This window comes from Leptidea sinapis, chromosome 12, assembly GCF_905404315.1.
Source record: "Leptidea sinapis chromosome 12, ilLepSina1.1, whole genome shotgun sequence".
NCBI lineage: Eukaryota > Metazoa > Arthropoda > Insecta > Lepidoptera > Pieridae > Leptidea > Leptidea sinapis.
The window spans coordinates 13,801,868-13,927,952 of NC_066276.1; the positions used below are offsets into that span (position 1 = coordinate 13,801,868).

General features: G+C 40.1%; 7 protein-coding genes across 8 annotated transcripts; 4 read left to right on the forward strand and 3 right to left on the reverse strand.

Annotated features, from left to right (window-relative positions):
• Positions 1-6,404: 6,404 nt before the first annotated feature.
• Positions 6,405-28,868, forward strand: LOC126967086 (pogo transposable element with ZNF domain). Its single transcript, XM_050811473.1, has 10 exons — positions 6,405-6,544; positions 7,802-8,029; positions 14,563-14,742; positions 16,678-16,807; positions 16,884-16,975; positions 17,369-17,505; positions 18,095-18,252; positions 18,900-19,102; positions 19,171-19,272; positions 28,621-28,868. The coding sequence occupies exons 2-10, from the start codon at positions 7,907-7,909 to the stop codon at positions 28,756-28,758; spliced, it is 1,263 nt and encodes a 420-aa protein (XP_050667430.1). The 5' UTR covers positions 6,405-6,544; positions 7,802-7,906; the 3' UTR covers positions 28,759-28,868.
• LOC126967298 (U11/U12 small nuclear ribonucleoprotein 25 kDa protein-like) lies at positions 28,858-30,161 on the reverse strand. Its single transcript, XM_050811769.1, has 4 exons — positions 29,809-30,161; positions 29,422-29,632; positions 29,179-29,250; positions 28,858-29,101 (listed from the first exon to the last, which is right to left on the reverse strand). The coding sequence occupies exons 2-4, from the start codon at positions 29,566-29,568 to the stop codon at positions 28,865-28,867; spliced, it is 456 nt and encodes a 151-aa protein (XP_050667726.1). The 5' UTR covers positions 29,569-29,632; positions 29,809-30,161; the 3' UTR covers positions 28,858-28,864.
• A 10,659-nt stretch (positions 30,162-40,820) lies between these two features.
• LOC126967103 (probable ATP-dependent RNA helicase DDX46) lies at positions 40,821-43,883 on the forward strand. 2 transcript variants are annotated; one of them, XR_007729922.1, is made up of 4 exons: positions 40,821-41,381; positions 41,475-41,797; positions 42,493-42,615; positions 43,739-43,883. XR_007729922.1 is itself a non-coding variant. In XM_050811495.1 (3 exons), exons 1-3 carry the CDS (start codon positions 41,039-41,041, stop codon positions 43,826-43,828), a joined length of 756 nt encoding a protein of 251 aa, XP_050667452.1. In that variant the 5' UTR covers positions 40,824-41,038; the 3' UTR covers positions 43,829-43,883. The 2 variants fall into 2 exon arrangements, 1 of the variants encoding a protein (XP_050667452.1); XM_050811495.1 differs by lacking the exon at positions 42,493-42,615 and having other exon boundaries at positions 40,824-41,381.
• Positions 43,869-44,438, reverse strand: LOC126967295 (mitochondrial import inner membrane translocase subunit Tim13-like). The gene has a single exon (XM_050811767.1). It carries the CDS (start codon positions 44,287-44,289, stop codon positions 44,017-44,019), a length of 273 nt encoding a protein of 90 aa, XP_050667724.1. The 5' UTR covers positions 44,290-44,438; the 3' UTR covers positions 43,869-44,016.
• A 5,672-nt stretch (positions 44,439-50,110) lies between these two features.
• Positions 50,111-101,289, forward strand: LOC126967079 (patronin). Its single transcript, XM_050811458.1, has 13 exons — positions 50,111-50,424; positions 77,275-77,370; positions 78,849-79,064; positions 80,610-80,795; positions 84,952-85,196; positions 86,315-86,406; positions 87,886-87,996; positions 90,291-90,449; positions 91,934-92,146; positions 97,279-97,533; positions 99,992-100,123; positions 100,194-100,411; positions 100,491-101,289. Exons 1-13 carry the CDS (start codon positions 50,329-50,331, stop codon positions 100,551-100,553), a joined length of 2,082 nt encoding a protein of 693 aa, XP_050667415.1. The 5' UTR covers positions 50,111-50,328; the 3' UTR covers positions 100,554-101,289.
• LOC126967099 (uncharacterized) lies at positions 65,674-67,807 on the forward strand. The gene is made up of 2 exons (XM_050811491.1): positions 65,674-66,000; positions 67,081-67,807. Exons 1-2 carry the CDS (start codon positions 65,674-65,676, stop codon positions 67,687-67,689), a joined length of 936 nt encoding a protein of 311 aa, XP_050667448.1. The 3' UTR covers positions 67,690-67,807.
• LOC126967088 (putative nuclease HARBI1) lies at positions 65,793-68,451 on the reverse strand. The gene is made up of 2 exons (XM_050811475.1): positions 67,823-68,451; positions 65,793-66,832 (listed from the first exon to the last, which is right to left on the reverse strand). Exons 1-2 carry the CDS (start codon positions 68,228-68,230, stop codon positions 66,023-66,025), a joined length of 1,218 nt encoding a protein of 405 aa, XP_050667432.1. The 5' UTR covers positions 68,231-68,451; the 3' UTR covers positions 65,793-66,022.
• Positions 101,290-126,085: the final 24,796 nt, after the last annotated feature.

Genomic DNA, 126,085 nt, shown 5'->3' on the forward strand with positions numbered 1-126,085 from the left:
TTTAGCGTTGTCGAGGAGGCATCCAAGACTTGGAGAAACACCGGCGTTCACGGCGCTATTGACCGTGATCAGCTTGACCACTAGCTGGTGCTTAGGGATGACGCTTGATTGTGTATCGTCGGGGAAGTTCTGTAGAGCTGTTTCTCCTGATCACATGATGTGTTTCTCCACAGTGCGGTTTATATATATCCCTCTTGCCCGTTTGCTCCCTCTTATATATATATGCGCCTTCAAAATTTCTCAACTTCTTTGAGCAGTCTGTGCGAGGCTGTATTGTATTATGTATTTGTTTGGTGTTAAGAAGTCGGCCTCAGTGTATTTTAATTATACACAGTTTCGTTTTATGCGCCGTACTTTATTAATGCAATGTCAAGAAGGAACTAAACCATCATTTAGGCAATGCTGCCAAACTTAAAATATAAAAAAATACATTAATGTCGCTATGAAGGTTGCAGTAGGGTCCAGGATATATAGTTATACTATGTAAATTAAATAACTAAATGAGCACGTACTTTCAGAAAAAACGTGTACACATACATAAAGGACCGGCAATGCGGATGCGAATGATGTTGCTAGAGAGTACTGTCGTCGGTGACGCGGGTGGACACTGCCATACATAACTAGTTTACCGAATCTGAAATATCACGTTCCTTGGTAACAGCTGAACTCTGTGGCGGAAAAATATAAAGTAAATAGATAAAAATATAATGTTTATGTATACAGTAAAAATATTACATAATAAGTTACATTTCGTTATGTTTGGTATCAGAGTATAATCGACTGTTGGTGTTCAGATCAGACTACGTGCTGTGGAGCCCCTCGGCGAGCACGAGAAGAACTACAAGAAGCGCTTTCAGAAGATCTTGGAACCGCTGTCGGGCTGGGTGTCGCCCGCCTCCACCGTGGTCACCGACCTCACGGTGGACAAGAGCACACTGGTCAGCATGGGCTTCAAGAGCGTCGTGCAGAGCTCTGCGCAGGGTGAGCAGCGCGGCTCCAACGTGAACATCATGGAGTACCTGCGCCGCATCGTGCCCAGGATGTTCCAGAACACGCTGTCGCTGCTCTCGCGCCAGATCATCCAGCAGTTCCTAGATGAGCTGGTGTGGAGGGAGAGGTATTCCGACACGCATTGCGTTTATATAAATCAAAAACACAATTATATCATAAACATTCTCAGTGCATATTATAGTTCCATAAGTTCGGATTATTTGTGCTCTTTATATATTAAACAATTTCACAAATTAATGAAACAAAAAACAGCTGAATGTTGTCGTCTACCAAAAAAAAAGAAAGAAAAAATAAGACTTTGAGACCACCGTCACGCCCCCATTCTCGTGCAACATCAGACGAACACAATTATAATTTTTTTGCTTACGTCCGTCAAATCGTTTGTTTAGGCAAAAGTTTTCATAAACTTAACCCTTGGAATCATTGAAAAACCCTCATTTGTCCTCTCTGGTATGCTCTATGTAGATTTTGCCAAGAGGCCTACGGAGGCCCTAAACACATCCCTCAAACTCCAGGGAGAGGACATACCCCACTTGTGCCCCCTGCGGATATTGCGGCTCTTAAATGTCGTAGGGCTGGAGGATGTGATTAATATACAATTAAGAACTCGGATGATGCAAGAAATAATTTCTCTAAACCTTTGCCCAACTACTTCATCACAACGAGCATAGCCTTTACTAGGGCGTAGGGGCACAATAGATATACAGATATAAGTGTTACTTTTCCCAATAATAATAGTGCAAATATTGCGCACATTTTACGGTAGACGCGATGGACCTTCAAGTCGACTCTTCAGCGTTTGATGAAAAAATATGCGAAGACGGTTTCGTATATCATTAACCAACACTTGTAAGCTCAAGAAAAGCAGAATTGGCGGATAATATCGCCGCGGTCCGTGAAAAAGTACAACAGATCCCTAGGCATCGATTCCTCGCCATTTACTCGGGCTTTCACAGACTTCAACTTAGCTAATTTTCCTTCGTGTCTTAGGCCTACACTACTTAACGCATCAGCTCAAAGTGTATGACCATTGACAACGTTGTTTCTTCCCTGACTGGTCTTCGAAAGTTTGGCGGAAATGGCCAGGCGCATTTCTCGACGATTCGCTCGAAAATGTTTACTTACAGGCATAATTGGATGACGTACGAACCCCAGCTTCACCGGATGAGAAAGCATCCTCAAACAGTTACCGCTACTCGACGCAATTGCTGTTGCCGAAAATGAGCATTGAATTCTCCTCAAGAATACTTGGAGAAACAACCGAAATACTTGGAAAAAATAAATGGTGGTGGACAATTCACCGGTGGACCAGGATCTGTCGTTGGCTGTGGAATGCCCAAAATTTGGCAAATCTGTCAACTTGAGGAACCTTCCCTTCATTTTCCAGTCGGAGGTATAGAATGTGCGGAAATATTCTGAATAAAGGCTACGTCTGGAAAAAAACCCTAATCAAAGCATTCAACAAAAAGGCTGAGCATTAGGAAACATACGCATTCTAACCAGGACACTAATGAGGTATTGCATTTTAAACAAACACCTCTCAATCCTAGGCCTCAGAGATTGCAGAGCGTGTAGATTCTATAAGTGCCGATGAAACCCCCTTACACATCCTCTCTTAATGTGGTACTTTAATGGGTATGCATCTCTTTCGGAAGTCCAGTTCTTTAACCACTTTATATACGCCAGGTCACTGCAAAAGATATAATAAGATTCATGAAATGAATCAGTCTTAGCAGTGAGCTATTATTTAATAGAGGCTATCACAATAGATTTCATTGGTTGCAGTGAGACAAGGTTGCCCTAGGACTACTAAAGCCGCTTTAAAAACCATAACCATCAACGAAAAAGATTTGTACTGATTCTATTACAAATGGATTCTATTTTGGATACGCGGATCGAATGAGTGAAGATAGAATGATTTATCAAATATATAAGGCAAGTATGTGTGGGCAAGTCGGTCGCGGGAGACCTCGTAGAACATTCGTCGAACGAATTTTTGAGAAAAGGAAAGGTCCGAAACACCCGTAAGCGTGTATGAGAAAAGTAATGAATGTAGAGGAGGCGCGTGAGGTATAAGGATAGAAGCAAGTGGCATTCTATTGTCTCTGCCTATCCTGCGAACAAGGTTTGAGTACGTGTGTGTGTGTCTATTTGAACTAAATATTTTTGTAGTATGGACACAAGAATTATGAATTACAGAATCATTATATACTAGGATAAGTCTCTAGAGAAAAAACAGTATTTTGAGCAAACTGATTGGACCTAACGCCTCGAGTGTGTAAAACATAAACTAAGCGCTATATTACTTTTTTGTGCAATATTTTCAATGTGGATTAAAACTAAGATGATGATAGTTTTATTACGCTAGATCTTTAATTTCATCAATATTTTTTATAAGTACACTTATGTTGTATATATGGTATTGTATTATGCGACCATTATAATAACGATTATAAAAATGTATATATTAAGTATATAATTTTAAATATATTAAATAATTATTATTTTTAAATATATAATATTTAAGCATGATGTACAGACCAGCCGTCGCCTCCCTCGATCATATTTTCGAGAAGGGAATGATCGTCTTTGGTGTGGAAATAGAATCAATTTGATTTGATCACAATTAGGTTCGGCATATCTCCGGGGCAGGCGTTCGACAACATCGTGTTGCATATCGCAGAGCAGAGCAAACTGGAGTCGCGCGATTCTGTCACCATGCGCCTCAACAAGATAGCGGCCAACCCCTTCAAGTGCTGGAAGTATCCCAAGGTATACATATGACGCTTGTTGAGATGGAGTAGCGGGACTCGTCAAGCTAACGGCCGACCTCTGTAAGTGCAGGAGTGAGGATGTTAGGGCGTACCTTTGCCACTTATTTTTATAAATAAAATACAAAATTTAAATTTAAATATCTATAAATCAAGTTGATATTGGTTAGAAAAAGGATCGGTCGTCTGCGGAAGTGCCCCCAGCGACGGAGGAGACCGGGCGCGGCAAGCGCAGCCGCAAGCGACGCGAGATCTCCCCCCCGCCGCCGCCGCCCCCCGCCACCACCAAGCGGCGCCGCCGGGAGAAGACTACCTACGTGGCGGACGACGACGACGACGAGGAGGAGGTGGGTGTGTGGTGCGCGCGTCGCGTTAGGCCGGTCCTACATTGGAAGCGGAGTCTGGCCAGTAGACCCGACGCGGCCAGACCGGAACAGTCCAGACTGGCGCTCCTACACTGCAGCTAGCACTGCCAGAGTCAGTACTGTGTGAACGCTCGACGAGGAAAGGTGTCGTTATTGTCTAGAATCTGGACTAGACGAAAAACAAACCTGTTTCGTAGTTGTTGTCAGACTTGTTCCCTCTCCACGAAGCGAGCTTTGGCTCCAGTGTAGGAGGGGACACGGCGCGTCAATGTTCAGACCCGACCAGATGGTCTGGTAGTAGAAATTCCGCTTCCAATGTAAGACCGGCCTTAGCCGCGACCGTCGCTACAATGTGTGCGTGTGCAGGTGCCGCTCGCGTTGCGCCGCAGCAAGATAAAGCAGGAGAAGGTGAAGGAGGGAGGCGAGCGGGGGGAGCGGGGCGGCCGCCGCAAGGTGGCGCGCACGGCGCTGGACGAGGACGACGTGGAGCTGGACGTGCCGCTCAAGAGCATCAAGCGGGAGCTGCGGCCCGAGCTCACCGTGTCGCTGGAGCGGCACTACTTCGGGCAGACGGCCGCGCCGCCGCCGCCGCGCGCCGTCGCCATAGCCGTGCAGGTAATAATGTACTAGAAGTATGAAGGAGGGGGGCGAGCGGGGCGGCCGCCGCTGGACGAGGACGACGTGGAGCTGGACGTGCCGCTCAAGAGCATCAAGCGGGAGCTGCGGCCCGAGCTCACCGTGTCGCTGGAGCGGCACTACTTCGGGCAGACGGCCGCGCCGCCGCCGCCGCGCGCCGTCGCCATAGCCGTGCAGGTAATAATGTACTAGAAGTATGAAGGAGGGGGGCGAGCGGGGCGGCCGCCGCTGGACGAGGACGACGTGGAGCTGGACGTGCCGCTCAAGAGCATCAAGCGGGAGCTGCGGCCCGAGCTCACCGTGTCGCTGGAGCGGCACTACTTCGGGCAGACGGCCGCGCCGCCGCCGCCGCGCGCCGTCGCCATAGCCGTGCAGGTAATAATGTACTAGAAGTATGAAGGAGGGGGGCGAGCGGGGCGGCCGCCGCTGGACGAGGACGACGTGGAGCTGGACGTGCCGCTCAAGAGCATCAAGCGGGAGCTGCGGCCCGAGCTCACCGTGTCGCTGGAGCGGCACTACTTCGGGCAGACGGCCGCGCCGCCGCCGCCGCGCGCCGTCGCCATAGCCGTGCAGGTAATAATGTACTAGAAGTATGAAGGAGGGGGGCGAGCGGGGCGGCCGCCGCTGGACGAGGACGACGTGGAGCTGGACGTGCCGCTCAAGAGCATCAAGCGGGAGCTGCGGCCCGAGCTCACCGTGTCGCTGGAGCGGCACTACTTCGGGCAGACGGCCGCGCCGCCGCCGCCGCGCGCCGTCGCCATAGCCGTGCAGGTAATAATGTACTAGAAGTATGAAGGAGGGGGGCGAGCGGGGCGGCCGCCGCTGGACGAGGACGACGTGGAGCTGGACGTGCCGCTCAAGAGCATCAAGCGGGAGCTGCGGCCCGAGCTCACCGTGTCGCTGGAGCGGCACTACTTCGGGCAGACGGCCGCGCCGCCGCCGCCGCGCGCCGTCGCCATAGCCGTGCAGGTAATAATGTACTAGAAGTATGAAGGAGGGGGGCGAGCGGGGCGGCCGCCGCTGGACGAGGACGACGTGGAGCTGGACGTGCCGCTCAAGAGCATCAAGCGGGAGCTGCGGCCCGAGCTCACCGTGTCGCTGGAGCGGCACTACTTCGGGCAGACGGCCGCGCCGCCGCCGCCGCGCGCCGTCGCCATAGCCGTGCAGGTAATAATGTACTAGAAGTATGAAGGAGGGGGGCGAGCGGGGCGGCCGCCGCTGGACGAGGACGACGTGGAGCTGGACGTGCCGCTCAAGAGCATCAAGCGGGAGCTGCGGCCCGAGCTCACCGTGTCGCTGGAGCGGCACTACTTCGGGCAGACGGCCGCGCCGCCGCCGCCGCGCGCCGTCGCCATAGCCGTGCAGGTAATAATGTACTAGAAGTATGAAGGAGGGGGGCGAGCGGGGCGGCCGCCGCTGGACGAGGACGACGTGGAGCTGGACGTGCCGCTCAAGAGCATCAAGCGGGAGCTGCGGCCCGAGCTCACCGTGTCGCTGGAGCGGCACTACTTCGGGCAGACGGCCGCGCCGCCGCCGCCGCGCGCCGTCGCCATAGCCGTGCAGGTAATAATGTACTAGAAGTATGAAGGAGGGGGGCGAGCGGGGCGGCCGCCGCTGGACGAGGACGACGTGGAGCTGGACGTGCCGCTCAAGAGCATCAAGCGGGAGCTGCGGCCCGAGCTCACCGTGTCGCTGGAGCGGCACTACTTCGGGCAGACGGCCGCGCCGCCGCCGCCGCGCGCCGTCGCCATAGCCGTGCAGGTAACAGTGCCGCATTGACAGATTTGAAAAGTTCAAACACGATTCCTTTTACCTAGACAATGAAGAATATTGACTCATTTTGGTTTATAGGTTTTCTTATTCTCTATAGAATACAAAAAAAAATTGATACTTTAATTAGTTTCCGAGATATAGAATTTACAGTTACATAGGCTCATGGCGCGAGTTTCAACCGGCCGTTGCTCTCTACGTGTGACGTCATAAGTCAACACTCGCGCAGTACGTTGCGCGCGCTGGTTCTCTAGTCCGTTACGGTAGAAATTACGCAAAAATTGTTCGAAATGTCTAACCTCAATTCAAGAAAATCATGTGTTGTTTAAAAGTAGGAATTTTAGATGTGTGTTAAATCTAAACTAATTAGTATTTTAGAATGAAACAAAGACCAGTGTATTTATATACATATAGACTGTATTATGACAGTGTCAAAAAAGCTATTAAGTTTTCTTTTTATGTTTGTTTTTATATCTTTGTTTTTCATTGCTTCTTTGATTTCTAAGTATGTCCTATTATCAATTTATTGCCTTATTGCCTTGATCTTTTTGTGATATAACTTGTCCTAAGTGTATTGATGTACATATTCGAAATTGTAATTCCTTATTACAATTGGTTTTTCAGGCGACTTATTTTCTCAAGGTTATGAATCATTTCTACTAGTTCCAAATGTTAGATTACTTAATTTTGTTCCATAAATATTTAGGCCCATTTCTTTCCAATTAAAATTTCGGGTGATTTCTTTTAGAACTGCGTCAAAAAACTCTGGTGACAAGGGGTCACCTTGGTGTACTCTACACTTATTTATATTTTTATTTATATTTATTGTTCCTTCTGTATCTAACTTTACTTTAGCTTTACTGTTTTTGTACACATTTAATAGAAACTTTGATATGTTTGTTGAGAACTCCCTTTTTATTGGTGTTTGACCGCCTTCCATATCATGTTCAATTGAATCGAAGGCCTTTCTATAATCTATAAAACAACAGTAGAACGGCATTTCATATATTTTGCTCTTCTCCATTATTTCTTTCACTACATGTAGGAATGTGATCTACCATTGAATATCCGCTTCTAAAGCCAGCTTGTTCACGGAGTAAATCGGGGGTGGATACATAAAATACTATAAGTTATATGTTATATTAATGTACAGCATGTGTTCTCTTATATTTCCCTGCCATCCAAACTTTTGTCTGCGAAAGCGCGACGCTCAAGCCGCCGCTCACGCCCTGTTTGTTCGGTCGGCAGTGCCCGCTGTGCGAGGAGGTGTTCCACCAGAGCCTGGAGCTGTCGCTGCACGTGGCGGCGCACGTGTTCAGCGGCGAGGGGGAGGGGGCGGGACTCGCGGCGCCCATGTGCCGCTACTGCTACCAGCGGTTCGAGTCGAGCGAGCAGCTGGCGTCACATCTCAGCCTGCAGCACCCGCTCGACACCAAGTCGCCGGAGCTCTTCACGTACGCCTGTCTCATCTGCGAGGTGAACTGAACAAACTTTGTACCACACTCATTCGACTCGACGACACGATCGGCACTGCCCGCGCGTTGAAAGCGTCCCTTAAATACCATTTTGTACGAGTTGCAAGGATGACACTGTCGAGGAGAGGACTCCTCGCTGCCGGACGTCAATAGACAATACTTGCGGATTGACTCGGCGCGAAAAGCGCGTTCGCGCTTTTAATTTATTTATATAACAAATTAACAATCATGGCAAAAAAGAACATTGCCAATCTCCAATTATGCACAATCACGATGCTATGTCGAAGTCTGCTCGTAAGTTCGAGGTACCTATTATTAATAACTACTATGGTGAGAGAACTTTGAAAGAACACCTACCGTATTTTTTTAAACAGCTTACCGGACGCCATTCGACTATAAACCTGTAAGAGAATTTAAAACTAAACTTATGAAGTATTTATTATCAATATGGCCTTAAATTTAGATATTTTTACTATATTATAATCAATTTTGTTTGATTTGTTGTTGATTGACGCTCGTATAAAATCAATGTTCATATTATAAGCAACAACAAAAGATTTGATCGTGAAGACAAACTTATATTTAAAGTCGAGTCGAGTCGTCCCCGTTTTGCACTATCAGAAGAATTGAGCCTGAGATCTATGGAGCGACTTAGACTTTGCGCAGACTTATCTAGCGATTTAAGTCGAAGTCCGTATTTTTAAACATTGCTTTGTTTCTTGAGTGCTCCCTAACACTTTAATTGTATTTAATTATTTTGAGTAGTGTGAGGATGTTTACGGTGTAAAATACTAAATTTTGAAGTTAAATTTAAAGTGTGTGACAATCCAGTTTATAGAATCCTTATTTCATCGAGTAATATTAGTATTAATATTTCAATATTGTGTTTCGAGTGTCATGGTGTCAGTGAGCGGTTGTCTCCGTAAAAGTTGAAGTCAAAAGATAGTATTATAGCAGGATGTATACCAGATCGAAACGAAGGAATATCTGCGCAACATGCACACACACTATAAAAGTGAAAGAATATTTGGAATGTACTAATTGCAATAACACGTTTGACTTAAAATGTGCTAGCATTACTTTAAAAAGATACAATTCAATGTCGACCGATAAGAGACTCAAATGGAAATGTCATAAATGTAGGAAAAGCTCTACACAGGAAATAAAAAATCTTTCAAATACTGAACAGCTGACACAAAGTATCTCGTTAGATAAAACCATTTCAAATATTAGTAATTTATCCAGCAAGAATACTCTCATACTACATAATCAATCATTAGAAAATATAACATTTTGTAGTTCAATGGAAGACCTACATAATTCAACATTCAGAGATGTCAGCACATGTAGTTTACCAGATCTTGGTCACAGGTTTTAGATCTTAAACAGGACTTAGCAACCCTATCTGGGCAATTAGAAAGTGCTCATGAAGAAATTGCCAAACTAAATATAGAAAACACAAAACAAAGAAAGTTAATTGAAGAAAATGAAAAACAAATAAAATTACTTAAAAACTTTGCTAAGCGACGGTAATTCTTCAATCAACTCCACACCGCTACGAACAAAAACAAAGAAATCTAAACGCACACCGTCAGTAAAATCCTCTATACAGAACAATATAATATCTCATAAAGCAATAGAACAAATACAAATTAATTTAGAAAATGCACCAGCAGTACCACTAAATTCTGAATTGAATGAAAAACTCGCTCAAAAAAGTACCAATATTCAAAGAAAATCAGGAAGAAAAATTTACATAATAGGAAGTCAACAATCTAAAAATTTATTCTCAGCGCTCATTCAGTCGAGAAGAACCAATCCGTATGAAAAATATACAATTGAAGCGTTCATCAAACCCGATGCAACGACAGGGGACATCCTCAAATCTTGTGAGTTGTATGATTTTTCCTGCGACGACAAATTAATATTAACTGTAGGTGAAAATGACTGTGATCCAATTAAAATATCATCTGACTTATATACAAAAATAAATTCTCTACCACAAGTCCATATTATTGTAACTAGTGTGACTTTCAGTAGGCATTTGAATGAACTGAAACTTAATGACATGTTGCGATTGATATGTAACAAGTTTCCTAATTGTACGTTTCTTAATCTCGATAAAACATTTATCGAAATAACACGCCGTATAATATAATATGTGCCATAAAATAAATCTCGTAATTGACCAAATAGACTACAATAAAAGGTTTTTGAATTTCAAAAAACAAAGACACATAAATCGTTCCACATTAAAAGGAACGATACCATACTATTTTAAGAAAGGGACTCATGACGTAACTTCAAAAAATGATCAAACTTTAACTTCATCTCAGGATGCACCAAAGAAGGGAACAATTCCTTTTTATTTTAAACCAAATAAAGTTGATGACAGCAAAAATGGGGAAAAACTGTTTTTTCGTGCCAAAAATTAATAATTCAACATGCACTTGTAAAGTTCTTCACCAAAATGTTGCTGGCTTTATAGCAAAGAAAGACTTAATAGAAATCATGGTTGAAGATCTGCAAAATACAGATAAAATTGACATACTATGCTTCACGGAAACATTCATTCCAAAAGGGCATGAAAGTAATATAAAACTAAATGGGTATCTCTTAGCATCAAATTACAGTAGAATAAAAAGAAGGGGTGGTGTTTGTATATTCATCACAAGGGATAGGATCAAAAAATTTAGAATACCTACATACTTTGTGTGATCCGAAAGCATTTGAATGTTGTGGGATAGACATAGTGGACAAAAATTTGTTTATTATTTGTATCTACAGGACACCTGATTCTGATGTAAGTATATTTTTTGAAAAACTAAGAACCGTACTTCAGAATACTGTAAAAAGAATAAAAAAATTATTATATCAGGTGATTTTAATATTAATACACTGAATTGTAATAAAATCTCTCAACAGTTAAAGCAAATCGTGCAAAACTTTAACTTTAGTTTACACATTAATCTACCAAGGAGAAATAGCACATGCATTGATCATATAATAAGTAATATTGATGGGGCTCTATAGCAGAAATATCGTAATTATGTAAAGAACCTATGTTCTTTACATAATTACGATATTTCTGACCATAACACAGCACAAATTCTAAGTTTCGAAAGTGTTAACATTAAAAATAAAATATCTATGTTTATGTACAAACGTAATTATAGTAATTATAATATCGAGATATACAAAAATTACCTAAAAAGCTTGTCGTTCAATGAAGTCTATGAAGAAAAAAATTTCAATAACGCTTTTAGCAAATTTCATTCCTTAGTAACTCTATTATATAGACTTTGTTTTCCGAGAATAAAAATTAAACATATGGAATCCAATGGAAAGCCCAAATGGATAACTAAAGGTATTCGAATAAGCTGTAAAATAAAAAGAGTATTAAGATATAGAAAATGTAGAAAAAAAGACGATAGCAATAAGAATAATTATTTGAAATATGCAAGAACACTTAAATATTGTATTGCCACATCAAAAAAATTTAGTAATACCCATTATGTAGCAAACAGTAAAAACATATGCTATGCGACGTGGAGAATTATTAAAAATGAAACAAAAAGTAACAATAGTGACACTTGTATAGAATCAGTAATAGTAAATAATAATGAGATTAATAACACTAAAGATATAGCAAACAGTTTTAATGATTATTGGATAAACTTGACTAACAGCAGTGATAAATGTCTGACAAAGCGAAAGTTGAAACCTTGTATAAATCAAAATAAAACTGGAAGTAGTATTTTTCTTAATCCAGTAACGGAAAACGAAACATTAAAAATAATACAATTGTTGCGGAATACTAAAGCAGTAGGCCATGATGAAATTCTCACAAAAATTATAAAAATATGCAAAGATGAACTAGTACCAGTTATAACATACCTAATCAATTTGTCGTTTGAAACTGGTGAATTCCCAGACGCACTAAAATTATCGGTGGTCAAGCCACTACATAAAAAAGACGATAAAAAACAACTTAATAACTACCGCCCAATTGCACTCGTATCTATTTTTCAAAAGTCTTTGAGAAAGCAATGTATGGCTGTTTAACAAATTTTTTTACAAAAAGTAATATAATAAACAAGCAAGAATTTGGCTTTCAAAAAAACAAGTCGACAACATTAGCTGCATTTAAACTGGTTAACAAAATAGCAGAAAATATAGATTCAAAAAAACCAACGTGTGTAATATTTTTTGATATGAGCAAGGCTTTTGACTGCGTATCACACACCATCTTGTTGGATAAGTTGGAGCAAAATGGCGTTAGAGGACCAGCTCTTAACTGGATGGAGTCCTACTTAAAAAACCGTAAGCAATGTGTGGAGATCAATTCTATCGACGAAAAGGCTACCATAATTTCCCAACAATCAAACTTTAAATTAAATAGATTTGGTGTTCCGCAAGGAAGCGTCCTTGGACCATTATTATTTTTAATTTATATTAATGACCTGCCTGTGACAAAAAATGACTGTTATTTATTCGCCGATGACATATCAATAATTATGACATGTAATAATAAAAATGAGATTGATATTTATGAAAGTGAAATTAATAATGAAATTAATACAGTGGTAAATTGGCTAGAGGATATTAATCTTCAAGTTAATATTAAAAAAACCTCATTTATGCAATTTAGTTTAAGTAACCGCTCCAATAACTATAGCCTTAAGATAAATTATATAAATACCCAAATAGAAGAAGCTCTGCATGTTAAATTTTTAGGAGTACTTCTAGATAAAAATCTAAAATGGAATGAGCATGTAGACATGGTATGCCAAAAAATTGATAGATATGTTTATGTGTTATATAGATTGCGTAAAACGGCTTTACCAAGTACAGTCCTGGCAGCTTATCATGGTTATGTCGCATCAGTACTTCGATATGGACTCATCTTGTGGGGAAACTCTAGCAAGCCTAATAGGGCTTTCATAGCCCAAAAGAGATGCTTAAGAGCTATGACAGGAGCTTTTTACTTAGATTCGTGTGAACCACTGTTTAAAGAATTACGTATTCTTCCATTTCCCTGTATGTATATATACGAAATATGTATCTTTGAAATTAATAATGAAATTAATACAGTGGTAAATTGGCTAGAGGATAATAATCTTCAAGTTAATATTAAAAAAACCTCATTTATGCAATTTAGTTTAAGTAACCGCTCTAATAACTATAGCCTTAAGATAAATTATATAAATACCCAAATAGAAGAAGCTCTGCATGTTAAATTTTTAGGAGTATTTCTAGATAAAAATCTAAAATGGAAAGAGCATGTAGACATGGTATGCCAAAAAATTGATAGATATGTTTATGTGTTATATAGATTGCGTAAAACGGCTTTACCAAGTACAGTCCTGGCAGCTTATCATGGTTATGTCGCATCAGTACTTCGATATGGACTCATCTTGTGGGGAAACTCTAGCAAGCCTAATAGGGCTTTCATAGCCCAAAAGAGATGCTTAAGAGCTATGACAGGAGCTTTTTACTTAGATTCGTGTGAACCACTGTTTAAAGAATTACGTATTCTTCCATTTCCCTGTATGTATATATACGAAGTATGTATCTTTGTCAAACAACATGACCATTTATTTACAAAAGCAAGAGATATTTATCCGAGAAATGCAAGAAACGGTGACAGACTGGTGATTGCACACAAATTTCATAATGCATCCTACGGATAATGTAGCTATGTCATGTGTATAAAAATATTTAATAAATTCCCTCCAAGCTTACGCGTATTACCCGTCCAACGATTTAAAAAGGATCTTTTTACATGGCTTATAGATAAATGTTTTTATTCCATAAATGAAATGTTGACACATTAGGTTAAATTAAATTGACTTTAAAATATATATTAATTCTAGTCTTTAAACAATGACATTTAAAAATAATAATTATAATTTAAATTAACCTAAGTGCTTAAAATATAGAGTTTGTTAATCAATTATAATAATAACTAGAATTTTGTTAATAATAATTTTGCATGACAGAAATGGCCGATAACATTAAAACTATTTACACCCATTGTTACATGTTTTCTAGCAAAATAAAGAATTTATTTATTACTTATTTATTTATTTGCGTGCGCGCTTAGCTTAAGTCCACCATGACGACGACTTAGGAATAACTCAGACTATAACCCGAACAAAAAGGAGATCAACACCTCCTTGCGTGATTACAACAGCTGTTGTAGGAACGACTGACGCCTTATGTATTATGACACACTCAGATTCATACACACTTTTTTTTAAATTGTAATTATATTATGATATTGATATTGTTAATGCTCTTTAAAATAAGTTATACGAATTGGACGTAGTTCCTGAAAAAAGTTCTAAGCCACAAACATCACACTTTAAGGAATTCGTGTTTAAAGTTTAATAAACATTAGTATATTCCATACATGTGGGTTAGGCTACTAAGTCATAATGACATTTAAACAGTGACAGTAATGATAATGCATAATATGTAACAAGATTGATTTCAATGTTGTGACCACTCGTCGTCGGTCGTCGGTCGCAGGTGCGGTTCGCGGCCGTGCTGACCCTGGGCACGCACATGCAGCGCGCGCACACGCCGCGCGAGCTGCCGTACGCGTGCCCCGCGTGTCCGTACCGCGCGTCCGCCCACCGCGCCGCCGTCGACCACGTGCACGCCGCACATCCCGCCACTGCAGCGCTCTTCTGCGCGCTCTGTCTCAAGGTGACGCAACACGCTTTCAGCGATTCGACGACCGCTTCCCTTTTACATAAGAGGGGCGAACGGGATGGGGAGAGGTGAGGCGACCACCAATGAACATCCTCTTAAACAGGTGTCGAACGATGCGTTGCCGGCCTTTAATGTTGATGGAGTATGCTTTTTTCTTGAACGCCCGTGAATAACAAAAACCACAGGCACGGTATAGTTAAATTGTATTTTATTGTTTTTCAAAGTATTCCCCGTTCAAATTATTGCACTTTTCCATTCGTGCAAACAAATCATTAAATCAGTAATTCCAGTCTGAAGTTTATGTTGACAAAATGACTGATTTGTACGCTTCCACAGCTGCTTTGGGGTCTTTAACCGTAGACCGCGTAATAAATCTTTCATTCTAGGGAATGTAAAGAAATCATTTGAGCTCAGGTCAGGGCTGTACGGAGGATGGCCCATCAGCTCAACGTTTTCCTGCTTCAAAAAATCATTTGTCTTCCGAGTCTTTTGGGAGCTCGCATTATCGTGATGTAAGATGATGCGACGTTTCGGGTTATTTTTTCGGAGTTTGGCTATCATTTCTGGAAAACAAACTGTGATATACCACTCAGCGGTAACCGTTCTGCGTTCCTGTAAAGGAATTGTAGCAACATGCCCCTTTTTCGAGACAAACGTAGCGACCATTTTCTTTTACACGCTGCGGGAGTGAACCACTTTCGTTGGTTTGACCTCGTCTTCTAAGACCCAAACTGTTGACTGATGTTTTCTTTCAGGTTCGTATGAATAAATCCATGATTCGTCACCTGAGAAAATATTATAAACGGCATTTAACGTCGCTCCGTTGAAGCGTTGCAGAGTATTTCGGCACCAATCTACACGCGTCGCCTTTTGCTCTTCAAACAAAGTGTGGGGAACCCAGCGGGAAACTAGCTTTCTTACACACAGCTTATATTGTAATATCAATTGAATTGCAGTCATTCCATTACTGATAACAGCCTGAATCTGCTTGTATGTCACATGACGGTCATCTAATATAATAGTTCGCACAGCTGCGATGTCTTCAGGCGTGACCACTGTTCTTTGTCGACCTGCAGATGAAACAGTACTGAGCGACACACGACCGCGTCGGAACTCGGCATACCAGCGGTATATTGTCGTTTGACTCGGTGCTTCACAATCATAAATCAAAACAAGTTCGCTGAGGCATTTATCTTGAGATAAGCCGCGACGAAAATTGTGATAAGTTATGGCACGGAAAAGGTCACGCGTGAGCTCCATTTCTGTTAACGACGTGTCAACTTTAAACCAACATAGTTTTTGTTTTAAATTTTTTTTTAATTGTACGAATGTCATTAGGATTCTAAGAGACCAGTAATCAAATTCTAAAAGAAGGTTTTATTGTAACTCAATCTGAAATATTCTATTCCCGATCATTTCAGTGTGCCCCTCATACTAACTCGACTAAGCCGAGTAGTAGGCAACATGAGTTTATGTTTATTATTATGAAGGTTTATTCATTTTGATTTGCTGTACAAGTTTTAGTGTAAAAATTGTTATTCACTCATTTCATCATCATCATCAGCTGGAAGACGTCCACTGCTGGACAAAGGCCTCCCCCAAAGATTTCCACAACGATCGGTCCTGCGCTGCCCTCATCCAACGTATTCCGTCGATTTGGCACCCCCTGCCCGGTCGCTAGCGCACCACGAGCGGGGCCGCCGGGGCCTCATAGTGTCTGTCATGTTTGGGCGGTTTTTGCCATAATCGCCACGTGGCAGGCGGGTTGGCGATCGCAGTAAATGGTTTGCTCTTAACGAAAGATGCTCCTGCCCATCCTCCATTGTTTATATCCCTTAGTCGCTCCTTGGAGATGGGGTGCTATTCTGGGGCGCCACCACACACACGATCACTCAAATATTATTATTGTTGCGTCATTGTCCGCTCCAGACGGTGCCGGTGTACAGCGCGGGGCGCGAGGTCCGCTCCAACGCGCTGGTGTTCGCGCAGCACGCTCGGCTGCACCGCTCGGCGCTGGAGATGCGATGTCCGCGCTGCGTGCTCAAGTTCGTCCACCTCGGTACGGTTCTGGCCGCCGCCACCCACCACTCGCCGCTTGTGACCCTCATTACTGACCTTGTTCTGTTGTGATGCAGGCCAGCTGAAGGAGCACCAGATCCGCGACCACAACTCCATGGACGATGTGCTGCCGCTGTGCGCCGAGGAGCACCTGATCACGCGGCCTAAGGTTTGTGCTCCATAATTAAATAGTCCTAATACGACGAGAGAGATATACAACCCAAATTAAAGTTTTATTAATATTGCTTTGTTATGGTATATTTATACCATGTACACTATAAAATTATAAAATCCAAATTATAATTAAAGCTACATAGTTTTTCAATTATAGATCTGCGGATGTAGGGTTTCTCCAACAGTATCCAGGTATTAGTTGTATCAGAAAATCACTTACTTGCAGAACCGAGTGGTGGGATCTTGTACTATTAGCATTATAGAAAAAAGAAATATTTGTTTTATTTGGTACTTTAAAACAAAACAAAATAAGTAATCTCAAAAATAACAACCGAAGTGTGGCGAATGCCGTATAGATTGTTGTTGTTTATCGAATGGTTGTGATCAGAACAAAGCTCGGCCGCCCGTGAAGGACTCTGCGTGCCACAGCCTGGGCGAGACGTTCGAGCGTGTCACGCTGCGGCTGCGGGACGCGCTGCTGTGCCGCGAGTGCGACGAGCCGCTCGACGCCGACCGCCACTTCCTGTGAGTGTCTGGCCTTCACCAGCATACAGGTCACACGGCAATAACTGGGGGGAAGGAGTTATATCGAAGAAGGATTCGGCGTGTCACGGCCTGAGAAAAATTCGAGCGTGTCACGCTACGGTTTACAATTTATACCAAAAGTTACATATATAAATAAGTTGGCCTATTCACAAAGTTAATTATATAATTTATAGCATAAAATTTTTTTTTGAACCAATTAACTTTTTAATACAGTTTACTTTAAGTTAAACCTTAGTGTTATTACTTATTTAGTATGAAACTGTGATATACGTCAAAAAGCACATTATTGCAATCTTTTTACTTGCATTTATTTTCAATTATTGTTAATTGAAAATAAATAAATTTTCGTCTCCTGTAGCCGCATTTTTGCGCTTACACATGTTATCGTAATTTAAATTTGATTTGCCTCAGACTAGAGAAGAACGGGCGCAATTACCTCTGCGAGCCTTTTCGAAAAAAAAAGTAAATCTTAAAATAGCCTTGAGGCGGTCGCTCCATTCCCAAGATGTAGATTGTGTCGTTGCTGACACGGATACTCAACGCGCACTAATAACGAGTGATGTGGCAGCGGCGTGACGCGGTGCAGCAAGTGCCCGTTCGTGACGAGCTGCTACCGCGGCATGCTGCAGCACAGCGGCTACTGCGCCGGCCCGCACTCGCTCGAGGACGCGCCCCGCCGCGCGCCCGCGCCGCTGTACTGCGTGTGCGGCTACTGCAGCGACATCGGTCAGTACTACCACAGCCACTACACCCGCACCGCCTCTCATTGACTGCCCATTTAATGTCAACATTTATTATACACGCTGCGGCCCTTGCTCGGCATTGTAGTACCTGGTCAGTCTAAATGAGGCGATCATTCTTGTAATCGGCATATTGTCGCCTTTGAATGACTATAACTGCTGTACAAACTTTTATTTAAAAAAAAAATCTTTACGAAAATAGAATTAGTGCATTCATAAATTAACAGCCCCAAACTAAATTAATGCAACCTCCGAGTTCCGAATAAGCGTACAAGGCATACTACCATTTTTGATATCCCAATTACTCACTCTATCTATGCCCAGAATTCGGTGGTATCCAGCGAATGCGACTCACTAGTATGTTTGGATGTTGATCATTATCTTTCTTTATTTGTATTTTACATGCTCTATAGGAAACCTAAGCTGTGGCTACTGCAGCAGTAGGTGAGAAACATCTCTCGAATGTATCTCAGACAGTACGAAAAGCAGCGTCTGAGCGGCAACTTAGGTCGATATCGAGATATATGTCTTCGTTTACTTAGTATTATTAATAAGTATATGAACTTAACTGAAAAGTTATTTTATAGTAGTAGTATTTTCAGCCGTTATTCACACTGAACTGACAACTTGCAGGGACCGATATGCTCACGCATTTGCTGCTCACTCACCACACGACCGCCTACGCATCAGAGGAGGACGCGCAGGCTAACATCGTGACGGAAACCTCACCGCCAAGCAAGCCGGAGGAGCCCGTCGCGGGCCCGGAGACCAAGGACCAAGGCGCTGAGCACCACGAGGAGCGGGAGGGCGCCAGCCTGGAGAGCGCGCCCGACACGGTGAGTGGCGCCCGCCCACCGCGTCACCGGCGTGCTGCCAGTTACATAAGTGGTGTGCTTGTGTGCAGAACGGGGCCGGCGGGGTTCCCGAGTACGCGCCGCCGTCCGTCATCAGCACGCAGCTGTCCCTGGACGACCTGGCGCCGCCGTCCGTGTTGCAGCAGGACCAGGTAGCCTTCTCTGTAGCGTCCGACGAGCGTCGTGTGCCGCACCGACAAATGATACCTACTGCTCTGGACGCAGACAGCTAATAATTTTATTTACACCTAAATATTCGCAAACGAACATTTTCACGACATTATATTATTCGTAATTTCAATTATAACTTAGGCTTTTGTTCAACGCGTGGTTGAGAGAGGTTGTTGAATTTAGGTTATTTTTTTGTTAATGCTGATCGTGGTGTTTGTGAATCTGAATTTTATTGTTAGTGTTGTTTTGGTGGTGGTGGTAGGTATAACTATTGTATGTAAGTATATGGTATTTTTGAAATTATAAGTGGAAGTGAGTATGGAGGAGCCGCCTGATGATAGGGGGGGGGGATACCCCCAGACAAATCAAGAACTTTGAAAAGAACGGCAGAGATCGAAATAACTAAACCCGATGGCAAGATGATTAGGACACCGGCAGAATCGATCCGATCAATTTATTCGAAACCTGGTTTTGACTCTGATTGTAACCTTAAATACTCTGATGAAGACAAAGGCCCATTCTCTGTGTATGTCTCTAAAATTGAACCAGACCCCGCGTCGGGATACGCATTGAAAATCCTTAAATTTGCACAATTCCTCCACAAAAATAATATAACCGGTATTAAAGAGGGAGGCATTAAGAAACTTGACCGCAATAAGATCTCAGTTGATTTTATTTCAGCTGAAAAAGCTAACAAATTCTTAGACTTGGATATTCTAGAATGTAACAAATATTCTGCGTATATTCCGAAATTTCAAATATTTCGTATGGTGGTGGTCCGCGATATACCTACAGATTGGTCCCTCTAAGAACTTATTCAAGGTATAGTGGTACCAGTAAATTGTGGAGAGATAATTCGAGCGAGAAGGCTAAATGTTAAGGTTAGGAATGATGGCATCACCACATGGGTACCTTCCAACTCGGTGGTACTACCTTTTTTGGGGCAATCCCTACCCGATAAAGTATATTGCTACCATGCTTCTCTCCCAGTTTCCCTTTACCAGCTTCCCACGTTTCAATGCCGTAACATGTAGATCTCAGCCGCGATGTTATAAATGCGCTCAACCTCATTCCGGAGACTCTTGCAAAACTAATGACTTGGAGGCTTCCTGCTTCCTTTGTGGTGGTGGAAGTCATATGGCCATCGATAGTAAATGCCCCGAACATACTCGCCAAAAATCGATTAAACTTGTTATGTCACAGGAAAATATAAGTTATTCGGAAGCCTCAACCAGGTTTAATAAACCAAGACGACTTTATTCTGAGGTCTTCAGACCCCATCCCTCCCCTGTTACTCCTCAAACTTCTCAATCCCAACCAGCTACCTCCACTGCCCGCACTTCTTCAACATCTTACAAGAAGACATTCTTACTCCCAGCTAAACCTAAACCAGTTTTAGGGAAATCCTATGACCGTCAGGCTCACCAAAATATTATCTCCTCTCCTTCCTCCTCCCAGCCAAATGGCTGTGCCTTACAGCTATTGCCATCTATACAGGGTGTCCCGTAATCAGTGGACCAACGGGATACCCGTGATAGGGGTGGTCATCATCTATCGAAAACACCAAATTTTTCTGTTCTAGGGCCAGTAGTTCAAAAGATATGATTTTTTAAGCATTATTTTGAAAATTCTACCCTTATCAACACAAAAGTTGAAAAAAAATATTTTTTATTTTTATTTTGCCCTGTTTCTTAACTTAAGGTGGCTGAGGAAACATGTGTCTTCACAATTAAATCCATTTTTGTGAATAAATATTGCCAAATTGAAAATTAAAAACCAAAACATGCGCAAATATCAAATAACTAAATTTGGAACGTGATGTTTGAAGCAAGCTAGTGCAAAAAAAATGTATGACAGCCTTGCGGACCATTATTTAAAAAACATCTGCAGTTCATACTGATTCCAAAAAGGTATAACAATATTACATTTTACAAAAAAAATAACTTAATAACCAATTTTAGACTCCAATTGCGAGAAACATTTAAGCGCTATCTATTCTGAGAATTATTTTGTTATCGAGAGAGAGATAACACAATATGCTATCTCTTTCTCGCTCAGGTACCTTTTTCGTTTACGGGGTCCTATTGGCCGACGCCTATGATCCCCACACCCTAATTTTTCAAATTATTCTTAGTTTCATCAGAGACTTGCTCATAGCTCGTAGCTGCACACGTGTTTTTTACTTCGCTACCATTACGACTCTTTTTTTTGGTGACTGACGCTTGAATTGGACCTTGTTTGTCTTTGTGATTTGGATACTGTTTGCCCGGATTTTATAAAATGCCTAATACCTATACTCCTCGTGAATATGCTGAGATGTATTTTATTTACGGTCTGTGTAATGCAAACGCTCGGCAAGCAGCCCGTACGTATCGTGAGCGCTATCCTAATCGCGACCGCTATCCGGATCATCGAATTTTTCTCCGTGTAAATAACGCGTATTTAGAAGGCAGAATTCCCGGAGCTGCAAACAACGTGGGAAGACCTAGAAGAGTCGATGAACTTCAAATACTGGCCGAAGTGACAGAAGAACCTTCTACGAGTGTTCGTCGTATTTCAAGACGTACTGGTATAGCAAAAACAACAGTACATCGCATTTTAAAAAGAAACAGTTTATACCCTTATCATATTCAACGAGTGCAGGCACTATTACCTGCTGATTATCAACGGAGGATAGATTTTTGTGCAGAGATGCTTCGCCGATGCCGACAAGATCCACTATTTTTCAATTCAATATTATGGAGCGATGAATCGTGTTTTAAAAGAGTTGGAGTGTTTAACATTCATAATTTACATGAATGGGCTGTTGTGAATCCACGTATTGTACGAGAAGATAGATTCCAGCACCAGTTTGGAGTCAATTTGTGGGCTGGAATCTTAGATGGTAAACTTATTGGTCCATTTGAGCTCCCACCGAGGCTTAATGGTGCTCGGTACTTGCAATTTTTAAGAAATGACTTAAGTAATTTATTAGCAAATGTACCACAGGAGGTATGTGAGAGGATGTGGTTACAGCATGATGGCGCACCCGCTCATTATTGCAGACAAGTGAGGGAATATTTAAACGAGTCTTACCCAAGTAGGTGGATTGGACGAGGAGGTACAATCCCATGGCCAGCTCGATCACCTGATCTTAATCCATTGGATTATTTTTTATGGGGATATTTTAAAGAATCCGTATATGAAACCGTTAACGATAACGAAAGACAGCTAAGACAAAAACTGAATGTGGTGAGTGAAAAAGTCAAAAATAATGAAAGGGCGTTAAAAAGTTTAAAAAGAAATTTTATAAGAAGATGCCGGCTATGCCTTAGAGTAAGAGGAAGACATTTCGAACATTTATTATAAGAAATAAATAAAAAAATTCTAACTATTTACTTTTGTTTTATTGTAAATTCCGCCAAGAAATTGCTATCTAATGTTGATTTAAAATAATTATTGTCTTTTATTGTTTCACAATAATGATTAATTATACCTTTTTGGAATCAGTATGAACTGCAGATGTTTTTTAAATAATGGTCCGCAAGGCTGTCATACATTTTTTTTGCACTAGCTTGCTTCAAACATCACGTTGCAAATTTAGTTATTTGATATTTGCGCATGTTTTGGTTTTTAATTTTTAATTTGGCAATATTTATTCACAAAAATGGATTTAATTGTGAAGACACATGTTTCCTCAGCCACCTTAAGTTAAGAAACAGGGCAAAATAAAAATAAAAAATATTTTTTTTCAACTTTTGTGTTGATAAGGGTAGAATTTTCAAAATAATGCTTAAAAAATCATATCTTTTGAACTACTGGCCCTAGAACAGTAAAATTTGGTGTTTTCGAGAGATGATGACCACCCCTATCACGGGTATCCCGTTGGTCCACTGATTACGGGACACCCTGTAGAATCAACCCCTCTCCCCACTCCAAATGATAATCTTGCTGAACTACTTCTTTGCTCTCTTATTAATATGCTGTCCAAATTCTCGGACGCCTTACCGAACAATGTCTCTGCCCTGGTTGAACAGTTACTTGAAGTCCTTTCCCGCAATAATGGCTCCTATAGGTCTCCAAATTCTCCAATGGAATTGTAGAAGCATTCGCCGTCATAAACATGATTTGTCATATTTGATTAATCGACACAAATTGTCTATCCTTGCCATTTCGGAGACGTGGCTCATGCCTGGGTCCCATTTTAGGATTTCAGGCTTTTCTTGCCTTCGGGGAGACAGGGATGATGGTTGGGCAGGCTGCGCACTGCTGATTAATTCATGTATGACATTCTCCCAAATTATTTTGCCTATACATAATCCAGGTTTACATGTAGTAGCTGCCAGAGCTGCTAATATATCTTTTGTTTCTGTTTATTCCTCACCCCAATTCTAACATCATTCTCGAACTAAATACTATCCTCTCCTTAATACCTAGCCCCATGGTGGTATTAGGTGATTTTAATTGCCGACACACCATCTGGGGTTCTCATTGTATTGACCTATCTTCCTCGTTCCTTTTAGATCTTCTTGATGACATAAATTTATGTATCCTCAATGATGGATCTGCCACTCGTAGAGTTTCCCCAGCACAAAATATCAGTGTGCCTGACCTTTCTCTTGCATCTCCTTCTCTAGTCTCCCTCTTATCTTGGCTAGTGCTACCAAGTTCATTGGGTGGTGACCATTTTCCCATTATTATTTCTTATTCCCATCCATCTCCCCCCTTTTCTCCCTCCCAACCTCTCCTCAAATACCAAGTCGCCAATGCCAATTGGCATCAATTTTCATTGCTTATGGACTCAGAAAGTGATTCTTTTACAGAGATAACAACATCTAATTGTCTGCAGATATATGAGAAGTTCATTTCGTCAATTTTACAAGCTGCTAATGCTTCAATTCCCTTAAAAAATCCTGACCGAAAATTTACTTCTTCCCCTCCTTGGTGGGATGCTGAATGCTCCGCCATGGTCCGCTCGCGAAAAGAAGCTGAGAAAATATTCTCCACATCTTGTAGCATAGTAGATTTTATTTCCTTTAAACAGATTTCTGCTCGCACATCAAGACTTCTTTCCAAAAAGAAACCCCTTGGATGGCGTCAATTCTGTGAATCCTTATCTCCTCGTTTTCAAAAATATAAAAACGTATCGTAGAGGTTTTGTCAAGCCGGACATTTCAAACAATGACCCAAACTCTTTTATTAATAACTTCTTTTGCCATCTAGCTCCTCCCTACGTCCCTGAATCTGATTGCCTTTTTACTCCCGATCCGATTTCTACCCTTTCCGAATCAGACAAAATGAACGATCCTTTTTCCTTCTCCGAACTAACATCTGTTCTTGATCACCTCCGTGATTCCTCTCCTGGCGCGGATGGTATACCTTATTCCTTCATTTGTAAATCCTCTACCACTAGCAAAAAAGTCCTTCTTAATATTCTTAATTCGTTCTACTCCTCCTGTGTAATCCCTATTTCTTGGAGAACACAAATTATTATACCCATCCTTAAACCTGGCAAGGACCAATTGGTTGCTTCCTCCTATCGTCCCATTGCAGTGTCGTCAGTTCTGGCCAAAATTATGGAAAATTTGGTAAAAAACAGATTAGAATGGATAATAGAAAATAAAAATCTCCTTTCTAATAGCCAATATGGCTTTAGGAAAGGTAAGGGTACGCTGGACAACCTAAGCATCCTTACTTCTGAAATTCGTTTAGCATTTTCTAGAAGCGAGCATGTTGTTGGGGTCTTTCTAGATGTCTCACCTTCCTCTACTCAGGCAGAAAATGCACCAGTTGAGTATTCCGGTTAGGTTGATCAATATCATTTGTAATATGTTAATGGGTCGCTCTATTTCCGTCCGCCATCAAGGAACCCTTCTCCCACCTCGAACTGTCTGGAAGGGCCTCCCACAGGGTTCGGTGTTAAGTCCTATCCTATATAATATATATACTTCTGACCTAGGCCTTACTGTTAGCCTATTCTGCAAAATTCTTCATTATGCTGATGATATATCACTATACTCCATCTCATCTTCTTTTAACTATTCATCAGCTTGCTTAAATTCTGCTTTATATTATCTGAATCAATGGCACTTAGTCCACAACCTCACTCTTTCTGTCCCCAAATGTACTGCGGTTATTTTTTCCCGAAAACGCACTATACCGGTCATAAATCTCTCAGTAGGTGATGAATCAGTCCCGTTTAAGGATAATGTTAAATTCCTAGGTCTTTTTCTTTACTCTAAGCTCTCCGGTATTCACCACTTGAAGTACATTGTTAAGAAATGTGAGAGGAGTGTAAACGTTATGAGGGCCCTTTCGGGGGTACGCTGGGGTGCCCACCCAGTTTGTCAAAAACTTTTATACAATGCTATCGTTCGTAGTCATTTTGATTACGGTAGCTTTCTACTTGAGCCGTGTAGCAAAATAGCCCTGTCCAAATTAGAGAAAATCCAGTCCAAATGCTTACGAATCATAACTGGGTATAATTTTAAATTACAAAAGTCCCCCGCAGAATTCCATCTTTACTGGCGAATCAATTGCCCTGTCAGAGGCGGTGTCATATGTTGAATCACATAAGATCAACAAGGCTTTAATCTTGTCTGACTCATTAAGCTGCTGCTTGTTGGACCTAACAAAAAATCCTTTCAAATCTTCAAACAACTTCACATTTAATTTAAGAACAAAGGCATCCCTGTACAGATGTCACATAATGGAAATAGAAGTTGCATTAGCTTGGATACCTAGTCATCTAGGGATAACAGGCAATGAAATTGCAGACTCGTGCGCGAAAGACGCGATTCAGTCTGGAACATTAAAATTTTATTACTGTTTTCCTCGAGATCTACGCGCTATGTCTAAACACTTTCTGGTTGATTCATGGAATGCTTTATGGCAAATCACAAAACAAACTATAGGTAAATTCTATGGTTCTATCCAACCCTTTATCCCCTCTAAGCCCTGGTTCTTTCCTCAAAAAAAAACAAAATAAACTGTTCACTTCTGTCATCATACGACTTCGCTTGGGATTTGTCTGTTCCCCAGTATTTTTGGCCAAGATCCGGGTAAGGGACCATTCTATATGTGAATGTGGCCTTGAGGAAGGTACTCTTGAACATATTTTTTTCAATTGCCCTAAATTGTCAATTCCTTTATATGACCTTCTACCGAAGGATATCCCTCGCCCCATCAACATCCCTTTTCTTCTTACTTTATGCCATTCCCCTTTCATAAAGATTCTTTACAAATTTATCTCCCGCAATAATATTAAATTGTAATTTCTATCCTCCATACTTTCTTCGCTTCTATTAGGCACAAATTTCCACTTACATTCACACATTTCTCCCTTAAACTTAGATTACATACTAACAAGGTAGTTAATATTGTGTTATGGGTGTTTATTACTAACCGTACTAACTCTTGTTGCCTATTCTTCAGTTCACAAAAAAACCACAGCTATATCAACCGATCATTTCGTTTTAAATCAGTTCTTTATATACTTCAATCAGCTAAATAAAAATAAAAAATCTCACCACCTTGACGTTGGCCGAATCGTCGACATTCAATCGACGGAGCCAGTTATATACAAAAAAAAAAGTAACTTCCTTATTAGGGGCAAAACTGGTAAGAGGCCACGTGATGAATGATGAAGCAACCGCCCATGGATATCCACAGTACAATACAAGTGAAGAGATTCGTTGCCTGCCTTTAATGAAATTAAATTAACTAAATTAAAGACATACTCTAAATTCAATAGGTCGCATCGGTTTGACATGACGTAAATTGTATCACTGTCTCTCCTTAATGAGTACACCAACCTTTTTAGAGGAGTGATTAGACTCGATCGGATACAACAAAAATCTTTAAGTGGTGAACTCACAAATTTGTGTCTAGGTAGGGTTGAACTGTAATCAATTCTGCATTCCCATTCCGATCCCAGTCACAATGACAGACATCAATACAGAGTACAGACACTGTAACGCCTCTCTGATTCTCTTTTTGCTTCAGCGTTTTTTAATGCCGGAGCTTGTTATACCAAATTGATCCCAGTATAAAAAAATATATGATGAGAAATACAAATGTATGTCAAGTTGAAGCAACTTCTCATATTTTATAATAAATCAAGTTTTATGATAATATATATCGCCATGGTCGGTCGGCAGGTGATCTTCTGGTATTAGGTATACTTAGATGGGCGGCGGCTATTGAAAGCAAGGGGGAAGGCCTGGCAGTTAGCCTGGATATAGCGAAGGCCTTTGATCGAGTATGGCACAAGGCACTCCTCTCAAAACTTCCGTCATTTGGGCTTCCCGAGAGCTTGTGCAAGTGGACCTCCAGCTTCCTCGCTGAGCGCAGCATACAGGTCGTTGTCGAAAAATATTGCTCGACCCCGAAGCCCGTGATTGCTGGAGTACCCCAAGGCTGTGTGCTATCTCCCACGCTGTTTCTTCTGCATATTCAATGATATGTTGGAGGTGTCCAACATATCATTGCTATGCAGACGACAGCACTGGTGATGCCGTATACACGGGCCATGCAGGTCTCTCTCGGGAAATCGTCGACCAGTGCCGGGATAAACTTGTGTCTTCTATCGAGTCCTCTCTTGAGATGGTCGCGGATTGGGGTAAATTGAACCTTGTCCAATTTAACCCCCAGAAGACTCAAGTTTGCGCGTTTACCACTAAGAAGGCCCCATTTGTTATATCACAGCTCTTCGACAACACTTCCCTTAATGCCTCGCCTAGTATCGGAATACTAGGTCTCGAAATCTCGAGCGATTGCCAATTTCGTGGTCATCTCGAGGGCAAAGTCAAAATGGCTTTGAAGAAACTGGGCGTCATTAATAGAGCACGGCAATACTTGAAGCCGGCCCACATTCTAGCGCTCTACAAAGCGCAGGTCCGGCCACATATGAAGTATTGCTGTCATCTCTGGTCTGGCGCACCCCAGTGATACTGGGATCGATGCATTTCTTCTTAGGACACACCATAAGCATGGATATTATCCCCACCATCTGGATATGGGGTGTCCCTCCATAGTCCGGTTTTCAAGCTTCTTTCTTCCACATACAACCAAGGTATGTATTAAGATTGAGTGGTGTTTCCAGGACGATATGACATGGGTACCATAAAAAAGCGCGCACACCTTCCTAAAACGCCCGCAACATTCCGGTTATGATCCAGGAGAATGTGGGTGGCAATGTGTACTCAATTCAACATCAGGTGTCACACAGCATACCTCTGCCATAAAAAAACAGTATATCATCCACACTAATATTTAAGTACTAATTATTATTTGGTTATGTCCTTTTTATTCAAGTGAGACCAAAACTAATTTCATATTTTTTTTAAAAGCATGATCAAGAGTTATTAAAGGAAGCATATGACGAACCACTGGCAACACCCCGTCATGAAGAGCAGCACTACAGTCTTGGAGACTTCGAACCACTGCCACAGGAGCCCCCACCTCAACCCGACTTTGAACAACTTTAGATTATCCAGAGATACTACAGTTAAATATTGTGACACCAGAACTTATCCAATCGATTTACATTTCTTATAAGATATTTTAATAAAATCAATAAAAATATGTCAAGTGCTAATGTTTTTCTTTATTCTGTTTCTTTTTAAAATTTAATGTTACTTTATTGCATATCCCATAGTTATCAATACAACTATTGTTATCATCAAGGATAATGCCATTGAAGTCAAGATTGTAGGTCCTCCAAATGTACTTCCAAGAAATTTTTACTTTGTTACCACATCGCCGTTGAAAGATTTCAAAGTGTCTTTCAATTGAAGCCTTCAGTTGCTTCACAGTGGCCTGCTGTGGTACCTGAAGTACAGCAATACTTAATTCATTTGCAATATAAGTAATAATTCATAGAAATAGATTAATTAAAACGTTCTTACTATAACTTTCAGTTTTGGTTCATTTTCTCTAGAAACATATAGAGATATACACTGACCATGTTCCACCTCTGTCTGAAAAAAGATGAACTTGGATATAGTTTTCATTCAGAACTTTATACATTTGGATAAAAAAATGGAAGCAGAAGACATAATACTAATTAGCCTCTGCATATCAACCACAGCAACTTGCAAAGAAAATGTATAATAATTTGGACAAATTTTCATAATATTGATACAACTTACTAAGAGCAATATTTCTTCAGTAATTATATCTGATGGCAAATCACCAAGGAGAGAATCACAGCCCAGTAAAGTACATAGAGATGATTTGGTCACTTCAACAAGTTCATCATGAGTTAATGAGTTTGCAACATCCAGAATGGATTCCATTTATCTAATTGTTCTAAATTACAGATAGTGCAAAGTTCAAGACTGAAAATTTATAAGTGGGTACCTACAATATCAGAAAATTATTTTACAACAATATATTTTAGGTAATATGTGACATGCAGGAATATGAATAAATACTGTCAGTATGTGGTGTAATGCCCAGTTACTATAAAACAAAAACAGTATTTTTGCTAAGGGACCCAAACGGGTCAAATTATGTAGTCAAATCTGAATACCTACTGTTTGTGACTGTTATTATTTTATTTAGTTTGAGAATTGATAATGAGACCATCGAGCCTCAACTAAAACAAAGTTAAAGAAGAATTATATGTAAATTATTTTTCAATATACTTGTAACTTGATTACAAGAAAATCCCCGGTTAGGTTATGTTGTGTTTGTCTTATGGCTATGGAGCATGGGCAAAACAGTTTCCTGTAAATTCCAACAATGACCCAACAATAAACTATAGGTCTAGTTCTAGTTTAACTTTAACATAACCGGCCTTACAAACAAAAATGTTAATGTGTATAACAACTGTATTACATCTATAGTCGGAAATGTAATTCGAATTTCGAGATCAAAAATGTAAACAATGGTGTTGCTAACTAAAAATAATAAACTTTTCCATTGTGTGTGTCGAAATTTTTATTTATTTATTTAAGGAAAACCAACAGCTAGTACAATTTCTGTAGAAACTTAAATAGTAACAGATAGCCAATTACAGGTTTTCACTAATAGAAGTAATATAAAATATACTAAAATATCTTAAAATTATACGTATAGTCTACATACATAAAAATAAATATTGCACAACGTTTTTTCTTTGTAATATAGCATAAAAATCATCCGAAAAATAAAATGTACATTTTTTTGCTAACTTAGCTCTGACACTGGCCATAAGATAGAAGGTTTAAACATTTGGCACGTCTACAGAAAAAAAATCTTAAATAATGTTACAAAAAAATCTATTGATCGTAGTGACATGTATGGCTGGTCGCCATGCATATTGTTTTGTTCGTTCGGTTTCTGATGTTCGTCGTGATTGAATGTGCTCTTCATGCTTTCCCGTTGTAGTTGTTTGTTGTTAAGTTTTTTTTTATCACTTTTGTTTTATTTCATTGTTGTCATAACAAAACGAAACATGGTTGCTGAGCCAGGTTCGTCGACCAAACAGGACATGTTGTAACCGCTGAAAAAAAGACAACTCCCTCATATTTCTGTGTCTGAAAGGATTATTATAATAAATGCTTTTGGGCATGTCTACAAAAGTTGGCCTAAGAATCAGTATTGGTCTCTTAAGACATTAGTGATTCCGCAAAGGAGGCCGCAGAGATTATGGGTATTTCTGTGTTAAAAACCACTGAATAATATGAACCTCATAACACCGACCCTAAAAAGGATACTCATTTTCTTATTCATCCCTTTTTCCATTCACTTGGAAATATACCATCCCTTAGAGATTTATTATAAATTATTGTTAATGTTATCGATAATAGAATACGGGAGGTATACCACCAGTTCCCACACTTTTATTATTGGTAAGAGACATTATCTTATTCTTAACTTCTGTTTCACTTAGCTGTAGGCAGGGTTCACGTTTTCAGAAGACTGTAGTGCCATCTATTAGTTGGCCCGAAAATGAAAGCTTTGTCAACTTTCACTCGCTTTGAAACCTTTCAACTTTTCTTTAGTTGTGTCACTGCCCACTGGTCATAAAATGGCGGCTACTTCTAGCGTTTGCGCATTTATGTAGCTCTCGTGTTCCATTTTGCATATTTATACTACTAAATCTATCCTCTATGTTCTATGTTGTGACAAAATTAAATGACTAACACTACGCGCTATTTCAACATTTATTATAACAAAAATTGCAAAACCTACATTTAAAAGTTGAGTTAGATATTTATTTACGTCACAACAATATAAATGAATTTTATAATTTCAAGCATATATATAGTTATTTTCGGGGCCAGTCTCCAGATGGCGCTAGTTTTCAAATAGACAGCTCATAATGCGTAGAGAGGGCTCTCTTTTCAGCTCAAGAAAGTTAGCCCCCTAGATTTTTTTTTAATTTTTATTTATTACATCGTTAGTTCGCCATTTGTTCTTGATTGTTCTCTATAAACATCAGTTTGTTCTCGATTTTTTTTTTAATTTGCAATTCATTAAAATTGGTTAGGTTAGGTTATGTTAGAACAGTTAAAACAACGCACGAGCCGAGCGTAGCGTGCCGCGGCAGCGGCCGGCGAGTGCCAGAACCAAATAGTAGGCGTTTCCCCCCATTTTTAATTAATTGTTTTTAAATAAACAACAAAAGAACAAACACTTATTTATAGCGAACAATTAAAAACAAACTACGAACTAACGATATGCGATATTAAAAATTCAAAAATAGAAAAAAAATTTTTTTTGGGGTCCTAAGTTTGATGAGCCTCACTTTTCCCTATATATTATTATACTCTTTGGCTGTAGGTGATTTGTACTATTTTTAATAAATTTGAATGTAGTGTATGTACGGAAAAATGGTTAGAACTTTTTTGAGTTTATTTTTATATTATCTTCTATTTTATGTATAAGGTGCGCCGGGGTTTGACAGGCATAAAAAAATCAAAATTCATTCTCTAACAGATTTTAAGTTCTAAAAAAATGCCAAAGTTTCATTAGAGTTCGTGATTTAAGAACATCACATCGTTCGCCTTCTAACGAGCGTTTATGAATTTTATAAATAATTTACAAGAAATGCTAAAAGTATAGAAAACCAGCAATAGATGGCGCGTAGAAAAGATCGACATAATCGGGTATAGTTCATCTAGTTTTCAAAATTTTCGTTGATAGGTTTGTATTCTATAAAGAGTAAGATCGTCTGATTTGTTACATTTTTATTCTTCATATGGGGTACTTCGTTACAATATTATTCATGGGTCAATATTTAAGTCATTTTGTTTGTGCGCTAGGTAAGATGGTCAGGAGTGTATGACGATCTTCCCCTGATCACTTTGTCAGTGTGACGGATAGCAAAACAAATAGGTGATAAAATAAATATTTATTGTTACAAAAACAAACTAAACTGGAGTATTACAACATTATTAAATTATTACATAAATTTAAGTAATTTTGGTGTTGTTAATGTTAGTCTTTTTAACTTATTAATATGCTTTGGTAAAGGTATTTTTTTTTACAAACCATTACTAAAATACTGAATTTTTATTATGAGATCATTATAACTGAACGTTAAACATAGAAAAGTTGAATAAGAATTTCAATTCTGCACGTCTGCTGATGATGGGATTTGGCAATAATGTTATTATATCTTCATCATATATATAACTAAATATCGTCCACCTGAGGATAATAAAATAATTCAGTTTTTCTCTTTCTTCGCAAATATTTGACCAATGGTTTTCCATCATTATCAATTTTTATTATGTGTCCAACGAAATGTCTGACTGTCTTTTTAGTACAAAGTTTGGCTTTTACCCAGTTTTCTAAAGCTCTTATGGCTGCAGCATTTTCCACCGAAAGAAGTGGATCTTCATCAAAAATTATATTCACTGTTCATGTTTTGAATTATTTCAGACATCGACAGAAAAGAATCTTCACTCTCATTACAAATAGTATTTTCGTCATTACTCAAAGCTTGATATTCTTCAATATTAATATAATCCGATGCATCTGAATTATACAACGACATTGTCGTAGATTCATTGCTTGAGGAAGAAGAAGAACGAGTCATGTTCTTCTTCTTAATTATTTTCTTATTTTCCTTTCCCCTTTTTACTTTATTTTTCTTGCCCAGTTTTGCTTTATTCTTTGGTTTCATTTGTCTTTTCTTTTCAAGTTTTTCTTTGATCAATCTTTCACTCTCTCTTATCCGTTCTAGAACTTCTTCGTTTGTTATAACTTCTGCTCCGTAAGTAATACTCTTTCTCTTAATGTTTTCAGGTTTAAACTTGAATTTGCAGTATATATATATCGAGACCATACCCCCCCCCCCCTCGTTTTGCTCACAAAAACCAGAAACGGAAAAAATAAAATGAATAAACAAGTGTATACATAGGAACTCTAAATACAAAAACACTAAAAACACAAGAAAGATTATACGCACTAGAACATGTATTAAAGAACATAAAACGGGATATAATCGGCCTGAGCGAAATACGAAGATCTGACGAGCAAATCGAAGAATACAATAAATATATATTCTATTACAAAAATAAAACCCCAGGCAGTTATGGAATTGGGTTCTTGATAAAAAAAATACATGAAAAACAACATCCAGGAATTCATTGGAATCTCAGACAGAATAGCAATACTCAACATTGACCTGTTTAGTAATAAGCAACCTATTTCTATAGTGCAAGTTTATGCTCCAACAGAAAATGCAAAAGAAGAGACAAAAGACTATTTTTATAATAGTCTAAAACGAACTATGGAGTATATACACAAAACAGTGATAGTAATGGGAGACCTAAATAGTCTAATTGGTAAACGCAACAGCAATGAAAACAAATGCTTAGGCTTATTTACATCCGGAAAACGAAATTCAAACGGAGAGACACTAATTGAATTTGCTCAAGAATAAAACTTACGGATAATGAATAGTTTTTACAATAGGAAACTTCAACATAAGTGGTCATGGATTTCACCGAACGGAATTTTCAAAAACGAAATAGTTTTTATACTTACTAACAATCCAAATATATTTTTGAATGTTAATACTATAAAACAGCTAGACTTCAACACTGATAATCGAATGGTGCGCGCCCAAATCAGAACTTGCAATAAAAAAACACTCAAGAAAACACTTAAAATCTGGCGGACAGCGACCAAATATACCTGTACCAGATAACATGTTAAAACAACACTAAAAGAAAAAACAAACGCAATACAGAACGTACAAGAACAGTATGATGTTTTAGTTAAAGAATTAAAAAAAAAGCAGAAAAAACACTTAGCTCAAATAACCTGATAAAGCATAAAATTGGAAAAGAAGCCCGTGACTTAATCCAAATATGAGAAATATATCCGAAATATGAGACAACAAAAACCAGTAAATAGACAAGAGATAGCAATTATAAGCAAACAAATAAACACATCCATTCGAAAACATAAAGAAAAGATAAGTATAGAAACCATTAAATACCACATAGAAACTACCGGAGGAGTTAAAAAAGCACAAAGAGAACTGCAAGACAAATTGGATACCAGAAATGAGCAAACACAAGAATATAAAGAATAAAACCAATCGACAGGATATATTAGATATAGCAACATACTTCTTCCAGAACTTGTACAAGGAAGACACGCTATATTCAATAAAACACCTTTTTTATACAGAAAGCGATTGACACACAAAAAAACCAAAAATCACCTGGAGAAGAAGGAATTTCAAATGAACTGCTTAAAGGGTTAAATAATGCTGTATTGGATAACTTAGTGAATCTGTTTAACGAAATTCTAAAGAAGGAACAATTACCCTTCCAGTGGGCAACATCAACAATAACTTTAATTCACAAAAAAGGTAAAAAAGACGATATTGGCAATTATAGACCCATTAACCTCATGTCAAACCTTTACAAGATATTTTCAAAGATCTTATTGGATAGAATCATGAACGTGTTAGAGAACCAACCAAAGGAACAAGCTGGTTTTAGAAGCGGGTTTTCTACTATAGACCACATACATACAATAAAACAGGTCACCGAAAAATACAAAGAATATGGTCTACCCTATTATCTAACGTACGTTGACTATAACAAAGCATTTGACTCTCTCAAACATGGACCGATATGGAAAGCATTAGCAGACAAAGGAGTACCAAAGAAATATATAAGAATAATTGCAAATGTCTATAAAAACATGACAGTGAAAATAAACACTGAAAGGGCGGGAGATCAATTCCAAATTAAAAAAGGTGTAAGACAAGGAGATCCTCTTTCCCCCAAACTATTTTCGGCTACATTAAAACAAGTATTTCGCAAATTAAATTGGACAAAATATGGGATACGAATAAACGGGATGATGCTGAACCACCACTGATTCGCCGATGATCTGATAATAATTACAGACAACCCAAGTCAACTGCTGGTCATGCTCAAAGAACTGGAATCAGAAAGCGAAAAGGTGGGCCTGCAGATGAATACAAAGAAGACCAAGCTGATGAGGAATAGTTCAAGATCACCGATTGAAGTAAACAGCGTAACAATAGACTACGTCGACGAATATACTTACCTCGGCCAGATAATCTCCCCTACGAATACTACCTCAAAGGAAATACATAACACAATAAATATAGCATGGAAACGTTACTGATCCCTAAAGGAGATTATGAAAAACCCGTCAATACCACTAAAACTCAAAAGTATTGTTTACAACACCTGCATACTCCCAGCCATGACGTATGGTTGTAAAACATATGCACTAACCAACGATAATCTCAACAAATGGAAAACATGTCAACATAACATAGAAAGAAATATACTAAGGATTAAGAAAAGCGATAGAATAAACTTTAAAAAAATACGAAAAAGGACAAACATTGCAGTCGTATCACAAACTAAACTCAAATGGCAATGGGCAGGACACCTAATACGAGGCAAACAAGAAAAATGGGCCAAAATAGTAACAGAATGGTATCCTAGAGAAGGAAAAAGACAGAGAGGGAGACTGAGTCGTAGATGGAGCGACAATTTAAAAGATGCCGCGTGCTAAACCTGCATGACTTAACGCTAGTACGAAAGATGTTCTACTTACTAGCGGCGCTATGAGCTTCATGCTACGATCGCCCTCTCTCTCTAAACAGGATTTACAATAAAACCCAATGACAACATAATTTTTTTTAATTGTCTAGTGCAACACAGACATGCACGACGGCATTGCCGTGCCCCCATATAGGTAAGTACTACTCGGTTCTGGATTGCATGCTTGTTGTTTTCAAGTAAGCACAACGATAGGTTGACTGATTGCAGGCTTGCAGTTCTAGGCTTTGATGTTTGAGTTTACATTAAAAAAAAACAATTAGGTTACTTATTCAATGATCAAAACACGCTAGTGGATGGCGGTACTTCTGCCTTTCCTATTTTGACAGTTGGTATAATGGTAATAGTACATGTGCCTATATCTAGGTAAAAAACTCTGTGATTATAATATGCTTTGCGGAGTTCTATTGACTACAAGATTTTAGTTACTAGGTCATAAAATTGAAAAAAAAAGCTGAGTTGTGGAATTCTTCTTACAACATTTAGAATTGCATACAATCCGAACGTAGTGACCTAATCAATTATTGTTTTACTATGTCCATTCTATGATCATCTAAATGGTGGCTTATATGCAGGCCTAAACTTCCCTAGCAATATTCTCCCACGGATGGTACTTTGCACGTAATGTCCGATGGTGGAATTCGGCCGCAGGAATCAACCCGAACAGCTCCTCTGAGCACTCCCCGTGATAAATGCGGTAGATGATGCAGAGCACCCGCCCAGAGGTGAGAACAGTACTCCATGTGAGGCTGAATTTGCGCCTTATAAAGTTGCAGGCGGTGGCTTTTAGTGAAGTACTGTCTCGCCTTACTGAGTACACCAAGCTTTTTAGAGGCCAGTTTGGCCTTCTCTTCCAAGTGAACACGGAACTGAACGTCGCTCGATATATCGACGCCAAGTATGCCAATACAGGCTGTGGCAGTTAGAGGAGTGATCTCGAGTGGAGGGGATACGACAAAGGGAGACTTATTAGTGGTGAACGCACAAACTTGTGTCTTTTTGGGGTTGAATTGGACTCAATTTTGTCGGCCCCATTCCGAGACTTGCAAAGCAGTCTCGACTTCAGACACAAGTTTGTTCCAGTTCTCGTCGACGCTATCCCGGGACATGTTGGCACGGCCGGTGTAGGAAGCATACCCCGTGCTGTCGTCTGCATAGCAATGAATATTGCTGATTTGCAGCATATCATTGATATGCAGAAGAAACAGCGTAGGGGATAGCACACAGCCTTTATGCGTTTTAAGTCGGAGCATGCACCGTTGATAACAACCTTGATGCTCAGATCAGCCAAAAAGCTAGTGACCCATTTGCACAACTTCTCGGGAAGCCCATAGGATGGCAGTTTCGCTATAAGCGCTTTATGCCACACCCGATCAAAGGCCTTCGCTATGTCCAAACTCACCGCCAACGCCTCTCCCTTCGACTCAACCGCTTGCGCCCATTTATGGGTGAGGTACGCAAGAAGATCACCAGCTGAGCGACCCTGACGGAAACCGTACTGGCAGTCGCTGATCAGCTGGTGCCCCTCTAGGTATCCCAAGAGCTGGCGGTTGATGATCGACTCCATTACTTTGGAGAAAATGGAGGTAATGGCAATGGGGCGGTAGTTGGACGGATCTGAGCGTACACCTTTCTTAGGGATCGGGTGCACTAAAGCCGCCTTCCATAATTTCGGGACTACGCCTGATGAGTAGGAGAGCCGGAAAAGACGGGTAAGGACCGGCGCCAGTTTCGGAGCACATGTCCGCAGCACTATCGGGGGAATGCCATCGGGCCCGCTCGATTTGTGAATGTCCAAGGTGAGAAGCGCCTTAAGCACGGCACCATGCCGGATTTCTACCTCCGGCATATATGAATCGCACCGCGGAATATGCGGTGGTGGTGCACCTTGGTCATCCAGAGTCGAGTTGGACGCGAAGAGGGAGCCCAGGAGATCAGCTTTCTCTTTCGCGTCATAGGCCAGCGAGTCATCATCCCTGTGCAGTGGCGGAATGGCTGGCTGGCAGAAGTTTCCTTGGACAGCCTTGGCGAGCGACCAGAACGCACGAGCTCCCGAGGGAAGGCGTGCAAGTCTCTCGCCAATTCTGCCAATGTGCTTCGACTTCGCGTCAGCAATAACTCTTTTGAAGGACCTGGAGGCATGATTGAAGTGTTTTTTAAGTTCGCTGGAATTCACATCCGTAGATACCACCGCATTGACCCAAGCCTGATAGCACTCCTGCTTTCGGCGAGAGGCCATTTTGCAGGAGCGGTCAAACCATGGTTGGGACCTGCCACCGATAGGCACAGAGGAGGATGGAATGAAGAGTTCCATACCTTGCAGTACCACATCAGCAACAGCATCAGCAGCGGCATCTGGATCTCCCAGCGAAAAACAGATCTGCCTCCACGGGTAGGATGCAAAAAAGCACCGCATCTCGTCCCACTCTGCTGACCTATAGTGCCACACGCGGCGACAGCCTAAGAAGCGGGGCCATGTTGGGCGCGTGATCGGCACGGTGCTCCGGATCATGCAGTGGTCCGACGATCCCAGAGGAGGGTCAACGGAAACTAGGTAGCCGTCCGGATGTGAGGTCAACAGAAGGTCCAACAGTGAAGGTGTATGATCTTGCACATCTGGGATTCGCGTTGGCGCAATAACCAGTTGCGTCAGACCATATGCTAAGGCGAAGTCGTGAACAGATCTCCCTGCATGATCGGTGGTACCTCAGCCTAGCCATTCGGCGTGGTGGGCGTTAAAATCGCCAAGAAACACGATCTCTGCAGTGGGGATCTGCTCCAACACGGAATCTGTAGCCATTTGGATGTGTGCGAGGAGCCGGTCAGTCTCTGCGTTACCGCTATGGGACCTATACAAGCATGCGTAGATTCGCGGAGGTTCATCGCAGGCTACACGCAGCCAGATGATGGATAGGTCCTGTCCTTCAAGAAAACTCAGGCGTCAAGAACAGACATCCTCCCTGACGTAAACGCACACGCCAGCCCGTGGTATAAAGGAGTGTTCCAAATTATACCCCGGGTAGGAAAGGTAAGATGAATCAGCCAGGGAGGATATCTGTGTCTCGGTTAAGAAGAGCAGGGCCGGCTTCGCCGTCTCCAGGTGAAAGTGGACGGCATTTAAATTTGAGCGAAGCCCCCTGATGTTGCAAAAGTCCACAGCGAGTGTGGAGGAGGGTGGTTTGAGCCTCCTGCTCTGTTTGCCCCGAGTCAGCGCAGATTTGCCCCCTCCAGAATACGCGTGGCAGCCTGAGCAACCACTGTTAGGTACAGGCCCTAATTGTGGACGCCCAGGGACGAATTCTCCAGGGCTGCATAGCCTGGTACCGTCCTGGAGTAGTCTCATTTTTTGCAACATCTGAAAAAGAATACCAAAGACTGTCTAAACCGAAACTACGACACAACGCAAAAAAATCTATTAATTATGTAAATTGTTTTTTTCTTTGAAACAACTATAACTTATCCCCAGTTTAAACTAGTTAGACTTGGCTTATGTCCATCTTAAAATTATATTTATTCGTACATTTATTCAATTTTTTTTTTTTTATTAAAACGTAAAACTTTTTCAACATTTCTGTGAATTTTTATTTACTTATTTCATGACTTTTTCATGAACACTTTCCGACTGAGCTAGGTCAGTCGGAAAGTGTTTTTTTTAATTTTTGATTCCTTTTTTATGTATTAAAAAACTTACCATAACACATTTGTCTGATTTTTTAATTAACCATTTAAATGTATGATCTGTGTTTTATTTACGTACTTACCCGTTCAGAGGTTGTAATTTTTTTTCGCTATTTTCTTGAAAATTGTGTATATATAAGATTAGTAGCACTATAAACATGGACCAAATCTCTATCACTATGATTTATAAAAATTGGTTAGGTTAGGTTATGTTAGAACAGTTAAAACAACGCACGAGCCGAGCGTAGCGTGCTGCGGCAACGGCCGGCGAGTGCCAGAACCAAATTGTAGGCGTTTCCCCCCATTGACAAATTAGGGAGGGGGGAGGGTAAACTTTTATTTTGGTTTTTCTTGAAAACTGTGTATTACGTTGTAATAAGAGTGGTAGCACTATAATCGTGGACCAAAGCTCTATCAACTACAATTCATTAAAATTGGTTAGGTTAAGTTATGTTAGAACAGTAAATTTTCATTCAATGATGTCTTTTTTCTCTCTAATCCGATAATCGGACGACTAATTAAATTCATTCGTCCACTTGCCGGACGAATAGCAACAGCCTAAAATAAAATTATTCGTCCGACTTCTGTACGAATAAAAATAAATTATTTGTCCAGTACCCGTATCAATAGACTCAGCCTAAAAATTATGGATTGATTACATCCCTAATTTTTTTATATTGGCAGCTTTGATATTACGTCATTAGTTGATTAAAGTTGTTATCAAGATTTAGTACCTTACAATTTGTATTTTTTAAGCGACATTTCTCATTATTTTCTATGGCACTCCCGTCTCTTGAACGTAGTTTTTTAATTCTTTGTCTGTGGGCTTAATTCTCTTTGTACATTCGCTGATATTTATTATAAATAAATTCTTAGTGGACTATGAGATTTGAGTAAATTTAATACATAAATACTATGGTTTTGTATTTTAGATGTAGTGTGTATCATCATAGCCTATAAAAATATATTTTAGCCTTTTAAAATATATAATATTCAAAGAACAGTAGTGGCTAGAAGAATTGGAGTTTGCTCGATGCCCCGTGAAAGGGTTAGATACCGCGATCGAAGAAGTTCGTCCTACAGTTCGGATTCCTCCTATGATCGTAAAAAATTGAAAAGCAAACATAAACGACGTTCCCGCTCTAAGTCTAGCTCCCACAGAAGAAAACGATCTAGTTCTAGATCTAAAGTAAGGCGAAGGAGCCATTCTAGAAGTGCATCGAGAGAACAACATGAAAGTAAGCATCACCGTTCTTCATCAAAGTCTCAATCTAAAAGATCAAAATTTTCACGAGACAGGTCAAGATCAACTTCTCGTGATATCAAATACCATAAATCTACCAAAAAGCGTAGTAGATCGAATTCTTTTGATATAGGTATGTTTTGGAATTGAGCTAATTAATTATTTAAATTTTTAATGTCACAAAATTTGCTTTATTCTTAGCTTATAAAATAATTTAACATTTCAGAACCTCAATTTAAAAATAATCTTGATAGTACTAATAATAAAGCAGAAAAATCTGCAAGAGCAGCAGAAGCAGTGGGCCTCTCAATGACAAAAATACCAACATTTAACTGTCAGGATGTTGATGAGAAGGAAGACACTCCAACCATACATGACAGGAATATCCTAGATGAGATTAACAGTGAAAAATTCATTCCAAAATCTTTTAGTTCTTCAAAAAATAAGAAAGAAACACAAAATATTGTGATAGATCTAAATTTGGAGACTATCAAAGTTCCTGAAACTGAAGTGAAATTAAAAAAAGATGAATGTATAATAAACTTTGATGTAAGTTCGCCTCACCATTTTGTTCCTTTGTTTTATTAAGTGAAGAATAACTGACACTTTCAAGTTTTAAAAAACAAGTAAGACAAAATAAGCATTCTATGGAGCCACATTTATCCATGTCCATCTTGAAGCAAAGAGAGCAACTGAACAGTGCCTAAGGCGTAAGACGGGTGTAGCTTTGTGGAGACCTGGGTGTAGTTTTGTGGAGACCTGGGTGTAGTTTTGTGGAGACCCCTTACAATGTATGTCAGCTGTTGACTTCTCTGGTTGTGTTGCTCCCCCGGCCAAGTCAAACTTAGTTACTGTAGATTTTAACAGGCCAATGTTCATTCAAAGCTTGTACAGTATTTTTCTAGTATGGCAATCTTACATTTCTGCAACATACAAACAAAAATAACTACATAGCAATTTAGCCAAAGAACTTAATGAGCTGCTCTAGTTGTAGTACTCTAAACTATTCAGCACTACAATGTGAGAAGAGCAAATAGTTGTTATCCATTTAATACATGGGTATCACTTCTTCTACTCATAATATTAATAAGGTTGATTTTCAAATTTATATCCAGCAAAATTTTAACAAAATTGATTTTTTTTCCTTGCTGTCTGTGAAACCTGTTGCTGTTCATGGTTCGTGGATCATTTGAATATATTAACCCGTTCAATTAAAATAATTGCTAGTAGATTCATTGTTATAGATCCCAAAAAATGGAAATGGAAAAAAGGAATCCACTCCGAAAAATGCTGTTTGATACTCTATTTCATGTTCTTGTGAGACACTGAAATATCAAGAAGAACATTTGTTTTGCTATGAATAACAGGTAGCAGTAATAATATATTATAATAAACCTAAATGAAAACTCCTAAAAATAATAATAATATCATCCACATAAACTAAAGCTTGTGTTTTAACAACTAACTGTGTGTTCCTTTACACAAGTGTTGTGTTAACAAAAAAATCAAGGCACTTCGCCTTATTATGCTGTGTGTGTTCAGGATAGTGAGGTAGTTATGTAGCATGTTGCAAATTGCTCAACACAGTACTTTGCAGTTTAGATAACATTACACTTATTTAAGATTTTTGATCTATATTATAATAGTAATTATTGAATTGAATTCACAAATTACATAGTGATTGGAAAGTAACTAATAATTTTCAAATTTATTATAAATAACTACAAACATTTATATGATTATTAAATTTTAGGGTAGACTATAATAATCAAACAAATAATAATTTTACCCTTTCTTCTTTCCCTTCTGTTTGGACTCACTCTCTCCTCATACATTGTTCTTTTCCTATTATTCTCATTTTGCCAGTAAGAATATTTGAATTAATAAGTTTTGACATGACAACAATATGATTTAACAAATATTCCAAAATATAAATAACTAGTAACATTATGTAATAGTCCAAACTTTAACAAGATCAAATCTATCAATATACAAAATATAAATAATTTATAATATTATTCTACCTAATCTGATGTTTATTTGATCATTTATATTCCACAATATACCTACTGCTTTAGTGTTTTTGGCATAGCTCATAGAGTAATTGATATTTGATGTAATTGTAAGGTGCCTTATGGTTTTTATTTTGTTTCATGTCTCTAATTTTGTAGTGAAAATAAAATTAACTAATAACAGTAATACAAATATTTTTATGAATTGTAAATAATATGTTTTGATACACAAAAGAAAGGAACACATTTTTTTTTGTAAAATAACCTATTTAAACAGTCCTAAAAGTGGAGAAAACAAAAACTCTCGATGAACATTTCACTTTCTGAGGTTATCAGTGAATTTAGCACTTATTGTCATTCTGCTTATGATTATGGACGGATGTAATATCTTACTATTAGTGTTAATGCTCCTGATATATACATAGCTTTTTTATTTATTAGTATTAAATAATCCCAGTAAATAAAGTGTTTGTTTTAGATGTTACCAAGCCCGGAAGAACTCAAAGAAATGTGGATCAAGAAACTTTATCAATTCAGAAAGAAAATGCTTAAGGGAGATATATCATGATGAATATTGAAATAATCTGTTTAAGTTCATAATAAATAAGTTGAAATGAGAATAATTTTTATTTAACACAACAAGAGACAGCCACAAATCACAATTTATATCATCCTTTGCTAAGATAACTATCTATATTTTTTATTAAATGTACACAACACTGTAATGGCTTAGTTTAAAAAACTTTTGAATATTTTTCACATGTTGCTCCGTTCTCGTTGTATACGACTGCTGTAAGTCCTGGATACTAAATTCCAAGCATCCATATATCTGTCCATGCACATTGCTATACATTTTTGCTCCGAATTATCCAAGGAAATACCTGGCTTGTTTATACACTTTTTAAAACATTTCTCTGACATTTTCGTGAGCAATTCCTGTGCGTTTGCTATTGCTATTTGTTGCTTGACCTGGTCCATCAGTTCTTCTTTCTGTGCACCACTTAAGGATCCCGTTGCAAGAGAATCCATGTTTAAATGAACAGATTATTTACTATTTAAGGTATTAATTGGTTTAAGAAATTAGTGCAGATTTCACTATATACTAGATTTAGGATTACTTTAATAACCTCAATAGTTCAATACCTTTTCAATTCTCATTACTCAATAAGAAATAAGATTAAGATGACATAACGTACATCGTCAAAATTTCATTTCCTTCTTTTTCCATTTTACTAAGACAGTCAAAGGGTTCCAGGCCAGACAGCCAAGTCTTTGGCGTTCTTTTTTTGTAAAGTTCGATAAAAATATTTTGAAAGGCCAAAGCTGTTATAACATGATTTTGCCAATTTTTTACATTAAAGAGGAGGACTATATATTACACTACCGACCAAATACCTGCTCTTTTCTAATTTACAGAAAATTCGATAGAGGCCAAGGCGGAAAGAAATTGAAAGCTCACTTGAAGCCCAGACCGACTATGTGCTACGAAAGTAAATTATTTGAAAAAATTATCTGACTACCAATTAAATTTAGGAACTGGTATTTTCTGTTAATCATCGTAATAATATATGTCTGTACAAATTCATTGTAAATTCTGTGGATATTTTATTTGTTCATTACTTCATTAAGAGGTGTTATTAGCTAAAAAAAACTATTTGAAAAATTTGAGATGTCTGTGACGAGTGTCAAAAGTCAATTGTGTATTAGGTAGATACATCATCTGTGTACCTACCTAATTTATCTACCTACTGACTGCTGTACTGACGGCACTGAGTGTGTAATTTTGACCGATGTTCGATTCTATTTTCTAGTACTCACCTAATTATTCTATCTTACTCTTATTTAATTTGTGATATATAGGATTAAATTGAATGTTTGTTAAAGTTTGCTAAGGCTATCCGAGTTTCAGTTGTTAATATTGTGAGGACATCTTTCAAGTATCGAACGTGTTTGTTCGGATCGTTGACATTGTAACGTTATGAGTTATATATCCTCCCGATTGTTATGTGTCTGCCTAAGTGGTTTATTTTTATAAAGACTTAAAAACAGTGTAAAAACTTCTAATGATTTCGAAGCCATGGAGAAACAGGAACGAACATATGTCAACATGGAGGCATCTGATAGTGTGGAAACAAAACAGGTAAAGCATAATTAAAATAAGGGCGCCGGCTACTTTTGATAATTCTCATAGTAGTGCAGATACTGTCACCTCTTAATGTATTCTGAAAGGTTGCTACATTTTCAAATTCTTGACCATATTAAAATAGTACTGATAGACAAGAGTGGGTGAAGTTGAGGACAACCCACACTCAATGAATAAATTAAATCAGAACATTGTATGCCATATCTGCTACCATTGTTTCAATTTGCCATCTGTTGATAGTTATTGAAATTCTGAACCTCCATAACATAATAATGAAATAGTTTGTAATTAAAAAGGAATGTGTTAGCATACATAACATCATTCACTAGGTATTTGGCTCCATAAACTATAAAAAGTGTATATATAAAATTTTGCCTGAAATTTGGATTTCATTTAGATTAAATTAAGTGACATTTTTAAATATCAGTTTATTCTTACTCTATAATTTTACATTGTTGTACATCTATATTTAAATATTATTTTCATCATTTGTGACTAACTGTGTAATAATAAAATCTCCTTGCTACAGTAATATCTCTGATGGGTGAAATCTTCCTCAATATCATTTCATTCTTTCCCTCTCTTTTGATAGATTAGTCCAACATTTCTTATTCCTCTTGGCCTTGTCCATGTAGTCATGTTTGAGACGAATAATCTGCACTTAAACAGTAAACAGTAGTTAAGATTATGGTGTGTCTTTGATCTGTATCTATCTTGCCTGTACTATATACCTGTACCATTACAATTTGAGTTTAACACTTGTTCTTTGCAGAGGATATGTCAGCTTTCATGCCAAATATGATCTACATCATGTTGACTATATTAAAGTTTTTATTCAATGTTATATTGATTAACCCATATATATATTCAGATAAGCATTAGGTACATCTTAATATGATCTGTAATTGCAGGTAAAAATTTCAATAAAGAAACAGGTCATCAGTTTGTCGGCATTTAAGTAAGGTCAGATTTGCTTAAACTGAATGATCCAATTGCTGCCTCTCTGTTGCTGAGTTGATACCGCAGGGTATGGAACTTTTTATTCCATTCTCTTTAGGTGTGGCATCTCAGTGGCTCGGATGGTCCTGAAAAATGGCCTAAACAGCAGTGCTATCAGTCATGAGTTAAAGTGGTGGAGTCTAAGGATGTAAACACCAGCAAACTTTGAAAACAGTAATGCCTTCATGTCCCTCAAAAGAGTATTTTGCTGAGGCGAAGTTGCAATGTGTTTACATTGGAAAAAGTAACAATAGTGCAATAAACCTGATTGCTGTGAATGTTGCTGCCAAATTCCACCTTTGCACAACACAACACAAAGAAGGATAGCATCAACACAATCTGGGTGTCTGGTGTTTCCCTACACTGTGGTCAAGTAATATTTTCTACTTCAAACCCTTGAGGTGATCACTTAGCGTAAGATCACCCATACAGGTTGTTGGTCCTCCTCCTCTATAAGAAAAATGCTTATGACAATATAGTAATTCAAAGTGATTACATTGATCCTATTGAATAATTAAAGCATTACCTAGGAGTAGACATGATTTAATAATAATAAAAGTTTTTATTAAAAGGTCTAAACTCAATAAAAACTAATACATTGAAACTATAAATTAAATAACAGTAAATAATTAGAAATTACCAATACCAATAAGCTTAACATAATTCACATTTTATAGTCGATCTTCATCACTCATCATGCTCAATCAAATTGGTCGTACCTGTTGTATGAGGGCTATTTTTTGTTTGCCTCCTGGTCCACTGAATTTCAGTGCTTGAAAATGGGACAGTTGAGATGTACTCCGCCAATGTACTGAGAATCTCATTACTTCAGGTACAAAGACGATTCCAAAAAGATGATTGATATTGCGAATAATTCTGGTACTCTGGCCTTAGCAAATATGTCCAACGCACTTCAGTACTGTGGCAACTTCATCAGGATACGATACGCGTCATTGTATTGCACCCTGATGTTGTTGACAGCACAAATAGTGAACTTCACCCAAAGTTGAAATGTATAGAAACATGAACAATATGCTTTAAACAATGTCGCCTTTACTTCGTCACTGCACTTTGTGAAGCGACATGCAAGCATGTGGCATCTAGCAGCCAGAGCACGATGTTCCCTCTCTATATCTTTAGTACATCTCCGTTGAGAAATACCGGTGGAATCGTCTCCGGACCTGGAACCTGAACGGAACACCATCATGACTGTTTTCTTAACATTATACTTAAGGCCATGTTCTGTGGCGTAACGCTCACATGTACTAAATACAATATATACAAGTTTACGAAGCCTCCTGATTAAGGAGCTCAGAAGCACCAAGTCATCTGCACAGCGGAAATTATTCACGCTTGTGGACCCTTTGTGACAACTGACCCCAAGGTCAGAACAACCTGATTGCGGAGCTGAGAAGCACCAATGCTTCTCAACTCCGCAATCACGTTGTTCACGTACAGGCTAAAGAGGTCAGAAGAGTCAACCCACACTTACGAACCCCACATTCTAGCATGTACTCGCTAGATGTCGCGTCGCCCCATCTTACACTTAGTTTGGTTTCCGTACCAATACCTCGACAGAGTCACCGTTTTTTTAGGCACATTAGAGGCGTGTAGTTTCTCCCAAAGTAAATTATAATTTACATGGGCAAAAGCACGACAAGTCCAGAAAACACACGCATACCGCAGTACCTCTGCGGACGTATTGGTTTACGGTTGCCATTAAACTGAAAATCGGACGGAAATCAAAGAGTGCGTCATTCAACTTAATATTTTATTGTAAACTTGGATGTATCAAGCTTTCCAGTATCTTACCTAATACTGTGCCTAACGAAATCGTTCTACAGTTCTTGAGACTGGAAAGGTCGTCCGTTATATTCTTTTGCAATAGGAATTACCTCAGTTCGCATTAGTTGTTGTGGCAGGCAGCTAAAATTTATGCAGGCACTGTATAAGGTGGCTAAAGTCTCATATATTGCCTCTCCCGCATACAAAACATCTCAACTTAAGCCGTCTATTCCTAGAGATTTCCCTCTTTTCATTTTAAGTACTGCCGTAGCCACGTCATCAATAGTGAGATTTGCAATGTCAGTTACATCTGGATGTGTAAATTAAGCATACATGTAGCACGAGCTGGAATCGAAAAGACCGACCCTGAAGTGTTGTCAAAATAAGTCGGCAATCTTTTCTCTTTCGCTAACGCCTTCCACGTCGGTACACTCGTTTTATAATTTAAGGAGTTCGTGGTATGCGAAAATTTGATAAAATTATTCTCGGATCTGTGCACTGCTAATACGTCCAATTTTATTTTGTCCTCATTATTTTGACTCCACTTGAGTTTATTTTCAAAAGCCTTACGGCCTGCAATCATGTTGTCTTACAGATCACCAGTACTAGGCCGACCACAGCAACTCCACCCACCACTCGTAATACATTTTTGCCTTTTGGTGAAAACCTCTAACGTGGTAGTTCCAACCAAAGGTTTTCTTTGGCTTCCTCAGTGCACCATTCAAAGCGGCTGAGCTATATTTAGCAGCACTCTGTAGAATTTTTACAATTTCGTTATAAAAATCATCAATTAAATATGAATGTTCATTACAATTATTATAATCTAAACAATGACTAGAAAATTATTACAATGACTATATAGATTTATGGCAGTAATATAGCAATGCCAATAAATAGGCGGTAAGCCATAATCCTGGCGGCGTGTTCTTTGATCACATCACTTAAACATAAAGACGGGAAAGTAGTGTGACTGTTTTCCCGAGACACCTTTTAACAAAATAATAACTGCTTATTTCAAAATTTACTTAAAATATTTTTACCTTATTTTTCCAATAAAAATATTGGTACGGAACATTAAGTAGGTACGTGATAATGAGCAAATGTGACGTGTTGGGAATAAATAATTAATTGAAAAATAAAGCGCCCATGAAGGGTTCCGTGGCACCAAGTAACATAATATAAAAGTTATATAGAAAGGAAAATTATATTAAATTATTAAAATGGAAAAGGAAAAAAAATTTTGCTCAAAATCATACAGTGCAAATGAGCTCTCATCATTTATACGTATTTAAAAAACTTCTTACTAGATCTCGTTCAAACCAATTTTCGGTGGAAGTTTGTATGGTCATGTACATCATATTTTTTATTTAGTATTAACATTCTCTTATTTTAGAAGTTACAGGGTGGGGGACACTCATTTTACCACTTTGGAAGTGTCTCTCGCGCAAACTATTCAGTTTGGAAAAAAAAAATTTTGAAATGTATGTATGGGTATAGATAGAAACACATATGGGTTTGATGAAAAAAAATTTTTGAGTTTCACTTGTAAGAATGTGGAGTAAGTTCTACCCCCAAAATTTACTGTTTTTTTTCTATTTTTGTGTGAACATATTGATTTGGTTCACAGAATACATCTACTTACCAAGTTTCAACAGTATAGTTCTTATAGTTTTGGAAAAAAGTGGATGAATTGAGGACATCCCAAAATAACAGCTTTTTACTAAATGCATAATGTGAATGTTTACACGGAACATACAAGGAATCCAATTTTTATTATAAAAGTTTTTAACGATTAATCTGCAATGGCTGAACTCACTTTGATGAGATGTTCACTTGCAGATTGAAGAAAGCTCATGTTGTAGGGCGTAGGTACCTGGCTAGGCACGTGTTTCGTTTAAAGTGGATGTTCAGTATGCAGGCAGTGAAGCGACGCTCGTGCGCTCACGCGGCAGTCGGCACCGGTTAACCTCGTAGCGAGACATGGTGTGCTAGTGTTATACACGTGAGGGTAGGGGCTCCAGCTGACGCGCGATTGCCTTACGCCGGTCAGTCGAGTGTGGACTGTGAGCGAGAGGCGCCGCGGCCGCTCGCAGCGACCAGTCACCAGTGATCAGTGAGTTGTGCCTCGCGCGCACGCAGCAATGGTAGCCAAGCTCGCGTCGGCGTCGGGCCACGCCGCTCCATGCCGCTTGCTCCCGGCGGCTGCGCACTCCGTCCTCGCTTCCGTAGTCGTTCCGGTGAGTCCGGACTCTGGCAGCTCCACCGACCTGTCCGATACCACATTATACAACTATATTCATGTTCTTGTTGTTGGTTGGTGCAAGTGCACTCAAGTATATTGGCTTGTTGCGAAAAGCTCTGGTAAAATCAATATAATATTGTTTATTGTATAAATTGCGATTTTTTATTTAGTTACGATATTCCACAAGCTATTAGAAATTAAAATAGCCAAATACGGTTCTTATTTAACTATGACTACGTCCTTTCATGTTTTGAAATTGATGTTTTGTGGATCTCACCACCTCGGCGACTTAAATTAAAAAACGAACGCAAAGAAAACCCCAGACTTGAGTTTAAAATTGTCATCTATATTCATTGGGTAACCTAAGGTTTATTTCTTCCTGGTTTAATATTTTACTATTTAACCAAGGTGAGTACCTACTATCTCTAGAAACAGTTGATGTATTTTCTTTCCCATCCTTTTAATTCCAGTTGATGCATTATAAAGTAATCCTGAGAAGACACAAGTCTTCCTATTTACCACTGTATAAATCCCATTTGTTCTATCACCGCTCTTGTACAACATTTTCTTTAATTCCCACAATTGCCCTTTCCGAAGAATTTGGGGCTCATAAATAGAGCACGTTAAATATTTCAAAGCCGGTCCACATTCTAGCTCCGGCCACTCTCATCTCTGGCCTGGTGCACCCTAGTGTCAGCTCGAACAATTTGACCTCATGCAACGCAGAGCAGTTCAAATTGTCGGGGATCCAGTGCTCTTTGAACAGTGTTGGCGTTGGATAGAGACGTCGCTTCATTGTATGTCTTCTATCGCATCTATCAGTATTCCAAAGACTTTAGATCTGATTTATGCTGCGCAATGGCATCGTCGCACTACACGCAACAAATTTGGATATCACCCTCACCATCTAGATGTGGTGCGTCTACAGTCAGTCGCTGAGTTTTCACGACGATACGACATGGGTATGTTCAAAAAAATCCCTTACACTTTGTGTTACCCTGGTGTTAAAGGAGAATGTGGGCGGCGGTTATCACTTAACATCAGGTGACCGCTTCGTTTGATGTCCTTGTCTTTTAAATAAATAACATTTTTTTAAATATTAAATAACAAAGATATGAAACAAACTCTTGGTCAATAGGGCCTCTCCCTCATGTAGCCGCGGGCAGCTAGTACTTCTACTTCCCGTATTCGAAGGCTTTTAGCATCCTGTACACACCTACTTATAAAATAAATTTGCTCCTAAACCACTGAACAGATTTTGATGCGGTTTTCACTATCAGACAATGTTATTTATTCAACGTTTTAATTTTGAACCAGTTGTGTAATTCTTATATTCATCGTTTCCTCCAGCCTAGCGAAACTCTCTAAGAATAAAACGATTCACTCGATTGTATGAAAGATTCAATCAAGAATAGGAAGAAAATCGGAGAGCCGAAATCCACTACGTTTTAAGAAACTGTTCGCTTTCAAACTCATCCGGATTATACTTCGTCACCAATTCCGTCGTCGGTTAATACAGTAAATATAAAAATGAATAGATGTATAGAAATAGCGGATATCTTTATATTAATCTTATTAGCTTACTTTCCCGTGATAACATTGTAATATTTGTAAGATCAACATTCGTTATTCAGTATTGGTTGTTATCCAAATATAAATAAATATTTGAACTTCAGCTAGCTGATCGCGCGACTTCTTCTGCGCACGCTCATGACTGAGCACGCAGTGCTTATAAACATTGTTATTTCTTAATACTTTAATAACTTTATATTAAATGAAGATATCCATATATTTTTTTAAACAAGGGTCCAGTGTCTAAGGAGCAAAACAGAGAAGACTTAATTGAAATCTATTCAGTAGATTTTCCTCCTCTTTTATTTTATGTGTATAGATTTATAACTTTTTATGGCTGACTCGTGGAAGGCATTGAGTATTTGACGTTTGAGTTTTTTTTTGCATCACTACAAATGTATATTAAAATAATTTGTAGAACGATGAAGCTGTTAATTCGGATTTAAAGGAGTGGCAATGAGTATCTCGCTACTTCTTCTCATCAATCTTTTCCGAGTGGTGGTGGTAGTCCTACAAGAATAAGGATATTGATTTGATTTGATTTTTATGCATGTCTGGTTAGCTTATGCAAGGTATCCAAATGTTTTGAGTTTTCTTTAGTGTTAATTCCAATATTTGACATTAAACAATTCGACACATGTTTCGCCTCTACACGAGGCATCCTCAAGAGATGTTGACTCGCCAAACACTGGCACTAGTTCAGACAGAACTCAAAACTGAAGAAAACTCAAAACATTTGGATAATTATGGATTTCCAGAAAGTAACGCCTACTTCAATCAATTTTCTTATGCACGATAGTTAAAACTTAGAAAAAATGCTGACTTACAATGTCAATAAACCAATTTGTATAAGATGGCCATTGACACGTTCTAGTCTTAGATCATTTATACATCTAGATTGATGACAGCCCTGAAAACGACGAAAAAAAATTGACCTCTATTTTGAAAAATTCACGCACTCTAACACAAAGTGTCATAAAAATCGCGAGTGAAAGAAATTTGTCAATAGTAAAATTCCTGGCCTTTTTTATTGGTTGTCTAACAGTAAGAGACTCTATCTAAACATATAAATTATCTGAGGTTCTAGTTAACAAACCTCATTTTCAATGTAACCTGGGGGCCTACTCCTAAAATCGATATTCGATATATCGTGGCATTAGTCGTGTCGAATCCTACTCTTAGTTACATCGTTTTCAATGTCGAAACGATGATTGAACGAACGAAACATTTTTCGATATTATCGGTCTAGCCCTACTCTTAGTTGTAAATGTCAGAGACGTATATTCGAATTCGACAAACAATCAAACGTCACTTTTACGATAATCTCAACACCTTCTAGGCTGTCGTTGCTATTATCGTTTCAAGTTGTGTAGATATATTTGCCATACAATATACATACATAATAAATAAAATTAAAATAATTATATATGTGATTTACTATTCAACAGGATTTATTTACTACCAAGTAATTTAAGTCATTTTGTTGATCGTTTATGCGTAGAAAGTAATGGAAATGGCCGCCTGAGAAATAGGAAGTCGACTAGAAGGGTTGAGTTACTTTTTTTTTTCATTTTATTATACGCAAGTTTTGTAATATTTTTTCAATTTTAAATAGTCTTATTATATTCATTACATAATTTTTTAATATTTGAATTTTGTGCAAACGATGCAAATTGGTGGTGCAGTCTGGCATGGTTCTAAGCGCCTAAGGTATGTTTTGCCTTTTGACACTTAGCAGCGACATAGCACAGATGATACATAGTTTGCGCATAATTCATTCACTCTAACATCGTAAAAAAATCAAATTATTAGTCTATGGTTATGATGTTGTTACGATAAACGATATGGAATACGAACATTTGTAAGAGTAGGGTAGGTGCGATATATTCGTGTTATTATCGTATCGTTCCGAATATATCGTTGTCGATTTTGCGAGTAGACCTACTGAATAGCTTTTAATCCCGACGACCTAGAAACCCAAGCTTTTGATCTTTTGTCATCAAGACCTTTCCGGTATATTATGGGGGCCTGTTATACCTATTGTGATTGCTGGGGAATAAAATTTCCAATGCCGTCTGTATGCTTTACGTTTAAATAGGGCTGGGCTTTAAGTATAAAATACCTAATGTAATCTATGAAGAACGCTGCAATCACTTCCATCTTCTACCACATAAAACTAGTAGAGATATAAAAAAATTGTTATGTTTTTTAAAGTGATAACCCTCACTTCTAGGATTAATATACAAGTTCTATGATGATACGTTACCCAAACGTTTAGCTCAGTTGGAAGAGCACTCCCACGGAAAGCGAGAGGTCGTGGGTTCATGGATTTTTGTTTTCAAATTTTATTTGCGTAGTAGAGATATCTCTGATATAATCACCTTAATCACTAAGAAGTATGATTGACTGTTCCATTTTACTGACCAAAACCTGTCTGGCAGCCCCTAGTAGAATGTTATGACAACAACCTATTTGTTGCAACCATTCTGTTGCACGAACTATAAAAGAGATACATTTATTTAAAGAGTTATGAAGTCATACAATAATTTTTGTAACACGGATAAAATCAGTCTTTTTAGCTCCAGTATAAATTCAATTAGAGCCCATTTGGTAAAACAATTTCGCAGTGATTAACAACTTTACATTGAGCGTGAAATTACTCCTTTTTTTACCCTGCATGCAACTGGCGATGGGAGTGCGGGAAGTTTTATTTTATTTAATAATTTTTAATCTATATTTGTGCTCTTTGCTTAGTTAATATATTAGATTAAATAATATTATACTTGTTCCTATGTACATGTGGAAGCCTATTATTAGCTTGAATTATTCATATTTGTTTATAATTTTATTGTATGTACCACTCGCTGTTGGCTTTCTTACAAAATATTAAATAAAAATAAAATAAATAAGATATTTTATGTAGATCGGGCGCTGCATAAAGTAAAACTTAACCACTCTTACTATTTTGTACTTGAAATGTACACAGAAAAAATATTGAAAAATAATATAACAGAACAAATATTTTCATTAAAAATCGAATTGAAAGCAATCTACTTATTTTTGTAGAGGTATGTCGATTGGCGATGTAGGTGGGTATTTATAATATTGGCTTAAGGTTTTTATTAATACAGTAGAGGAGACCCGGGCACATGGGTGTGGGTTTTTCAAAGTGGGGCAGTGAGTCTGCCCGCGGCAGCACAAATGAGCCAGAATCACCGGATTAATACCATGCTCACACGAACCGGAGTGAAGTAGCGTTAGGGCTATATTTCACCGCGACACCACGGTGGCACAACCAGGTCTAAAGAGAGTTACTCACCTGGTGTCTGTTTGGTTGCACAACTGATTTTGTGGTCGCGACCAGCTCGAATGCGTCACGACTCTGGTGTCTGAATAGTGTCTAGTTTGGAAGCTTATGGACACCACAGTGGCGCAACCAGTCACCGCTAACAACAAAATATATACAGCTCTATAAAAAATTACTCACCTGGTGTCCGTTTGGTTGCACATCCAACTTGGTGGCGCGACCAGCCTGGTTGCGTTATGACTCTGGTGTCTGTATCTGAATGGTGTCTTGTTTGGTAACTTATAGACAAAACGTTGGCGTGACTGGTTGCGCCACGGTGGTGTACCGGTGAAATATAGCCCTAAGTGACGAGATGTTGTCACTTGTCATTAAAACTCCACCATTCCGAAGAGGGTCGGATCTTTTTTTAAAAACCCTTAAATATATGTTTTTGAGTTAGTAACGAATAAATAAATGCTATCCTTTTTTTCATTTTAATTTGTTAATAACAATTGCAATTTTGTTTGTGTCCGAATGGAATGAGCCAGCTCTTAGTTTTAAGTTAAGAATTAACACGTTTTTGAACTTGACATATGAATGTTAGTAGTCCATGCACGGATTGTCTGTTGTATAATTGATTCCGAGAAGTCTGATGTCCACATGAAACTGATAGGCGGCGCCCGGCGTGACGTCCTGCAGGCGGCGGGCGCAGCCGTGTGTTCGGCCCGCGGCCTTGGCCTCCTACACAATGTCACATTACTTGGTGATTTAGACGATTGTGTCGTGACTCGCGATGTAACTACCGCATGCCCGCGCTGCTCGCATGTCGTCCGCGGGCGCGCCCGTGCGTACCTGGGACCTCGTCAATGTTATTTGGGTCTCGAAAAACGCACTTCCTTACATGAAAGGTGACATGGTGACTGAATAAAGAGCGCAAGGAAGTTTATTGCAGTGTCACCGCCTGGCGCCTGCACTTACTGATGTAGAAGTGCAGATTGTGGTTGCTAATGACTTGTGCTGCAGACGGCACCTCCAGTGTAGGCTGTTTAAAATATCGCTGAACTCACGCACGCGAGGTCGTCGTCCGGTTGGTGTTTGTTGCCATATCTTTAATGTAGCTATTCAAATAAGCGTCGACTTTATTAAGGCGGATTATGTCATCACGTAACCAGACCTGTAACAGATTAACGATATTAGTGCAGGCAATGAGGCAACCTTACTAGTGGCGAACTCTAGCGCGACTCGCGCGTAGTTCTGATGACATGACGTCATTATTATAATTGAACTGAGCGAGGCGAGGCTGCTAACTACACTGGTGTCGGACGTAGCTAGAATTCCAATAAGATTGATCGATATGAGTTGGAGCGTAATGTGACTATGAGTAGTATTGCAATCCCAGTGCGTTCTCCTCGCAGCCCCTCTGCTGGTGCCCCGGGATGGAATTCTACTCATTTAGTCTCAGGATTGAGATCGTGGATTTTCCCCAGATTGGATTAAATAGCCCTTTTTTATATTTTCGCATTATTGTGTTCAATACCAGAAGCTAAATGATTTTTTTAAACTGAATTCCGCGTGCAAAAATATGTGTGAAATATTTATAAATATAAAAACAACAGTTCTATGATCTAAACAAATTAACGATATAAACAAAATCTATCAATCTACAAATCGAGAAATACTCAACAAATTAAGAATATTATTTTGTTTTTTAATATATTTTATTTACATATTTTGCCAAACGTTGATAAATAACGATCGTTGATAAATATATTAAATAGAAGGGGACCAAAATGCGATCCTTCGGGTACTCCTGATGCTATTTCGTATTTTATCAATTCAAATCCATAAGCTACTACGACATGTGTCAGTAAAGTTGACTCTACAAATTTAAAATTTAACCAGCATTGCAATACCTTACCAAACAACGAAAGTATGAAAATTGGCCTGAAGTTCGTAACACCTTTTTATTACCACTTTTTAAGACTGTTACCAGCTTCGCAATATTTCGTTTATAAGGGGTTCCCGTTTTTAATAAATTAAAAATCACGTTATTCATGTAGGTCAAGGATTTTTTACATTTATATCACTTCGGAATAGATTGAGCTTTAATGAGAATGAGGAACAAGAAACTCATTGCAACTCTTTTAAATCAACGTTTACAGTTTCATCTGAAGAGTTTCATGTGAAAGTAACTGAAATAAAACAATCTTGCAGTTTCGATGTCTGTTAGCGAACGAATCTTTTTTACTGCGTCTGCAGCAGAACTAACTATATTAAATTCAAATATTTTTATGCAAAATAAGTCTTAAAATCGCTCATTGAACGTGAAAATCTACCACCCATTCGAAATAGTACGCTTCAGACCTGAGTAGAACGGGCGCAAGAAACTCAGCGGTTTTTTCTTTTTAATTTAGTTACGTGGTAATACGTTATGTAGTTTCGTGCAGTAATATTTATAATTAAAAAGCCTCCTTTCCCAGTCTGTGGTATCATTATCAATGTCTTGTGATATGGCCAAAGACCTTGCGTGTGTGGGCGTGGCCTATGCTTCCCGCTTCGTTATTTCGGTGCAGTCATGTGTGCAGGCAGCTTAGCGAAATTTATATATAAAATTCTCGTGTCCCGTTGTTTGTTACCAAAGTCTTCCGAAACGGCTAAACCAATTTGTTTAAAAATTTGTGTGTATATCGGGTATGTCTGTGAATCGGCCCTTCATACCCCCAAATGATAAGTGTCACCCACCACTAAATACATTTTATTTTTATTTTATTAGGATTCAGCATTAAAAAATACATACAACTTCACATTTTCACCCCTCTACGATCAACACCTATTTTTGTATCGCGTTTTATCCATCTAATTTTAATATTATTCTATTATTTCCACAGATGCGCAATAGAGTTGCAATATGGCAATCGAATATAATGATTATTGTAGTACTATAAATTTTATGTAAGATAGGTCTGAGAATCGGTCGTCATCTATTTTTTATACCCGAAAAATTTTAACTATTGATTTTTTTTATTACTTTATATAGCAATACCACATTTTCTGGGTCACCTAGTAATCTATATATAATCCTGTATGCTATAGACTTCTTATACCCATAAAAATATAAACTATAGCTTATTCCATAATTTCAGCTTTCTATATAGTCAAACTGTTTTGTTGTTATAACCGTTTTGCTGTCATAAATCAATTAAAATGAATATCACTCTATTCACTTGGGTCAAAGAAATGCCACTTTTGAACATCAAAACTTTAATCAGCAGAAGCGGCAAGAGACGCATTACCACTCCATTTAAATTAATATTTACAGCTTCATCGTTTCACATATTATTTTAATTATAGAAATATATAAGAATAAAAAGACTCAAAATTTAAGTCAAATTTAAGGCCAAGAAAGGCTCCTGTGATTCCTACGGTGTTGCAGGTGAAAATGGGCTGCGGTGATCACTTAACATCAGGTGACCCGTACGCTCGTTTGTCCTCCTCTTCTATAAAAAATACTTAAGCGAGTAAATAAAGGTAAATTAATAAAATTAAATATAACGGCCTTACAAATAAAATTGGCATAAAGTTGTACCTGAGAATAATCCAAGACTATGCAAAATATTTACAAATAGACATGTTGCTTACAATTGGTTTATTCGGACGTATAACGCTTCCCACGTTTATTTGCAAGGCTGCCTGACATTCGGAAAACTTCAGTATTATTATTGTATTGACAGTGATGTCAGTGATACAGTCAAATTTTTGCGTATTCTTAGTTTATTCTCAGTAATAACTTTATACCGAGTTTATTTGTAAGGCCGCAAGAGTTTTGAGTACCTACTACTGTACTCAAAACCAATCCTATGTGGATGACTGCAAGTAAATAAAGATATTATGAGAGCATTAATATTATAAGGTAACATTTATTTATATATAACAGACTATCTGATGACAGAATCACTTAAGATCATTCATTATTTTAACCTAACCTAACCTAACCGTTGTTTATTGTGACCAACAGACGAAGGATGAAATGAAATGAAATGAAATGAAATTTATTTGCAGGAAACATTGTACTTAAGGTGTTAACAATATAATGGATAATCCAATATGTTTCGTCAATTGACATGCAAAATATGTTACAAAATTGTCTAAACACTAATCGTACTGTTATATTGAAACTTGTCGGATTTCACAATGATATCAATAATATTTATAAAATGAAATTTTAATATTTATATAATACTATAATATGAGACGTAAATAACTTAATAATTCATTTAGTACCTATGTATAATATTAACAAATTCAATGTCATAAAAGTATATTAATTTACATATATTATTATCAAATAGACTAATTCATTTTGTATTGAAAAATTCATTTAAACTATAGAAGCACTTATTTGTTAACCACTGATGCAGTCTTCTTTTAAAAACTTTGAACGGTAAATCTTTCAATTCATTGGGCAATTTATTATATATTTTCACAGACATGCTGAAACAATTTCTACTAAAAGATGCAGTTCCACAGAAGGGCATTATGAGTTTATTTGGATACCTTGTGTTTAAAACCTTCTGGCTTTTTTTTGTATAGAAATCACACATATGTTTTTGAACAAATAGGCTTATTTCATAAATGTATAGGCATGGCAGCGATAGAATTTTCAATTTTTTAAATAGCGGTCGACAAGAATCTAGGGGGCCGGCTCCACAAACCGCCCTGATACACTTCTTCTTTCCAATAAATAAATGCCCTATGCTCACCGAGTTGCCCCATATGACCAATCCATATCTTAAAGCTGAAACCACGAATGCATGATATGCCATTAGCACTGTTTTTTCACCTATTGTTTTTGATACATGTTTGAGGACAAATACATGTTGGTTAATTTTTTTGCTAATTTTGTCAACATGTGACTTGAAGGACAAGTTGCTGTCTAAAGAAATACCAAGAAAATTGACAAGTTGTGCTTCTTTAATATTCTCATTATGATAATTAACATTAATATCTTTTCCTTTCCCATTCTTATTATAATACTGCATATACATTGTTTTTTTTATATTTACAGTCAGGTTATTTTCAGTAAGCCATTCAATTGTGTCCTTTATTGTTTTATTAATTTCTATATCATATGTCAATTCATTGTTACATTTAATTACAATAGAGATGTCTTCAGCAAAAAGAGTACAGTTATTAGTAGTAATGCTAGGTAAGTCGTTTATGTAGATTATGAATAGAAGTGGACCCAATATACTTCCTTGTGGTACACCTTTTGTTTTAAGTTCTGATCGATAAGGTATTACTTCTTGTTTATTATTTAATTTAGCAATTTCAACGTATTGAGTACGGTTTGAAAGATAACTTTTAAGCCAGTCATTTGCTAGACCTCGAATACCATATTGAGCGCATTTATCTAATAGTTTTTCATGACAAACATTGTCAAAAGCTTTGCTCATATCAAAAAATACTGATGTTACTGGAATTTTTGTGTCCATGCATTCCGATATTTCTTTTATTAGCGAAAAACACCCTAAAGTTGTTGATTTTCCTTTTTGGAAACCATTTTGTTCCTCCAAAATGATATTATGTTTAGTTAAAAAAGATGTTAATCGCTTGTGCAGTATCTTTTCAAAAATTTTTGAGATAACAGGAATGAGTGTGATTGGTTGAGTTGTTAATATCCTTTTTATCACCCGCTTTGAGTAAAGGTGTTACTTTTGCCTTTTTTAAATTTGATGGGAAAGTACCTTCTTCAAAAGATAGATTTATGAAGTAGGCTAGGACTGGAGCTAGTTCCTTTGCACATTCCTTTATTACTTTGTTGCTATTTCATCGCAGCCCGTGGAATTTGAATTATTAAGTGACTTAATAACGGTTATTATCTCCATTTCATCAGTTGGCATTAAGAAAATATTTGAATTGTTATGTTTTAATTTATATGTAGGTTTTTTATTTTTTACATTTTGACTTTGACTTTGTGTGACTGTATTTATAAAATAATTATTAAAAATAGTAGCAATCTGAGTTGGATTATTTATAATTTTATTTTCATATTTAATTTCATCGATACTTCCTACATTAGAGTTAGTTTTATTTTTAATCACATTCCACGACGCTTTGCATTTATTTTTCGAGTAAAGTATATATTTGTTGTTACTACTTCTCGGAGCTAGGTCTATACACTTGTTGAGAATCTTTGAATAATTATTATTTATGTATATTATGTACATATTTTAATTTTTAATCATTTTATTAAATTAAATAAAATTACATTTAAATCCACCTTCAATAATCTTTTACAAAATTATATTCATTTAATTTTTGATATTATTTATGGAAGATGTTTTATTTGTCCTTTATTTTATTCTTTATTTAATATACTCGAAGTTTTCAGAAATGCACTTTAATCCATTCAGTTAAATTTTAAAAACTGCACGGTTAAGATGCACGGGTAAAATAATAAACATTCTAAAAAAGCTAAAGAATTTTTTATGCATTGAAAAAAAGTTCCCAAAAACCCACAGTCAAGTTCAAATTTAGCATTGTTACGCTGAATTGTTACTGTTGTCTCTCGTCCAATCCATGATAAGGATTAACAAATTCTTCGTCTAAATTCAATCGTCGTAATCACATTGTCTCGTATTTATATCTATAAGGTACTCGTTAGTGCCACTGAACAACTTTCATTTTCAGCTAACATTATGTCATCATCGACCATCCACAGGACTAACTACAGGCCTATAGCTATTACGTCCTTGCTCTCCATAATTATGGAGAGCATAATTAACCGCCAGCTCTTAGTATACCTAGAAGGTTACCAGAAATCGTCAGTGGGTGATCTTCTGTGATTCTTCACATAGATGTTTGGTGGCTATCGAAAGCAAAGGGGAAGGCCTGGCAGTTAGCCTGGACATGGCGAAGGCCTTTGATCGTGTATGGCACAAGGCGCTTCTCTCAAGTGGCTGCACTGCCCTATAAAAATATACCATAGGATATGTCCAATGTATTATTTATAATTATACTGTTAAAAATAACTATAGTAAACTAGTCGCGCCGTACCTATATCAGTTAATTTTCAAACTTTTTAACCGCCTGTGCAGCAGAACTAAGTCTTTTTGCCAATTATTTAATATGGCCCCATTGCAATTTGGAATCAAGGGTCAAGATCAATTTGGAATCTCATCGATAAGTTGGGGGCCCCAAAGATTTTACGTTTATATGTTTACTAGCTTTTACCCGCGACTTCGTGCGCATGCAATAGTTCCTTTGGGCATAATTTTTTTTATATATCTACTCTCTTTGCAAGTAATAGACTATAAACTGCTGTGTTTAATACATTTTTATAGGCTATCAACTGTAAAAGTTTCATCCCCACACAGTACTAAATTAAAAACGCTAGAGCAAATATTTATTTCTTATTAAGTGCCTAAATACAAATTTTCATGGTGTTATCTTCGATAATGACGAAATTTCATACAAATTTTCAACCCTGCCAAGCCTTTTATTTGCGATAAAACATATGTCCTTTCCTAAGCTCTTGTCTATCTCTGTACTAAATTGCATCAAATAGGTTCAGTGCTTTAGGCGAGAAAGCGTATCAAACAAACTAACATTCACATTTATAATATTAGTAGGTACGTAAGGGACAAAGTTTCACAATGCAAATTGAAACTTTATTATAAAATTTAATGATACTGATACATACACTGATAGTACCTAGTAGATAGTATTTACTGTATTTACAAGCCTTTCCCTAACTCACTGAAGCAGTTTTAATTAATTTTGATATTGAGGTAGATTGGTCCGTCATGACTACATCAGTCTATGATTGGAGCGCATTATATTATATGTTAAAGTACCGTTACTTATTCTGTTCTTTGTCGGATGACGCCGTATGCAATTGGTTTCAACCAAGGAATTTATTATTCATACGTATTAAAAACTGATGTAAGCATTTCTCCAAATTAATTCAATTTTGATTTTGATTTTTGAATAAATTTGGTTCTTAAGGCTTTCCACATAGACTTCGGTTCGCCAAAAAAATTTCTTTTTCCCTAGAAACACTGGGTCATGTATAGTGCGGTACATTATCTGTTTCAAGGAATAATTAATTATTCGGTACCAATGAAATGGATATCTCTATTTGGTAGTTGTAGGTGTGTAGGTCAGATATTATTCAATACGTATGTATATATTACGTAATGCTAATGCAAATAGTATCAGGTACCTACTTAGTAATTACCACTAGATTCAAAATGTCGCACGGATTATTTATTAGATAATTTTTATTTACATACTAGCGATACTCGAATCGAATCGATATCGAATGGAGTAGGTTAAATTACAATTTTTCTTCTTTTTGTATTCTGCGTCTTGGCAATCTGTCTTTCAACAATGATCCATTAAGCTGTCTGAAAATGATTGTATTTTGGCGTTGTGTTTAGGAGAGGCTTTTCCGGTGAGAAGTCTCTCAATTCTTGTCCACAAATCTTGCTGCTAGTCCCTGAATACAGTGGCTCTTCAGCCTGGTAAATTTAAGGCTGCCAGGACCCTGAAGTTGAAAAGCAAGTTTGTTTCTATGACTGTTAAGTCTAAACTGGTAGCTCTTACTATACTTTTCTATTTCTTGCTTAATGGTTTCCAATTTTATGTCTGTCTACATCAGTTTGTTGTTAACATGCCAAGGAATATTAAGCATGTTTCTAATCATCTAATTCTAATCATCATCATGGTTAAATTACATAGACTGTTTATTTTTTGGCCTGGGTTCGATCCTGGCTTCGAATATTGATTTTTAAGGTTCTGTAGCGAAATGGCAAAAAACGGAACCCTTATAGATTCGTCATGTCTGTCTGACTGTCTGTCCGTGTATGTCACAGCCACTTTTTTCCAAAACTATAAGAACTATATATACTGTTGAAACTTGGTAAGTAGATGTATTCTATAAATCTGTATCTATGGATAGGTCTTCTAAAATGAATTTGAGGTTTCTCATATCATTTTCCAAAGTGTTAAAAATAATATGTATGATGTACATTATCACGCAAGCTTCCACCGAAAATTGCTCCGAACGAGATCTAGTCTTTTTTAATACGTATAACTGAAGAGAGCTCATTTGCACTGTATGATCTTGAGCAAATTTTTGCCTTTTTCATTTAAATAATTTAATATCATTTTCCTTTCTATATGACTTTTATATTATGTTACTTGATGCTACGGAACCCTTTATGGGCGAGTCCGAATCGCTGGCCGCTTTTTCAAATAAAAAGTCTCGCGTGAAATCCTTATCAGTAATTTCCCGTGGCCATTTGTGGTCTCCTTCGTCAGTACCACTTTACTGAGTGACTCTTTCTGTATACAAATACTCGATTTATCATTGCATACATCCATAATACTGGGCCAATAAGAATAAACCTGAAGTAGAGATTTTTATCAGTCTATAAACGTAATAAACAGACAAAAATTGAATTGATAGGTTCCTCTTTCTGAAATCGTTTAAAAATGTACAAGATCGTATCAAAGTCAAATAAACTGTATTCAAATAGGCTTTAAACTAAGCGCTTTGGAATCGTCAGTATAATTATTTCTTTTAAATAACTGATAACATAAGTTTGGAATAAGTAGAGCTCGTGAGAAGAACATACAAGAAACTCAACGGCCACTCTTTTCAATCAATAAGAGTATTTTACAATGGCTGTTATATAAATTATCCTACATTGGATGCATCAATCCTTACAGCTTGAATTCATTGTTTGTTGGATGCTTCGTGAACATGATGGTCATGATAACTGTCATAATTAGTAATTGCATCCATCAAATACACTGATTTTTTAACTATAACAGGTCGACCTGGCGCCACAAGCAGCACCCGTTCACGAGTTGACGCATGGACCAACCATCGTTCTCTTTGCACATATTTGAGGGAAGGAGTAACACAATTTTAGCATACGCATGATAACTACAAAATTACAAAAATAATGCTTACAAAGCAAGCCCACTATACGATTCTATATAATGCAATCATAATACATTTTATACAAACCAAAATAATACAATTATATGCATGGTACATGCATAACATTAAACAATCCTAATGGTGCTCCCACATTGCCGTTAGAAAATGTTTAATAACGTTAGTAAACATTTGTTAGCAAACATTTAATCACAAATAAATTTTCATGTTAGAAAATGTTTAGTAATGTTAGTAAAATGTGTTATCTTTTGTTTGTAAACATTTTATAAGGGTGATGGCGGGATAGGCGGTGCGGTGCGGTGGGGGTTAGAGTACGCAGGTCGCTGCGCGTGGTGTCTCGCTTGTCAGTTCCTTTGTGTCAGCGTGCATCGCTGTGCGTGTGTATTAGTGGTTGCGCGTGCGCCAAGCAATAAAATATGTCCGGTAATTGGAATAACGATGATGTTTACAAACTGATTGAAATGTTTCAAGCAAGAGAAGTACTATGGAACACGATGTCAGAGAGCTACAAAGACCGAAATAAAAAACACGATGCTTGGATGGAAATTGCCAGTGAATTTAATATGGATAAAAAAGTAATTGAAAAAAAGATTCGATCACTCGTAGGTCAATTTAACCGAGAATGTAAATCTAATAAATCTGGTGCAGGAGCTAATGAGTCAAGTAAATGGTTTGCATTTAAAAAACTCATGTTCCTTAAAGGCAAAAATATTCCAAGTTTAACTGTCGATGGAGGGTTGCAGGTGAGTTTTATTTTAACGTCTTTTAATAATATTTAGATGCCCAGTCCAAAAACCCTTCATTTGAAAAATATTCTGCGAATTCTTTTCTTATTTCTTTCCCATCATCTGTCAGGGATTCACATGCTTCAAGTGGTGTTAATTGCTGCTGTTCTAATCTCCATTGTCCATCGATACGTGTACCAGTTACTATGTCATCTCCATCATAGTATTGAGATGGAGCGTAAATCATGCTCGATTCAGTTTTTCTTATAAAATTATGCAGTAGCACGCATGTCATAATTAAAGTAGTAGTTTTTTCTGGATCTAATAATATTGTAGTTCGTAAAACTCTAAATCTGGCTGACAAAATCCCAAATGCGTTCTCTACTGTTCTCCTCGCACGACTCAGTCTATAACTGAAGATTCTTTCCTTAGAATTGCTATCCTGTGGTCCTGGAAAAGGTTTTAATAAGTGTTTTTGTAAAGGGAACGCATCATCTGTTACGAACACATAAGGAAGAGGTTTGTTTCTGCCTGGTAGTGAGCTGTCACTGGGTATTTTTAAACTATTGTCGTTAATTTTATTTCGAAATTTTGTGTTTGCGAAAACTCCGCCATCACTTATGCGTCCTTGGCAGCCAATATTCACGTACAGAAAGTTGTATTCTGCGTCCACTATCGCTAAAAGTACAACGCTGTAAAATCCTTTATAGTTGTAATATTCACTGCCGCTATCAATTGGCTTTTGTATGGCTACGTGCTTTCCATCGATACTTCCTAAGCAATTTGGGAAATTCCATTTTTCTTCAAATGAATTTGCCACGTGTAGCCACTCTTGAGGTGTTGTTGGTATCTGGAACAAAAATAGAAGATTAAGAAATAGGCGCGAAAAATAAATTTATAACTCGTTATTCTAACAAATTTTATTGGATATTTTTATTAAGTATGAAATATTAATAGAATACACTATAAAAAAATATGATTTCAGTTAAGGGTTGTTAAGTAATAGAAAAAGAAAATCGCGGTTATAGATTTTTTTACAATTTTAGCTAATTTGACGCGCCTATAACTTGAAATTATCGTTTAGTTCTATTCTTTCAGGGTAACGAAGAAAACAGAATTGCTTCAGAAAACACTCTCAGTTTGAACGAAACAGGAAATACTGTCACTGATGAAACTACGGGCACGCCTTTCGCCACCCCAAAACCATTTCGGAAAAGAAGACGGCCTGAAGTAGAACAAGATCCAACACAACAAGAAGCTGTAAATATTTTACAAAGAATGTACGAATCTAGAAAAAGCAGGGATGAAAATGACGCATTTGGAGAGTATGTCTCGATGAAACTGAAACAAATAAAAAACAGTCATGCTAAGAATACTGCTCAACATCACATTAACAATATTTTGTACAATGCGACAATGGGACAATATGATTTTCCAACAACCTTTACAGACCCAACCGCTAGTAGTTCCTGGGGATACAACTCTGAACCAAATCTATCCACTTTTTCGGAAAATAATGCTGACTGTAGCTCGAGAGGATACTACACCGCACCGAGTCCCTCGGCTTCATTTGAAACCAGTTCTTCGGATAACTCCAGGACACATACTCGTACCAGCGCAAGAACACAGAGTCCGTCTAATTTATCGGAATCAAGCCAAGATTCGACCCAATCATTAAACGATTTGTTGGAATCAATCAAAAATTAAAAAATACATGTTTGGTTTGTTAAGTATTAAAAAAATTATTAGTAAGGTAAGATAGGTACCTACCTAAAGTATGATTAGATTAGATCATATTAAAAGTAAATAAAAAAATAATTAAAAATGTTGTTTGACTTACCTGTATGTATTCCTTTAAAACCTCATTGAGAGCCTCGCACACTTCTGGTACGATAATAGATATCACTTGGTCTGACAACTTGAACACATTTCCAAGACTTTTATAACTGCTACCAGTTGCCAAAAATCTTAACGTTACCGCAAGTCTTTCCGTCACACTTACAGATTTTCTAAATGTAGTGTCTCGTTTGCCTATTTTTGCCCCAATTAAATTTTGTAGATATTCAAATTCGGAACTGTTCATTCTTATAAAATCTTTTAAGCAACCATCAATACCTAAATCCTTGAGATAGTCTGTGGCACTATATTTTCCTCTAGCTTTTAGCGTTTGGCGCATCCAATAAGAGCGCTTTTTCTTCTTTTTTAAACAAAAAATAAAAGCTATTCCAATGAGCAAATCTTCTTCCATTTTCGTGTAGACGTCCTCAGCCCTCAGAAGGCGAAACCAAACTGCGAGCCAATACTAGATGTTATAAAATGTTTAAACATTTTCCATCAATGTAGGAGCACTTATAACATGTAACAGTTTCTAACAAAGTGCAACAATTGTTAACATTTGTTAGTAAATGTTTTGGTGTTATAAAATGTTTACAAACATTTTATAACGGCAATGTGGGAGCACCATAATATGAAGAACGATTATTATGTGGACCAGGAGCATCTATTTTCCATACTTCTTTATCCTTTGTATTCTTTAATCGTATAGTAGTAGGCTTTTTAAAAAAGGCGATTTTTTTATCTTTTTTGAATTTAGGTGTTAGTTAGACATGTAATATTAATTGAGACATACAAACGAGTTAAGTATTTTTCCGAGTCTCGTTAATGGATTATTACTATTTTATTCTTATTTCTTGTGTTGATATCATGTATAGCTTTATTATGTATGTATTCATTCCCTCTATTATGAACTCTCCAAAAGTTATTATAAATGAATTGGCATGCTGTTATCAGAATACCTATTTGTTTGAAGTGATTTCTTGGGGATTCTATATAATTCAGATTAGAGATTGCTCTGATTGCCTTCTTTTGCAAAACAAATATGTTTCGATATCAGCTGCTTTCTTCTTTCATATACAAACTCAATTCAATTCACTTTCAAATATTTTTATTGAAAATATTTGGATTTGACATCACTTATTGAATGTCAAAAAACTACCACCTATTCCAAAATGAATGCCTCAGGCCCCAGAAGAACGGGCGCAACTAACTCAGCGGGCTTTTTTGTCATCAAATAATATGTTTACAAAGTAACATTGTACAATTAAACTTATTATTTAATAGCCTGAGGGCGGTCGCTCCTTTCCCAATTTGTGGTATCATTAAGAAAGTCACTTAAGTTAAAGTAACCTTTACCACACAAACGTTTTTTAACAATTCTTTTGAATAACGTAATACTTTTGTTTTGAACATTTTCTGGGATCTTGTTGTAAAGGCATATACATCGCCCCACAAAATACTTACTAACTCGACTTTTAGCTCAGTAGTAGGCATTATAAGCTTATGTCTGTTCCTGATGTTAACATTATGGTTATGCCAGTTTCTAGCAAATTCACTTATGTTTCTATGAACATACAATGTTTCGAAAGAGTTATGTGAAAATATTGATTGTATGGTCTTGAACAAGATTGTTTGGTGTTGATATCTAAACGATACGCAAATACCGTGAGAATACTTTAATTAAAAATGTACTGCGGGCGTCGCTGTCGCGGCAAACCGAAAGCCGGTAGCAAGTCCGAGCAATTAGCGTAAACCTTTGATATTGGCTTCGGATGCGATAGAAAGTTGCAGTCGTGGTGGCCGAGCTCGAGGCAATGGTACCCATTTCCCCGTTGAGATTTCGATGCCAGTGTCGCGTTCGCGCTCACATGTAGAGGCATGTGTGTAATAAATACTAATATTGGGCCAATGTCTTTGTTCTGCTTCTCAATACATTTTTGATAATGTTTTGTATGTTCATAAGCACATTGAGGAATTTTCTAGAAACTGTGACATTCATAATGTTAACACGAGGAACAAACAAACTTGTTATGCCTACTACTCGGTTGGGTCGAGTTAGTAAGTCTTTTGTTGGGCGATGTATATGCTTCTACAATATGATCCCAGAAAATGTACAAAACAAATGTGTTACGAAATTTAAAAGAATTGTTAAAAAACGTTTGTGTGGGAAAGGTTATTATAGCATAAACGATTTTTTTAATGACACCACGGACTGGGATTAAAGCGAACACCCTCAGGCTCTTTAATTATTAATGTTTATTGTACGATCTTACATTGTAATCCATATTTTATATAAAAAAAAAAGCCTGCTGAGTTTCTTGCGCCCATTCTTCTCAGGTCTGAGGCAGTCTCTTTTGAATGGGTGGTAGATTTTGACGTTCAATAAGTGATTATAAATCCTATTTTGAATAAAAATATTTGAATTTGAATTTTTCGCTGAAGACGCAATTTCACAAAGTAGCAAATTCGTGTTTTAAATCGAGGCATCAATCGCGTGAAACTGATTTCGTGTACATGGCGCGACGTCTTAAAACGAGTACCGATGTGCATTGGAACAAATCGTTACGTGTAGACGTCGCATGCAGGAGGGAGATGTCGCTCTTCTTCATTACCGCTGTTTAGTGGCCGAGTTGAGACACTATTTAGACATATAGACATATTTGTATTCCACATTATATAAACATAAACAAAAATTGAAAACAAAATTATTTACAAAGCGAATTCGTTTAAAGTAATTATTTTTAATTTTTTTTGAATTAGTAGAAAAATTTTAAGAGTCATGCGAAAATAGGTAGCGCTCAGTGACTGCTATGGTGCTGTTTTCAACGGAGGCCATTTTGAGACAGCACGCGCCGTGTTACCTAGTCGGCTGAATATGAATAAATACGGGAAAATAATCACCCACACATTACACACTCAATACAAACATTTAACAAACGATATAATATAACATAATGAAAACAGTATACTATGAACAAACAATAGACACAAATTGCATAATAGTTGCGTTTAAAATGTAAAACTAGCCAGACGCCACATTAGATAGAATTTTTCAGTTTAGTTACAAAGATAAGTATACAAATGATTTAAGTTTTCTTTAGTGTTAATTCCGCCAATATTTCATATAATCTGGCACGAGACTGATTGTCAGTCTCGTGCCAGATTTTGGCGAGACAACACGTCCTGAGGATGCCTCGTGTAGAGGCGAAACACGTGTCGAATTGTTTTAAAAACAAATATTGGCGGAATTAACACCAAAGAAAACTTAAACCATTTGTATTATTATGGATTTCCGCAAAGTAACGCCTAATTCAATAAATTTACAAAGATAAGTGGAAAAAAAAATTGCATCTAAATACGTGTAAATCCCTTTGTTATTTAGTAAATAAACTGTATATTAATTTAAAACTCTTTATGGGGGAACTATTCCTTGCTGGCAGTGGTATAAATTGTCCCAACACCTAGTGGCAGCATATCGGAAGTTTCCACGATGAGCGGAACTGCGGCGTTGAGAAATACTCAATATAGGACTTTGTTCTGACAGGATTTCAAGATTGATCGTCGCCATCGATGAGGATCGTTGCGATCTCAGTTTATCGTAGAGATATTCTGATCAGCCCGTGCATGTAATATTGTTCAAAAGAGTGGCCAAGTGAACTCCCTGCGCACCGTAATTTGAGATGGCGGGACTGTTGAGGTGTGGAGTGATATGAGTGTAAAGTTGAAGCAGAATCGTGCACAGGCATTTTGTATACCTTCAGCAGGAGTCGTTCCATGCGCACCACCAACTGTATAAAATGGCGCATAAACTGTATCACCGTAACTAAATAAAGACAAGAGAGTTATACAGTGTAATGTCTGTAGTTAGTCTCGTATGCGATATAATATTTTGATTCGGTAGAAAGCTCTCCGACTCGGATGACGTAACTCTCAAAGTGTAGGTCTTCGTTCATTATTTAACACTCCGAGATGACGAGCTTCTGTCATTCGTTATATTTGGTACCTATGACATTTACATTAATAATTCGTTTAAATTAGAATGAGAAAAAATCCTCTTAACAAGAAGAAGCAAAGGACTGTTTTAACCAAATGACTATACGGTATTCAGTAGCCATAAAAACATACTACCTTGTCGACGACACAGCCTTTTGCCGATTTTTTTTGTTTATATTTCTAGTTGGTACCTAAGTATTTGGCTTCTAGCATAAAATAGTACCTACTAGTGATTGTTTTACTAATTTGTATTATGTAGAACCCGATCAGCATTATACAAATTACCAAAGTCGTAAAACCGTTGGTCTAATCACTAATGTATGGTATGTAATGTGACCCATGGGAGTTTTTCGAGTGCGTTCGCTAGTGCTGACCAAACGTGTAGCCGAAGTAGCCGTTTATAATTATTCGCATTTCAGTAGCTTGCCTAATTGGTTTTTGGCGATATTGGTGCACTTTAATTTATTTCCAAACTCAAATTTACTGATTGACAAAGCTCAATGCGTGAACAATTTAGCAATTTCACGCCTACTTTGTGAGGCCGGGCGCGGCTACCAGCCCGCGATTGTTGCTTCACGTGTGTGGCCTTGTTTGTCAACTGTAGAGAACCTCGAAGATATCCCATTTTGTCCAAAATGTACATCTGTGAGGTACAGTCGAGGGTGACCAATGTCCAATTCATACCGAGGCCACTCGGAACAATTGCTTCTTAGCCAAGCATCCCATCGCTATTGAGTATCGTCACCTATTTATTATTTTAATTCCTCTCCGACCATTTTGACCGCTACCAGCACTCAGAGAATTATTAAACCCACGCCGCCCGCACCGCAGCGATGATGTAACTAAACAAACACTATTGGCCTTCTATTCGGTTGGGATATGACGTGATTACGCAACGCTCGCGGTGTTGACCGCTGACCGGTGAGCGGCGACCGCTCCTCAACCTGCTCCACACTCGACTCGCAACTTCGCAAATCACAAGTCTTACTGTCCCCTGCGCGGCCACATCGTCCTCAACATTCGCCGCGGCCGTGTGTCACAGCGACCGCGCCCCAGCTCGGCCGACACACGACCTACGTTCGGAGAAAGTTCCAGAATTAATGCGTCCGTCGATAAGTTATCATCTTAAGAACGTCTTTGGATTTGCTTATCAATGAGTCGGTACGGAGATATCGCAATACATAATTCCTCTCTTTGCACCGTACCTAATATACTGTCTCGTTCTGATACATTTTCAGATTCACACAAAAACAAACTCTTTGATTTTTAACTTGTTCGTACGTGTAGAAATAGACTTACTATCCTTATGTAGTGTATTGAGCCTCGTACCAACAAATTGCCTTCTTTTTTAGGTTTTGCTTACGTCATTATTTCTCCCTTTGGTGAGCAATATCTTGATTAATTTTATTTTTATACCATGTGCAAAAACATGACTGTGACGAACATAATAATTATTGTTTTTCAATTGTTGTCTCGTCAATAGGTGAATGAATCTGAGTTGATGAGAATTCGTAAGCGAACGTTGGACGAGGCAGGACATGGCTTTGCTTCGAATGTGGGGCGAGTTCGTGTACGACAGGGGGCACAATGAGATCGTCCGTTAATTCCAACAACGCACGTGTTGCTCGGAAGTCGGAACTCGTTAGTAAAGAACCGGGCTAGTGACACGTGCAACGAAAACTTCTCTGTTTATGACAGAAAAAGATCTGGCCGTCCTCGTAGTATCCGTACTAAAGAATAATAAAAGTACGCCTTTAAAAGCAGTGAAGAAAAGGTTTCGAAGAAACCCTGTCTGATAGCAAAACGTTCTTCTCTCTCGCCCTTCGTACAGCACTGGTCATTCAAACGATTATTTAAAAATGAATAGTATGCTAAAATCAAAAGTTTCGCGATATGCAAGGCAAGTCTCAGATTTTTTCTTTACTGGCGAGTTTTTTATTATAATTACCAAACAACAAACAGAATCAACTTAACACTAGAAGTTGTATGGGAGCTTCTCAATTACTCAGCAACGCGTGGTCATCATCACAGATGTATCAAGATACGATTCTTGCGAAGGTGGTGACCTCTCTTAACAACAGTTCTTTCAGCAAGACTCGGCACCGTGTCAATACATCGGCCCACACAAGCGTGCTTGAAATTGAAGGTCTGTTACTTCATCAGAGCTATCAGGCCATATAAGCTATCATCCAGTCCCGATCTTAATCTGCTAGATGAACAGTTTTACAGAATGTGGCATGCTCTAAACTACAGGATAATCTGATGTTCCTAAAACAATCCAAAATACTGGCAGTACAGAATTTTCTAATGTGGAAAGTGAGTGTTTGATTTGATAGCTTGTCTCAACGTTTAAAGGATCGGTTAAGGTCAATGGAGAACATTTTGAATGAGCTTCATATTTGTAATGCTAATATATTAATATACATAAGGTTACGAAAATTACAGTAATAAATTTTATATATATATAATGAAAAATGGTCTTTGTTTGAGGCTCTTTCACTCCTAAACCACTCATCGTATCGACATGAAACTACCACCATTCGATGCGAAATTTCGATTCCAATGTTCGTTTGTTTTAAAATTTGCTCAGCGAAGCTGGCGGGAATGGCTAGTAAGTAATATAAAAATAAATATATTTCCTTGTTCCTTAACAGTACTTATGGCAAAAGTTATTACAATCTCGAACCAAAGCATCACTTTCATATATCAAAGAATCTTGTTTACACAGAGAGACAGGTTGGTTCCTGCACTACATATTCCGCTCGGTTTGTCAATGTTTGAGTTGCGTCGACCGATCGCATATGGTTTGTTTGGTTATATTGCACACAAGCCACTCGCTTCTTTTGGCTTAGTTTCCTGCTCGTGCATATCTGTAGTTGATCAATCGCGGTCAATCCATTATTATCATATTCATTACAGTACTCGGACTTAACTATGTCCGTGTGACGTTAACTCAGTGAATCATGTATGGTTCGAGCCATAGATCAGTATTTCCTCTCAGTCTCCAGTCAAGGTCTTCTTTCGTATTTGGTCTGAACATGTTACTGTTCAAATGCATTGCAATCTGTACATGTCAATAAAATTAAAATGATTGTTTAACATTCAAGCAATGATCGTGCGATACTAACAATAAACTTGTAAACAGCGGACGTGTGCAGCAGAAAACTCAAACAAATACATAGCTATTAATAAATTTTATTATTTATCTATTAATAAAGATAGATAGATAGTTAAATAATCACCAATAAGTTATTAAATTACTATAATTATTACTTATAACGAACATTGGAACCTATTTAAAAAAAAAAAAAAATGTTGTCCGCCGGATTTTAGGAACCATTCCACAGTACATTACCATTACTTCACGAATTTTGACCCTCTCTTCCTTGTCAAAATTGTGAGAATTCTCCCTCCCTAGTTAGACGTTGCACATATTGTAAGTTTATACTATAAAATATTAAATAAAAGCACTAGTTTCGCAATCACATTTATTTCAAACATCAATGTTTGATACATTTGAAAAAAAATAAAATAAAAATAGCACACATTTCACACAAATGGGGGGATTTGGACGTGACAGGCCGATCCACCACGGATGGATTTACGGTATTCATTTTGTTGTAATGATAAGTTTGCGTGATGAGGATTTCAAATTAAGGCACTAGATTCATACAAAAATCTCCAAGTGCAAAGAAACGTGAAGTGATACTTCAACGCTTCATTTTACTCCTCATCGCATTTCCAATCGCATCGATTCATTAACAAAAAAAATGTATTAACTTTTTAATATAGTGTCAATTATCTCTGGCCTACAAACTGCTTTTATACAAAAGTATCATCAACCAGTTTGGACATATATGGCATTCAGTCATGGGCGGCTTATAACTCCAACATTGAAAATTTATCAAAGAACTGAATCCAAATTGCTTAGAAATGTCAGTAACACACCGTCCGCGCCCTTCGTGACAGATGCTACTGCACCAAGTGTACTGCGAGGACCTTGTTTCAAATGACGTGAACGTAGTTTATGGGTATAGGAGTTCCCTAAAAGCCTCGCATAGTATCGGAATACTGGGTTTCGAAATCTCGAGCGATTGCCAATTTCGTGGTCATCTGGAAGGCAAAGCCAAATTGGCTTCAAAGAAACTGGGCGTCATTAATAGAGCACGGCAATACTTCAAGCCGGCCCACATACTAGCGCTCTACATAGCGCAGATCCATGGAGACATGGAGTATTGCTGTCATCTCTGGTCTGGCGCACCCCAGTATCAGCTCGATCCATTTGACCGCGTGCAACGCAGAGCAGCTCGAATTGTCGGGGACCCAGTGCTCTGTGAACGGCTGGATCACTTGGCGTTGCGTAGAGACGTCGCTTCATTGTGTCTTCTACCGCACAGTGCGGTTTTCAAGGAGCTTTCTTCCACGTACTACAAAGCTGTGGATTGAGCTTCCTTGTGCGGTGTTTCCGGGACGATGCGACATGGGTACCTTCAAAAAAAGCGCGTACACCTTCCTTAAAGGCCGGCAACGCTCCTGTGATTCCTCTGGTGTTGCAAGAGATTGTGGTCGGCGGTGATCACTTAACAACAGGTACGCTCGTTTGTCCTCCTATTCCATAAAAAAAAGTAGGGTTTGATTTATTGACTTGTGTAATATCTGCTTCGTTATATCGTTGGTTGTACAATTAAGCTGCGTTACTTACTGCTGCAAATACTCGCACGTGACTACTGTTGTTGGACTTGCAAGTAATCAGGGTGTAAATACGAATGGCTAGTGAATTAAAGGTTTGTTTATACGGCCTTCCACTGAGCACCGGGCATGGACCGGCCGCCAGGACGTCCGCCGAGCCTCGGGCGGGGGCGCGGGGTGCATGTTCCCGGCGGGCGGCGCCCTATTTTTGTCTGTTGCGGAATGCGATGCGCTGCATTGACACGCGGCTGCGGGCTCCGTCACTTGTTGCTACCGTTGATGACTTCCTGTTGCGACACGCTAAACGGACGAGAACAACTTTTGTACAAGTATTTTGGTTGTAGTGTATTCGTTTCGAAGTTGACTTTTAAATTTTATTCACTATTGTAATAATTGTACAGTTAAAAGTTATTTGTAGAAATAGAGCGGCGGCGAGCGGCCCGCCTTCGAGGCTCGGTATTAACAGAACGTAACATTATTGTCTAGTTTAAGGATGCTTACCGATGGCCTGCCGGTAACACTACGACTCATGTGTCATCATAATATTATGTTTGGTTTGGATCGTCACCAACATATGACGGCACCACTTGGTCACGGAGGAGCATTGCCGGTTATCAGGCTCAGTTGTTTGTTAAAGTTGTGAAGACGACTGAACTGCATCGCGCGTACACTTGTCGTAACAGCCATCAATAATAATGTGTTTGACGAGTGTGTATCTTGTTATATTTTGGTGTAAACAGAGTATTTATTAAAGTATCATTTCTTTGTTCGCAGTCGAAGCAGCGAGCTTCGATCAAATGGTTGCTGTCGAAGGCGTTCAACAATCGAGTGCCAGAGAACCTGCAGGAGCCCTTCTACCGCGACAATCAGGTAGGTCTTACTAAATACAAGTTACATTAACAAAGTAGCGATGTTTGTGAACTTTTACGATCATAATACCAGTATGAGCTGCCATATAGCCATTTACCAGTGGGAGGCTCCTTTGCACAGGATGCCGGCTAGATTGTGTAAGTATTATTGTGTTTCGGTCCGAAGGGCGCCGTAGCTAGTGAAATGACTGGGCAAATGAGACTTAACATCTCATGGATTTTTCAAGAATCCTGAGCGTTTAAATTATAATGGGCAGGGTGTATCAATTACCACCAGCTGAACGTCCTACTCGTCTCATCCCTTATTTTCATAAAAAAATAATTGAGCTGTTTTGGAGCTGTTCTGCCCGTAGTCCTATAGACCCATAGTTAACGTTGAGATCTCAGTTTAGTTACAGCATGAGCCGTTACAGGCATTCAATTTGCCAGCTCTGCATGTCTCACTTGAACAAACCCCTTTTGTTAGAATCACATAAGATCTGGTATTTGCGCCACTTGTTGGCCTTCCTTCTGAGTGTGAAAAGCCAGTATCGAGCTCACGAGGCTCGGTGGCGCGAACTGTCGGCCGTCACGCGACATGCACCGGCCACCTCGATGGAGCGCACACATAGTATAAAGATACAGGGAGTACAACACACACTGTATAGATACTGATGTTCATCGCAACGACCTTTGAAGCTTGTCACAATTAAACTTTACGTAAGTAGGCCGAATTTTTTTTCTTTATAAGTATTTAAGGCCACTGGCTTTGCCTTCTTGATGTCAAGTCAGCTTCGTGGGTCCTGGGGCTCAGAGATCACAATGAGAATAATTTAAGGGCGCCCTTGCTTTAACTATCTGCCTAACATGAAATTAAATAGAATTTTGGTTCATTGTAAAAAATATAATGTAAAAGGCTGAAACTGTAAATATAGATTATAAAGAGTGGCAATGAGTTTCTTGCCATTTGTTCCCATTACAGCTCAACTTTTCAGATGTGGTGGTAAAATCTTTGACATTCTTAAGTGTAATTTTGACCTAATTAAATAAATAATCTTTCTTTCTTTCCAAATCATCGATAGTGCTCAACTACATGTCATAATAATATATTCACTTGGCCTGCTTTGAAATAGCTGCGTAAAAGGCTGAGATTTTGTTATCGAGTGCGGGTGCGGGAGGTCCACATAGGAATCATGTAATAATAATAATAATATATAATAATATTGACACACTCTTACACAAATTATCTTACCCCAAACTAGGCATAGCCTGTACTATTGGTACAATGATATATTTAATACAATATACTTACTTAAACATACATAAATACATTTAAACATCCATGACTCGGAAACAAACTTTCATCATATATATGATTGCACCTACCGGGATTAGAACCCGGGACCTCTAGCTCAGTAGGCAGGGTCACTAACCACTGGGCTATAGGGGTCGTCATGTAATTGTAAAGTATGTGTGGTGAGTGGTTAGTGTATGTTCCAGGAGCAGGAACACCTAAAGCCGAGCGTGGCTGGAGGTCTGGCGAGTGCCGAGTTGTACGGCCGCGCGCTGGCAAACATGTACGCCGACCCTAACTACCACAGCCTGAACCACTGGAACATTCTGCAGAGCATCGCCCGCCGCGGAGTGACTCTCCAAGCCCCGCCTGACGGAGCGCTCACGGAGACAGCGCTCATCCAGACCCACCCGCTGCGGATGGTAAGCTCGCCTCAATATGAAATATCTGGACGACGGAGCCTTTCTCGGACTTTTAAGACAAAACTAATAGGACATCTGGATTCGAACCGGGGTCTTCTGCTTTCCGGGTGGATCACCCAATTCGAGCTATCATAGTCTTATACATAGTGGCGAAATTTACCTTTGTATTCTAATGTTATTGTAGCTGTTTCTCATTTAAACACGGATAAAACTTCATTTTTTTAAACTGAAACCTAGCTAGATTTAGTTTGAGATAGATTTCTCGCCCCCGAAACTACCTGTATACTAAATTTCATTAAAATCATTGGAGCCGTTTCGGAGATTCAGATTATATACAAGAATTGCTCGTTTAAAGATGTAAGATACTATACACACAAAATCAATGATAATAATTGATCTTCTATATCTAGCAGATAAGATGATACATCAATTATATTTAAAGTAAATCGAAAATAAAGGAGATGATTGAAACTAATAATTATTTCTTACTGGTTTTCAGCAAATTCATATTATTTGTTGAATGCAATAAAAACTAAATGTATTAAATTCTCTCCGCCAAATGTTTAGTGAATTAATGAAATTCACTCAATTTCACAGAAAGAAAAGCAGATGAACTGGAAACAATATTTTACTCAATTGTTTCTTTTTTGAAATAATATCATCAAACTCGGCCAAATTGTAAGTTTATACGTACTATATTCGACTAACTAAAAGACTATCCCGACCTATTATATTTTACTTCGTATTTTTATACAAATGATTTAAGTGTTAATTCCGCCAATATTTGTTTTTTAAAACATTTCGACACGTGTTTCGCCTCTACACGAGGCATACTCAGGACGTGTTGTCTCGCCAAAATCTGGCACGATGCCAGATTAAAATTAAATTAAAATTAATAACAAATATTGGCGGAATTAACACTAAAGAAAACTTAAATCATTTGTATAATTATGGATTTCCGCAAAGTAACGCCTAATTCAATAAATTTTCGTATTTTTTAATTTATGTTCATTACTAAAAAAAGCTTGCAGTACCAAAAAAAATTGTTATTGTACGGCTTATAAGTTATTTTTGTAATGTAACATGACAATTTTTTATATTTTTATTTACATAAAGGAAAACTTTCAAAACTGACTAGTATTTAAAATATTGTTCCGTTATAGTCTACGTTCGGCTGTTGTTGATAAATGATCTATTAAGTGGGAGGTTCCTTTGCACCGGATGCTGGCTAGATTATGGGTACCACAACGGCGCCTATTTCTGCCGTGAAACTGTAATGTGTGTAGGGCCCCATAGGTAGTGAAATTACGGGGCAAATGAGACTTGACATTTTATGTCTCAAGGTGACGTGAGTTGTAGTGCCGCTCAGCAGTTTTGGGTTTTTCAATAATCTTGAAGGCACTGCATTGTAATGGGCAGGGCAATTAACATCAGCTCAACGTCCTGCTCGACTCGTCTTTTATTTTCATAAAAAATATTGTTCCGTTGTAGTCTACGTTCAGCTGTTTTTGTTGATAATGATCTACAATTAATCTGTGCATGCAGAACGCGCACTTGGCCGTTATCGAGGGCGTGATGGCCGTGTACGCTCGCGAAGTGGTGACGGCCGAGCGGGTCGCTGCCGCGACGCAGCGGCTGGGCGCACCGCCCGAACTACCGCCGCCCGCCACGCCCGAGGACCGACTGATAAGCTGGATCAACGCGGCAGTCGCCGCCTACAACAGGGCTGAGGTAAGCCCACTCACTTGGCTCCATAAACTGAGTATACTAGCGTAATAGATGAACCCTGTGTGTGAGTCAGCTAATTATTCTTACATAAAAACCTAGATGTGAGAAAGAGACGGAATAGATGAAGACCATGTATCCCTTTTGAAACAATTTAGTGTCCAATAGTCTCCTGACAAATTGTACCGCCATTCAACTTTAGTGTTTTTATTGTAATTTTTTGTGCATTAACGGATATTAATTAAAAAATATAATGGTAGCGTGTTCTGTGCTAGATTGTGTTGTTACCTACAGCAAGAATCTAAATAAAGAAATTTTTCATAGGTTAATACTGATTCTTCTATACTGCTTTTTCATGGTGCTTATTTTCGTAGAACATATTCACTAAAATATTTTGTTATTACATTTTGTACACGTAAACATTCTATTTTCCCAAGATTAATATTTATAAAAAAAATTGTTTGAAAATAAAATATTGAATACGTGAATATGACGCCGTTTATCAATATTTGTCATAGGGATTGACTAAAAGCAACTACTACTCTACACACTTCACATCTGTAAAACTAGCACACATGAAGTCGTGTGTTGAAGATGTAAGAGAGTATCTTCGTCAGCTTTGTCCCACTGGTACTTGTACAGTACAGGAATTGAACCCAAGAGGAGATTATAAGTCCTACAAGATTGGTATACCTGTGGCAGCTTATGAGGTATGCTTCTCAGCTGAAGCCTGGCCCATAAACGCCAGAATTAAGGCTTGGGTTACCCACCAGAAGGCAACAATCAATGACGCTACCAAGGTTCCTGTTACTAGAGGCAAGAAACAGCCCTTTCGTTCAGCGTAGTCATCATAAAACCGTTAAAATCTTCTATCAGAACGTCCGCGGTCTGAAAATAAAATGTAATGTGTAAATGTGTAATGTAAATGCGTATGTGGCGGAATAATTTAGCAATGAATAATTGTGATATTGTAGCTGCTACGGAAACATTTCTTGATGGCTCTGTGGAGACTTCTGTGCTTGAATGTGCAAATTGGAGTATTCTACGCAAAGATAGAGACACGCCATGTGGTGGTGTGGCGCTTGCTGCCCGTTCCCCTGTCATATTGAGCAGATGCCATGAACTGGAGACCGACAATGGTGTGGATCTCTGGGCATCCTTTTCCCGGCATGGTCATCGGTTCTACGTTTGTGTTGTATACATTAAACCTAGTGCTAGAGACTGTGATTATATGGAGTGGTTTTGTAAGGTGGAGCAAACAATTACTGTGTTAAAAGCATCAGTTCTAATATTAGGTGATTTCAATTTAAATAGTGCATCCGTAAATATTAATAATTATTATTGTTATTTTTTATCATATTGTAATCTGTCTGAGAACAACATTATCAAAAATATGTTTGGAGGTATGCTTGATGTAATTCTGGTTCGAGAGAGCGATGTGTGTGGAGAGGTGCGTGTTATAACTGCTAAAGGTATAGTTCTGCCCGACGCGTATCATCCACCATTAGAGATTGAAGTCAGGCTCGACACATGTCGCCGTTCAGATTTTCTTGAGCGATCTAATATAAATCCTTGCAGGGACTGGAATTTTGATCGATGCGATTATTATCTTTTTTCTGCATTAATCGAGGCAAATTCTTGGCGTACAGTTTTGCAGGCCCATACTGTGAGAGATGCAACTGGAAATTTTTATAAATCCGTTTATAATATCTTTGACCAATGCATGCCTAGGAAACGACGTAAAGCATGCCATAGTAAACGTTACCCCGTTTGGTTTACGAGTGATATTATCCGAGATATCAAGTGTAAGATGAAGTTGCATAGATTATGGAAATGTTCTAACTCACCAGAAATATACAGATTCTCAGAACTTCGAGCAGATCTTAAAACACGAATAGAGTCATCCTATTGTGACTATATTAAGTATATTGAAGTTAACATCAAAGCCAACCCTCACGGGTTTTGGCGTCACGTTTCAAGCCTTCGCACCAAAGGTGGATTTGAACCTAGTGTGACTTTTGAGGGGCAAACTTTTTCAGGTGTTGCTGCTGCAGATGCTTTCGCCAACTTTTTTTCAAGCACTTTTTTGCCAGATGTACCTGTACTCGATACAGATGAAGCTTATGTTTTCGCTAGGACGTATGACAGCAATTATGTAAACATCTTTCATATTACACCTGATGATGTCATAGGTGGAATCAACAAGTTGAAGCAGAGCAGTTCCGTAGGACCGGATTGTATTCTTCCTGCAGTTCTAAAGCTAGCAAAAAAGAACTTTTGTATGCCTCTTTGTCATATTTTCAATCTTGCCTTGGAATCGGGAGAATATCCGTCCCAATGGAAGTTGTCGAGAGTTACCCCAATACCAAAAGCTCTGATAAATCGAAAGTTGAAGAGTACCGTCCTATTGCAGTGTTGTCTTCGCCCGCAAAGGTATTTGAAAGCATTATTCACAACTACATATACGCGCAAGTGTACAAATACATTTGTGACGAACAGCATGGTTTTAGACCGAATAGATCTGTAGATACTAACTTGTTGTCACTAGTTGATTTTATCTCGGACAAACTAGATCGTGGTTCTCAGGTTGACGTGCTCTACTCTGACTTCCAGAAAGCATTTGACAGGGTCAATAATGACATATTGTTACAAAAACTTAGCGCTATTGGCTTTGCACCGAGACTTCTCAGACTTATCGCAGACTACTTGCGTGACCGTCAACAATATGTCCGGCTTGGTCTGTTCGAATCCAATCATTACCACACGCGATCTGGGGTTAGTCAGGGATCGATACTGGGGCCTCTTCTGTTTCTTTTAATGATAAATGATCTTCCAGATGTGCTTGATAATTCTCGGTGTCTCCTTTATGCTGATGACCTGAAACTCTTCAAAGAAATCAAATCTGATTCAGATTGCATGGCACTCCAAAATTATGTGCAAGCTGTGTTCCAATGTAGCTTGAGGAACCGTGTGGCATTTAATACGTCCGAATGCTATGCCATGACATTCGGTCGAAAGTGGTGCCCAATAGAGTTTGATTATAAAATTGGTGGTGATTCGATATCTCGACCAGAAACTATCAAAGACCTGGGTGTCACATTCGATCGAAAGTTAACCTTCCATGATCATATTACCACTCTGGCCAAGGAATCCTATAGAATTTTAGGCTTTGTTTTGAGGAATTCTGGGGATTTCACATCTGAACCAGTCATAAAGCTTTTATTTGGTGCCTTAGTGCGCAGCAAGCTAGAAACAGCTATGTGTGAAAATGTTTTCTTAGGTACCATTACAAACGTACGCATGGATACTACCTCTATATGTATCCCACAAAATTTCTTCTGGGTACATTGGGCTACAACTCCCTCGAGGTTAGGCGAAAACAGCAGCTCACAGTTATGTGTAGAGTTCTCAGAGGTGATATAGATGCGCCGAGTTTGCATGTTGAGCTATGTAGAATCTTTGTACCGGACAATTACTGTTCGAGGCGCAGGCATAGATTGTTCGCGAGTCCGACACATCGTACTGTGGCTCGCACCAACTCACCTATACCGAGGTCTCTCTCTGCTCTCAACGCTCTTCTCGAAGCCAACCCTGCTTGTGATTTATTTGCGGATGGATGGCAGACGATTTTAACAGAGTGCTTGCGTTTTTGTGAGAGAAATGGATGAACGGTAGTTGGATGTTAATTAATTGTTAGTTATTTACAGTAAACTTGGTATTTATTAACTATTATTTGTGTAATATGTTTAGTTTGTAATTAATTCTTACTTTAATATTGTAATTGGCTTACGCCGTTTTATTAAAGTATAAATAAATAAAATAAATAAATAAATAAATGAACTTTTTAAATTTAGTCTCGTAATGAGGAGAGTATGTGTCTATTAAGTTAGTATACTAACGGCCGTTTTCAATAACCTATCTATCCTTAGTTTAACTTACTAGAGGAAGACAAATCTATCCTTTTACGCTTACTTACATTTCAATAACGTTTTGACATAATGCATTGGACTAAATTTATATTGGACATAAGTATGGATAGATAGGATCTTATCATCAAACGGTGACAGCAATGTATCCGTAACTAGAGATACATTATTGTTTATACTAAACGGCCATAAGTTTATGCTTGGGTCAGTGGTCACCGGCGGTCGGTCGGTTGCAGGACAGCTCATCGCACGTGAGCTCGGTGCGCAGTCTGCCGGACGTGTGCGAGGGCAGCGCGCTGGCGGCGCTCGTGGCCAGCTACTGCCCCGGCGCGCTGGAGCGGGGCGCCGTGCGGGCGGCGCGGCCCCGCGCCTCGCTGCACGACTGCCTGCACAACTTGCTGCTCGTGCGGGACTTCTGCCGGGACCACCTGCCCTACGACTGCTTCCACATGCCGCCCGAGGACGTCGCCTACATGCGCGGGTCACTACCGTACTTTTATTTCTAGCAGTTTTCTTTTGCCAAACAGTTTGCCCCGATTGAGGCGAGAATACAGATGACACAGGCGTGGTGGTTTATACAAACAAGTTTTTACACTTGAACTTTTTTTGACGTTCAATAAGCGATCTTAGATCCTTTTGTCTGGAAATCAAAGTTTTTCAATTCACTGTTTATCAACTGAGCAGGTATCCTTACTATACGCTGCTTGATTCCTTTATACATTTAATTTTCCCGATTAAAGAGGATGGACTTATAATTCTTTGTAATTAAAGTACCTAAAAGAATGCAAAGGGTGGAATAGGGTTATTGTTCTTATTTTAGAAATGATGAGTGTGTGCCCTGATCACCTGTGCAAATCTGCCATTAATTTTAATACTGCTAATTTTAGGCCAATATCAGTGCTGCCTGTTAGCAAAAATTTTATGAACATTTTGTTTAGTGATTTGTCGTAAGCATTGGACTGCGTGCACTATGAATATTTACTCCTAAAAGTCAAGCATTACGCACTTCAAAAGATAGATTTAAAACTGCTGAACGAATATAATGGAAAGGTGCACTTGATTGACGGAAGCGGCAAACAGTCTTCGGGTAATTCTGTTGGGATCGGTGTTCCGCGGGGTTCTATTCTCGGTCCTTTGTTGTATCTTAAATATTTACGACTTACCTTTTGTGTTAGGCGATAGCCATGAGATTGTGTTAGTAGCTGGTGACACTTCTCTTATTTCAAAAGCTAAGCGACATGCAGATATTAATCTCGAGGTTTACAATACTCTCTAAAAAGTACAGGTGTTGCAGTTTAAGTTAAAAAACTAGATATTTACGGTTTCTTACAACATCCTGTACTGTCAGGTACAAACCAACGTGCTCATAAACAACGAGGTATCTATGAATAATTCTCCAGTGGATTACAAATATTTCTCGCTGATAGAATCAGTATTGCTACATATGCTATTAGAAAAATTAGAAAAGAACCAAATTCATATACGGCCAAATAAGTTGTGTTTATGTATAATGCTGTTATTATTAAGATAAGGGATTATAGTATGAAAATGCTGTTTTGTACTAAAATAATTGAAGATGTCGGTGCCCACTTATTCCAGCTCGATGCGGCAGAACCTGGTAGTGATGCTGGCAGACCTTTTCAACATGCTGGAGGTGCACCCCGTGAAGGCGGTGCGGAGTCCGGGGAACGGTGAGTCCGCCACTCGAGCATCTTGCTGTAGTCACTATTGCATGTGCGATGGGAGTATGTGGTCATAACGTACGTCGGGCATTATATATATAGCGCTAACTGATCGCTGATAATAAAGTAAATAGTAGGTATTAAACCCAGTTTCTGGTCAAACGAATTTGCGCGCCACTAACTTTTCATTCATAACACAATAAAACGTGTAAATCGTCTTGTAAAACCTGCAACTATGGATATATTATATAAATTGCAACGAATGAAATCGCTTCGCATCACGCCTTTCTTATATTTGTCTGGGAAATGTTCGTTTATGTTGCGTCTCAAATTCAAGTTTCTATTTCTTATTCAAATTTGGATTTTTTTACATTATTGAGAGTACAAACCCATTCATAAGATAAAAGTTTAAATGGTTCTCGAGTTAATACATAAATAATATCCAATGACTATTGTAATATATTTATTTTATTTATTCAATGCAACCAAAAGTCCTTTACAGATTTAATACAATACAGTAAGCAATAACTAAAGACCTAGAGTGTCTATAGCTAAGTTATTATACATATTTAGTAGGTAGTATCGAATATGATGAACTATGATATGGCCTAGTATTTAGTGATCCTCACTTAAAATAAGCTAAGGTTTCTAATCCTGGTATGTAAGAACATTTAATGAATGAGTATGAATGTTTGTTTCTGAGAGTGGATGTTTATATGTATACATTTATGTTAAAATATGTATATTGTATTAAATATGTGTGTTGTATTTGTGTAAAAATGTCTATCTATATTATATAATGATAATGGTCTTTGTTTGAGGCTCTTTCACGCCTAAACCATTGATCGTATTCGACATGAAACTAACACCATTTGAAGCGAAATTTATCCGAGATCGCTTATGGCTGTTTATTCTTCGAATTCCAACGTTCCTTCATAAATTTATTTCTTTTTAAAATTCGCCAATCGAAGTGGGTGGCAACGGATAGTTTGAAATAAAAGAAATGTACTAGATCAATATTACTTGACACTTCTAGTCAATAATTTTTAACGACCGTTCCCAATATACTATCTGCAGATAGTGATAAATTACTACCTTCTACTGTCAGTAATTAGTTGTCAATAATCTGAAGCTGTCCCAATATACCCGATAAGTTATTCTTATCGCCTTATATAGGACGCGTGAATTGCAATTTCCATAGAAACTTCTATCGCTGGTAAGCTATACGTCATCCTATTGACAGACAGCGTGGACGGATAAGGTGAGTTATCGTCGATAAGGTTATTGGGATAGAAAAGTCAACGATAGTTACGATTTTTAACACCAGTAAGAGATAGATTGAATATTGCCAGTAACTGATTGAAGACGTTTGAGGTTGTTGGGACGGTAGAATGTGTGTGTAAGTTGGTGCGCTGTGGTTGGCCGTTGTCTGTGGCCGTGGTGCGTACGACGGCGGGGGCGTGAGTGGTACAGCGCGTGTTTGTGCAGCGTGTGCGGCGTGCGCCTGCAGCGTGTGGGGCGTGCGACCCGCGCGACACCTGCCGGCACCCGCACCCGAGCCTATCCCGCACCTGCGGGACCACGAGCGGCCCCTCGCAGGTACCTCCACACCGCACATATCTCCACACCGCACATACTACGATCCGATCTAGTCAATCGGACATCGATTCATCAACTTTTCTCATTCTCACGAAAACATTAAAATAGTGTGCGTGTACTTATGTATGCACGCAAGAAGTTATACTTCTTTGGCCTTACAAAGCAAAAATCCTTAAATTGATTTATTCCTCGTGCATATCGTGAAATATGGTAATAATCTATCAACGATGGCTTTGACAATTAATTATTATATAACGAATACGCCTGAGCGGGCCTGATACCAAAAGATACCAAAAAAAAATATAAACGAATATTGCAAACGTCAGAAAATCTAAGGAACCTGTTACTTCACCCTGTTACTTTTGTGTTACAGTGATGCCCGAGCATCTTAAAATTTTACACTTATAATTTTTTCATAATGCGCCTAAAGAAGTATAACTTCAAAAACATAAAATTAAGGAAGCTCATTAGAGCAACCCCGAACCGGCGCAGCATCACCTCGTTGTCAGGCGTCCATCCTTGTCGCCAAGTGACTGTTGCAAAGAGACCCCACTTTATGAACGTTTAATATTACTTATACTAATCACCGTTGGTACAACACTCCACACAGTTTTGTGTTCTTTTAATGTTTAGCTTAGTGTTGTGTGTTTATTATGATGTTTTTGTGTGTGTGTGTTTGTGTGTGCTAGTTTGTGTGTTATAATATATCTGTATAGATGTATCAAACACTCTTTATGTTGTGACTTCGACACCAATGTCGCGCTACTAACAGGTATTGCTTTGCATGTGTAGCTTGCCGGACGCCAGTTGCCACTTATCAAAATAATCAAAATAACAACATTTATTTTCTGCTTCTTATTTAATATTGTTACCATATGTTCGACACACGCATCCGTGGGGGCTGTTACTTATACATTAATTATATTAATGATAGTTAAAATGAATAATTTATTTACCAATATAATAATAATACCAATAGGCGCTCCTGTCGCGTTGATAAGTGAAGGACAGGAGGTCTATTACGAAAATCGAAAGCCGAAGTTTCGGTCCGAAACGAAAGAACGACGTACTTCGAATTAAATCCTATTACCAAAATTTTTCGGATCCGAATAGTTCGGACGGACTTCGTTTCGGAACCATAGACACAACCATAAAAAGTGAGGTGAAACAGCGAAAAAGTCAACGTGAAGTGAATTTGAGAATAAGGTAAACGAAAGAGAAAATGTCTAATCGCGAACTTCGTATCGATCTTCGGATCCGAAACACTTTCGTAATAGGAAAATGTACGATCCGTCAACTGAAACTTCGTATTTCGATTTTGGTAATAGGGCTCCAGTAGGTAATGTGGGTCAGTCATCATTCTCCATTTAAGTTTACAGTTTCTGATATTTGTTGCTTTGCTTCGATTATTTAGATGAGTTGTAAATTGTTTTAAAATTAAGCGAGTTAATTTTTTTTAATGAAAATGAAAATAAAATACAATGCAATTCTCGCTCAGGATTTATGAAAAACAAAAAAATTATGAGCGGCAATACATTTGCGCTCGTCACCTGGAGACATAAAATGGTAAGTCTCATTTGCCCAGTAATTATCTTTACATATTTCTATATTGGTCTCAAGCGGTCTCTTTTATATGTAAGTGTTAAATGTAACTCAAATCAGGTAGAGCGAGTGTTTTGACAACCTTAATTTAAAAATAGATAAAAAAATACCTCGCTGTTCTACTCACTATTTTTATTGTTAAATTTAACATAATATGTTGTACATTTTGGACTACAATTTACACATAGGTATATCTGTAAATATTTTATGTAGTTAGACTAAATATGATTATCAATTACCTTATTTACAGATTCTTAAAGAAACTTTTAAGATTCTGAAACAGTTAGCTTATTGCCAACATTAAAACACCCAATGTCCTAATAATCATTACATCATCCAAACGAGTATTGTAATGAAATTCAGTACAGTATTACAACATTCGTTTGGATTATGTAATGGTTACTAGGACTGGCTTTTTTAATGTTAGCGGTAAGCTTACTGTTTCAGAATATAATAAAGGATTCATATTATGGGTGTAGACAAAGTCTTGTATGCAACTGTTGATAGTTAGGTATTAAAATACTCATGTGATACTATTATCAACCCACATTCGTGCTTTAATACCCCTCATTACACACAACAGTTGCATCAATAACTATTAATAAAGTCTGAACTGTATTAAATGTCTATACGTGGTGCACGCGACGTATGCGAACGTACAGTTGAGCGTATACGAATGGTGTGGCCCACAGCGACAAGGGGCGCGCGTTCGGCCTGCTCGACGCCTGAGCGGGGGGAGCGGGGGGAGCGAGCGGAGCGCGATGAGTTCCAGGTGCACCGCGGCAAGGCGATCACTACGCTGTCCGCCATGTTGCGCCGCGACCTGGCGCCCGACACCTCCGAAACGCCCGGTGAGCCGTCTCATATAACTATAATAGCACAGCAACACTTAGTGAATTATTTCATATAAAACAAATACTTAATCTTTATTTATATAAATTACGTGTCACGTTGTTTGTTTGCGATGGACTCCTAAACTAATGAACGGATTTCAATAGAGATTACTTCAAGGAGTGTAGTTTGGTCCAACTTGAGAGATAGGATAGTTTTTATTTCGATTTGCGACCCATAACTATTTTTATTTTCAATATTTGTTTTTTTTTATTATCTACAGAACAACGTCTGTCGGGTCAGCTAGTATAAACATGCATTATAGACCTTCTATTGTTTAGGCATAAAAGATGTTTATTTTCTAAAAATTGATTCCTTTAGAATTCTTTTTGATGTCATTTTTAATATACTAAATCTAGATACTGCTACCGATTCGGAAACAAATGGCGCTTTATTTTCCAATTAGATTTTTACATTTCTTAAAGAGCAAAATACCTACATTATAGACGTAAAGTTCCCTACATAATGCCACAGTTATCACTTTACAATGACGACTGAAATTTGATTAGAAAAAAGTAACGTCTCTGACCATTTAATTTATGATAACGAATAAAAACTTCCAACCAACATTTAATATGATATTTATTTGAAGTTGATTTATTAATTTTTGAATCCCCGAAGATTAACAATTTGAACATACTTGTCAATCTGCGTGACTGCAACAGACAGTCAACATATCAGTGAACGCATATAAAACATGGAAGCAGTCTTGTCATACTACCTACCGTTCATAATCTACGCAAAAAGTCACACAATACAGTAAACTGTGAAGTTTTGTAAATAATTCGAATACAAGTTCAGGGATTCGACCACATTCGATCATGGTCCAGTCATGCGCACTCGCCCAATGTGATTTACGTCATTGATTCTCGGCATGACACGATTAAGATAATTGGTTCGCAAGCTTGCTGCATTGTGAATGTTTGTAAATACGTGGACGATGTTATGCGTTATGAATGAGGGACCAGTTATAAAATATATATTTTGGCTCTATATGTATAACCTAGATAAGTGTATGCATTGTATGCATACCTTCAAAAAGGCGCGTACACTTCTCTGAAAAGGATCATTGGATAACTTCATTAATATAATCTAGTTAAGTTTAACTAGGATTAACAATTGTTCTTGAAGATTACCACTCAGTAGGGATTTATACGTATATTACTACAAGGTATACTCGCGTCATATATAAGACAATCTCTTCTTCAACTGTGATTGCCCGGTACCAAAACACTGTATAAAATTGTCTTACAAATTTTCGATCAGGACACGTGTCATGACGCGAGTTTAACATTTTATACCCATCCCAAGAAAAGTGCTCAACGCCGCTAAAGATGTTTCCACTTCAATGATAATAACAAACATTGTAAATGTTTAAATTGAAAACCCGTGAGTATATAACTAGGTCATACAACAGTGTTAAGTTGAGGTCTTTGGTCGGTAGACGCGGGTGTCGTGGGTGCGGCGGTAGCGGCAGGGCGTCCCTCGCAGCTGGGGTCTCGCGAGGGCAGCTTCGCGGGGCGCAGGTCGCGGCGTGCCTCCATCACGGACGACAGCCAGCTGACGGTGGAGAACTTTGGAGGGTCGTCGGACGCGCTGCACTTCGCGGGCCGCCACCCGGCCAAGGAGCTGGCCACTATCGACACGCACCTCCCGGGTGAGCTCTCATATTATCATCTCTTGTATCTTCTTCGTCGGATTACTCTTTACAGAGCAGTCGTGGTCACGTCGAACGACGAACGATTCTACGCCAGTTAGCGAGGCTGTTGCTTCTCTGGCACATGTGATGAGGGTAGTATTGGTTAGGGCTTTGATCTGGTCTGTCCGGCGCATAGGGGAGCGTCCTCTTGACCTACTGCCGTTGACCCTTCCCTGAACAACAAGTCTCTCTATGGGATGCTCTCGTCGTCGCGTGATATGTCCGAAGTATCTGAGGATACGGGCTCTGACTATGGATGAAAGCCTTTCTTTCACCTTGAGCTCTTCAAGTATCGACACGTTTGTGCGGGGTTGTGTCCAAGATACTCATAGCATTCGTCTCCAATACCACATTTCTAATGCGTCAATCCTTTGTCTCTCTCGTTCTTTGACTGTCCATCTCTTGTATCACATTTATTAAAAAAAAAGGTAGTTAATTGTTCATCAACTGGGAGTAAAAGTCATTTGAATTTGGCATTCTTGGCCAATCACTATACACAAACTATAAAAATATTAATTATAATTTTTGCAGTAGTTAACACTCGACCCATTAGGTGCATCATATCATATCATGCATTGATCTTGGGGTAACTGGGGAGAATTATGTATAAAAGGGCCAAGGCCAAGGTTTATTTTTGTGGATGGTGGTTTGTTTCCCGACGGAATTATACTTTAAACATATGTAATAGTAGGTAATGGAATAATTTAAATAGTCGATACCCGCTGTCAATGTATTAACTGATATTCCTTGATATTATTAAAATAATATTTAGGACCTTACATGGCAGCATAAAGCATATAATATGACTATTTACTCATACTTAGAAAAATGCAAGTAGAGCAAAGTATTGTTCGGAAAATGTGTTTTATAATCAAGCCTCTCTAAAAGTACACCCAAAGACCCCCGAGACTATAATTCTCTCTCTGTAAGTCAATTGAAAGTAGTAACGGATGCTAGTAATAAATTTTTTACGACGAACTACCATAATATTGTTCAAATACAAACATTAGCCTGTTAATGTCTTATTGTATTAGTGTATGTTAATAAATATCATATTGTTGCGTAGCAACCCTTCGAAGTATATGACGAGAGTTGTCAAACTTCAAGACATTGTTAATTTCAACAGCTCCGTCAGCAATACTCGTAGCTCAGCGGAAAAGTGTTTACTTTAGACGCTGTAGACCCGGGTTCGATACACCTATCAGTGTATGGATTTTTTTGGGTTTTGTTAAGTTAAAGGAAATTTCTAGTAAGTTAGGATCAAATCGAACAGAAAAAAAGGGATGGAAAATGTGTAAGCAGGGTAAAATAGTTAAAAAAAATTTCTAGTACAATTTAAATTTAAAGATGGAATGGGAGAATCATTTTGAAAATAGAACGGATCCGGGGGTATATAAGCCGTACTAAGCGTGGCCTACGGCAGTTCTAGTTCTGACTCGAAAGTGTAAAGAAGAAGAAGAAGAAAAGAAGAAGTAGTGAAAAGTGGAAGTATTCCAAGAAGAAGAAGATAGAAGGGACTTAGTGTTCGGTGCGTTGTGTAGTTAGTGTGTGACGCGTTGAAGGTACCGCCGCCCACAAGAGGAACAGCGGCAGACCCGCGAAGTGCAAGTTCAGAAAAAGTGAACGCAAATAAAGACTCTTTCCTATAAGCGGAGTATTATGTCCAATCCCTGACCCACTCCCGTGTCAATTGGTGTCAGAAGTGAGATTGGAAAGATGCCATTAGTGCCCAGGAACGAGAAGGGAGTGACCACGCGACCGGGAGCAGCTGCAGCGGCAGAGGACGAGTCAGAAACATCCGGCTCTGGACTCAGTGCGACCGTGTCAGCACCGCAGGCTCCTGCCGTAGACATCAGCGCGCTCATGCAGCAGATGGCCGCCATGATGCAAGAGCAAGTGCTCCGACAGGAGGAGCAGCTGCGGGCCTTGCAAGAGGAACAAGCGCGCCGACAGGAGGAGCAAGCGCGCCGACAGGAGGAGCAGCTGCGGGGCTTGCAAGAGGAACAAGCGCTCCGACAGGAGGAACAAGCACGCCGACAGGAGGAGCAGCTGCGAGGCCTGCATGAAGGCCTCTCCAAAGACATTTTATCCGTTGTGCAGAAAAACTCCACCCGTATTGACGCTGTGGAAAAAGAGATCGCTCGGATTGATAGTGTGGAAAAGAAGATGGACAAAGTTGAAGAGAACTTTCAACGGAAGATGGGAGAGATGGAAGTTACCATTAATCAGCTCAGTGGGAGGGTCGTGTGTCCTTCAGCCAACACAGGAGTTTCCTGCGGAACCACATCGAGCAGAAATTTAAAAGTACCTCCCTACGACGGCAAGTCTTCCTGGGCTGCTGCTACAATTGGAGACGGTCAAAAGAGCCTGCGGTTGGAGTGACCAAGAAGCGCACTCTGCCCTCACACTAGCGCTCCGTGACGAAGCACTCTCCGTATTGAAAGCACTCGGCGCTGGGAAGGAGGAAGTGACCTACACAGACCTTATTGACGCGTTGGAGGCACGCTATGGTGATAAACACCTCGAACATGTGTACCGGGCGCAACTTAAGGACCGCAGTCAAAGGGCCAGCGAAACTCTACAGCAGTGGTCCGTGGAAGCCGAGAAACTAGTGCGTAAAGCATATCAGTCGTCGCCAGCTGCAATAGAAGAAATGTTGCTCCAAGTTTTCATCGATGGAATACGGGACGCCGAAGTTAGAGCAGCCGTACGATTGAGTCATCATACCAGCTTGAAGAAAGCGGTGGCACATGCGTTGGAAGTGGAAGCGGTTCGCCACGATTCTCGGGCGTTGAGACTCCGCAAAATTGTACCAGCAGATTCCAGCCGAAGGCAAGCATATAACCCAGTATGCTATGGTAGAGAGATAACGCTAGATGAGAGCATAACGCAACGTAGGAAGGATGCGGCGGTCTCAACATCACCGCTGGAGCAGCAGGAAAACTAGAAAAGGCCAGGGCAGTGGGGTGGGCGCTGGCCGGTAGAAGCAAAGCCCCAAGGATCTTCGTTAAGCAGACATGTGACGGAAACACTTTAGTTATAGAAGGAATGATAAATGGAAAATCTTGCCGTTTCACTTTGGATACGGGAGCCTCACGTACAGTCGTTAGCCAAAGAAGACTAGAGAGCATCGGAAGACAACATATGCGAGAAAATGTAAACTTAATACTCACAACAGCTACCGGCCAGCGCATACCAGTCCAGGGAGAGAAGGTCGTGGCCATGAAAATCGGGGATACGTTGTACTGGCAAAAAGTGGTAATCGCGGATATCACAGATGACTGCATCATTGGGTTGGATTTTCTTGGAAATCATCAGTGTACCGTTGACATGAAAGATGGTGTATTGAAGCATGGAAGTGAAGAAATTCCAATAAAAGGCGGAACTGTTGGGAAAGTGTTGTGCTTAAGAGACACTACTTTAAATCCGAGATCGCAGACCCTAGTCCCGGTAGTCCTGCCAAGGGATGACAGAGGAAGACCTTGTAAATGCGCTATAATAGAAAGAGAGACATCGGACACGACATGGATCCCAGCCAGGACTGTTGTAGGTAACTCCCAGATTGCGATGGTTCCCGTGTTTAATCCTCATGAGGACAAGCAAATCATTAGGAAGGGAACAGTGATCGGAGCTTGTGAGGAGATAGCTTGGTTAAGAAAGTGTGAAGAAGGGAGGAAGACCGAAGCTGCAAACCAGGATATGAATATACAGAAACTTCTGGATGGCTGTAAGGACAATCTTACCAAGCTACAGTTAATAAAAGCGAGAAATTTCCTGCTACGCTACTCCGGGATTTTCTCAAAGAACGACGGGGACATCGGAAGAAATGGTTTGGTGAAACACAAGATCGACACAGGAGACACTGTTCCGATACGGCAAAGACCAAGACGTATTCCGTTACGACAGTTATCCATTGCCAAGAATCGATGACACCTTAGATTCACTTTGTGGCATGACGTGGTTCTCTACTTTGGATTTGAAAAGTGGTTACTGGCAAGTTGATCTGGACCCTAAAGACAAGGAGAAGACGGCTTTTTCAACCGGAAAAGGATTATGGCAGTTCAAAATAATGCCCTTCGGATTATGCATCGCCCCAGCTACTTTCGAAAGGTTGATGGAGTATGTGCTGGCAGGTATGTTGGGAGAAACCTGCCTTGTCTACTTGGATGACATAATCATTATGGGACGAAGTTTTGAAGATCATCTTAAGAAGCTCGAAAAAGTCTTCGCAAAACTGCAGGGTGCCAACTTGAAGTTGAGTCCAAAGAAATGTTCCTTCTTTCAACGTCAGGTGAATTACTTGGGGCACGTTATCTCGGAGCAAGGCGTTGCGACGGATCCTGCCAAGATAAGTGCTGTCAAGGACTGGCCGACGCCGACTGAAAAGACACATGTGAGAGCATTCCTTGGACTATGCTCTTATTATCGACGCTTTGTGCAAGGGTTTTCCGATGTTGCTAAGCCCTTACATCGACTGACGGAGGAGAAAAGAGCCTTTTCCTGGGATGAAGACTGCGAACAAGCTTTCTTAGAGTTGCAGAAACGACTATGTGAATCACCTATCCTCGGATATCCTGACACGGAGGGAAGATTCATAGTAGATACTGATGCTACCAATTCTGGAATTGGTGGAGTGTTATCTCAGAAGAGGGGAGATCAAGAAGTTGTACGGATGAAGAACGGATCCGGGGGTATATAAGCCGTACTAAGCGTGGCCTACGGCAGTTCTAGTTCTGACTCGAAAGTGTAAAGAAGAAGAAGAAGAAGAAAAGAAGAAGTAGTGAAAAGTGGAAGTGTTCCAAGAAGAAGAAGATAGAAGGGACTTAGTGTTCGGTGCGTCGTGTAGTTAGTGTGTGACGCGTTGAAGGTACCGCCGCCCACAAGAGGAACAGCGGCAGACCGGCGAAGTGCAAGTTCAGAAAAAGTGAACGCAAATAAAGACTCGTTCCTATAAGCGGAGTATTATTTCCAATCCCTGGCCCACTCCCGTGTCATTATGTAAATATTCATGTCACAATTGTTTTCCCAAGCTTATCGGCTTCAAATGAGGTTGTGTTACTATGTTATGTGTGAGGTATGATATAATGCAGGCAGCCTGAGCTACAACCCGCCGCTGCGGTCGTCGCGGCAAGACATCCGCGGCTCCATGCACTTCTTGCACGAGGTCAACGGCGCGGATCAGCCCGCGCCGGCGCCTGCGCCCCCGCTAGCGCCTGCGCCCCCGCCACCACACCCCCAGGCCCGCCAGTGGGACGAGCCCGACGCGCAGGCGCACTCGCCCGCGCTGCACGGTACCTCCAGCTTCGCCGAGCCGCTTCGGCACAAAGCCAACGGAGACCTGAAAGGTGACGCGCATCCACGACATTGTGCTGTTCATTAATTTATGAATAAAGCGTATATTATTTACTTGTTATGTTTTAATATAAAAATCTTTTTATATATTTTTATATAAAATTCTCAAGTCCCGGTGTTTGTTACCAAACTCCTCCGAAACGGCAGAACCGATTTGTATGAATTTTTGTGTCCACAACGGGTAGAGAATTTGAGAATCGGCCAACATCTGTATTTCACACCACTAAATGAACACACCCTTAAATACTTTATTTTTATTTTTTTTGACAATTTTTTTATTTTTATTTAATTATGATTCAGCATTAAAAAATACATATACGACTTCAAATTTTCAACCATCTACGATCAACACCTATTTTTGTATCGCGTTTTTTATATTATTCTGTTCTGTCCACAGATCCGCAATAGGGTTGCAAAATGGCTATCGAATATAATAATTATTGTAGTACAATAAATTTTATGTATTTGTTAAGTCTGAGAATCGGTCGCCATGTATTTTTTATACGTTTGATGGGTCAGCTATACTATAAATAACACATGACATTCGGGTGACACATAATATGTTATACTTCGTATCTTCAGATTGCTAAAATTGATAAATTTCCAAATGACCACATATTCCTTTCACTCAAAGTTAAATGGTGCGCTTGTCAATCGCTTGTCTTCAAAATAATAATAAAATGCTGTGTGTATAATTGTAGTGATGCTTTATGTGTTGCTTCTTTATTTCTGACAAACTATTTTAATATACTAGGCTTTACTGTATATAATGCACCCCAAAATTTAAAATCACGTTATGATGTACTATCATTTTCACATTTTCTGTTGTTATCGTCATTTAGTATTTTTTTATTCACGCTTGCATAAATTTAGTTCTAATATTTTTAAAGGCATTACCAATTTTCCAAAAACGAATTAGTAATATAACTCGACTGCCGGAAGGGATACGGACCAGTTGGTATGCCACCGGTATTCATATCTAACTGTATCTTCTTCTTTTCTGAATGGAAATGTGCCAACATTGAACAAATTCGTAAAGCTGGCAACTCGTCGGACATTGCCGAAAACAGGCCTGTACTTACAGCTCACTCAACACCTATTTATCCCCGAGCAACATGGTCTTCGCCCCAAAATGCAACAAACTTTGCATGTTACGCGTCTCCAATTTCCGCGGCACTCGACAAAGCTTTGCAGATGCAGCCTATACCGATATTGGCAAAGCCTACGATAAGGTTGACCACTACTTATTAATATGCAAACTGTATAATTCAGGTGTCCAGGCAGTCTCCTGAAGTTTTTTGTTTTAGGTTTGCTTCGCATTTAAGTGGTAGGTTCCAAAAAGTTGTAATTTGTAGCAATAAATCTAAGCTCTTTACAGTTACTTTTGGCGTGCCCCAAGGTACCCACATTGGCCTGGTACTTTTCTTAATTTTCATTAACAATTCTTAAGTTACCGACATACGTTATTCCCTTCTTTTAACTTGATCTATGTATCTTGCAACTTAAATTAAAATTATTAACAGTACTCTAGACTCATGTTTAAACACACCTTCCTTAAAGGCCTGCAACGCTCCTGTGATTTGCAGGTAAAATTATCCCAAATCATATACATAGTCAAATCCTCCATCTAAATCTACGGCTCAAAGACAAAGTCACAATAATTAGAGATTTTTAGAAGCCTCTACGAAACTTAGGGTTTGGTTGGCGCAACTCTAAAAAGTTTTATAGTAAAACTACATTGGAAGTTGTTTACAACGCATTGGTCCGTAGCGTATTGGAATACTGCTCTTATATTCTGAGTGCCTACTATTGGGCTTACATTGATAGGAGTCCAAAGAGTTTAAAATAGATTTTTTTTTCACGACATAAGACGTTATCTCAATTCTTATAAGAAAAGATAACACCATTTTAAAGTGATTTCGTTGGAAGACAGGCGGTTGTTAAGCCATCTCTTATTCATCTACGTGTTTTATAATTTCACTAAAAAAACGCCGTTCCCCGATCTGGCTCTCGATTCTGTAACTATAAACCAATTGCAGTTACATTCTCTAGAACTAATATTGGTTTTATTAATGTAATTAACAGGATGTTCAAACAGCATAACACACATATTGCTAAAGATGTTGATTTTTATAATTGTACCTTTCATACATATCGAAATTTACTTTTAAATTTTAAAATTTAAATTGTAACCTATGTTTAATTTTTTCAGTGTTTTCTTAGTGTAGCATATCTGTTTACGTTCGTAACTTAAATTGCACGCTGTGTTTGCCTATTATTGGATGTACCTTTATATATGCTTTGTAAGATATGTAACTAATTTAAATCTATGTGTTATACCTGTAGGCGAACCATAGTAAACAAATAAATGAATTCAATTAATATTAGTTGCGGCCCTGGACTTAAGCAAATTTTACAATGTAATGAAGAAACTTTGTTTCGCTTCCTCAGGCGACACGCGATCTGAGAGGGAAATAGAGCGGTCGAGCGAGGAGCGAGAGAGGCGGAAAAGCATGTCGATGGTGACGTCGCCGGCCGTCACCACGTGGCAGCAGCACTTCGAGCAGCACGACCAGCACATCAGTCGGTATCTCTCGGTGTGGCGGGCGGTAAGGTGGCGCGCGGCTGTCTGAACGGTGACCGGTGTTGACAGACGGCGGGCAGCTGCCGGCGGAGCTGGACGCGGAGGGCGGCGGCGGTGACACGGGCGGGGCCGGGGGCGGCGCCATGTCCGCGCAGCTCAACAACATCCGGCTGAAGCTGGAGGAGAAGCGGCGCCGCATCGAGCTGGACAAGCGGCGCCTGGAGGCGGCCGTGTCGCGCCAGCGGCAGCAGCTGGGCCACCAGGCCTTCCTGCAGGCCGTCACCAGGGTACGTGCGACGCCCGCACCGCACAGCGCGCAGTACACAGAGTTACCTACAATCAATTAATACTGTTTTATGTTATTAGGACACATATTTACAATACCAGCTGGCCAACCTGGTGAGTGGCCCCGACTCTTTCTATTTTTAAATATTTCTCACCATATTTGAATACATTTTTAGTTTCATTTCTAGAATTTTCCAAGCTTTGCTCAGGCTTCCATTCCGACTTTGTTATTGTGTTTAATTACATTACCTTTTTATGTTAATAAACTATCACTCTAAACTTCGAATCGTTTGATCGTTTTGCGATTAGAAGTTTAGTCTTTCGTTTTGAGCTTTGAAGTAATTTTGCGGTCAGAATCACATTTTGTTTGCGATATGTACACTCGAATATGGCGTTGCTACATTAGTTTCCAGAAAAATATCGAGACTTAGTTTTAAATACAATTCATTATATTACGTACAGTACTGTACTTGCCGTATATTACATGTCGACACGTCGATCACAGCATGCTTCATGTTAATATTTATATAATATGTATCATTGTATATTATGGGGAAATAATGAGTTATCATTGACTATGGTTCTTCAAGTATGTGCATCCTTAAATGTTGCCTTTATTGTATAAATTACCTTAATAAAAGATGTTGTAATATGAAAATGTGGGTGGCAGCGGTGCGCTCGGGACCCTCACCCCGCAGAGGTCACAGTGTTACGACACAATAATATTATTATAATTAATGTCCCAGAGCTGGCACTGTTTGAGTAATTGTTTAAGATTAGCCTCTGCGTTTCATGCATGATTGATACAATAAAGGCGAGCGCACCGCCTGTTAGGTGCATGTAATGGGGGTGTGTTTGTTCTGTTTGTGACGGTGGCGGTTTTACAGGGCAAGCGAGGCGCAGGGGACGCGGGCGAGACTCAGGCGGAGTCGGGGGCGGGGCCGGCCCCGGCCCGGGGAGCGACGCAGGTGAGCACCTCCCAGTAGCCCGCGTGCCATCACCAACACATCATACTTTATACCTTCTTATGGAATTGTCCACTAGGCGTATCGGGCACGGGAATAAGCATGACACAGACCACTACCGACTACAATGTATCAACAGTATCATACATATAGTATCATAGTCGGGCATAATATGAGATGCTAGATATGATTTTCGATGCTATGGACAAGGGGTTTTGCGTTGATGCCGTGTATACCGATTAATCGAAAGCGTTCGACAAAATTTCCCACAGATTATTAATTCCTAAAATGGAAGTAATAGGTATTCACGGTGACCTCTTGAGATGGCTCACATCTTATCTTCGTGATAGGACCCAAGCTGTAACTGTCAAGGGGTACACTACATCGATTTGTATCCATAACATCTGACGTACCACAAGGCTCCCACCTCGGACCATTACTCTTTAATATATTCATCTACGATGTGGTCAACTGTATAAAAAATCCCAGTTATTATTGTATGCTGATGATACTCATTTATTAAAAGTTATTAAAACGGAATTCGATTGTAACAGTTTGCAGGAAGATTTAGATCGCTTCACTGACTATTGCTCAAATAATGGTTTACACCTGAACGTTAACAAATGTTGCACCATATCATATGCAAGAAAGAAGATAGTGTCAACGCAAAATTAATATTCTCCGCAGAGTTGACGCGAGATGAGAGACTTTGTGTGTCTAACTCGTTCCCTGATAGCAGCTGCAACCCTTACCTTTCATATCTATAATCTAATCTATCTATATATATCTATAACTTTAGTGTTGTATGCAAGCCTAGTTGTACCCGATCGAGTAATTAATCTAGCAATTATGAATCTACACGTTTGTGAAATCTTTGCTGGCTTATTACATTTTTCTAAATTAAGGCTAAAACTATGTTAAATATATAGCTGTTTGTTTTCCAATAAACGAGAAAAAAATAATAATAACGTTGTTCTTTACGCGAACGCGACCTAAAACAACTAATTTACACTATTGATGCAGTATTAAGATACTTCCAACTCGTCCAATTGTTTTACATCTGACTCCCTCTTTATGACTCTATTTTATTAATATTTCTTCGGTTCGAGGCACACTTGAAATATCATTATATTATTCATCATCATCAGTCATAGTTATTATTTTGTTTTTTTTTTAAGTATCGAGTTGTGAGCCTACTTCGGAATAGTCAACCGTGTCAGCAGAACTTGGGAATATTATTATAAATTTTATGTTAATATTATCAAGTACATTTGCATGATGGTGGAATAGCAGGTGGTAGTTTGGATAATGTTTGTGGCACGCGATGCACGCCCCAGCGACGCTGCTCTGGTGCGATCCCTGGGGCGTGCATTAGCTATAGTGAGTGATGGTCGCCTTGCGCAACGTTAATATATTTCTAAACAAATTGCACAGGAGTCGATAGTGGAAGCACCGAGCCCGGGTGTAGACGGACCTTCGGACCACTACCAGCAGTCCATAGCCAAGTGAGTAGCTCATGCACTGCCAGCGAGGATGGGGCCCGGCTGGCGGCGAGGTACTGATTCCACGTCGTCTTGCAGATTGAACTGCAGCCTGCAGGACATCCAGAGCGATATCGCGCGCCTAGCCACTCAGCAGAGTCAGCTACAGCAGCAGCAGCAACAGCAACAACAACAGCAGTTACAGCAACAGCAACAACAGTTACAACAGCAGCTACAACAGCAGCAGGAGCAGTTCCAACAGCAATTGCAGCAACAGCAAGCCAAGCAGTTGTTGCAGCAACAACTGCAGCAACAGCAACAACAATACATACAGAACATTCCACAGTTGGTGAGACCAAAGTTCTTATAGAACTACTAACGGCATAATTTAACAAAAAAGCTAATTAAATTTAAACGGTCCACGATACTATAAAAGTATGCTCAAACAATATTTTTGAAGAATTCTTTTAATTTTATCAAACTTAATAACTCGCGACAATTAATTTTATATGAGAAGTAATTTTCAAAAGGAAAGATAAACGCTATTTCTCTTTTAATGGAGTATATGAAATTGTTTACAAAAATTGTAATAGTTTTGTGATTGATAATGAATTTATTGGCGAAAGTATAAAAACTTAATAAATATTAACTGTATTCTCTCATTTTGTCTAATGTATTATGTGTCATATTGTGGGTTTCAAACATATTTGAGTATACTGTAACCGAATGTGCAGCGAACAGCAACCAAGGCGAGAAAACGGGTACAGATAATTCACTCGTGCTGCGCATATTAGCCCAGCAGGGTCCTTGAAGCTTTCTTAACTATATGTTTAATATCATCCATATTTTGTTAAGGATATAGAATTGTTGGAAAGGGTACAGAGGCGAGCCACTAAGTTGCCTAGGGAACTGAAAAATCTTACATATGAACAAAGACTTACACAGCTTGGACTCAGCACCCTCAAAAGCAGACGAGAAAGAGGCGATCTTATTGAAACATACAAAATACTAAATAATTATTATAATGTCCCAAATTTTGAGAGCATGTTTCCAAGGAAGAGCAATCCTAGACTAAGGGGACATGATACGAAGCTAGAATATCAATTAGCATCATCAAATCCATTGAAACACTTTCTGACCAACAGAGTCGTTCATATATGGAATAGATTGCCCAAGGATGTGGTTAAATCAAAATCTGTTAATCAGTTTAAGAATAGACTGGACAAACATTTGGATAGATATGGCAAATGATATAGACGCATCAGCGAAAGCTGCTTAGTCTATTATAAACAATAATAATAATAATCAATTTAGAATCATGTAGAACTCCAAGATCACGCACGATGGTGCATATATTATGACAGAGGGTGTAAGTGTTGAGAGCTGTGCTCGTGTTGCAGCACAGCCAGTTCAGCTCGCAGCAGGACGTGAGCCGCGCGGGCGCCAGCCTGTTCGGCTCGACGCCGCAGCTGCCGCACTTCGAGCCCGCCTACCGCCACATCGAGCCCGAGCGCCGCACCTTCTACCTGCACGAGTCGCCGCCGCCCGCGCCCGCGCCGCAGCGCCGCACCTGGGCGCAGCACGCCGACCTGCGGGGCTGGCAGGTACTACTTCACATGTTGTAGGTTGATCCCATAACACGAACTTCAAAGTTTACTATTTACCACCATTTCGGAAATATTGGGGTTCAGTGTTTTAAATCGTTTAAGAATGTTTTAATAATTGGAGTATCGTTGACGTAAGTGTACGTAAGTTTCTAAACGTAAGTACGAGACGTAAGTTTCTAAACAATCAAACGGAAACCTTGAAGGCGATGAAATAAATTTGATCTTTTCCTGTTACTTTGTTCGAGTAGTAAAATTGTATATACAGGGTGTCCCAAAGTTATGGGACATGAAGGGGAAGTACCTTAAATATCGTAGATAGGGTATTTTACTGATAAAGACTATATGTTATTTTAAAAGTTAGTAATTCTGCATTCAAAGATTTTCTAAAAATAACATACCTCGTCTGAGAATTGAACCGACTTAAATGTAAAAAAAAACACTCCTACTTTAATGATATGTAGATGTGAGAAAGTAGTCAATTAAGTGGGTATCTTTTTGTAAATTAATTAATTAAATGCTGAAAATGTGGTCCCTCCTGTTTTACGCAAATCGAAGCAATGAGTCCGCTGCCTTTTGATTTTATTATCATTTTATGGTGAATACTCGATATGATATGGCACAATTCTGTTTGTAACTTGCCCACATTCACGTATCGCTTTTAAACTAAAAAAAACTATGCTATAAAGTATTTTCATTATGAAGTGGGTACTTATTTACGAATAATCAATGCTATCCATGGAATGATAATATCTCTACATCTCTCTTTTCGAACATCGTCGTCGGCAATAGATAACTTTCTTGAAATTTGACTCAAACATTTTACGTTGCTCCTTTCTTTTAAAATACTATGTTACTTAAGAAGAGTTATTAGTTTTTAGCCAATCTTTCGATTGGCATCATAAAAGTAGGGATGTTTTTATGGTACATTTAAGTCCGTTCGAGTCCCAGACGAGGCAAGTAATTTTTAGAAAGTCTTTGAATGCAGAATTACTAACTTTTAAAAATAACATAAAGTCTTCTTTCAGTAAAATACCCTATCTACGATATTTAAGGTATTTCCCCTTCATGTCCCATAACTTTGGGACACCCTGTATATAATATGTTGTTTAATGAAACAAAAACTATTTAATTGTTGCTCTGTAAAGGGAAATTTATTTTGTTATAAAAATTTCTTACTTCTACACTTTCAAACATAAGTTACAATTATTAACAAACCTGTAAAGAGAAACAACATTAAAAGCTATTGCTCCAATTTCTATTTTAATAATCTAAAATGATTAATACTATTTCTTTTACAAATAATCCTTGTTAATTTCCAATTACATAAAACCAGAGAAAATACCGTTAAAGAAGGAACATATTGCAAAGTGCTGCTACGATAGTCAAAGATAATGTTTGGGAAATTTAAATTTAATGGAGACCCAAAAGAGCTTCATTTACATATATATATACAGTATGGTCTGCATACCTATGAAATAAATAAAAATATAAGTAATACTAGGCTACAGAACTATGGCAAAACTTATTATTTAATTAAAAACTTTAAATTGAAAAAGTGAATTTTCAAACAAAATAAATATTTAAATAAATATACTAAGAGATAGCAGTACTGTTTAGACGACGTACATTGACCTCTGGATCGTCGGTTTTACCTTTGATTTGTTTGAATAATTGCGACGACGAAATAAAAATTCTTATTAATAAAATGTTCATTCTTACGAACACTTTTATTTCGGTATAAATTAACTGAACTTTAAATTCAATATTGTGCATCTTGTTTTATATTAAAAAAACTCACCCGTATTCGCAAACGTCATAGAAAAAATAAATGTCAAATTCACCGTAAAAGCAATGACAATTAACAAACTTAAAAACACAATTTAAACATGTACACAGATACAGTAGTAGAAAGTGTCCATTTCAGCTTGATTCATTCAAAAGGCAAACACATAATCTATTCGCCCAGAAGACTTGCGGTACGCTGGTCACTGATGAGTGATGACTGAAGTAGTGAACATTCAAATAACGAAAAAAATAAGTCTTTAATAGGGAATACCTCACAATTGGGTTTTTGAAAAAAAAAAAAAATATTGATTTTTTTTATGTATTTTAAAACTTTATTATTAATAATATTGATATTTAATGCAAAAAACTTCAAAAAAAATTTTTTTCAATTAATTATAAACAATTAAAAATTGATGAAATTTAAATAAAAATCACGTGACTATAAACGCGCCATGATTGGTCACTATAGTTGTGACGTCATAATGTTATAGCTATTTAATAACAGTACAGCGTTTACGGCTATTACACGTGTCTAGATAATAATATTAAAAATTTATTGCTAAAATACGAGTTGTTAGTTGGTTTCGATTAGCTATGTGTGATAAAGGATTTATTAAGGCAAAGTCTGATAATATTCCTGATGTTGATATATTTATGATCACCGATTTTTTAAAAAATGACGTTCGGTTTAATTCTGCTGAAGTTCGAGGTGCCAAGGCATCAAGGTAAGTTTGTTAAAAAATAATATAATAAATGAAAATATTTAATTATTTATTCTCCATTACATTAAATATAATTATTTATTTCATAAATTGCAGAGCATCGCGTGAGAGTTACGGCGACAAAGCTATAGGTTATGTTCAACTAAGTCGTAAAAATAATATTTGTATTGTGAAAGGACGGGTATGTCCAGAACACCGAGTTCGGAGTAAAGCTTATTCATTTTATTATTATTATTCATATTATTTACTGAACTTTACTTAAATATATAATAATTATTTGATTTATATACTTAGATAAATAATAATTAATAAAAATGGTATTAAGAAATACTTACATCGAAATGATCTTCACAACAAAAAAAATCGATTTTGTTTGGGGATTATCACGGTGCACTGCTTGAAACCATTTATTTCGACGTTTGTCATCTTGGGGAACATTTAAAAACATTTTATCAGGAGTTGCCTTTGTAGTATTCTTACATAATGGTACAAAACAAGAACGATAACTTTTGAGGTTCGACATTTTTAATATAAATTTAAATATTTAATAATGACAACAAAATTAAATAGATCAAAACACTGTATTTATTATTTTTCTATCAACTGCAATGAGTGAAAACTAACATTATGACGTCACACGCGCTCGGGTTTGTTCGGGAGTTGTCGGCGTGTCTTCGGTACTGGATTCAAAAATTTATTTTTATTTTGAAATAACTTTTGAATTATTGCGAAAAAAAAAATATAGTTTTGTTATAAAACTAATATATAATCTTTCCATTTATCACAAAAAAAAATTTTTTTCAAAAACCCAATTATAGTTTATCGATACTTTTTTAACATTATTTAGCAACCATTACCAAATACCTACCCAACGATAGGATACAACTATTTTTGTGTTATTCGAATGTTATTATAATTTAATGACTTCTAGCAAGTATTTTTTTACGATTAAACTAACGAAACTACTGTTTTGTGAGTTGTGAGTGACTAAAAGGGTTTTTGACAGAGTCGTGCTGTCATCCTATGACGACAGTACAATCGGACCAGACTCGTTCGGATTAAGTTCCTCACTCGCACAAAAAAAACCGGCGTGAAAATATATATATATATATATAATATGGGTATGTGTGTTCATTGGGGAGAATATCTGCTGTCAACGTTCCGGCAATTTCAAGGATAGGATGTACTCTCTGGCTGCGAGTAGATTTTGAAGACCGCGTCCGGTCATGTCTACAGGTCATCTGGAAGGTGTCAAGGAAGCCAAATTGGCTTTAAAGAAGCTGGGGGTCATTAATAGATAGTAGTAATACTTCAAGCTGACCTAGATTCTAGCGCTCTCCAAAAGCGCAGGAACACCAGATATTGTTGCCTGTATTGTTGTCATCTCTGGTCACATAGGGTGTATCAGCTAGAACCTATTGCCCGCGTGCAACGCATAGCTGCTCGAATTGTCGGGGATCCAGTGCTCTGTGAACGGCTAGATCATTTGGCGTTGCTGGGAGTTTTCCGAACGACTGCTAAAAAACGTTATTGTTATTTACTATTACTCCTTTGTTTATAATTATTATCTGTTTTGTACTTAAGCAAACAAAAAAAATAATTTAAATAAATTCATTTTCATTTCATTTCATTAAATACACGAAGTATTTTAGTAAGCGTAGTGTTTTAAGGTTTTTTATGATTTTTCTAGAAACACTGTGCGCTAAGTATTTAAATTTTAATAGCTTTTTGAATCGGGTATTATTTCCTTTAAAAGAAGATTGTCGATAAATTGTGCCCGTTCGCGTTCTTTCGCTGTAGGACGGTCCGACGCGTTTGAAGTCACCGCGAGGAGCGAACAGGCAACATCGCTTTTTTTTTATGGAATAGGAGGACAAACGAGCGTACACCCGTACGCTCGTTTGTCCTCACCTGGTGTTAAATGATCACCGCCGTCCACATTCTCTTGCAACACCAGAGGAATCACAAGAGCGTTGCCGGCCTTTAAGGAAGGTGTACGCACTTTTTTTGAAGGTACCCATGTCGTATTGTCCCGGAAACACCGCACAAGGAAGCTCATTCCATAGCTTTGTTGTACGAGGGAGAAAGCTCCTTGAAAACCGCACTGTGGAGAACCGCCACACATCCAGATGGTGAGGATGAAATCCTAACTTGTGGCGTGTCGTGCGAAGGTGGAATTCGGCGGCAGGAATCAGGTTAAACAGCTCTTCGGAACACTCCCCGTGATAAATGCAGTAGAAGACACACAATGATGCGACGTCTCTACGCAACGCCAAGAGATCCAGCCGTTCACAGAGCACTGAGTCCCCGACAATTCGAGCTGCTCTACGTTGCACGCGGTCAAATGGATCGAGCAGATACTGGGGTGCGCCAGACCAGAGATGACAGCAATACTCCATGTGTGGCCGGACCTGCGCTTTGTAGAGCGCTAGAATGTGGGCGGGCTTGAAGTATTGCCGTGCTCTATTGATGACGCCCAGCTTCATCGAAGTCAATTTGGCTTTGCCCTCCAGATGGCCACGGAATTGGCAATCGCTCGAGATTTCGAGACCCAGTATTCCGATACTAGGCGCGGCTTTAAGAGAAGTGTTCTCGAAGAGCGGTGATACGACAAATGGGGGATTTTTAGTGGTGAACGCGCAAACTTGAGTCTTCTGGGGGTTAAATTGGACAAGGTTCAATTTACCCCATTCCGCGACCTTCTCGAGAGAGGACTCGATAGAAGATACAAGTTTCTCCCGGCACTGGTCGACGATTTCCCGAGAGAGACCTGCATGGCCCGTGTATACGGCATCACCAGTGCTGTCGTCCGCATAGCAATGTATGTTGGAGATGTCCAACATATCATTGATATGCAGAAGAAACAGCGTAGGAGATAGCACACAGCCTTGGGGCACTCCAGCATTTACGGACTTCGGGTTCGAGCAATATCCGTCGACAACGACCTGTATGCTACGCCCAGTGAGGGAGCTGGAGGTCCACTTGCACAAGCTCTCGGGAAGCCCAAATGATGGAAGTTTTGAGAGGAGCGCCTTGTGCCATACACGATCAAAGGCCTTCGCTATATCCAGGCTAACTGCCAGGCCTTCCCCCTTGCTTTCAATAGCCGCCGCCCATCTATGTGTTAGGTATACCAGAAGATCACCTGCCGACCGTCCGACGACGGCGAAAGCCGTACTGTCGGTCGTTGATCAACTGGTGACCCTCTAGGTATACTAAAAGCTGGCGGCTAATTATGCTCTCCATGATTTTAGAGAGCAGGGAGGTGATAGCAATAGGCCTGTAGTTCGCCGGATCCGAACTGTCTCCTTTTTTTTGGATCGGATGGACAAGGGCTGACTTCCATGAGTCAGGGACTACGCATTTGGAATAAGAATGCCGGAATAAACGCGTTAGCACCGGTGTCAACTCAGGGGCACACGTTCTAAGCACGATTGGAGAAATGCCATCCGGCCCGCTCGACTTCCTGAAATCCAACGAAAACAGAGCTCGCCTTACAGTTTTCTGTCTGAACTGTACTTCAGGCATAGAGCTCTGACACCGCGGGATGGTCGGCGGTGTTTTTCCGTTGTCGTCAAGTGTCGAGTTGGAGGCGAAAAGAGCGCACAGGAGCTCGGCTTTCTCTTTTGCCGTATGGGCCAGGGTGTCATTCCTCATGTGCAACGGCGGCATGGACGGCTGGTTGAAGTTACCAAGAGCAGCTTTCGACAACGACCAGAACTTGCGTGTTCCGGTCGGGTAACTGGAAAGCTGCTCGCCGATTTTGACGACGTGCTTAGACTTCGCACGGGCGATTTGCCGCTTAAAAAATCTGGAGGCACGGTTATATTTTCTCTTAAGAACTTTGCAATTCGGATCCTTTGTGCCCAGCGCCGCAACCCAAGTTCGATACGCCTGTTTTTTGCAGTCAGATGCTGCTTTAACTGACGCATCGAACCAGGGCTGTGATCTGCCACCGATCGGTACTACAGAGCTTGGTATAAAAATATCCATGCCCTGCAGTATCACATCGGCTACTGCAACGGCGCAGGCACTAGGATCATCCGAAGGGAAACAAACCTTGCCACAAGGGTAGGATGCAAAAAAGGAACGCTTCCTATCCCAATCTGCTGACCTGTAGTGCCAAACGCGGCGGGTCGCTGGTGGTCTGCGACGTTGGCGTCGGATAGGCACTACACTCCTGACCAGGCAATGGTCGGACGTTCCGAGAGGGGCGTCGACAAAGACCTGGTAACCATCGGGATGTGTAGTCAGCAGAAGATCTAATAAGGACGGCATGTGGCTATCCACATCCGGGAGCCGCGTTGGCGACTCAACCAATTGGGACAGACCATACGCCAATGCAAAATTATGCACAGATCGCCCTGCGTAGTCTGTGGTACATGATCCAAGCCATTCGGCATTGTGCCCGTTGAAATCACCCAAGACTACGATTTCAGCGGAGGGGATCTGTGCAAGCACGTCGTCAATTGCCGCTTGAACGCAGCCCATGAGATGATCGGTTTCTGCGTTACCACTATGGGACCTGTAGACACACGCATAGATACGGACGCGGTCCTCTAAATCTACGCGGAGCCAGAGAGTAGACAGGTCCCTACCCTCAAAATTGCCGAGACGGCGACAGCAGATATCCTCCCTAACGTACACACATACCCCGGCATGAGGCAAATAATTGTGCTCAATTTTGTACCCGGGGTACGTTAAATATGACGTATCGCTAGGTCGAGATATCTGCGTCTCCGTAAGGAAACACAAGGCCGGCTGCGCCGTCTCAAGGTGGTGGTGGACGGCGTTTAAATTGGAGTGAATTCCCCTGATATTGCAAAAGTCCACGTTGAGCGTGGATTGGGGTGCCGTGTTGTTTCTGTCTCATTTGTCCTCGGTCATGCGCGGTTTTGTGCCCACCCCAGAATACGAAGGGCAGCCCGAGCGAGAGTGCTCGGGGAGGGATTCTCCGGCTCTGGTAGAGCCGGTACCCTCCTGGGGTAATATCTCTTTATGGACCGCTCTCATATTTTGTTGGGGGGAGGGGGTGGGTGTAAGGGATGGCCTCCGGTCCTCGACACTAACCTATGCGAAACATAGCGGCACTAGGCCGCTACTTCACGCCGGTATTCTGTGCGAGTGTGGTAATTAACCCGGACGAGTCTGGCCCGATTGTGCTGACGTCATAAGACGGCAGCGTGACTCTACCACTTCTAATTGGTTCTATCCGACAAACGACTAGTGTCTGAATTTGAAGAGCACGGAATGGCAATATCACATACAGCATGTTAATATTTGCTCAAAATTAAAAGTCTATATTTTGACCTCTTTAGTGCACCGATTTCTTTCATGTTTTGTATATCGTCAGCAAATGCTATAACAAGTATGTGGTTACATTTAATTCATAAATATAAAATACACACTGTATATATATATGTTTTTGTTTCGCTTATAGTTTTCGGACCATTTGGTCGATCTAATACTTTAGCTTGTGTCATTTTAGGTACAAGTGCCATATAATAAAATAGTAAAAAATTTAGGTTTTACACACCTCATAACGTGAAGTGGTTGTGTTCTCAACATGTTAATTTTGTTATCTTAAAATGCCTCTATCATAACCATTATGGACAAAATAGATAGTATGAGTAGTCATATATCAAATAACCCTTAAATTAAATCTTATATTTTCTAAAAATCGTTTCATATTGCTACTCGTCACAAACACAAAATCGATGTCTCTATAACTGCTTTTTTTTATTAACTTCAGAATATGTTAAACTCCTTTTCTATTTTATCTAAATAGACTTAGTATGCATTTTTTTAATTAAAATGATTTTTTAAATTAAACTATGAGATATTTTTATTTTTACCGCCATCTAGCGTTAAAGACACAGTACAGCCCTCACTTCGTGTAAATTTTTCTACAGCTACACGAGCGGCACAGCCCCCCGCCGCACTCGTTCGCGAAGCCTGACCCAGTCCAGCGCACGTGGAGCTCGCCGCACCCCGATCCGCAGCAGACATGGTCTTCACCGCAGCCGGAGTCCCAACGAACCTGGGGTTCTCCACAACCGGAGCCCCAGCGCACCTGGGGTTCTTCGCAACCGGAGTCCCAGCGCGCCTGGGGTTCACCGCAACCGGATTCCCAGCGCACCTGGAGCTCTCCACAACCGGAGCACCAGCGCACATGGGATTCACCGCAACCGGAACCGCAACGAGCATGGAGCTCGTCGCAGCCTCCAGCGGAAGCGCAGCAGCCGCGCAAGTGGAGCTCACCGCTACCGCAACCTGCGGAGCGCGCCCGCGGCTCGCCGCAGCACAACGGCGGGGCGGCGCCGGCTGCGGCCGACGACATGCAGCCGCAGAACATATCCTTCATTGGCAGCGCCGACGAGGAGGTACGACGCGCACTCATGCAATCTGTATATTTTAAGAAATAAGTGATTAAGGGTAAAAAACGGTTTATCTCGATTACCGGCAAAACTGTAACTCCTATGGAAAAAAGTCAAATGGCAAAGTTGTAATCTCAAATCTATTTATAAATGTAAAATGGATAATAATTTAGTGTTATGCTATCCATTTTTTTATTGTTATTATTATTGATTAATTGTAATCCATATTATTGTTGCCACGAAATAACATTGCTTCTTTTTCGATCTTTGAGTTAAAATAAGGTGAAGAAAATAAATATTTCAATTCTTAAAAAATTGCAGTGTATTACAGGGTAAAATCCTTAAAAAGATAAATTTTCACCAAATTACGTGAAAATAAATATTTTTGAAAAAGATAAAAATAGAAAACTAAAAGTTGGTTTTTTGAATTTTTCACATTAATTTTGACATAAGTCAAAAAATTGTAAAACTTTGGCATTTGACTTTTTTCTATAGGACTTGCAGTTTTGCCGGAAATCGAGAATAACCGTTTTTTACCTTAAAGCAACCACTTTTAAACCACTTATGCAGTATCTAATCTCATTTCAACTGAAAATCCTTTAAAAAAAAATAATCAACTGATAGAATTATTTTTGAAGTTAATATTCAGTTGGTCGATAGCCAGGTAGGTCGTAATATTAATATGATTTCCGTTTTAAGAATAAATTGAAACGTATTTACTTGTTAAGTGTAGATTTTGCAATCGTTCGATGCAACCCCTGAATTATCATTTTGATGTACGGAAGTTTTATATGTACTCGTTTTATAACAAAGTCACATAAAATATTAATAATGTCTGGTATCTTTACGTCACAGTACTGCAAAAGTCGCGCGAGCTTCAAAATAGAACGCGAACACGTTGCATGAATGGTTTAATAATGCTGCGATCGCGTACAATGGTGCACAAATGTAGGACGCAGGTCGTACAGTAACAGTCAGTCGCGTGGTCGGCAGGAGCGCGAGGTGCTGCAGGGCATGGGCCGGCTGCACATCTCGAGCGGCACGCGCACGTACCGCATCCCGTCGCCCACGCGGCCCGCGCTGTTCCGCCGCGACGAGCTCGCACGGCCCGCCCACTCCGAGCCCGCACGGCCCGCCCACTCCGAGCCCGCACGGCCCGCCCACTCCGAGCTCGCACGGCCCGCCCACCCCGAGCCCGAGAAGGGCTTTTACATCTCGTTCGAGGAGCCGCCGCGCCGCGCCAAGCCGCCGCTGCGGAGCACGCGGGGCTCGCCGCGCAAGGAACCACCCGCCAGTCCACCGCCCGCGCCCGACCACGTGTGGGCACGCCCTCACAGGTACCGATCACTCGCCGCTGCTTTACAGGCGTTGTCTGCGAAAGTGAAATTAAATGTCATCCTGATTCTATGAAATTGAATTATTTTCGGTTTATTCATTTCATATAGGGAAGACCAACAGCGTACATTAATTTTCAATTCAAGTGTTATAGTAACAAAAACCCAATAAAAATAAAACAGTCAACTGTACTATTAAAGTTTGCTGACACAATCTTTTCGAAGAATTTGTTACTTAACAACTACCTGGCCGATGCTACTCTTGTTCAGAATAGGTCTAAGCCTAGTCGCTTATCAATTTTGTTAAAGTTTCCGCTCACCCGTCACAAGTAGAAATTTTGCCTGTATTTAGAGTTACTATGTTTTTTTTTTATTTATATATTTTACACACAAAAATAAGTATTTTACAATTTACTTAAATTTAAGTACAAATAGAAACCCATTCGGATTTTACCGTGTACTACACTCGTCGCATGTTATAAATAACTAAGAGAAAACTAAGAAAATACTATATGACATAATATCAGTACTTCAAACTAATTACAATATGATTTCAATGCATTTATTACAATTAATAACATTAAACACTTATTCTAATTTTTACAAACTTCTTATATAAAATTACAAACTATCAAACCTAGTTCTTACCGCATACTTATTTACAAGTACCCTACAATTCACTTACGTTTGTGTATTATTGTTCTCTGTTGAGGGTAAGGCAGTTTTATTACGAGATTACATACAGTCATCATAATATACATCATAAATTAAAAATAGAAATGGCCCAAGAACACTTCCTTGAGAAACCCCGTACTTTGTTAATTTATGGTCAGATGCGTATGACAAATTCATCAGGTTATATTCATCGAGTTTCGTGATGACAACATATTGAGGTCTGTTTCCAACCTATGAAGTTCACCAGTCAAGAGTGGTTCCTGTTATACCATGATATTCAAGTTTTTTAATTCGATAGGATGAGATACTCTATCGAAAGCCTTTGAAAGGTCGAAAAATAGTCCAGTTTTTCTTGGAGAGATAAGATAACATCAGTGAAAACATTGCTTGAGTCGTCGACTTCTCTTCCCGGAATCTATATTGATGAGTATTAATTACAATAAATTTGAGGCAAAATTTCAGAAATCTGATGGGTTCGACGTGTGTGTCCTATAGACACATATAATTACGAGTATATTCGAAGGGATTTATATACCACAGGATTCACACTTGTTTAATCGCATAACTATCCAAAAAAGTTAGTCTGTTGCATACAAATACTGTTTTCAAATACAAGAGCCACTCCTTTGTTTTTCATTATGTGATTCTGTCTAACAAAATAAAACAGCTGTTTTAAGATTTTTGTAAGATTGTTATTTTCACCAAGGCATATAAGAAGTTTGTCAGTTGCTAAATTTGCATTTTCGCAATCCTTGACTCTATATCTTACGCAGATGCGTAGATTTTATAGGAGATGCCACTTGATAACAGTGAAGCGCATCGGACTTTGTTGCGTTCATTGAATGCAATAATGCTGAAGAGAGTCGGATACAGGCAAAAAGTTTTGTGTCATCAACAAAACTATTTTGCGTCTATTTCTATGAATTTTAGAAGTTTTATATTATCAGAGATCATTTCCTCCAACGACGAAGCATATTATTATCTACTTTTTTTTACAATCTGAAATGAAATTCTTCAATTTTAATTTTATGCACGGGCACACAGGAATATGGTAGCGGAGTCGTCTCCCGAGAGGTGCGTGTCTCCCGCGCGTGACACTCACGAACACGAACCGCAACGCGACGCTATAGCGCGGCAGACGCAGCGTGTCACCAACGCTGAGCCCGCGGCGCTGCTCATCGGAGAAGGGGAGCCTGATCCCGTGAGTATAACGCGTCAGCATCTGCCACGCGATATGACGGTTATTAGCTGGAACGCGAGTACATAGCGCTTTAGATGCAGCGTGTCACCAAGGCCGAGCCCGCAGTGCTAATTGTCGGAAAGGGGGTATCCGACCTGACATATCCGGTCGCCACTTACACTTGTATTTCATTGAGTGGTGTGAATATAAATAGTGAATAGCTTCAGTCTTAGAGAGCCTGCAGACGGTTCTCGGCCGTTGCGAGCCGCAGTTTTCAGTGTGTTGCAAATACAGAACAGCGCAGAGGAGATGGAGCGCAAGAAGGAGCGCATCATGCTGCTGTCGCTGCAGAGGCGGCAGCGCGCGGAGGAGGCGCGCGCGCGCTCTGAGGCGGCGGCGGCTGCGCGGCGACAGAGGGACGAGGCCGCGGCGGAGGTGAAGCAGGCGCGGCGTGAGGAGCAGGCGCGCCGCCGGGAAGCCATCTTGCGGCAGTACAAGCTCAAGAAGGCCATCGAGGAGGCCGAGCGCGAGGTACGACACGTCACTGCGCCGACCCCTGGTGGTCCCACCTACTCCTGGTATCTAAACTTCCATCATGTAGACTTCCCGAGAGCTTATGCAAGTTAACCTCCAGCTTCCTCACTCGGTGCAGAATACAGGTCGTTACCGACGGTTTTGCTCGATTCCGAAGCCCGTTAACGCTGGAGTGCACCAAGGCTGTGTGCTATCTTCTACACTGTTTCTTCTGCATATCAATGATATGTTGGACATCTCCAACATACATTGCAATGCAGACGACAGCACTGGTGATGCTGTACACACGGGCCGTGCAGGTCTCTGTCGGAAAATCGTCGACACCCAGTATCAACTCTGAACTATTAAAAGGCATACAAGGCATTTATTTTCTTAAAATTGATTCCTTTAGAATTCCTTTTGATGTCATTTCTAATATACTAGATACTACTACCGCTTCAGAATCAAATGGTGCTCTGAGAAAGAAGAAGCGGCGCAAGAAACTCTCTCAGCATTCTTTTCTTGCGCTCTTTTTAATAAAAATATACAATATTGTACTGTCATTGCTATTGCTTTAAAGTTATCATAATCTAGTCCCAGGCTGTCCGATCACTTAGATATTCAGCTGTGGAGTTGGATTTACGACTTTAATAAAAAATTTAAATTTATTTATAGATTATACCTGAACAGTGGCTGGGACTTTATTATTAAAGTGTATACATTTACCCTTAAAGCTATTATACATCTGAAGCCTACTAGAATTAGTTAAAACAATCCCTTATTCCTAGTGCTATAATAATGAAAATCACTATTAAAAGCAAAAAGGTGACGATTTTTGTGAACTTATATTAAATTTTCATAAATACTGACAATGAACAGTCATAATATTTATTTTTAAAAATTTTTCTTTGAGAGACTGTCTATAACCAAGCTGATATATAGTACGAACAGCTCTCTTTTGCAGAACAAACACTATATCAATGTCAGCAGCATGACCCCACAGTAAAATATTGTAGGTCATGATGCTGTGAAAATAACTGAAGTCCACTAATCTAGCGGTCGCAACATTCGTGCACTCTTTAATTTATCTAACGGCATATGCCGTAGAGCTGAGTCTATCTGATAGATGGGCAATATGTGGACCCCACTAAAGCTTTTAATCTAACGTGATACCCAAGAAGACTGTAGTTTCCACAAGTACGTTGGTTTGTACCTCCGTTGTGTTTAGTGTAATGAACCGTAAATACTTTGTTTTGTACTGTTTAAGTGCAGATTATTAGTCTCAAATCAACTCACATCATTGTTTACCTCGTCATCAATATCTGCACGTCGCTTCCCTTTAAAAATAAGTGAAGTATCAAATAAATAAATATCTTTAATAGAAATAAGAAAGGACCGAGAATACAACCCTGCGGAACACCTATACCTACAGGTTTACCCGAAGACAATTTGTCATTTACATCGACTATCTGAACTCTTTCGCTTAAATATGATTTTAACAGATTTAGGGCCCTATTTTTCACTTCATAATGCTTTAGTTTTAGGAGTAAAGTTTCATGGTGGACGCAGTCAAATGCTTTGGACGAATCACAAAAAATGCCTAATGCATCCTGTGACTCTTTATCCGCTCTATTACACCGCGTGCAACGCAGAGCTGCTCGAACTTTCGGTGACCAAGTTCTCTGTGAATGGCTAGATCACTTGGCGTTGCGCTTCATTGTTTGTCTTCTACCGCATTCATCACTGGGAGTGTTGCGAAGAGCTGTTTCACTCGATTCCTACCACCGAATTCCACCATCGCCCGACACGCCACAAATTGGGATATCATCATCAGGAGTTTTTTTCGACACACAAAAGTACTTATTTTCTTTTCGTATCATGTTATCAAAAGGGAAAAAGATATGTAAAAATTTCAAGTCAATTTCCGAATCGGAAATTGCTAAAATATAAATAAATTCGACCACTGAGAGTGTTCATATGTTATAATTGTAAACGCTTCAGGGAAAAGTAATCAACAAGACTGATCTGGAGTCTCTGAGGGAAGGCGCCGCTGTGCTGTCTGGCGGCGGGGCGGCGGGCGGGGCGGGTGCGGCGCGAGTGCGGGGCAAGGCGGGGCGCGCGCGGCCCAAGACCATCCACGTGGACAGCGACGCGCTGCACGCAGCAGACACGCTGCGGCGGCAGCCGTCCGCCACCAACCTCGCAGGTGACACGCGACGTCACACGTACACTGCACGAACATTAGTCTTACATTAACCATCACCATCACCACCACGGACTAGATTATGGGTACCACAACGGCGCCGATTTCTGCCGTGAAGTAGTAATTTGTAAACATTACTGAGTTTCGGTCTGAAGGGCGCCCTAGCTAGTGAAATTACTGCGCAAATGAGACTTAACATGTTATGTCTCAAGGTCGCGCAATTGTAATGCCGCTCAAAATTTTTGTTTTTCAAGAATCCTGAGCGGCACTACATTGTTATGGGTAGGGCGTATCAATTACCATCAGCTGAACGTCCTGCACGTCTCATCCCTTATTTTCATAAAAAAACGGGCAATGGAACTACCATTTAATCTGAAGTTGCAGAAATATAAACCCCTGGGTGAATTTGTATGTGTATTTTCAAATTACAATGGGGCCCCCATATTGAAGGATTGGCGAACAGACTTAGTTCTGCAGCATACGCGGTTAAAAAAATTAGACAATTAACTGATATAGATACGGCGCGACTAGTATACTTTAGTTATTTCCATAGTATTGTGTCCTATGGTATATTGCTATGGGGCAACGCTGCTGATATTAATACAATATTTGTGCTGCAGAAGAGGGCTATTCGCGCTATTTATAACCTAGGTCCTAGAGAATCATTGAGAGCAAAATTCAAAGAAATTAACATCTTAACTGTTGCTTCTCAATATATTCTTGATAATGTAATGTATGTTCATAGGCACATAGGTGAATTTGCCAGAAACTGTCATAACCATAATGTTAACACCAGGAACAGACATAAACTGATGATGCCTACTACTCGGCTTAGTCGAGTTAGTAAGTCTTTTGTGGGGCGATGTATATGCTTTTACAACAAGATCCCAGAAAATGTTCAAAACAAAGGTGTTACGTTATTCAAAAGAATTGTTAAAAAACGTTTGTGTGGTAAAGGTAAACATAAATGACTTTCTTAATGATACCACAGATTGGGAATGGAGCGACCGCCCTCAGGCTATTAAATAATAAGTTTAATTGTACAATGTTACTTTGTAAATGTTACTTTAATTGTAAAACATACTTTTGATGAAAAAAAAAAAGCCCGCTGAGTTTGTTGCGCCCATTCTTCTCAGGCCTGAGGCATTCAATTTGGAATGGGTGGTAGTTTCAATAAGTGATTTCACATCCTATTTTGAATAAAAATATTTGAATTTGAATTTGAATATACATGCCTAGTGTGGCCATTAACTCTGTTAAAAATGAAAATCCTTTTAAGTAAGTAAATAGTAATGCAACCAAAATAAAACTTATATGTATAGTGACGAACCCATAAACCGCATCAATGTTCAAAACGCCTTTAAAATAAACATTTCACCAAGTATTCAAAATTTTGTACAAATTTAAATTGAAACCTATACTTTGGTTCGTTGACTTCAGAACAACAAAGTACAAGGTCTCAAAATAAATGACATATTTAATACTGTAATTTAAAAAAAAAAGGAATTCATTGAAAAAATGTTTATTACATATTAAAATACATTGTTTGGGTATTTATTTTTTTTAAATGACATCGTCCAAATGTAAACCGTTGCTTTCATGGCATTCGTTTAATCGAGCACTCAAACTGCCTATGACGGCTCGGCAGGTATTCTCCGTGATGGCTGCGATTTCGTGACGGATATTTTCTTTAATTTGTACCAGGGAAGTCGGTTTGTTGGCGAAAACTTTGGATTTGACATAACCCCACAGGAAAAAGTCCATAGGTGTCAAATCGAGCTGTCATAAGTAAAAATAAATATAGCTGCATGCATTTATTTATGCTGTTCTCATTGAGTGTGCCCAATATATTTAGTTTTTTTTTTTTACTTCTTTACGTGTTAATATTTATTTTATCTACACCCATGCTTTAAATCCTCTATATAAGATTCTAAAACAGTTAGCTTATTGCCAACATTAAAACACCCAATGTCCAAATAACCATGACATCATCGAAACGAGTGTTGTAATGAAATTCTGTACAACATTAAAACACTCGTTTGGATGATGTAATACATTATGGGTAATATATATTACTTTTATAGAGCAATTCATATTATGTGTATAGATAAAGTCTTGTATGCAACTGTTGATAATTAGGTATTAAAACACTCATGTGATACAATTATCAACCCACATTCGTGTTTTAATACTCCTTATTACATAACAGTTGCATAAACAGCTATGAATGCACCTCCGCTTGTGCTGTGCTACACTCGGGCGGCGGGGCGCCTGTGTGACGTGAGTGTGTGTTGTGTGCAGGCGCCGCTGCGGGCGCGACGACCACACGGCGCGACTACTACCGCGGCTCGCAGGACAACCTCGCCGACCGAGCGCCCCGCTTCCGAGGTGAGTGTGTGTTGTGTGCAGGCGCCGCTGCGGGCGCGACGACCACACGGCGCGACTACTACCGCGGCTCGCAGGACAACCTCGCCGACCGAGCGCCCCGCTTCCGAGGTGAGTGTGTGTTGTGTGCAGGCGCCGCTGCGGGCGCGACGACCACACGGCGCGACTACTACCGCGGCTCGCAGGACAACCTCGCCGACCGAGCGCCCCGCTTCCGAGGTGAGTGTGTGTTGTGTGCAGGCGCCGCTGCGGGCGCGACGACCACACGGCGCGACTACTACCGCGGCTCGCAGGACAACCTCGCCGACCGAGCGCCCCGCTTCCGAGGTGAGTGTGTGTTGTGTGCAGGCGCCGCTGCGGGCGCGACGACCACACGGCGCGACTACTACCGCGGCTCGCAGGACAACCTCGCCGACCGAGCGCCCCGCTTCCGAGGTGAGTGTGTGTTGTGTGCAGGCGCCGCTGCGGGCGCGACGACCACACGGCGCGACTACTACCGCGGCTCGCAGGACAACCTCGCCGACCGAGCGCCCCGCTTCCGAGGTGAGTGTGTGTTGTGTGCAGGCGCCGCTGCGGGCGCGACGACCACACGGCGCGACTACTACCGCGGCTCGCAGGACAACCTCGCCGACCGAGCGCCCCGCTTCCGAGGTGAGTGTGTGTTGTGTGCAGGCGCCGCTGCGGGCGCGACGACCACACGGCGCGACTACTACCGCGGCTCGCAGGACAACCTCGCCGACCGAGCGCCCCGCTTCCGAGGTGAGTGTGTGTTGTGTGCAGGCGCCGCTGCGGGCGCGACGACCACACGGCGCGACTACTACCGCGGCTCGCAGGACAACCTCGCCGACCGAGCGCCCCGCTTCCGAGGTGAGTGTGTGTTGTGTGCAGGCGCCGCTGCGGGCGCGACGACCACACGGCGCGACTACTACCGCGGCTCGCAGGACAACCTCGCCGACCGAGCGCCCCGCTTCCGAGGTGAGTGTGTGTTGTGTGCAGGCGCCGCTGCGGGCGCGACGACCACACGGCGCGACTACTACCGCGGCTCGCAGGACAACCTCGCCGACCGAGCGCCCCGCTTCCGAGGTGAGTGTGTGTTGTGTGCAGGCGCCGCTGCGGGCGCGACGACCACACGGCGCGACTACTACCGCGGCTCGCAGGACAACCTCGCCGACCGAGCGCCCCGCTTCCGAGGTGAGTGTGTGTTGTGTGCAGGCGCCGCTGCGGGCGCGACGACCACACGGCGCGACTACTACCGCGGCTCGCAGGACAACCTCGCCGACCGAGCGCCCCGCTTCCGAGGTGAGTGTGTGTTGTGTGCAGGCGCCGCTGCGGGCGCGACGACCACACGGCGCGACTACTACCGCGGCTCGCAGGACAACCTCGCCGACCGAGCGCCCCGCTTCCGAGGTGAGTGTGTGTTGTGTGCAGGCGCCGCTGCGGGCGCGACGACCACACGGCGCGACTACTACCGCGGCTCGCAGGACAACCTCGCCGACCGAGCGCCCCGCTTCCGAGGTGAGTGTGTGTTGTGTGCAGGCGCCGCTGCGGGCGCGACGACCACACGGCGCGACTACTACCGCGGCTCGCAGGACAACCTCGCCGACCGAGCGCCCCGCTTCCGAGGTGAGTGTGTGTTGTGTGCAGGCGCCGCTGCGGGCGCGACGACCACACGGCGCGACTACTACCGCGGCTCGCAGGACAACCTCGCCGACCGAGCGCCCCGCTTCCGAGGTGAGTGTGTGTTGTGTGCAGGCGCCGCTGCGGGCGCGACGACCACACGGCGCGACTACTACCGCGGCTCGCAGGACAACCTCGCCGACCGAGCGCCCCGCTTCCGAGGTGAGTGTGTGTTGTGTGCAGGCGCCGCTGCGGGCGCGACGACCACACGGCGCGACTACTACCGCGGCTCGCAGGACAACCTCGCCGACCGAGCGCCCCGCTTCCGAGGTGAGTGTGTGTTGTGTGCAGGCGCCGCTGCGGGCGCGACGACCACACGGCGCGACTACTACCGCGGCTCGCAGGACAACCTCGCCGACCGAGCGCCCCGCTTCCGAGGTGAGTGTGTGTTGTGTGCAGGCGCCGCTGCGGGCGCGACGACCACACGGCGCGACTACTACCGCGGCTCGCAGGACAACCTCGCCGACCGAGCGCCCCGCTTCCGAGGTGAGTGTGTGTTGTGTGCAGGCGCCGCTGCGGGCGCGACGACCACACGGCGCGACTACTACCGCGGCTCGCAGGACAACCTCGCCGACCGAGCGCCCCGCTTCCGAGGTGAGTGTGTGTTGTGTGCAGGCGCCGCTGCGGGCGCGACGACCACACGGCGCGACTACTACCGCGGCTCGCAGGACAACCTCGCCGACCGAGCGCCCCGCTTCCGAGGTGAGTGTGTGTTGTGTGCAGGCGCCGCTGCGGGCGCGACGACCACACGGCGCGACTACTACCGCGGCTCGCAGGACAACCTCGCCGACCGAGCGCCCCGCTTCCGAGGTGAGTGTGTGTTGTGTGCAGGCGCCGCTGCGGGCGCGACGACCACACGGCGCGACTACTACCGCGGCTCGCAGGACAACCTCGCCGACCGAGCGCCCCGCTTCCGAGGTGAGTGTGTGTTGTGTGCAGGCGCCGCTGCGGGCGCGACGACCACACGGCGCGACTACTACCGCGGCTCGCAGGACAACCTCGCCGACCGAGCGCCCCGCTTCCGAGGTGAGTGTGTGTTGTGTGCAGGCGCCGCTGCGGGCGCGACGACCACACGGCGCGACTACTACCGCGGCTCGCAGGACAACCTCGCCGACCGAGCGCCCCGCTTCCGAGGTGAGTGTGTGTTGTGTGCAGGCGCCGCTGCGGGCGCGACGACCACACGGCGCGACTACTACCGCGGCTCGCAGGACAACCTCGCCGACCGAGCGCCCCGCTTCCGAGGTGAGTGTGTGTTGTGTGCAGGCGCCGCTGCGGGCGCGACGACCACACGGCGCGACTACTACCGCGGCTCGCAGGACAACCTCGCCGACCGAGCGCCCCGCTTCCGAGGTGAGTGTGTGTTGTGTGCAGGCGCCGCTGCGGGCGCGACGACCACACGGCGCGACTACTACCGCGGCTCGCAGGACAACCTCGCCGACCGAGCGCCCCGCTTCCGAGGTGAGTGTGTGTTGTGTGCAGGCGCCGCTGCGGGCGCGACGACCACACGGCGCGACTACTACCGCGGCTCGCAGGACAACCTCGCCGACCGAGCGCCCCGCTTCCGAGGTGAGTGTGTGTTGTGTGCAGGCGCCGCTGCGGGCGCGACGACCACACGGCGCGACTACTACCGCGGCTCGCAGGACAACCTCGCCGACCGAGCGCCCCGCTTCCGAGGTGAGTGTGTGTTGTGTGCAGGCGCCGCTGCGGGCGCGACGACCACACGGCGCGACTACTACCGCGGCTCGCAGGACAACCTCGCCGACCGAGCGCCCCGCTTCCGAGGTGAGTGTGTGTTGTGTGCAGGCGCCGCTGCGGGCGCGACGACCACACGGCGCGACTACTACCGCGGCTCGCAGGACAACCTCGCCGACCGAGCGCCCCGCTTCCGAGGTGAGTGTGTGTTGTGTGCAGGCGCCGCTGCGGGCGCGACGACCACACGGCGCGACTACTACCGCGGCTCGCAGGACAACCTCGCCGACCGAGCGCCCCGCTTCCGAGGTGAGTGTGTGTTGTGTGCAGGCGCCGCTGCGGGCGCGACGACCACACGGCGCGACTACTACCGCGGCTCGCAGGACAACCTCGCCGACCGAGCGCCCCGCTTCCGAGGTGAGTGTGTGTTGTGTGCAGGCGCCGCTGCGGGCGCGACGACCACACGGCGCGACTACTACCGCGGCTCGCAGGACAACCTCGCCGACCGAGCGCCTCGCTTCCGAGGTGAGTGTCCGCGCCAACCCGCCAACGCTTTATACCACTTTATAATTTTATCACACACCTGTAATACTCTTTTTATAATATAATCCTTAATTTCCCTTCCTTTGCCGCGAAACTTTTCCAAAACTAACATAGTGCATTCCCAAGAATTTGTCAGGAGCATGACGGTTTCTACAAAACTGAGAAAGTTGGCAATCATTCAGTGTCATTGAATAAATTGGCCTCTTCCGTTGAAAGAGAGGGCGTTAAAATCGCCAAGAAACACGATCTCTGCAGTGGGGATTTGCCCCAACACGGAATCTGTAGCCATTTGGATGTGTTCGAGGAGCCGGTCAGTCTCTGCGTTACCGCTATGGGACCTATACAGGCATGCGTAGATTCGCGGATAATCATCGCAGTCTACACGCAGCCAGATAATGGATAGGTCCTGTCCTTCAAGAAAACTCAGGCGTCGAGAACAGACATCCTCCCTGACGTAAACGCACACGCCAGCCCGTGGTATAAAGGAGTGTTCCAAATTATAACCCGGGTATGAAAGATGAATCAGCCAGGGAGGATATC

Coding starts and splice junctions, on each gene's coding strand:
- LOC126967079 (XM_050811458.1), top strand. CDS start 50,329: ATGGTAGCCAAGCTCGCGTCGGCGTCGGGCCACGCCGCTCCATGCCGC. Junction 77,371..78,848: donor CCTTCTACCGCGACAATCAG/GTAGGTCTTACT, acceptor TGTATGTTCCAG/GAGCAGGAACACCTAAAGCC. Junction 87,997..90,290: donor CCACGAGCGGCCCCTCGCAG/GTACCTCCACAC, acceptor TGTGGCCCACAG/CGACAAGGGGCGCGCGTTCG.
- LOC126967295 (XM_050811767.1), bottom strand. CDS start 44,289: ATGGATTCTCTTGCAACGGGATCCTTAAGTGGTGCACAGAAAGAAGAA.
- LOC126967298 (XM_050811769.1), bottom strand. CDS start 29,568: ATGGAATCCATTCTGGATGTTGCAAACTCATTAACTCATGATGAACTT. Junction 29,251..29,421: donor CTGAAGAAATATTGCTCTTA/GTAAGTTGTATC, acceptor ATCTTTTTTCAG/ACAGAGGTGGAACATGGTCA. Junction 29,102..29,178: donor AACCAAAACTGAAAGTTATA/GTAAGAACGTTT, acceptor GCTGTACTTCAG/GTACCACAGCAGGCCACTGT.
- LOC126967099 (XM_050811491.1), top strand. CDS start 65,674: ATGTCCGGTAATTGGAATAACGATGATGTTTACAAACTGATTGAAATG. Junction 66,001..67,080: donor CTGTCGATGGAGGGTTGCAG/GTGAGTTTTATT, acceptor CTATTCTTTCAG/GGTAACGAAGAAAACAGAAT.
- LOC126967103 (XM_050811495.1), top strand. CDS start 41,039: ATGCCCCGTGAAAGGGTTAGATACCGCGATCGAAGAAGTTCGTCCTAC. Junction 41,382..41,474: donor ATCGAATTCTTTTGATATAG/GTATGTTTTGGA, acceptor TTAACATTTCAG/AACCTCAATTTAAAAATAAT. Junction 41,798..43,738: donor AATGTATAATAAACTTTGAT/GTAAGTTCGCCT, acceptor TGTTTGTTTTAG/ATGTTACCAAGCCCGGAAGA.
- LOC126967088 (XM_050811475.1), bottom strand. CDS start 68,230: ATGGAAGAAGATTTGCTCATTGGAATAGCTTTTATTTTTTGTTTAAAA. Junction 66,833..67,822: donor TTTTAAAGGAATACATACAG/GTAAGTCAAACA, acceptor TTTTTGTTCCAG/ATACCAACAACACCTCAAGA.
- LOC126967086 (XM_050811473.1), top strand. CDS start 7,907: ATGTGCCGCTACTGCTACCAGCGGTTCGAGTCGAGCGAGCAGCTGGCG. Junction 8,030..14,562: donor ACGCCTGTCTCATCTGCGAG/GTGAACTGAACA, acceptor CGTCGGTCGCAG/GTGCGGTTCGCGGCCGTGCT. Junction 16,976..17,368: donor ACCTGATCACGCGGCCTAAG/GTTTGTGCTCCA, acceptor GGTTGTGATCAG/AACAAAGCTCGGCCGCCCGT.